This window comes from Monodon monoceros, unplaced genomic scaffold (assembly GCF_005190385.1).
Source record: "Monodon monoceros isolate NGI ecotype Baffin Bay Population unplaced genomic scaffold, NGI_Narwhal_1 Super_Scaffold_21, whole genome shotgun sequence".
In the NCBI taxonomy this organism is placed as follows: Eukaryota; Metazoa; Chordata; class Mammalia; order Artiodactyla; family Monodontidae; genus Monodon; species Monodon monoceros.
The window spans coordinates 79,621,616-79,764,070 of record NW_021703778.1 but is presented as its reverse complement, the minus strand read 5'-3'; the positions used below and the strand labels follow the sequence as shown (position 1 = coordinate 79,764,070).

General features: G+C 48.6%; 4 protein-coding genes and 1 pseudogene across 5 annotated transcripts in view; 3 read left to right on the top strand and 2 right to left on the bottom strand.

Moving 5' to 3' along the window:
* Positions 1-1,623, top strand: part of SH2D7 (SH2 domain containing 7) — an 8,686-nt gene extending 7,063 nt beyond the window's left edge. Inside the window, exons 5-6 of the mRNA XM_029237113.1 lie at positions 1-113; positions 1,573-1,623. The exon at positions 1-113 is cut by the window's left edge and continues 550 nt beyond it. Coding sequence (XP_029092946.1) covers positions 1-113; positions 1,573-1,623 — 164 coding nt within the window. The remainder of the gene's footprint in view (positions 114-1,572) is intronic.
* Positions 1,624-3,324: 1,701 nt separating this feature from the next.
* On the bottom strand, positions 3,325-24,789 carry CIB2 (calcium and integrin binding family member 2). 2 transcript variants are annotated; one of them, XM_029236318.1, is made up of 6 exons: positions 24,423-24,789; positions 16,922-16,956; positions 8,851-8,962; positions 6,733-6,880; positions 4,405-4,600; positions 3,327-3,971 (listed from the first exon to the last, which is right to left on the bottom strand). In XM_029236318.1, the coding sequence occupies exons 1-6, from the start codon at positions 24,471-24,473 to the stop codon at positions 3,950-3,952; spliced, it is 564 nt and encodes a 187-aa protein (XP_029092151.1). In that variant the 5' UTR covers positions 24,474-24,789; the 3' UTR covers positions 3,327-3,949. The 2 variants fall into 2 exon arrangements, with proteins under 2 accessions (XP_029092150.1, XP_029092151.1); XM_029236317.1 differs by having other exon boundaries at positions 3,325-4,600.
* A 16,380-nt stretch (positions 24,790-41,169) lies between these two features.
* Positions 41,170-59,492, top strand: IDH3A (isocitrate dehydrogenase (NAD(+)) 3 alpha). Its single transcript, XM_029239084.1, has 11 exons — positions 41,170-41,262; positions 46,259-46,321; positions 48,448-48,531; positions 50,216-50,330; positions 52,866-53,053; positions 53,546-53,679; positions 54,544-54,646; positions 54,749-54,813; positions 55,801-55,885; positions 56,314-56,466; positions 58,728-59,492. The coding sequence occupies exons 1-11, from the start codon at positions 41,236-41,238 to the stop codon at positions 58,809-58,811; spliced, it is 1,101 nt and encodes a 366-aa protein (XP_029094917.1). The 5' UTR covers positions 41,170-41,235; the 3' UTR covers positions 58,812-59,492.
* LOC114904785 lies at positions 51,234-52,818 on the top strand (annotated as a pseudogene).
* A 1,979-nt stretch (positions 59,493-61,471) lies between the features above and the next one.
* Positions 61,472-109,967, bottom strand: ACSBG1 (acyl-CoA synthetase bubblegum family member 1). Its single transcript, XM_029238551.1, has 14 exons — positions 109,638-109,967; positions 86,956-87,056; positions 74,312-74,532; positions 73,764-73,852; positions 73,353-73,473; positions 68,320-68,400; positions 68,079-68,228; positions 67,550-67,726; positions 66,588-66,769; positions 65,372-65,602; positions 64,461-64,678; positions 63,620-63,759; positions 62,794-63,040; positions 61,472-61,563 (listed from the first exon to the last, which is right to left on the bottom strand). The coding sequence occupies exons 1-14, from the start codon at positions 109,715-109,717 to the stop codon at positions 61,478-61,480; spliced, it is 2,124 nt and encodes a 707-aa protein (XP_029094384.1). The 5' UTR covers positions 109,718-109,967; the 3' UTR covers positions 61,472-61,477.
* Positions 109,968-142,455: the final 32,488 nt, after the last annotated feature.

The following is a 142,455-nucleotide window of genomic DNA, read 5'->3' as shown; positions in this document are numbered from 1 at the left end:
CCACAGACTGTGGCTATGAGAGGATATTGGGGGCCCCAGAGCTCCCAGAGCCCAGGAACGCCTATGAACAAATCCCGGCAGCCAGGAGCAAGGAGACTGGACGGACACATAAGGTGGGCTCCATGGGTGGGGTGATAGGAGGGACCTGTGGCCCTCAGGCATGGGCAGGTCAGGTCACTGCCACTGCCCAGAACTTTCCAGCCCTAACTTCTGCTTAGAGATGGTGGGAGAGGCAGATGTTAGGTTTGGATGTAAGATGGAGGCTTCCAGGCCCTTCTGATGTCTTTCTCTGTGGCAGACTAGGACTCCTGTCCCTCCCTCTTGGCCACTGCAAGCGTCTCAGAGCCTCAGAGAGATGGACAAGGGCCCTGGCTCCAGGTCTGACTTGCCTTGGCCCTTTTCATGGCTCAGCCACTCCCTAGCCATGTGGCTTTGGGCAAGATAGTTTCCCCCACAACTAAGACTGCCAGATTTAGCAAGATAAAATACAAGACGCCCAGTTAATTTGAATTTCAGATAAACAATGAGTAACTTTTTAAAGCATAACTATGTCCCCAATAGTGCAATTATTCCTCATTTATCTGAAGTTCAAATTTAAGCGGGCATCCTGTATTCTCATTTAGCATCTACCCAGGATCTCCATTTCCTCATCTGTAAAATGGGCTGGTCCTATGGATGTGTCCAGGGGCGGCTGCCCAGGAGGTGAAGCTAGACATCCTTATGTGCTCAGGACACAGCCCAGAGATGGCTGTCAGTGAGCAGCTGTTATTCCTGGGGATTTGTGATAAGAAAGGAGAAAAGGGGAAGCAGGGATCAGGAGGGCAGAGGGAGGTGGTCAGGATTCCCAGGGATGCAGAGGAACCCTCCTGGACCCTCAGCCCCAGCGTATTTGCCTACGCCTGGAGGCGATGAGCTGGGAGAGCCCACTCCCCGAGGGCACAGCCTCAGGCCTCGGGCATGTGCAGACGTCCTCTTCTGCTTGAACAGCAAAACCCCGAGCTCCCAGCTGAAAGGCCTTCACCAGAAGGCCTCCCGCAGCTCCTCCCGCAGGGAAGGGCTGTGCCCACGCACCCCAGGACAGGGAGCTCGCCTGGTGCAAGGCTGCCTCTGAGGTCCTGATGCCCGGGACCACAGATCCTGCCTGCAGACAGCCCTTCTAAGAACCACAGAAGCCACAACCCATGTCTGCTCTTCCTCTAGCTGCAAAGTCCTTCCGGTCCCTGGTGGCGCCACGTACATCCCCACCCCCATTCTACCTAGGGCATGGCTGGGGCAGACAGCACTGGGGTTGGGGACCCCAGGGGACCCAGTGAGGGAAGGGGGGACTTGGCCTTTCTTCTCCACTTTCCCCTAGCCTCCTTAGCCAGAGAGGGCGAATCCTTCATCCAAACCAGAGGACTGGAGTGGAATTTCTGGCACTGAGAGGGGTGGTGGAACAACTATCAATATTCCAACCTGGCCTTTCTCCAGCATTGAGCCCCAGCCCCCAGTTGCTGCCAAGGGATGCTCTGAGCCTGGCTCTCCCCTCCCTGTCCAGGGACCCAGGCTCTAGCATCTTCTCCCTCCTTGCAGCCTGACAAGCTCCAGAGGCTCTTCTTCACAGACAAGAAGCACAAATCCTGAGGAGGCCTGGCTTTCTGAAGCTCACCAGCGGGTTTCCCGGTATCTGGGCTATGCCAGGGCTTACTGGGAAGCTCTCAGCTTGCTTGAAGGCACCCCTTGCACCCTCAGATCGAACCAGCCTGCTCTGGAACAAGGCTCCGAGACAGCCTAGGGGACAGGATGGGAGGGGACCTTCCAGCTGCCTGCAGCTCAGGGCTGTGCCCTGCTTCCCCAGTGCCTCCCACCCATCCAGAGGAAATCAAGGCCCGAGAAGAGTGGGGACTGGCCAAAGGCCACCCGCATTTCCAAGGTGAGCAGGCTGGGCCTGGACGGATTGGCGGTGCTGACCTCCCACCACTGAACACTTACTGAGCATGGGGCAGGCCCTGTGGCAGCGCTGGCATTTTCCTGACTGACCGAGTGATGTCATTCAGTTGCTCTTGAGACCAACCAGTGCCCCTCCTCGTGGCCCCATCAGCAGAAAGGAGGGAGGGCCCAGGGCCACATCCCTGCTCCTGCCCCAGGGGTGTTGGGGCAAGAAACCAGGGAAGTAGCAGCAAAGCCCCGTCCTCGGAGGTGATGGTTCTGACCCTGGGGCACCTGGGCTCCCAGGGACCATCCCCTCAGCCCCTCTCTGCCCCCACCTTCATCCCAGCCTCATAATGCAAGCTGGGCAGACCCGGTCTGACCCTTTTTGCTGCAGATCGGGGAGACGGAGACCCGGAGAGGAGCAGCCACCTGCCAGTCGGTCAGCCTGGGCATTGCTGGTCGGTTTCTGGAGCCAGCCAGTGGGTACTTGCTGGCGTCCCTATCTGACCAGGTCACCCTCATCTGCCCTCTGCCTCCAGCCAGCCTTGGCCTTTAGGGGTGGCTCTCAGACCCCTCCCATGAGACCCAGACCCCACCTGGTGGCCCTTAGGCCTTGCCCAGGCATCAGCTCTACACATGGGGCCCTCAGGCCTCTCACTACAGCCATTCCCTCAGGTCAGCCTGGCTCCTCTGTCCCCTTCCCTTGGGATCCCACTCCCCCTCATACCCATGTGTCCCCACCTCCATAAGGGTGAGTAATTGGGCTGCTGCCCCCTGCCCACTGCCCCCAGGCAACTAACCCTCCCCAGAGAGAACACCGCAGCCCACCTCGGGCCCCCTCCCTGGGCAGAGTTGGCTCAGTTCACATTTGTGGGGAAAACCTACCCACAGTGGCCTCTTGGCTATGCAGCGTCTCGCTCTGAGAAACGGGGCTCTAAGAGTCCCTACCTCCCAGGGGAGTTGTAGGGACTGAGAGTAAATGAGCAGCCTGCTCAAGGCTGTACGGTTGGTCGCCCCTCCTAAGGCAGGCCCAAGCCTGGCTGGCCGCCTGGGTCAGCCTGGGCGCTGCTGGGCAGTTTTGGGAGCCAGCCAGTGGGTGCTTGCTGGCCAGCCCTATGTGATCTGGTCACCCTGTACCTGATACATGGTCCGTACTCCATAAATCTTCACCGGAATGACTATCACTATGAGGGAAATGGAAACGGTTTTCACCCAACACCTCTTCACGGTGCTCACTCGAAGATTTGGGGCACAGATGTGTCTTCCCCTCAAGGACCTAAGCACTGAAATAAAAGTTGGTGCCTAAAGTGGGAAGGCAATGCTTAGAGACGTGAATTGCTAATGGTGGAATTTCAAGGAGAAAAGGGACCCGTGAATATTTCCTAACCTTGGCAGACACAGAGAACACGGGGACATGAAAGTGTTTTACTGTACGAGGGGTTCACAAATCTGTGGACAGCACACATCAGTGAGGATTCCACGTCACTGGGGAGGGCAGATGGGGTGGTGTTCAGGTCCTGGACAGAGACAGGGACAGAGCCCTTGGCCCTTGTTCACACAGCTTCACATTGGGAAGGGTCAGGGGAGAAGGAACAGGCGGGGTCGGGTGTAGCCCAGCTGTGGGTTGTGAAGAAAGATTGCATAGCTCGTTAAACCTTGTCCTTTTTTTTTTCACTTTGCCCTGGGCAACCAGGGTGCCTGCCCAGCACTTGGACAAGTCAGCACCCCTGCCCTATTAGGGGTTCTGTCTTCCCCTCCCAGTAGGGCCATTTCTGATGGGGAGAGGACCAGGGTGTGGGGAAGGTTGGGGGGATAGAAGGAAGACCTGTGGAGACACCACAGGGGGACTGGGAAAGGCCCTGCCCCTCACATCCCCCCTTCCCTGGTTAAGGATTTTTTGCTGAAAGGGCCAAGGAAATGTGCGTGGGTGTAAACCCCAGAGGCCACAGCTCCTCTCCTGAGGAGCCTGGAGGTCACACTTGTGTAGGCAGCAGAGCTGGATGGTCGGCTTCTGGTCCCTGTAACCTCGGCACTGTCCTCAGATCCGGACGTGGAAAGTGCTGGAAAGAGAAAGAGCAAGAGGGGCTGAGAGGCTCTGGACTGGGTGGGTAAAGGTCCTCAGCAGAAAGCCAACCAGGCCCTGCACCCAACCCTGGACAGTTCCTCCAGGAGGGTGCAGAGGACGCAAACAATCTGCACGAGGGAAGGAAGGCCTGGAGGACCAGCTGTGCCCAGGGCATCCAACCCCCGACATAACCAAAGGGCCCCCAGTCTCTATCCTTCACCAGAGACTGGCCCTGCTGGGGACAGAGGACTTCCCAGTCACACACTGAGGGCAGCTCGGCCTGAAACGTGACCTGCCTCCCGGCCCACACAGAGCCTGCTGGGACCACTGCTCTCAGGAGCAGTGACAGTGCCTCAGCCCCAAGGGGTCTCCTGGCTGCGGCCCCCATTCAGGCCTGCCCTGCCCATGTCAGCCCCTTGGGAGGGCACCTGAGGAAGTCGGGGGCCTTGGCGATCATGTCCTCGAAGTCGGAGAAGCCCAGCTTGCCGTCGCCATCCAGATCGGCCTCCTCAATGACCTTGTCGCACACGAGCACCACCTCGTCCTCGTCCAGCTCCGACTTGGTGAGCCGGGCCAGCGTCAGCTCCAGGTCCTCCTTGCAGATGAAGTTGTCGGTGTTGAAGTCTGTGGGGTGGGGTCAGGGACGCTCAGGCCACTCTCCTCTGAGCTGGTCACACCAGATACCTCCCTGGCCCCTCTGTGCACACTCTGGGGACACTGGATCCTTGCCCTCAGCCGACAGGGACCAAGGGGTCTCACTCACGAGGCACCTCCTAACACCACATTCAACAAATCCACATTCACAATCCGCACAAACCCCCACTGTGACGGCAAGCCCAGCCCTGGCCTGAGACACTTCGAACGTCCAAATCTGAGGCCTCCTGGGAACTTTGGGCCCAGGCTAAACGGCTCTCCTGGCCTTGTCCCATGGTGGATCCTGTGTTCCCTCTAAAGCTAAGGGAACCAGGACCTGGCAAGGCCGAGTGACTGAATCAAGGTCTGTTGATTCAGATGGCTGTTGGAGGGGAAGCTGGGATGCTGACCGGGGCCTGTTCGACGCTAAGACCCGTGTTTTCTAAACTGCACCACGTTGCCTCTGGTCCCAAGCCAGACATGGAGGTCAGAAGACTCAGAAGCCCCCCCAGAGAGAGGCCCTGTGGTTGCCTTTTGTGCACAAAGAGCAGGGAACATGGTTTGATTCTACTCGGCAAAAGGCACTACCACTGTCCACAGCTCAGCAAGATGTTCAGAGGGCCGAGCCACACACAGGCTCATCACAGGGAACTCGAACACCCTTCTGACTGCCTTTCAACCCAACTATCAGATCTTTGCAAGTGCTGTTTCTTCTGTCTGGAGCGCCCTTCCCATTTATCTGTCCAGCAGACTCCATTCATTCTTCAGGGAAACTAAGGTCAAGGAAGTGGGTGATCCTTGCTAGAGGTCAGGCCCCAGTTCCCCCCAGCACCAAACTCCAGGTCCCAGTTGCCTTTCTCCATTCCACCCGCCAGTCCAGGGTGGTAGGGGAGCCCTGGTTCTCCTTTCACTTGTCCCCGCACCTGCTTGGCTGTGTGCCCTGCACTTCCCCTCTCTGGCAGACTACAGCCTTCCCAGAAGCAACGCCATGGGGTCCAACATTAGGGGGATGATGGTTGGAATTCGAGAAGCTTTTTACTTGAACCTTGTGGACGTAGTTTGTTAAGGGTAGACAAGGCGGGTACCATGCCTCTGACGTGCAAACACAATGTGGGTGCAGAGATATATGTAGACCAAAGTCCCCTGAAATAAACGTGACAACTACAAAATGAAAAAACAGCCCAATGGGCCCCATTGCCTTGGGATCCCCTGGCTGATGAAAGATGCTGGGCACAGGAGGTTTGTCTGTGGCTCCTCTGGTCGAGGACGGACCTTCCCTGGGCCTCAAAGTTTCCATCTGAGCACTGTCTGAGGGTTTGACACCAGTCCCAGCTGCTGTCAGGCTCAGAGCTTACGAGCTCTGCAGCGTGAAGTTCTCTCCTATCGCCACAGGAGAAACCAAAAGCTTCGCAGGTACTCGGCGCCCTCTGGTGGCCAGTGGGACGGTGGGTCCTGGGCTGGGCTGGGGTGAAATGAGGCCACCCTACCTCTGGCAGCCATTGCAGAGGTGGGAGGGGGTACCTAGGAGCCTACCTCTCAGCCCAGCCTCACCACCTGGCAGAGGCCTCCTCTCCAGAACCCTGGCGTCTGCCACTCTAGCTCCTCCAGGATGCCGAGTGACCTTTCTAGAACACAAGGCTTCCTGGCCTCACCTGAAACCCTGCAGTGGCCCCCAAACTCCTTGGCTGGCTCCTCACAGCCCAGCCCCAGGGACCTCTCCAGAATCACACCGCTTTCATCTCACCACATTCGTCTCCCCACCTTCTTAGCACGCCCTGTGCTTTGTGGTGCTCCCTCTACCAGGTATGCCCACCCCCATTCTCCTGTTGACAAATCTCCTCTTGTCCTCCGAGGCCATGCTGAAATGTCACCACGTGTGAATTCTCCTCACGCTAACCACCCGCCCTAGGTGGAGTGGGTCCCTCCCTCCTCTGCTCTCAGGACCCTGCAGATGTCCCTTATGCACTAGTTGTACCCACTGGCCACTGTGCTGGACATGCACTCTTCAGAGTGTTCTTGGTGTCCCCAGCGTCCCTACGGCAGGAACCAGCAGTAACTAGATGGCCTATGGAATGCCACCACCCTCACGCAGCATCACAGCCCCTCCTCCAGGCCCTCGTTACCATAGATCTTGAAGGCGTAGTTTGCCTTGAGGTCGCGGGGAGCCGACTCACAGAGCACAGAAAACATGTCGACAAAGTCGTTGAAGGTGAGGTTCCCCTCGCCATCCTCAGAAAAAGACTCCACAATCCTTTCCTTGAAGGGATTCTCCTGAAGAAAACAACCACAGCAGTCACCATAGGTGAAGGTTCACTGGGAGGAACCCAGAGCCCGACAGCTATGGCCTATGTGACCTTGAACGAGTGACCTAAATCCCCCTGGGCCTCAGTTTCCCCATCTGTAAAATGGGGATAATAATTGCACCTACTTAATTGGGTTGGGAGATGGTTGAATAAGTTAAAGTATGTAAGGTGTTGGTACAAAGCCTGGCACCAGTGAGAGCTCTGCAAGCATCATGTCTTGTTATATTGTTCAGATCAGCACGGAGGGCTCAGCAGAACCAAGGTGTGCCCACTGGAGGCATCACCTCTTCTGAGGCAGGAGCAGGGATTAGTCCCATTGCCCAGGGAGTTCATGGAGGCTCCTGCCTTGACATGCAAGGGAAGACAATGTTACTGAGTCCACGTTCATACTGCTCACCACACGAGAGGCCAAAACGTAGAGAAACGAGTTGTTTGGGCAAGGAATAGTTATGTTATTTGGAAAGCCAGCTAACCGAGAAGATGGTGGGCTCCTGCCCCCAAAGAACCACCTTGCCTGAGTTAGAATTCAGGCTTCTTTTATACTAAAAGGGGAGGGAGTAAAGTCAAACACTTCCTGTTTCCCATCAGCCTCTGGAGGGGAGGTGTTAATTTCTTCCTCCCTGTAGTCATTCACAGGTGGGCCTGGTCAGGATGTTTCCTGTGAGCTAAACAGAGGTATTTTAGCTTAACACTCATTACCTGGGAGGCAGGGTTCCCAGAGATGGGCCATTATGTATAATTTAAGCCTAGAGGAAACATCCCTTTAGTGATTAACTTGGAATAGAATACAAAAGGTTCTTCCCTATTACAAGAGCCCAGGGCCTGGGCAGCTCTCAGCTCAGACCAAGATCACAGGGGGCAGAAGTGGGGCCCCAGAGGTGGGAGAACTGGGCCGGGACCAGCCCAAAGGTAGGTGGGGAATTATACCAATGACTCCTTCCTCTGATCCCAACTCACTCAGGGCCCACCTCTCCTGGAGCCCTCCACCCCAGTTGGGCCAGCACTGGGCCACTCCATTCTGTGCCCAGCCCAGGCCAGCACAGGGGGCTGAGAGACAATCCCATGGTTCCTGCCGAAGTGCTTCACACCCTCTAGTGATCCTCTGAACCTGGAATCAAGCCCCTCTCTAGGCCAGGCTGGACGCTTGTCAGGGCTGAGCCTCTGGCTCACTGTCCCTCAGGACTGAGGTCATGACCAGGATACAGGCCCCAAGTGGATGCCACGTGGACCCCAAGTGGACACCCTGACGCCAGAGTCACACACTTGAGGTCTGGCAAGGGGCTCTTTGCAAAGACCCACGGCAATGTGCCCTAAAAACCCAAATGCTTTCTTACCGTTGGAGTGTATTTTGTGTGTAAGGAACTCGGGAAATGAAACTCTTATGTCAAAGGATATATGTGGTTTGAGGGCTAGCAGCATCAGCCTCACCTGGGAGCCTGTTAGAAAAACAGGATCTTGGACCCCAGACCTACTGAACCTGAATCAGCATTTTGACAAGATCCCTAGGTGACTCCTGCGCACGTTAAAGTCTGAGAGGAGATGCTATGGATGACCATGCTGTGAGAGACAACAGCCATGCGAGGACGAGGCTAAAAAAATTACCTTAAAAAGAAGATACAAACAAGATCTGCCAAGGACAGCAGACGGGCCACTTAACACAGGGGCAAGCAGGTGAGCACAGGTCCACAGCCCCGCAGACTACAGGGCAGCACCAATCACGGCACCCTTACCGAGTAAGCTCATTTACTTACACACGTAGCTCATTTATCCACAGGGTGCAGATGAGGAAACTGAGGCACAGCTGGGGTTCAACTCAGGTCTGGGTGCCCCTGCTGCCCTGCCCATCCAGAGGGGCATATTCCCCACACTCCCGGCCCCCCTGCCCGGCCTTCTCTAGCTGATCCCCCCGGCTCTGCCGAGCAGCAGCCTCTCACGTACCCGGAGCTCCGGCATCTGGATGATGAGGCTCATGGGCACGTGGACGATGGGGCTCTTCCTGTAGTCCATCGGGACGAGGTTGGGAGCCAGCTCATAGAAGCGCGCGTGGAGCCTGCGAGGAAAGCAGAGAAAAAGTGCTGGAGGGGATGCAGTCCCTGGGCCCTCAGAGGCCCAGCGCCACCCTGCCTGCACCCTGGCCCCTCACGCTGGAGACCCACTTTGGCCAGGGGCCTGGGGAGACCATCTGCTCTGCCCACAGGATGGGGGATTTGTAAGGGAGGCAAGTTCTGCCCAGACCCCTATGCTGATGACTAGATTGCGTCCTGGCCATTCCCATGACCACCAACACCACGGCCACTGCTGCCACTGCCCATCCCCCCACCCGCAAGGGCTTGCCCATCTGATCTTATTTTTTTCCTCTTTGGACTCTCTTAAGAGTCTTCTATGTGCCAGGCATGTCACCTCTTACAGCTCAGCAAACTGAGGCCTGAAGAGGTTAAAAGAGTGAGTTGTCTAACACCACACAACTAGGAAGTCTCAGGAACCACGGCTGCAACCCGAAACCAGAAATCCAGAGCAGAGGCTCTTAACCCCTCCTCCCCATGCCGCCCCTGCCGCTCCCCACCACTGACCTCGCTGAAGTCCTGGCCCAGTTTGCTACCCCTGCCCCCAGGCTAGGCCCTGAGGGTTGGGTCTCTGGAAGAGCTTCCGGAAGCCCTCACATCCTGTGAAGCCCCTGAGAACAGCCATCCACAACCTCTCTCCAGCTGGGGGTGGTCGGGATGGAGCCCACTGCCCTGGGCCTGGCCCTCCTCGCTGACGCGTCAGGTCCCCAGCTCCCTCTCACCCTCCCACCTTGCTCGGGGGGCCCTGGGACACAAACCCACCTACATGCTGCGTGGACCCTCCAGGGTGTGAGACATCCTGACCCTGTCTCAGTTGGAAGCCCCTCCTCCATTATTCCTCTGCGGCCCTGTGTCCTGTTGTCCAGGTCCCTGATATCCTGAAGAACAGCCCTCCCCTCCTAACCCTAGGCAGGTACAAATTAGGTTCAGATGAAATTGTGTCCAGGAAGTGCTGCCAGACAGGGGGACAGGTGTCAGGGGTATTGACGGGGGGCGGTGGTGAGGCCCAGGGCTGCTGGGGCCTGGATGGACGGGTGATCCCATATCTCCGGGGCCCACCTTCCCTGCTACCCCCAAAGACGGATCAACCCTGGTCTTCTAAGTGGCCTGGCCCAGTGACATGCTCCTAGGCCCATCCTTAGTAGGCCCTTCAGCATAGCCACCCAATCCCCCATCAGGGTCCACCCAACTCTTGTCACCCTGCTGCCCAGCCCTCTCCAGTGGAGCAGGTCACTGCTTGCCCAGCTCACACACAAAGTGTCAGCCACTGTTTAGCAAATGCTGGGCTTTGGGTTAACCCCGTGTGCACTGCTTTACTCAATTTCATCCCTAATCACCCCGAGAGGTAGCTATTAGTACCCTCACAGGGGTTAAGCGTCTGCCCAGCTTCCAGAGCCAACAGTGGTGGGTCCAGGCCCTCCCTGTAAGTCAGGCCACCCAGGCCAGCACATCAGCACCTGGTTCAGAGCACCTGTACAGTAAACGCAAAGCAAATGCCATGAGCCCACTTGGCCACTCACATGCTCCTATAAAAGGGCCTGAAATCACAAGGAAGGTCCAAGGCTTGGAAACACAGACCTGGAGGGGAAAACCCAAACCCTGTCCTTTGGGTCAAAGCGGGGCAACGGATAACAGAGTGACAGGATCAAGCTGGGACCCTCCATGAGGGGGCATTCGAGGGCTTTCTTTGCTCTTACTTTCGGCATTGAGGAAAATTTGCTTTTTCTTAATATTGTCCCCAAACATGGAACCTGGACTATATATCACACTTTGGGCATCTGGTTTCATGTGCTTTTGACAGGACCATAGTATTTGTAATGGTTACGTTTCCCCCTTGACCTGGACATTTGGGATGTGATGTTGGGGTGTTTGAGGGTTGGCTTACACCTTCAAAGTTTTGTGGGGTGGCTGCAGCAGGGACGTGAGTCAGACTGAGGTTGGAGCACTGCCTACACCTCTCACTAGCTGTGTGGCCTTGGGCAAGTGGGTTAACCCACTGGAGAACAGATTTCCTTATCAGTTAAATGCAGATTGTCCTACCCTCCTCACACTTGTGAGGATTAAAAAGGATGGCGTTAGTATTTAAAACCACCTGGCCTCAACTGGTAGCTATTAGCGTTTTGCCTGTTATGTCAGGGGCTCCCTGCAAGGGACGAGGATTTGGGAGAAGGCCTGTGGGTATTAGTGGAATTGAAGAGGTGTCTTCTGGGGTACGAAGGCCAGCTTCTGCCCTGGGACAGAGATGTGTTCTGACTCTATGCCTATAGTGATACTGGAATTTGTTTTTTTAAGGAAAACTCAAGGAGAATTTGGAAAGATGAATCACTTTGGGAAAAACTCCAAAAACTGTCACAGAACTGCATTCCTGTACCCCTCCTCCCTTAAAGGGCACTACTGAATTCATGAAGATGTACGTATTAGTCCTATCATAAGTTCCAGGGGCAGAAACAATACCTATGCTACTTGAACTGTTCCAGAGCATGGGGCAAAAAACTGAAAGCCTCCCAGTTTATTTTAGGAAGTTAATAAGAACCCTGCTACCAGAACCTAGTAGGTAGCATCCAGAATGGACCAATGGCACTTACACATACAGATGCAAAAATCTTATAAAATAACATATTAGTAAATCAGGTCCAACAGCATTTGAAAGAGTAAATCATTGGGACCAAGTAGGATTTATTCCAGGAATGCATGGGTGGGTCAATGTTTGGGAATCTGTGACTATAAGTCACATTAATAGGCAGCAAAAAATATTTTGGTCAACTTGATAGCTGCACTTACGACCATATGGTTGTATGTACGCAGAAAAATACCTGAGAAGTGTACACCACGTGTTTACACTGATGGTCTCTGTGAGGCAGGAGTGGAGAGGAGTGATAAGAGAAGGCCAACTTTCACTTATTACTTTACCTACTTCTGAACTGAGTTTTTAGAGTATTTATTAATAAAAATTAAAAGTATTTTTAAGGTATATATTAATTTTTTCAACAAAAAACTTAAAATCCTTATTCAAACATAAACAAAAGGATGCTCGCTATCTGAAATCAACACCTAACATTATACTTAAATGATAAAAGTACTACAGACATTCCCATAAAAGTGAGATTCCTACCGTCACCCTCATTATATAACATTTCCCCTGTGAGTGCCAGTCAATGTAATTAGTCAGAAAAATAAAAGAGTATATCTAAATATTGGAAAGGAGGATGCAAATTATTATTTGCTGGAAAACCAAAAATAATCAGTTTAAAAACTATTTGAATGAGGACTTCCCTGGCAGTCCAGTGGTTTGGACTCTGTGCTTCCACTGCAGGGGGCACAGGTTCGATCCCTGGTTGGGGAACTAAGATACCACATGCTGTGCAGCACAGCCAAAAAAAAAAAAAAGTTAGTAAAAAAATATATATATATTTGAATGAGAAAGAGCTCAGTAGCTCTTCTACACAATAGTTTTTCTACCAGCATTCACCTATTCAAAAATATTATATAACAGAAGATCTAATTCACGATACAAAATCCCCCTCCAAAAACCCCCAAACGACTAAGTATAAAATAAATATGAGATGTGCACAAAGAAAACCATGAAGCTTTACCAAAGGATGTAAAATATTTAGGGAGTTAGATAACTTCCCTGATTGGAAAGGCTTACTACTGTAATGATGGCAACCTTCTCTTCATTTTCCTGTAAAATGAATACACTCTTAATTGAAATCTGCAAAAGATTTATTTGAGATCTTGCCAACCTGATTCAAAAGTTTGTTTGGAAGAATAAACATTGGAGAGTTGGGGAAAAACCCTGAAAAAAGAGTCACCGGGGAGATGTTTGTCCCGTCAGATGTTAAAACATAGTTTAAAGCTATTATAAGTAAAACCATATGGAATAGACATTGGTGTAGAAGAGGCAGACCCAAATATAAATGAGAATTAGTCCAAGACAGACAGCATTTGAAATCAGTGGGGAGAAGATGGATTCTTCTGGAAGTCACAGACTGGTTGGTGGTCCACATTCATGTCTAGCTTTCATGTAAAATAATGATTTAAAACTTAGCTGCCAACATTTACAAATTAAACAATTTTACATGAAAAACCTGGATTTCCCCAAGGCCACAACCAGTTGGGGCTCAGGAACAGCAATTTCTGCAGATCCTTGCCCTAAAACATTGCCGTCGGGTTTCACGGCTTCATTTATTTGCAATGCATGTTGGCCCCCACAGACAGCTGAGTTTGAGACCCTTGGGAAAGTCAATAAATGATTTGGGGACAGAAGACAAAAGAGATGTAACAGCCAGTGTGATTGAGGAAGCAGGGAAATGGAGACTCATGCATGGCTGCTGGAGGGCAATTTAGCAATAAAAATCAAAAGCCTTAAAAATGTCCACGCCTTTTGGTCCAGAAATCTCTGTTAGAAATGTGTCCTAAGGAAATAATCCCAGACGTGTGGGCTATATGTCATGGTGCCCCAAGGATGTGCACTGCAGTGCTAATTATAATGGTGAAAAGCTGAAAATCTAAATGTCCAACCAAATGAAAAGGTGGTGAGATCATTTTTTTATCTTATCTATTTTTACAAGTTGCCTAAGGAAAAGCAATTTAAAGCATATTACAGAACAACCTGATCCAAATTTCCGATAAACACACACAAAGGGAAAATATTTAAACATTTACCCAGAGGTTAAAAATACCGAAAGATTAATAGCCATTATTTCTGGGTAGCAGGATTACAGACAATTTTTGTTCTCTTTTGACTGGCTTTATTTTCTAATTTTTCTACAGTCATCATGTATCACAGGTGAAATAAAAAATTAAAAGTAATTAAAATAGATTATACAGAGTCTTTAAATGGTTGAGAAAATAAAATAGATGATAAAGTAACAAATTGGCAAACACCCCGGGGTGCTAGCTGGGCCTGTGCTTGGCAGCATAGGCTAACTGGGGGCAGGGGAGTTACCTATAGCAAAGAAGGTGGCTGAACGGGGGGCTGCCCACTCAGGCTCAGCATCGGGCTGGAAGAGCTGTGCCCTGGGGAGCAACTGGATCCACCCGGGTTTGTGTGTGTGTATGTGAGTACAGAGGAAGGAGGGGAGCAGGGCAGGGGAGGGGAGGGGAAAACTGCCCAGACGGGTATCTGTGACTCAGTATCATTGACCCAAGGCTACCAGAGAGCTGGGCCCCAAGCTGCAAAGAAGAACCTGCTGCTCACGTTTCCTCCTCGCCATCTGGTCAGTTCTCAGGGTGCAGCCCACCCAGAAAACCATCCGGGTGGGGGTGGGGTAACAGCGCTGGAAGGCCCCTGGGAGGAGGGCCCTGGGCCTCGGGCCTGGCTCTGCCATTGACCTGCTCTGTGTTGCCGGCCGGGTCCTCGCTCCTGGCCCTCTCTGGGCTCAGGGCCTCGGTCGTCCCGCCTGGACCTGAGATGTGAACAGCGTGGAGAGGGCTCGCCTGGCAGGGGTGATCAGTCACACTGGCTCTTGCTGGGGCCCAGAGAGAAGGTTGGAGAAAATCGAGGGGGCTGAAACTGGAATCGAGCCACCGAGGCCACGCCTGGTCCCCCAGGGACATGTAATCCCACACGCTGCCTGGCCTCACGACCCTTCCTGAGGGTGGACGGGTGGGCAACAAAACTCCAAGCAGCCTGTGCTGAACAACACTGTCACCCCTGCCCTCCCAGCCATTGGAGTCTGTGGAAAAACAGCCCCAGGGGGCACTGTCATCCTCATGCTGCAGAGGTGGCAACTGAGACATGGCAGATGCTACACAGTGGGGACCAGATCCCAGGGCCCCTGCTCCCAGTGGGGCTTTACCCCCTCCCCCTCCCCACATGACCACTCTGCAGAAAAAGCCCTGGGTCTGGTCCCCAGTGAGTGCTAACACAGAGGTGGGGCCTGAAGGAACCAGTGACAGAGCAGGCAGCGGGGTACTTGGAAAGCGTGTCCAGCTGCCAGAAGGGGTCCTTTCCCCCCTTTGTGGACTCCGGGCCTGGGTTGAACTACAGAGGCCGGCATTGAAGGATGCAGAGCTGGGCAGGCCAGGGCTGTGGGGAGCCAAGAGACCCCATACCCCTGCTCAGACCACCCACCTGCCCGGGGCTGATCATTTGCCAAGAGACCAGGGTCACCCTCAAAGGCCCCTCAGGTTGAATCCAATTCCTGGCCTGGCCTTTGAACCACTCTCCTCCCCCATGGGCAACTGGGGATGGGGCAGGGTGAAGCAGGTCTGTGCCCTTGACCCCGCTGCTCCTAGCCTGCAGTGTTCTCCCCTTGGCCAACCCTACCCATCCTTCACCCACACACTCTTCAAGCGCTTACTGGTGCCGTGCCCAGTGCCAGGCATGGGGAGCCTGTGTCCTGCCTGACTGCAAGTCCAGGGGGAGCTGGGCACCTGAGCCATGAGCCCACAGAGCCCCCTAAAAGGCTGCAAAAGAGGCTGTGTGAGAGCTGGGGGACAGGGAGTTGGGGGCTCACAGAGTAGATGACGCTGGAGTGGGTCTTGAAGGACATGCAGGAATGCAGCGGGAAGATGAGAAAGGTGGTGGGGCAGCCAGTGCCAAGGCCTGGGGACAAGCTTTTGCTGCCAGAACAGAAATGGTGGTGGGTCTCCCAGGACAAGCAGTCTGGGCCCGGCGTCTACAAAGGTGGGAAGTCAGGATGGTGGGAGCTCCCTGTTACAGAGGACAAATGTGGTGAGGCTTAAATGAGGATTTGGGCCAAGAACTCTGAAAGGTAAGAGGTGCCACGGGAATGCCGGGGTGACCGCTGTGTTATTACAGTTCTGAGGACCATCTGTCCAAATGGGAAGCGCACCCCACACCTCACTCAAGCTACAGACCAAACTCAATTTATCAAACACCACACTCTGGCATTCCTGCCTCTCAGCAACGGGGGAGGTATCATTATCCCCGTTTTATAAAAGAAACAGAGGCTCAGCGAGGCTCAAAGCTTGTCCAAGGTCAGAGCTGGGAAGTAGAGCCCAGGTCTGCTGATGCCAAGGCCTGGGGGCTTTGCCCCCCACGCTGCTTCTCCAAGGTGGTAGGAGTGGGCATCCCTGCCCACCCAGGGGACAGGCTGGAAAAGCAGCCTGGGCAGAAAGGAAGGACCGAGGGACACCATCTGAGCCGAGTGGTCATGGCAGTGACAGACCACAGCTCCCTTGGGAAGTGTAACAGGCTCTAGCCCCAGCCTGCCCATCGACCTCCAGGGAAAGTGATCCCGAGACCTTGCTGGCTTTTAGTGCCACCTGATAGCCCAGAGAGGGGGGCCTGGCAAGGCCTGTGGGGCCAGGTTTCCTGGCATTCTGTGAGTCCTGCCCACCATCTGGTCCTGGGGCTCTGAGTCTGCCAACCCCTTCATTTCTCCTGTCTAGGCCCATCCCACCCCCAAAGAAAGGGAAGAGACCCCTGGTGGACAGCTCAGGGGTGGTGGTGGCATTGCCTGCCATGCCTCTGCCTTTAGGACCTCCCAGGAGTGGCAGGACATCAGAGCCAGAAGGCTCTTAGGGATCCCTAGTTTAACAGACAGGGTCCCCCCCTTAGTCTGACAGGTCCCAGGGTGCAATGAAATAACGAGGACACTGGAGTCAGAGGCCAGGTCTTCAGTCCCTGGCTGGGCGACTTTGGCCAAGTTGCTAAGCCCCACCTGTAAAGTGAGGATAAAAGGATTCTCCTGTTACAAGGGCACAGTGAGGATTAAATGAGAATGTTCCTGAAACCGCCCACCAGGGAGCCTGGCATGCAGTAAGCAGACGTTCGATTCTTGGCAGAAGGATGTGAGCCGGGGGGTGGGACGTCTCGAGTTCCCACAGCAGCCTGGGCTCGGCTGCTGATGGGGGTGGAAAAGCTAGTCCTCAGCTGGTGCAGCACCCCCCCACCCCCCTGCCTCAGCCCCCAGGGTCCCCGGCCCCGCCCCTGCCCCTGCCCCAGCTCCAGAGGGGTGAACAAGAGCCACACTTACTTGAGGATGTCCTTCTTATTGAAGAAGGTGCAGTCCTGTGGAAGGAAAACGCACATTTAGTTGGTTGTCCTTCCTCCTTCAGAGCCACACAGGAACAGCCAGCCCTGGACTGGGGGCAGCAGAGTCACTACCACCCCTCCCTGCCCCAGCCCATTGCGGGGAGCAGTCTAGTGGGTCCAGAAGCTGCCTCCTGAGGCTTTTGACCTGAGCCAGGGAAGTGAGTGTGTGGTGTGGGGGGCTGGGAGGCATGCGTAGGGGAGGGCATTTGGGAGGCAGATGGAGAGTTCAGAGGTGGATGCCATTGATTCGAGGGGCCAGGAGATACCCTGTGGGGCACCCGGGGGAAGTGGGTGGGAGACAACTCGGGAGACAAAACAGGAGTGAGGACTGACAGGGTCACCGCATTGCCCAGCGGCAGGGGGCACGGTCCACGCTGCAGCCCCTAAGAATGGTGTCTCGTGGAGTCATGGGTGGTGTGTGTCCTGAGTGGTCGCAGGCGGCAGCCCCGTGGTCAGAGGCTGAGTTCCAGGCACACAGGCTGGGGAAGCACCAGCATCTAACTGGTATCTGAAGCCACAGGAATAGATGAGGTTAGAGAAGGCAGTGAAGAGGCTGGGGTGTGGGGAAAGAAGGGGCCGAGGAGGAGAGGGGGAGGAGGAAGGTGGGCAGGGAGGAACTGGCAGCATCTGGACAGAGGCCGGGGTGGAGGCTGCTGGGGACCCCCAGGTAGGCATGACTCAGGGTTGGGGCAGCACTCGGATCCTGAGTACACCCAGATTATAAACTCATCTTGGGGATCCTGCCTTGGTCTGGATAACCCATCTCCTACAGTCACGCCTCTGTCCACAGCTCTGCCTGCCTGGTGATGATGCTACTAAGCCAGGCCTTGTGGGAAGTTTGGGGGTGAAAAGGACCCAGCACTTCATAAAATGCCCAACCGTAAAGGGCTTTTGTGCTTCTCCCCTGCCATTTGGCCCCTCCACCTTGGCCTGTTGTTGAAGCATGAGGGAGCCCAGAGCTGGTGGGGCCTCCTGGGGCGGTATGCTGACCAGAGCTGGCTCCGATGAGGGACTAATGGCCACGGTACAGGCTTGCAGACAGCCCGGCTCACACTGGATGAGACCTGGAGCCCCTGGCCCTGGGGCAATTGCACTGCACATTGAGGAGGACCCAAGAAAGCAGGCCCACAGGATGCATATCTAGGGTTTCCAGTGGGCACCTGAAGGAGAGCCAAAGAGGGGAGAGTTGGTGGCAATTTCCAGGCCCCAGTTAGCCCCACAAGTCTGTCCTGAGCCACCTGCTGCTCGGTGGGAGTTAGACTAAGGACCCGCATAGTCTGGCCCTTCTTGGAAACATAGGGGCTTCTCCTGGGGGGCTAGACTTTGCTTTCGGTGATAGCTCCTCTGTAGGGGCCAGGAGAGGCTCAGGCTGGGGAAGCAGTGCCCCCTCCCCACCCAGAATGGGCAAAGAACTCCATGCCTCACAGGCCTAAGACTCAGACAGGCTGAAGACCGTGTGGGCTGATTTCTCAGCAGACCCCAGAAACCTGGAGCAGGCAGCAAAGGCCGCCCAGCTGGGCCTTCCAGGCACAGACCTCTCTCAGTCCCACAGCTGGTTCTACAGCCTGAAGCTGCCAGTGAGAAGGGCCAGAGCGCTTCCAACCAGCATGGTGGGGGTGTCGGCATAACGGGATGGGGAGAGGTCCTGGCTTCTGCTCTCTTTCCCCCTGGCCTATCCTCTTCCCCCTCCCCTCTCTTCTCTCCTCTCTCCTATCTCCTGGGTTGGAAAGGAAGTATCTGGGTCCTGACCTGAGGGTTTTATTGGCATTAAATGTGAAAGCTTCTCACATGACTCCAGTCCCTTATCACAACTACTTACATCTGTCCACATCAATGGTCCTCAAGGTGTGGTTCCTGGACCAGCAGCATCGCCATCACCTGGGGACTTAGTGGAACTTTAGATTCTCAGACTTCTCTCCAGAACTACAATCAGAAACTCTGGGGATGAGGCCCAGCAATCTGCATTTTAAAAAGTCCTTCTAGAGATGCTGATGCTTGCTGAAGTGTGAGGGCCTCTGCTCTAGAGCAGAATCACCTGGGGAGCTGTTTAAACTCCCTGTGTCCCCTCCCGTCACCACCAACGGACCCCAGATCAATTACATCAGAATCCCTGAGGGCGGATCCAGGCATCAGCAGTTTTCAGAGCATCAGGTGATTGCAGTGTGCAGCCCAGCCTGAGAACCACACCACAACCAGTCCATAATTACCATGCGCTGGTCCGTGGGGGCTCTGAATATCCAATTTTGTTTAATCCTCATCACTAGCCTATGGGCGGGGGTGGGGCAGGCATTACCTCCCCATTTTATAGATGGGAAAACCGAGGTTCAACAAAATTGAACAGCTTCCCCTAAACTGCACACGCAGATCTGGGCTGGGCTGGAACTCAGGCCTATGGGCTTCTTTTTTTTTAAATTAATTAATTAATTATATTTTTGGCTGCACTGGGTCTTCGTTGCTGCGCAGGGGCTTTCTCTGGTTGTGGCAAGTGGGGGCTACTCTTTGTTGCGGTGTGCGGGCTTCTCACTGCAGTGGCTTCTCTTGTTGCAAAGCACGGGCTCTAGGTGCGTGGGCTTCAGTAGTTGTGGCACGTGGACTCAGTAGTTGTGGGACACGAGCTCTAGAGCGCAGGCTCAGTAGTTGTGGCGCATGGGCTTCGTTGCTCCGCAGCATGTGGGATCTTCCTGGGCCAGGGCTTGAACCCGTGTCCCCTGCATTGGCAGGCAGATTCTTAATCACTGCGCCACCAGGGAAGCCCCCTATGTGCTTCTTGACCACTGCCCACTGAGTGGAAACAGAGCCACAGTCCACCCAGCACTGTCGTACACCAACCACTCCACGTCCTGCTTCCACTGTGTATTCCCATATCTGGTACATGGTGCATGCTCAATAGAGACTGGTGGAATGAATGGCCAGACTTTTCCACATAAACCTTCCACAGCAGTTAACATTATTTCACTGGCTGGGGAATATCTCACTGCAGGCATTGGCCCTGCTTAACCTAAACTTTCTCATCTTTCTGAACATTTAGCCACAGCCATTTCTACGTGTTCAACATTACCAATAAAGCTACCATGAACCTCGTCGACTGATGTTTTGCTTGTTCTTCTGCTGACTTACTTCCCTGGAACTCATCCCAGGGAGGCAGCTCATAGGGGAGGAACATGGCAGATGCATTAAAAACTTCTCAGGGGGGCTTCCCTGGTGGCGCAGTGGTTGAGAGTCCGCCTGCCGATGCAGGGGACACGGGTTTGTGCCCCGGTCCAGGAAGTTCCCACATGCCACGGAGCGGCTCGGCCCGTGCGCCATGGCCGCTGAGCCTGCGCGTCCGGAGCCTGTGCTCCGCGCAACGGGAGAGGCCACAAGGTGAGAGGCCCGCATAACGCAAAAATAAAGACAGAAAACAAACAAACAAAACAAAACAAAAAAAAGCTTCTCAGGGCTCTGAGTAGCCTGGCAGCGTGGCAGAGGAAAAGGTTTAGTAGTCAGATGCAAATTCTCGTCTTGCTTTGGACCCTTAGGCAAATTCAGTCTCCTGTTGGAACCTCAGTTTCCACATCTGTAAGATGGGGATACTGCCTCTTGGAAAGGGGCAGTGAGAGGAGCAAATGAGATAAGATGCAGGAAGCCTATAGGCCACAGCTTACCCCGTTTTGTGCAACAGCTCCACCCAGTACCCCATGTCCCAAAGGCATCCCTTCAGAGCCCGCAGCTCTGTGTCTGTTCCCACCCTGAAGACACCAAACAAAAACCCTGCCCCCCTCCATCTACTCAGCTGCCCAGGGAGCTACAGCCATAGGTCTGCAGGAACTCTTCCCTATACTCCACTGAGAACAAATGTCCGGTCACTGCTTGGCCCCTGAGAGTTCACAGGGATAGGTCTTCAGGGAAGAGTCCCAGCTCAAGTTAGGGTTATGAGGGGTGGGAGGGAGGGAGGGGGCCTAGCCCAGGAGAGATGGGCCCTCAGGACTCTGGCAGCAGAGGACAGGGCAGGCTGGGCTTTTATAGTAGAAGCTCAGATGTTATGCCAGTTAAGGCTACAGTTCCTCCTCTAAGCTTATAGTCATCCTGTTCTCCCACCTGGAGTGCCTTCCCTACTTTGTCCAGCTTGTCCAAATCCTTTCCATGCTCCAAAGCTCAACTCAAGGGTACTTTGTCCAGGTAGCCTCCCTGCCTCCCATCTCCCACATGCCTGGTCTGCCTGTGCCAGTGGTCCTGAGCCGAGCCATAGCCAGCCCCAGCTGGAGTGGACTCTCCATCCAGCTCTGCCAGCTCAAGCCTCAGCACCGCCCAGCTGACCATCACACAGCTCAGCTGATCCCTGCAAGAGCCCTGTGACATGAGCACAGCAGGGCTAGTGATCATTCCCATTTTAGAGGTGGGGACACTGAGACCCAGAAGAGGACCAATGGCTTACTAAGGCCTACAGCATCTATGGCCCAGCCATGACTTGAACCCAGGATTTCAGAATCCCTGGAGTTCTTTCCCCTCCTTAGAGCCGTGCTTTAACAAGTATTCATTCATTCAGACAACATTCTCCACTGCCTCTTCTGTGCCTGAGCAGGGGACACACAGGAAGTGGGATGGAGGGGAAACAGACAGTGATGACTGGGTATAAACCATTCTGTGGCCAAAAGAAGGATTGGGGGAGGGCATCAGGGAGCCTGTCCAAAAGAGGTGAGGCCTGGCCTGGACAGAAAGATAGGCCAGACGGCGCTGATGAAGAAGTGAGGGGAGGGCGCCAGGAGAACAAGGCCAGAGGTGAGGCCATGCTTGGCTAGAAGCCCTTCAGTGTGCCTGGAACTTGGGGTGCCAGGGGAGGGACTAAAAACGAGGCTGGAGGCTGGCTGAGCTCAGACCAGGCCAGGGTGAGGTCTGCTCTGCACTCCGCTCAGGCTATTATCCCAAGACACTGTGGAATTCCAGGGAGAGGAGAGGGTCACACCCATGTTTCAGAAAGATCCTTCACATCTTTGACCCTGTACTTCTGCTCCAAGGCGTTCATGACCTATATATGGACAACTCCCTAGGGTCTCCCACCACAGTGGGGGATTAGTTAATACACATACGATGCAACTCTTGGTCCAGAGATTCTTTTTAAAGAAAAAATTGTTTTACATTGCTGATGCACATTGTGTCGTCGAAAGAAAATGGGAAGGAGTGAGAAGGGGATGGAGTGAGAAACTGAGACTGTGGTAGCAGCACGCGGGTGGCTGGAGGGGTGCAGAAGCGGGTGGGGTGGGGAGGCAGCAGTTACATTTTCAGTTACACGACACTGAGAGGCCTCGCCCAGGGCCCTGGCTATGGAGATCGAGGATGGGATCCCCAGGTGAGCCCCCAAAGAGGATGAGAGTTTCAGGACTTGTCCTTGACTGAAAACATAGGCCATAGTAGAGCAAAGAGCAGTGGAGGGTCCTGGGGAAGGCGATGAGCTCTTGGTTGTTTGAGGGGTCTAGGGGCTGGATCTGGAAGGCAGAGAATTGGTCTGGGAAGAAATCTGACCTTTGGGAATCACTGGCACCTGGGGACTGGGGAAGAGGGCAGGAAACCCTGGAGATCAGTTGGGGGAGGGGGTGGCTGTTACTCTTGGCCTTCGCTGGCCCTGGCCAGCTGGAGAGTCTCAGGGAGGGAGGCGTGGGGCTCTCAGGTTTCACAGCTCTCGTTTCTCCCACCAGGCCCAGCCTCTGGCAAAGGATCAGAACCCAGCACTGGGCCTGACTCCGAACGGTAACTCAACGCCAGGCCAGACTGAGTGGGAACCCAGGCTCCCCATGCCCACGAGGCTACTCTTCTGAGCGTGGTCTACCTGCCTGCCTGTACCCACCTCCAAGTCTTTACCCAAGCTGTCCCCTCTGCCTGGAATGCCTCCTTCGGGATCTGATGGGCAAAATCCTACTGACCTTTCAAGGGTCTGCAAGCGCTGCATTATTTTGAACCTACCAGTCGAAGCAAAGACCCCCTTCCCTCCAGGTCTCCCATTGCCCCCTAGTGCCCTCCCCTAGAGCACACTCACCGCCTGCCTCCCACTGGAGGCGAGGGGCTGTCTCCGCAGACAGTGAGGGCCTTGAGGACATAGAGCACACACAGCCCCCAGCCGCAACGAAAGGAGTGAGTCTTGGATTCACAATTCAAATTCTTGTGTGAACCTTCACTGTGCAGGGCACCGAAGGCCTCCTCAGCCTTTGTTTACTCTACTGTAAAATGGGGCTAAATAACCCACCTCCCTGTGATGATCAAATGAGTTGATGCATAGAGAGCCTCCATTATAGCGCTGGGTACACAGAAGGCGCCTCCACGTGAGGCCCTGAGAAAGCAGTGTTATTGACAACCAGCACTTCCAGGAGGAAAAGGGCCTTTATTTTACTTGTGCCCACATCAGAGGACCCACACTTCAAGCTCAATTCCAAAATAAATATTCACGAAGGCAACAGGCAGCTGTGGAGACCCTGCTGGTGTTCATCTCCCCCAAGCACACTCCACACAGGCCACAACACAGTCCAGCCCCCTCTGCCTGGCAGAGTCAGGAAAGAAGCATCAGAGTTGGGCCTGGGAGGGTAAGTGAAATCATTTGGAGACCCGGGAGCGGCATCCCCGAGCACGGGCAAAGAGAGGGAGGAAAGAGCCCGGCGTGTCAAGGGAACGCGGATAGTTCTGGGGCAGCTGCAGTGTGCAGGGCAGGGAAGGGGCCTGGGCAGGCTGGCCAGGGCTCTGGGCAAGCCAGGAGGCTGGGCTCCTCCATTCTGCAACCACAGAAAAGTTTGTACATGAGTGGGAGGGCATTGGGATCTGATCTGGACAGCTCCCGGGCTCTGGAGGCAGAGGAACTCAGGAGGGTCTAAGGGGGTGGCTGCTGGGGGCCTTAGGAAGCTTGGAGAGGTGACCATGTAAGACTGGTACCTGGCTTGCCTTCTTGCTCCAATTATTTCCATACTGGGGCCATACGGAGAGACCCCAACCTAGAATGGAATTGGGGTGCTGATGCACTTCACTCCCTACCCAGCTAACAGCTAATTTCTACTTTACAAAGACTCACTCTCCTGGGCTGCTTCCCAGGTTTTCGGGGGTAGTGGGGGTGGGAGGGTCCTCCCTCCAGCCTACTTTTAAGGACTCCATCTCTGCGCCAAGGTGGGCGAAGGGAGGAGTAGTCGGGGAAGGGTTTGGGTCCAGCCTGGGGCCAAGAGCAAGAAGTCTGAATGAGAGAGAGAGGAGGGAGGAAGCTGGAAAGAGGGACGCCTGCGAGAATCTTTTAAGTGGAAAGCGCTCTCATTCCTCGGGTAGGTAAACTGAGGCTCGGAGAAGTCACCAGCCCAAGGTCAAGCGTCGAGCTGAAAGCAGAAGCAAGGTTTGAACCCGGTGAAACGGCTGTCGGAAGGCCTCGGCAAGCGACGGGAAAAAGAAGGGAGGAGCCGAGGGGCGCCGCTTCGGGGGCCGGGCGGCGGGCTCACCTGGTAGTTGTCCAGCTGCTCTTCGGTGAAGATGGTCTGCTTGTTCCCCATGGTGGCTGCGGCGCCGTCGCTTGCTCTCCTGGAGGCCGCCTCCCATCAGCGGCCGCCGGAGCCCCGCGCCCGCAGCCCTCGTCAGCCCCTCGGCGGGCAGCTTCCGACGGCCGCCGGACCCGCCACCCTGCCTCAAGGCGCCGCGCCCGCAGCCCACCCGGCGGGGACGGGGCGGGAGCCTGGGAGGAGGGGAACGGACCCCAAGCGTGGCGACTCCGCCCCACGGCGGGGAGAGGGCGGGCACCCGGCTCCCAGCTGCCGAGCGCCCCGGGCCCGCCAGGGGGCGGCCTGGCCGCGGGAGGCGCTGCCTGGCCCGTCTGGCGCCCGCGCCCGCGTCGGCTGGATGGACCCAGGAACTTCCGGCCGCCGGGAGCCCAGGTGGCGCGGGGCTGAGGGTGCGGGGCCTGGGCAGATCCATTCGAGGGGTGCAGTGGGGGCGACTGGGTGATCTTGGCTCCCCTTGAGCTGGGGCGCGGGGCGTCAGTGAGGAGCAGGGGGAGAGCCCTCAACTGTGAGTGCGGGGATCCAGCCTGGGGCCCAGCTCTGCCAGCGTCTCACCGCGCGACCTTGGGCCCCGTTCCTCCGCGGAAAAGCAGGGGGTCAATCGAGATGACCTCTAAGGCCCCTCCCGGGCCAGGCCCGGGGAGGCTGATCTGGCCTTTGACCACGGCCTGGTCAGAGTATCTCAGACCCTCTGGGTCCCTCAGGGAGGAGGACGGGACTTGCTTGCCTTTCTTTGAGCCCTTGGATACGTGAGACTTGAGAGGATTTAAAAGACTTACTGTGTCTAGAGACTTACTGTGACAAATGCCAGGAAGTTTTGCGGGGCTTTTAAACAGATGCCATCCATTGCAGCAAATGGAGCCACCGCTAACTACCTTTGAAGGGTCCAGCTCACACATTTGTTATTTATCACCCCAGGACCGCTGATGCTATAGGTATTACCTCCATTTTACAGGTGAAGAAACTGAGGCTAAGGGTGGTTTACTAACTTGCCCAGAGTTCCACAGCGGGGAGGTAGCAGAACCTGAGCTGGACTCCAGCACTGGCTCAGCTCACACCTGGACTCTGATGAGAAGACCAAGACTTTATGCTTTAAAATAGGTGATTTGTTTCTTTAACCACTGAGAGCAGTGCATCAGAATCACTGGGTAGGCTCCACCCCCAGAGCTTCCGGTTTAAGTCTGGGTGGCCAAGCATGTGGGGGGGCCAACAGGTTCCCAGGTGATGCTGATGCTGCTGGAACCAGGACCATGCTTTGAGAATCGTTGCTTCGGCTGAAGGTTGGGGGTTCCAAGAGGAGCAGGGGTCCAAGTTTGGCAGATGATCCCTGGTGTTTTTACATTTTCCTTTTATACCTGAGGTTCCTGGTTGGGGTTTTCCGACATTATTTTGCCACCTTCTGGTGAGAATAGCAGCCATCAGCTAAACAGACAAGCCTCCCTGATGATATTGCAAGAGTCATCAGAGGCATAATCAATTGCTATCAGACGGGCAGGAAACAATTCAGAAGCCCAGGGGATTGCTGACCAGCCTTCAGAGACCGCCTCACCATCCTTCATTTATATTGGACATTTATAGCGGACAACTGTGGGAAAGAAGGCAGATTCAGAGAATGTGGAATTTTAGAGCAGAGACAGGCCTTTATAAGATTCCATCTGCAATTCTTCTTTCTCCCATTATTAGAGTTGGGGAAACTGAAACCTTCTCCAAACCACACAATCACTATTAACAAACATCTTAGATTCCCCATTGCCTGTGAATTGGCCAGAATTCTGTGTACTCATATCCTGCTCTGTTACATTCCTTTACAGTTGCTAACATGCTACTCATTTGTATGCCAGGTATTTCTGGCAGAAAAGCCAGAACTTCTACAAAGAGGACTGTATTTTCAGTTCTGGGAGTCCCTCCTCTCACAGGTGATAAATAGAAGCAACCAACCTGGCTAGAGTATTCCCTTAACAAATCCTTTGTGATAGCTATTGCCATTGCCCTAAGTGAGGGCCTCTCTCTCTTGAGCTATTACAACAATGCTGTGAAGAGGGCATGGCATACAAGTTACAGATGAGAAACCCCCAGCTCAGAGAGGCAAAGTGACCTGCCCAATGCCATCCAGCTGGGAAGGGGCAAAGCGTGACTCTCACCTCCTTCTCTGATTCCAAATCGTGCTTCTGCTGCTTCCAGCTGTTGGGTGTGAAAAAGACAGTGTATGTGTTTGTTGAGGGGAGAGTGGACAGAGGGAAAAGAAAGAAGCATTGATTACCTACTCTGCGCCCAGGATTGTGTTGGATGCTTTACATTTACTGATATGATTATTCCATGAACACCTCTTAAGTCTGTAGAGCTTGGCATTATTATCACATTTCACAGATGAAGAAATAATCTCAGAAAAGGTGACTTGCCCAAGGGCATGCAGCTGGTGATTTAAATCTGGGTCCTGGCTGTCTTGTTTTTTTTTTGCTGTACGCAGGCCTCTCACTGCTGTGGCCTCTCCCGTTGCGGAGCACAGGCTCCAGATGCGCAGGCTCAGCGGCCACGGCTCACGGGCCCAGCCGCTCCACGGCATGTGGGATCTTCGCGGACCGGGGCACGAACCCGTATCCTCTGCATCGGCAGGCAGACTCTCAACCACTGCGCCAGCAGGGAAGGCCGGTCCTGGCTGTCTTGATCACACTGTCTAGGGGCAGGGGAACATATGGTTACCGCTGTTTAAAGGGGGCCAACTCCTAGGCAGTTGCAGTCTTTGTAAATGATGTAATATCAGAAGGTAGCAACAAGGGGTAGTTTGGGGATTCCTGGCACTTTGCAAAATTTGGAAGAAAAACAGGAGGGATAAATACTACAAAATGCCCAAGGAGTAAACTTGATAGGAGTTAAAGTGTCGGTAAATTTAATAAAACATTGATTTCTTTCCTTCTTTTCAAGGTTCTTCCTCATTGACTAGCTATTCTTTGTGTTGAAATGTCATTGATCTGCAAGTTGTTAGTCTAGGACTTAGAATCTAAGTGGATCTTGATGGCAGACATAAGGTGTTCTGGGCCCAAGGCCTGGGCGGGAATATCTACAGTAAATCTTCCCTCTAGCAGCCCCATGTGCCCAGTGAGTCACTCTCTTGTCCTACACTCAAATCTTTTGCTAACCTACCTCTAACTTTATATCAGCTTCACACCACCTCCTAGTAGGACCTGCTAGCTATCTTGGCTCATCTGAGTCTTCTCTATCTTAGGGGCAATTTAAACCTCATTCCTCCTGAAGTCTTATCTTTGCTTAGAGAGCACTTATCTTGGCCGCTCCCCTGATATAGCTGCTGTTTATGTTCTGTGAGCTGTTCCTTGGTCAACCTCATCGCATACACACAAGACACCTCACAACCCCTTTTTTAAATCTGGCCTATATTCTAGCGCTGAACAGCTTGTCTTGTAACTTTCCTGTATCTCCAGCACTTTACATATAGTAGAGTCTTCATGAATATTTGGTGGATGAATGAATACATAGCCTGGGGCTATCTTTTTTGAAGGAGGGAAATTATTTCCTCTTGAATACTAAGATTCAGGAGCTGGCACCATGCTTAATTGGTTCTATCCCCAGGCTCTAGGACAAGGTCTTAGTAAATATTGAATCAACATTCTTTAAAAGAATACATTTTCTGGACCTGTTTACACATTGATTCAAGTAGCTCCCCAAATGTTCTGACTTGGAATAGATTTTCCTCCTGGAGGACTGAGTGACCAAGCCCTTTCTTTTTTTTTTTTTTTTTTTGTGGCCACATTGCACGGCATGCAGGATCTTAGTTCCTGGACCAGGGATTGAACCTGTTACCCCCTGCAGTGGAAGCACAGAGTCCTAACCACTGGACCACCAGGGAATTTCTGACCAAGCCCTTTCATACAGAGCAAACAGAATGAACCCACCTTCTCCCTTCATGAACCACCTCCTTTGACCTGTTCTAGACCCTTCCCCAGAAGCTACTCTGGATGTGGGAAGTTCCCAGATGGCCTAGAATGAGACCCCAACCTGATGGTGACTGTCCTGTTGAGGGGGGGGGAGGGGTCAGTCTCCCCCACAAACCTGTTTCTCCTGCAGGCTGCCCCATCCATCCTTTCAAGTGCCTTTAAAATCCTTGGAGGCATCCTCGATTCCTCTCTTTTCCTCACACTCCACACTTGGTTCATTAGCACAGCCTGTTATGTCTAGAATCCAACCACTCTGTAGCACTCTATCACTACCTTGTGGTCCAAGCCGCCCTCACCTCTCTCCTGGATTACTGTGGTAGATTACATCACGACACGACTAAGCCAGTTCATCGCAACTGGGTTCAGTGTTGCCGTAGATCTCAGTAATCTCCAGTAATGAGTGGTAGATGAGCGTACCTTGCTACTAGCAGGGGGCGCTGAGGCAATGCAAGCCAGTTTTAGCCTGAATTCTGTGCCACGGACCATCACTGATTAGCAAGCAGGTCCTCGAGTTATATGACCTCCTCTGTGAGCTCAATGAAGGCCCAGATATATGTCCTGGGTGTTCCAAAAAGCTTCCTTCTTGAAAAGATTAAGTCCAAGGCAGAAGCAACAATATTTGAGGAACAAGCTTCAATTCAGGGTCAGGCGATGGCATCCTCACTCAGCAGCTTGAACCCCAGACCAGACGGATTCCTAAGACCTAGAGCCCATTGGAACTCACTAGATTCTTATGCCTTGCGGTGCAAGAGCAGAGGCACATGGACAGCACATCGCACATCTGGAACACTGCCTGTTTGACTGATGGACAATTATTTTGGCCATCAGGTTGCTAATGAACAGACCCTCTGCTGAAATGGCATTAAGACAATTGAAGCACTTGCAGAAGTGCCTCTGGAGTGTGGCTTCCGGGTAAAGTCCCTGCTGCCTCCACGGGAGCAGCTCTCAAAGTGTGGTCCCTGGGACCTTTTCAGAGGGTCTGTGAGATCAGCACTATTATTATTTTCATAATAATACTAGGACATTATTTTCGTTTTTCACTCTCATTTTCTCCCAAGCACAGAGGGGAGTTTTCCAGAAGTTACATGTGTAGTATTGCCACAGGTTGAAGGAAGAATCAGATATGAGAATGCAGCTGTCTTCTATTAAGCCAGACTTTTTAAAAAAATACTTATAAGTAACTTTTCTTTTTTTTAAAATTAATTTATTTATTTTTTGGCTGCATTGGGTCTTCGTTGCTGCGCACGGGCTCTCTCCAGTTGCAGGGAGCGGGGGATACTCTTCGTTGCAGTGCGCAGGCTTCTCATTGAGGCAGCTTCTCTTGTTGCGGAGCACAGGCTCTAGGCGCGTGGGCTTCAGTAGTTGTGGCACATGGGCTCAGTAGTTGTGACTCACGGGCTCTAGAGCACAGGCTCAGTAGTTGTGGCGCATAGGCTTAGTTGCTCTGTGGCATGTGGGATCTTCCCGGAGCAGGGCTCAAACCCATGTCCCCTGCATTGGCAGGCGGATTCTTAACCACTGCACCACCAGGGAAGTCCAAGCCAGACTTTAAAGATATTTATAAACATGTACAGTGGTTTCTCAGGATTGTGGAAGATTGCTTCCAGGACCTGCCCTCATACCAAAATCTGAGTCCTATAGTCGGCCCTCCATATCCACGGGTCCGCAGAGGAGGGCTGACTGTAAAACAATGCCACTCTTCTCACTAAATATTTTTTGTTTTCAAATATATCATTTTTCAGGACTTGTCCCTGTTGCATCTACTCACCTCTGCTGTGAAAGCATCCATACACACAAATGGGCCTGGAAGTGTTCCAGTAAAACTTTACTTATGGACACTGAAATTTGAATTTCATATGATTTTCATGTCTCACAAAGTATTATTCTTCTGATTTTAAAAAACTGTAAAAGCAATTCTTAGTTCACAGGCTGTCCAAAAATAGATGGTGGGCCAGATTTGACCCCCGGGTTGCAATTTGCCAACCCCTCCCTGTTCTAGGGGGTTCAAACCAATAACACACACATATACATCATGTTAGTTCAACTGAAATGTTCAGACAATATAACAGCTTTCTCATTGTTTCTGCAAATGACCCCTGAAGGCTATTCTCAACACAGCAGCCACACTGATCCCTCTTTGCTCTAAAGCCACCAGTGGCTTATCTTATTCAGCAGAGAAGCCAAAGTCCTTCCCATGGCTTGGAAGACCCTACATGATCTGCTGCCCCATCCCTCTGACTCAACTCCTTCTTCTCTCCCTCTCATTCTGCTCTAGCCTGTTCCTTGAAAAAGCCTGCTCTTTCCTCAGGGCCTTTGCACTTGCTGTTTCCTCTGCCTGGAATGTCCTTCCCGCAAATAGCCAATTAATTCACTCAAATGTCTGCTCAAATATCACTTCTCAGTGAAGTCTTTGTTTTCTTTTTTTTAATAACAGTTTTATTAATATAATTCATATGCCATGCAATTCACCCATTACAATTCAGTGTACAATTCAGTGGGTTTTAGCATATTTACAGAGCTGTGCAACCTTCACCATGATCAGTTACAGAACATTTTTCTTCACTCCAAGCAGAAACCCCAGACCTATTAGCAGGCACTCCCCATTTCTCCCCAGTTTGCTCAACCCTCCCACCAATCTACTTTCTGTCTCCATGTATTTGCTTATTATGGACATTTCAAGGAATTAGAATTCCATTAAATGGAATCAGACATATGCTCTATTGTGATTGAATTCCTTCACTAAGCTTAATGTTTTCAAGATTCATCCATGTTGTAGCATGTTTCTGTACCTCATTCCTTTTTAGGGTTGAATAATATTCCATTGTATGGAGATACTACAATTTATTTATCCACTCATCAATTAGTGGACATTTGGGCTGTTTCACTTTTTGGTTATTAGGAATAATGCTCCTATGAACATGCATGTACAAGTTTTTGTGTGGACATATGTTTTCATTTCTCTTGGGTAGATACCTAGGAGGGAATTGCTGGGTCATATGGTAACTCTGTTGAACCTTCTGAGAAAATGCCAGACTGTTTTCCAAAGTGGCTGCACCATTTTACATTCCCACCAGCAGTGTTATCGGGATTCCAATTTCCCACATCTTCTCCAACACTTGTTGTTACCAGTCTTTGTGATTACAGACATCCTAGAGGGGGGTGATGAAGTGGTATCTCATGGTTTTGATTTGCATTTTCCTGAAGGCTAATGTAAATAAAGCCTTTCTTGATCATCCTATTTTAAATGTCAACCCCTCCTCCCTTCTCTACCCCCTCCCCCACTTCCCTGTTTTATTTTTCTATAGCACTTATTTCACTTATTTATTTGTTGTCTCTCTCCTCCCTCAGGGGATAAACTCCAGGAGGGCATGATTTTTGTCTGTTCTGTGCTCTGCTATATCCTCAATGCCTGTAGAAGCTCTGTCCAATGGAAATAGAGTGCGATCCATGTACGTAATGTTAAACTTTCTAGTAGCCAAAAAAGGTGAAAAAAGAAGGAGGAAACAGATGAAGTTCATTTTAATAATATTTTTATTTAACCAGATATATCTAAGACATTGTTATTTCAACAAGTAATCAATATAACAAATTACTAAGGAGATACTTTACATTCTTTTGTTCAGTCTAAGCCTTTGGAATCAGGTGTGCATTTCACACCCTTCTCAGTTTGAACTTGCCACATTTCAAGTGCTTAATAGCCACACATGGTCAGTGGCTTCAGCACTGAACGTGGGCCTAGAACATTCATTTTGTGAGTGTATGAACAACTCCCTCTTAGAGACGGTTTGATTAGTCACTGCCCTGGGGAGGAGGACTTTCATAAACATATTTACGTGAGGTCTTGCATGTAAGTGGTAAGCCTGGGCTTGGGTTTCCAATCCCTGCTTGCTCACTGTGACCTTGGGCAAGTCATTGTCCCTCTCCGAGCATCAATTTCTTCAGCTGTGAAATAAACTTTATGGTCCCTTCCAAGCTTTCAGCATCAGAGAGGGAGGCGAGGGTGTTGCCTGTGGGGTAAAAATGATGCTCAAATGCCTTAGATTCCATACTTTTTGAAGTCAGGTGGCTTTCACCGTCACTGGGAGGAGGGCTAAATCACACAGAAAGATGGTTCTGGAAGACCTCTTGGAGAGCCCTGGTGAGCTGGGGGGTTTTGTGACCATAAAGAGGCCCTGGGATCATGATTTACACAAAAAGAACAAAGGAACACCTCACCCCCCGCCAAGCCCCATCACCCTAACACAAACTGTCTCCTAGAACTATCTGTATAGCTCCCCAGCTGCGTGTGCATTCCTCAAAGGCAGGCCCTGAATTATTGAATATTCATTTCTGTGTTTGGAGGATTATTTTGAAGTCTGTGTAGGGAGGATTCTGATTTAGTTCATTTCCCTGCATCTTTTTGATTAATCCAGAAAAATGGGGGATTCAACAGGTGTTTTGCCAATATGTTAGCTTCTGCTTGCTCCAGCATTTTTTAAGATGTTATAAGGTGTCATATTAATCATAAAATCTTCAGAACCCTCTGTGGGGTGAGACTGGGGACCAGGTTTGCCTGGGGATCGTTCCTTTCAGCTCCTCTGTCCACCGTGGGGACTGTGGGAATTGGCTTTCAAAAGCCCATGCCATTAACTGTGCAGCCATTAACTGTGCAGCTGGATTTCTCTAGGGGAAGGGCTGTGCTGGGAGTCATGATCTGCTTTCAGGGAAGGCTTGTCACTGTTTATGTAGCTTCTCTGAACTTAACCTATAGACTTGGGCAGATCGAGCAAAGCCAGGCCCCACCGTGTAAGCAAATAGGAATACATCAGGTCAATTTGATTCAATCAACATCCCTGGTTTGCATTTCCAGGCTTTACTTCTGGAGAAGTAAGATACTATTCCCAAAACAGGCCTCAGGGGTACAAATCTTTCGAGCAGAGTCCCTTAAAAAAATAATGCACTTACGAGTAAATGCATCGTATGTGAGATGGCTCCCCATTACCTCCCAGGACAGTGTCCATGCTGCTTCCTGTGATAGGTGTGGGAGGGTCTGGACCCTGCCTCTTCCTCCAGCCTCTCACCACCTGGCCCTTTGGGCTCTAACCCTTGCATTTCCCACATACCTCATGGATTGTCATTCATCTCCAGGCCTTGGCTTATGGTGTCCCTTCTGCCTGGCACCCCTTTGCCTTCCCTTCTTTCTGTCTGCAAAATTGGCCTCCCTTAGGTCTTGTCTGTTTATAGTGATCTGTCCACTTTGAACCCCCAGTTCCTGAGATACCCCAGGTTTGGAGCACCCACAGACTCTGGAATCTGTATTGCCGCACATGTTACACTGGGTTGGGATCAACAGTTTGAATATTGACCCTCTAGACCAATGTTCTTCATGGAAGGGATAATGCTTCTCAAGGAATGCTTTGAACTGTATGGGATATTTCAGTGGATGCAGTGACAGGAGGGTGCTATTTCCATGTGGCGGACAGGGGGCTGGGGATGCTGGCTCTCCTGCAATGTAGCGACAGTCCTGCCCAGCGGAGAATGTTTCTTGTCCCACAGGACTTTAAGAAGTCCAACCAAATGCTCCTGTAGGTAACACACCCTGTAATTAAGCGAGCTTGGAAACTAGTAATTTTACAAATAAACTCAATTTTTTTTGGCATGGTTTTAACATATGCTGACTTTTCCAGGAACGCAACTACTGTGTAAATCAAGGGAAGAACAAGTTTTGCTTTGCTCAAGAGCTTTAGCAAGGACTTATCACCATTTTGGAAAATCACACCTGTGATGGCAACATGACTCATGATAGAGAAAGAAGAAATTCACCCAGATACCTGCTGGCAAATCTAATTGTTTGAGGATTTTGCTTGACCACGGGATGAGTCCCCATACGACACACCTGGATCCATCTGCATTTGCTGATGTCGCGGTCGCTGTGTTTCATGGTATATAAAACTCTACTTTTTTTTTTTTTTTTTCCGGTACGCGGGCCTCTCACTGCTGTGGCCTCTCCCGTTGCGGAGCACAGGCTCCGGACGCGCAGGCTCAGCGGCCATGGCTCACGGGCCTAGCCGCTTCCCGGACCGGGGCACGAACCCATGTCCCCTGCATCGGCAGGCGGACTCTCAACCACTGCGCCACCAGGGAAGCCCAAAACTCTACTTTTGAAGCTCTTACTTTCAAATGCCAAAAATAAAGTATTGCCTGAATATCGTCTTACATCCCTTAAATCCAGATTTCTTTGTCCTAAGTAGGTGCAAGCACGTGACTGCTTTATTACGTCTCTGGTGAATTAGGCCTAAGCATTTACAGATTGAAACACATTTTATTCTAATGCTCCTTTTATTTCCCTTTTATATTCATTATATTATATTGATTTTGTCTTTTCATTACATGTATAAGTAGGTTATAATATCCATGAATTTAAAGCGGAGGATATTCAAAATATTTATTAAAGGGCGTGGGGGGATCCTAGCTGACAGTGTTGAGAACCACGCTGAAGCCTTAGAGGGCAGGGACCTCACCTCCCCTGTGTCACCGCTTCCTCCCTTGTGCCTAGCACAGGCCTGGAATACAGTAGCTGCACAGAGAATCTTTTCTGAATGATGAAGGGGTTGAGGGTGACCCCTTGGCTGAGATGGGGAACAGAGGAGGGAGGGAAGTTTAGTGGGGAGAGTGATGAGTTCAGTTTTCAATGTACAAGCTTGGCAAGCCCTGGAACTTCGAGGGGCAGTGGCTGTGCAGAATTGCTCTCCAAATGCCACTGAAGAGTGGGAAGTACAGTCAACGTGTCAGTCAGTTCATCTGTTTGGTCAGTAAGCATTGTGAGTGGCTCTGTGTGGGATGGACAGATCAGCAGGGGCTGAGAGGCTCACAGTACAGGTGAGCCTCTTGTGGAGGAGACACACACCTGTACTTTCTATTTCCTAGATGGGATGCTGCCTGATTCATGAGTCATTGAATAGAGTCAATTAGATTTTCAAATTTCCCCAGTTGAATTTTGTATTTTGGCACCATGATTAGAGATTGGAATTTTCAGCCCTGCTCCCCATTCTCTCGGGAAGAGAGAAGGGCTGGAAATGGAATTAATGATCCATCATGCCTATGTGATGACGCCTCCATACAAATCCTGAAAGTGTGGGGTTCACAGAGTTTCCAGGTTGGTGAACACATCTGTGTACTGGGAGGATAATGCACCCCAAATCCACAGGGACAGAAGCTCCTGTGCTCGGGACCCTCCCAGACCTCACCCTATGTCTCTCTTCATCTGGCTGTTCATCTGTACCCTTTATCATATCCTTTAATAAACTAGTAGATGCATGTAAATATATTCCAGAGTTCTGTGAAGCCACTCCAGCAAATTAATCAAACCTGAGGAGAAGGTCATAGTAGCTTCACATTTAAAGCCCATGGGTCAGAAGCACAGGTGACAACCTGGACTTTCGACTGTCATCTGAAGTGGGGTGGGAGCAATCTTGTAGGACTGAGCCCTTAACTTGTGGGATCTGACACTGTCTCGAGGTATATAGTGTCAGAATTGAGTTAAATTGTAGGACACCCAGCTGGTGTCACAGAGAATTGCTTGGTGGGGAAAACCCTCCCACACACATTTGGTGACTGGAAGTGTCAGAAGTGTTGTGAGTGTGGCAGTAGTGTAAGAGTTAGGAAAGACACAGGAGGAAAAGAACCAAGGATTTTCCAATACACATGGATAAATCTTGAAAACATTATTTAATTTCTAAGTGAAAGAAGCCAATCACAAGAGAGCACAAATTGTATGATTCCATTTATATGAAATGCCCAGTGTAGGCAAAGACATAGAGACATAAAGTAGATTGGTGGTTGCCAGGGTCTGGGGTGGTAGGGGGATGAGGAGTAGCCAAGGGAGCAAGCCATGAGGAAGAGCATTCCAGGCACCGGGAACAGCAAGTGCAAAGGCCCTGAGCTGGGACAAAGTGTGGTCTGATCAAAGAACAGCAAGGAGGCACGTATCTAAAAGAGAGTGATGAAGGGGAAAGTGGTGGGAGATGAGAAAAGAGAGGGGGCAGTGAAACTGAGCAGGACCCTGTGGGGCTCCTGGGCACGGAAGACTTTCTGCGTCCCCCGTTGCTTGTTTGTAGGGAACAGACTCCAGCCTCCATGACCTTCCCTGAGTTCCAAAGGGCAGATTCAGACAGTTGCTGATCAGGGAAGGAAGGGGATGCAGTGACAAGGGAGGAGGAGCCAAGAAACAATAGTGCAGCCTTGGGGCAGGTCCTGGTTCTGCCTCAAGGGATACACATAACAACATGTTTGAGCTCTTCATAGAACTAAAACACAACAAATGGAAGATGTCAGCATTCTTCATACCAGAGAAGACCACCTGAGCCCAGAGTAAAGGAACCAGAGAAACTCATCAAAAGATTACCTGAGGGACTTCTCTGGTGGTCCAGTGGTTAAGACTCCAGGCTTCTACTGCAGGGGGCGTGGGGTTGATCCCTGGTTGGGGAACTAAGATCCCGCATGCTGCATGGCCAAAAAAAAAAAAAATTACCTGAGACCAGATTAAAGGAATGCAGGCCCTGCACACACCCTAATCTTATCAGCAACCCCACCCTTGAACCATTGCTTATAAAACTCCTCACCAAATCTTCCCAGGTTGGGACACAGTTTTCAAGGGCAGGAACATGCTGTGTTGCCCTTTGCCTGGCAAACCAATACAGATATTCTTTTCTACTTCACCCAAAACTCTGTCTCTGAGATTCGATTTGGCACCAGTGAACAGAGGCTGAGCTGTTGGCATCAGTAGTAAGACCAGACTGTGTAGGGCCTTGTGGGCCACTGTCAGAGTGTCGGCTTTTACTTGGATGGAGACGAGACAACACTGGCTATTTTGAGCCAGTGGAGGATGTATTTGTCTTATGTTTTAACAGAATCCCTAAGGCAGGAGATGGACTGTAAGAAGGCAAGGGTGGAAGCAGGGAGATGGGTTTGGAGGCTACTGCGTTGATTCAGGCAAGAGATGATTTTGGCTTGGACCAGTATGGGAGCAGTAGAGGTGGGAAGAAGTGTCCAATTCTGGATCTATCTGGAAAATAGAGCTCACCTTCAAGTCTTGTGGTCTGAGCAACTGGGAGATTGCAGCTGGATTTTATCGAGCGAGGGAAGACTGTGGGAGGAAGTAGTTTCCCTGCTAGTCTCTGCTCACGTATAGCAAGAAGTTATAGCAGAGCAAACATTTTAAATTTGATATTTTTTTTCCTGAACACTAAACCATAGACACCGAGACCCTAAAGAGTGTTCATAATGATCACTTTTGAGGGCTGTGTGGTGTTCCATTCAATTCATTTACCCTAAATTACATAACCATTTCCTTGTAATTATCTAGACTGTTTCTGTTTTAATTTTAAAAATTATAGATAATCCTATAATGAATATCTTTGTGCTGATGGCTTTGTCTTTGTGGATCTTTCTTAGGAGATTTCTCAAGGGATTGATTCTCAGGAATGGATTTACTAAGTGAAAGAGTAAAAACACTTAATAGCTCTTGAGGCACATTGCTAAACTGTTTTCCACAGAGACTGTGGCAGTTTATAAGGCCAGCCAAAACTTAGAGTGTGGAAGTTTCACCATAAATTAGACAGTAGAGGACATTAGCATTTTATTTACACTTTCTAATAAAAGGGGTAAAAGCTTCAAATTTAAAATATTTTTGCATGTACTTGATTATGGTTAAGGTTGGACATTTAAAAAGTTTATTTGTGTTTCTTTGACTGTGAACTGATTATTCAGGTCCTTTGCCCATTTATTTACTAAAGTCTTAATAGTTAGGAAAATAAACTAGGGAAATTCTGTGTAAATAAATTTGTGTTCCTTTTGTAAAAAATTTTTTAAAAGCCTTTGGTATGGAATAATTATATTCCTATTTTGCTGACTGATTGATTTAAAAATTGCCATGTTGATTACAAAAACATTTCTTAGAGTGAAGCACACCTGGATTGTGTAGTGCTGTAGTCACAAATAAGGGCACACCTTCTAGATCCTTCTCTTGAGTGGCAAAGTTTTCCCACCGTCTAGTTCAAACATACCTCGCTGATGGGATCTCTGGCACTACAAAGTGCAAGGGACAGGACAAAGGGGCTTGTCCAGAGGAGAGTGACCTGCATGTTGGAGGAACTCTGGAACATGTATGAGGAGTAGCGGCTGGCAGTTCTGGACTCAGGGAACAGGTCCCAGCTGAGGGGGAGGTAGCTTCTGTCTTCCCGGCATCCCTCCAGCTGCTCCAGAGTCAGGAAGCACCTTGTTATGGGAGTTAGACTGGGAAACCTCTGAGGTCCTTTCAGTCCTGAGAACCCGAGCTTCTGAGAATTTGACACTTTTCTGCCTCAAAATCTTTGCTGGCCTTGGTCCCTCCTTATCACCCCATCTTAGGCTGCTGACCTCTTTGACTTCTTCAAGGACTGATTCAAATGCCATCTCCATAGTGGAATCTTCCCTAATCAACACCCCTCTCCTGCCCAGCCCCCCCACCCCCAAACTGTTAGAGCACCTGTCACTGTCTGAATTTCTTCTGTGTTTCTCCCTCACTAGACTCCGAGGGCAGGGCTGGGGCTTATTCATTTCCTTGTCCTCACAGTGCACCTGAGAGGGACTCCGCTTAGGAAGCCTTTGTTGAGTTGAATGACCCCCCTCCCCAGGGGAAGCTTAGCAGTTAGGAGAACTGCCATAGTAATTAGGAGGCATCCTAGTACAATGTCGGCATCATCACTTACTAGCTGTACCTCAGTTTCCCCATAGAGCTGTTGTGAATTAAATGGACCTCTTGGAGAAAGTCATTTCGCATTTGTTTTGTAATCACTGAACAGCAAGTACTCTCAGAGTCTATATTCCAGACACAAAGACATAACAGATGGTCTCTGGGCTTGAGGAGGATCTCAGTGGTACACAGCAGGGTAGAATGTGATGAGGTTCCTGGGAGAGGTGGGAACCAAGTGCTAGGGGGCTCTGAGTAGGGAGAAGGAACACGTGGGTGAGTCTGGGGGGGCTTCCCAAAGGAACCAATATCTGAGCTGAGTCTTGACAAGTGGCTGGAATTTCAACAGGTGGAAATGGTGCAAAAGGGCATTCTGGCAGAGGGAATGGCATGAGCATAGGGTGGGTAAAATATGGGAAGCATTTGGGGGCTGGCCAGGAGCCCTACTTGGCTGGCACTCCAGGACTTTGGGGCTGGAAGGAGTGACAGGAAATATGGCTGAAAAAGACAGTGGTGAGAGATGAATGCAAGAGAGAGCCAGGAGGTTTTAGGGCCCGGATGGGCCCTGGTCAGAGCTGTGAGTGAAGGAGAGGATTGTGTGGAGAAAGGACTGGGTTGTCTGGGCATCAGATGGTCAGTCCTGCAGGTGGGCAGGGGTGGCAGTGGGGATGGAGTGGAGGGGGACTGGGGAGAACACCCCTGGGTGGGACTGCCAGGGCCTGATGAGAGGAAAGGCCAAGGAGAAGAGATTGATGAGATCCCTGTATCCTGATGAGGCCACAGACTTAGCTGTACTTTATTATCTCATGAAAGTCACTGGCATCACTTCTGCACCTAATTCACCACCTTTCTGGGTAGATGGGTAGCTCTTCTCTGGAAACAACCTCTTCCAGGGTGGGGTGGGGGGAGACTTAGTCTAAATCACCCCGGCACCCAACTAGGGGACCTGTGATCAGTAGAGCTTCAGGACTCTGGTTGCTGAGGAGAGGATGAGGAGGAAGGGGAGTATGGGTGTTATTTCCTCAGAAAGGCCTTCTCTGGCCTCTCTGTTAGATTTGAATCAGGTCCCCTGATTTTACCTTCTCATTGCTCCTTGCACTTTCCCTTCCTGACACTTATCACAGTTTTAATTTACATATTTGTGTGATACTTGATTGGTGCCTGTCTTTTCTACTGGATTGTAAAACCCAGCACTTAGAACAGTGTCTGGTATCTAGTTGGCACTCAGAAATATTTGTAGAGCTTTAAAGACAGAAAGCAGATCAGTAGTTGCTGGGACCTGGGATTGGAGCTGGGATTGACTGCAAATGGGCACAAGGAGTATTTCCGTAGATTCGAAAACTGGATTGTGGTGATGGCTGTGCAAACTGTTTATATTTAATGAAAATCATCGCGAAATTACAGTGAGTGAATTTTTTTTTTTTTTTTTGCGCTACGCGGGCCTCTCACTGTTGTGGCCTCTCCTGTTGCGGAGCACAGGCTCCAGATGTGCAGGCTCAGCGGCCATGGCTCACGGGCCTAGCCGCTCCGCGGTATGTGGGATCTTCTCGGACTGGGGCACGAACCCGTGTCCCCTGCATCGGCAGGCGGACTCTCAACCACTGCGCCACCAGGGAAGCACCACAGTGAGTGAATTTTAAGGTATATAAGTTACACCTCAATAAAGCTATTAAAAAATAAAAATTTGTGGAACGAGTAAATGATCTTTCTCCCTCTCTGAGGCTGTAAACTCCGTAAGAGAAACTAAATCCCCCAAATCTGGAAGGGTGACTGGCATCTAGCAGGCGCGGAACAAACATCCCATCTGAACAGTGAATCTATGAATGAATGAGGAGAGGAAGGACTCTTACCGGAGATCACTGACTGCAGCTTCCGGGTCGCTGCTCCGCACGTCACCGCGAGACTAGCCCGGCGATTGGCCAGCGGAGCCGGGTTGTCCAGGACCGGGACCAGGAGCGTGCTCGGAGAATCCCCTAGGCGGGTCCATGGGGGCGGGGCTTCCAGGGGGCGGGGCTTCCAGGGGCGGGTTCCCGGCGCGGACTGCTGGGCTGCGCGGCTGCGCAGTACTGCCGCCGCTGTCCCCGTGGTGAGAGTGGAAACGATGGCCGGGCCCGCGTGGATATCCAAGGTGAGCGCCTGGCAGGCCGGCTTGTGACTGGCGGGCGGGCCGCGTGCTGGGCGGGGGCAGGCGCGCGGACCCCGATGGGGAGGCGGCGGCGCGCGGCCGGCTGGGGACAGTTAGGAAGCCTGTCCTGGCCGCCTGTGCGCCTCGCCCCGTGGCCCGCGTGCGGTGTGTAGGCAGCCTCGCTCTCGGAAGGTAGCGTCTGGGGCGGGGACGGCATCAAGGTCAAGGCAGGGGGCGCAGTTCCTGCCCTGGGCAGCATCCCGGTTCCACCTCCGGCATCTGCCCCGTCCGGAGCCCAGGCCGCGCGCGGAGCCCGGGAAGGTCACCGGAGCCGCCGCCCCGGCTCCGCCATTCCGGCGGTTTCCGAGGCTGTGGCCCTGCAGCCTGCTGATCGCGCGGAGAGTCCCCTCCAGCACGGCCCAGGCCTCCCCCAGGTGTCTGCTCCGGCCCGGGCCGGGTAACCTCCCAGGTGAGGGAATCCCGAAGTCATTTTCCTGCCAGATTTTTTCTCCCTTAGAGCTCTTACCAATCTGATCGTATAGCTATTTCCCCTTCAAAGGACACAGGGTACCTGGCACCTTGGAATTGCTATCTGAACACTGGGAGACTGAGAGAGGGAGGCCAGCAACACCTTTCTTTCACCTTTTATTTGTGAGCATCCTGCGTTCTCACCTGACAGCTCAGATGCCTGCCGCAGCTGGATAGGGTTTCCGACCATCTCTCCAATTCTTTGGTTCCTCAGTGGAACTAACTGTGCCTGTAAACGTAATTGCGCAAGATCACACAGAAAGTCCGTGTCAGAACTGGAAGAGGAACCCAGATGTCTCGGGATTCCCAGTTCTAAGTCCCATTCTGCCTACTCTGTGGCCAAGGTCACACAACGAATTATAGGCAGAGGGAAAAATGGGCCCTCAGGTCTCCTGTTGCTCTTAAGAATGATCCCCTAGAAACCTACCATAAGCAATTTAATTTTTTTCTAAAAAATTTGATACTGCATTTCTCCTTTGTTTTAAGTTTAAAGCGAGGTCCGCATGCACTGTTATTTAGTGAAAAGCAGTCTACACTGGAGTTTAGGAATCTTAGGTTTAAGTATTGTTAGTACCATTGATTGGCTGCGTGACCCTGAGCGAATTACTTAACATCTCTGAGCCTTAATAAGCCATCTGTAAAATATTTGTACTTGCTTCACAGAGTTGTTTGAGGATTGAAAAAAATAATGTGAGAGCACCTGATACATGCAGAAGGAACACAAAAACCTGAAGCTTTCCTAGCTGTCAATATACTTATCTTACAGTCTTCAAGCAGATAATTGGGCATCAGTAGCTAGGTTTTATTTAGTAACTGGGTTCTGCTTTCTTACCCTCTTCAGACCTGGATTTGTGTATGATGGTAATTTATTTCACATTGGCTCCTGAAGGTAAAGCAACTTCTGTGTCATTGTCTAAACAGAAGTCAGTCCTTTAATCACTGAGCTTACACTTAATATCCAGTCATCTTTGGTAGGTACATTAAGCTTCAGAATGAGGGACTAAATAAAACAGCTAGTAAATTTGTTTTGCCTTTAGCGTGGTATACAAGAAAAAAGCCACATAGTAGGAATTCAGAAAGTGTCAGAGGATGAGGTTCTCCTCTGACATGGAATGGACTCCCCGTGTGACCTTTGGCAGTCATTTGACCTCTGTGGGCCAGTTTCTTCCTTTAGGGACTGGAATATACAGTGTCTCGGAAGCTGATGTCCCAGAATTATGAGAAAGCTGAGCTGGATGTGAGTTTCAATCAGAACAAGTCCTCTATTAGCGTTCCATTTAAGGTTTTATTTGAAAAAAAGGGATCTGCAGCTTAAATTATTTTTTTCTAAAAAAGCTTTATTTAGAAAAAATAGTTTCTAAAGACCTTTCTGGCTCTAAAATACTATAATTATAACGAGGCAGTTCCCCCATCAGGAAGCTTTTATTGAGTGAGTACCTGCCATACATTCTACACTGTATTTATATGTTTTTAAGTTGGAGGATGAAGGTAAAAAAGGAAATGAGGTGCTATGGATGAAGATGGCCCAGGAAGTCAGAAGTTCAGTCCATATTCTGTGAGCCTGGTCTTAGTCTCCTTATCTGAAAAGGGCTACTAATACAATCTCTCCAGGTTTTATTAAAATAAAATGATGTAGTATATGTACAAGTATACTATAAAGTAGAAGTCAGCTTGTGCTTTAAAAAATCTTGTCTTAAAAGTTCCGGGTCATTCTAATGATTTAGATGCAATACTACCTTATTCTAAGATCACGAAGGAGAGATGACAAAGGTGAAGAAGACTGGTTGTTAGAGAAAATCATTGCAAGTATTAAAGCTATTTGCTGGAGTGGGAACTCATCAAATAGAGAGATGCTTAAGGCTGGACTCAGTATTTCCAAAAGTATTCTGAGCACCTACTGTGAGCTAGGCACTGTTCTAGGTACTAGAGATAGAACAGTGAACACAACATGAAAATCTTTGCCTCGTGGATTTACATTTTAAATCAGTTATTTGGGTTGGGTCTTTTATCACAAAGACATGGGCCGTTTTTTATTTTTTTATTTTTATTGGAATGTAGTTGATTTACAGTGTTGTGTTAGTTTCAGGTGTACAGCAAAGTGAATCAGTTATACATATATATATAACCCCCCCCTTTTTGTTGTAGATTCTTTTCCCATGTAGGCCATTACAGAGTATTGAGTAGGGTTCCCTGTGCTATACAGCAGGTTCTTATTAGTTATCTATTTTATATATAGTAGTGTATATATGTCAGTCCCAATCTCGACATGGGCCTGTTTTTTTTTTTTAATTAATTAATTTATTTTGGCTGCACCAGGTCTTAGTTGCAGCACACGGGATCTTTGTTGGGGCACGCGGACTTCTTAGTTGTGGCATGCAGACTCTTAGTTGTGGCATGCATGCGTTATCTAGTTCCTGACCAGGGATTGAACCCAGGCCCCTTGCATTGGGAGCGCGGAGTCTTACTGGACCACGAGGGAAGTCCTTACATGGGCCTGTTTTTTTTTTTTTTTTTTTTTTTTTTTGCGGTACGCGGGCCTCTCGCTGTTGTGGCCTCTCCCGTTGCGGAGCACAGGCTCCGGAGGCGCAGGCCCAGTGGCCATGGCTCACGGGCCCAGCCGCTCCACAGCATGTGGGATCTTCCTAGACCGGGGCATAAACCCGTGTCCCCTGCAGCGGCAGGCGGACTCTCAATCACTGTGCCACCAGGGAAGCCCATGGGCCTGTTCTGAGTGAATGTTTTTTCTCTCTTTCTGGGGGGGTGGGGAGAAGGACTCATGCAAATTTTATAACGTAGCCTTTAAATGGTCTCCCAATAGCCCATTTGCTGGTGGATGAATCATGTCCTAGGATTAAGTTTTTGGCCAGTGGTTTTGGCATAGCACATTCTTTTGGGTCTCACCCTGTCTTTTATTGTCAGTCCGGAGAGATGACTGTAGATGCCAGGTTAGAGGATACAATTCGTTCACAGCTCCTTGGCTCTTGGTTGGTGTCTCTTTAGTGGATGCTGATATTACAGCAAATGTTCCGGACTTACAAGAACTGTCCCCCAAAAGGAAGACTAAGGATATAACAGATGTATCTTTGCTCGTGTATCTAGCATGAATAAAAGTTAACATTTAAAATTTTTAATGAATTATTATTTATTAAATAATTTTATTTATTTTTGGTTGTGTTGGGTCTTCATTGCTGTGTGCGGGCTTTCTCTAGTTGTGGCGAGTGGGGGTACTCTTACTTGCAGTGCGTGGGCTTCTCATTACGGTGGGCTTCTCGTTGAGGAGCACGGGCTCTAGGCGTGCGGGCTTCAGTAGTTGTGGCACGCAGGCTCTAGAGCGCAGGCTCAGTAGTTGTGGTGCATGGGCTTAGTTGCTCCGCAGCATGTGGGATCTTTCCGGACCAGGGATCGAACCTGTGTCCCCTGCATTGGCAGGTGGATTCTTATCCACTGCACCACCAGGGAAGTCACTAAAACTTTTAATGAATTTTAATACCTTTGGTTTTTGTACCCAATTTCTTTGATTATATTCTGTTTATTATAATGTAATATGACTTTGTACCAGTTTTCAAGGACTGAATTATTAAAGTTCAAAATAACCTTTCAAAATTTATATTTCTGGTGTGTCATAGTGTTAAGTGGAAAAAAAATGTACCGGTGGTAACGTCTTGGGGTAGTGGGATTAGTAGGTCACATTTCTTTTCTTTTTTTGTATCTTTCCCCTCTCCCAGCAATTAACAATAATGACCATGTCACTTATATTACCAGAAGAAGTAGATAATTTATTTAAAATATTCACTCTGTATGACACAGTTATCAAAATAGTATTAGATAAACTTTGTTAGATTTTTATTATACAGTGTAATTTCTTAATATTCATGGGAGAAGAATAGGCATAATGTATAATTGGAGGAGCCCTGAACTAAGAGTCAGGAGACCCAGATTGTGGTCTCTTTGTGGTCACTCTGTGACCTTAGGCAAATCCCTACTCTTTGGACCCACTGTCTCCACTGTATAATGAGTGAGTTGGGCTCCGGGATTTATAAGGACCCTGCTGGCTCTTAAAATTAGTGATAGTTTTCTTAGAGTGTGTGTTACCCCCAAATTGACCCAGTGGTCAAGAATGTTGACATTAAACCATCCAGATCATCTGAGAAAAATCCAGTGTTTGAGCTAAGAAAGTAGAGTTTCATTCAGCTTCATTGTCTTTTGACAACTTTTCATAAAATTGACTTTAAAAGTACATATATCGTACTTACATTCTCAAAGCAAAGGTAAACTGAATATTTCAGTTTTCAAATCCAAAAGAGCTTGCTACATTGAGCTAATACGTGAGAAAAATAATCCTCGGAAATTCCTGAATATATCTGTGCAAAGTTGCAGCATTATCAGCTGTCAGAGATGGTTCCATCTCTACCTTTTAACTATATGTGGTTTAATTCTGTATGTAACATTTCTTTGTTGATATTAAATGTAGGTCTCTCGGCTGCTGGGGGCATTCCACAACCAAAAACAGGTGACCAGAGGTTTTGCTGGTGGTGTGAGTATAATTACGTCTTTTATTTTTTCCTTTTAGAAGTTTCTCAAGAAAGATGCTTAGACACGTTATGTAGCATTTAATCTTCCCTTATTTAAAATTAGGGAAAATTGGCCATACTCATACTGTATATTTAAATTATTGGTGAACATGCATAAATCTATTAGGTCACTTGCACATTAAAAAAAATAGTATTATAGCTGGTGCTGTAAGCCTATCACATTAATATCTTGAAGGAGGCTTGTTAAAAATAGTTATAAAATAGATTATAAAAAAACAGATATTATCTAAAGATAGCAACTACCCTTGAGCCTGTTACTTTATTTCACAATCTCATTTGGATAAGACAGTTTTTTTCCAAACTAGTACAGGTTGAGACAAAATTGTTGAGAAGCTTCAAAACCTGCTTTGCATTTTTATTTTGTGAGCTTCCCTGAAAACAGTAGCTTGATTGCCAATCAGGAATGCCTCAAACATCTATAAGCCCTGTAGGCTTATATGTATCAATACTTTGCTTACGTAGTCTTCATAGGCTCTTGTGTTAGCGGATCATCTATTTCTCATTAAACCTGCTGCTTTTAGAATTCCCAGCATTAGAGTTCTGTGCTTTAAAAGCTGATACCACATTTTTAGAGCATTCTAAGACTGTGGGTCAGTGACTTCCTGTATGTTTTTATTTTGCCTCCTTCTTACAGAATCTGATTTGGATTTCATAATTCCTATACTCCCGTATAACATCTTACCCTGTGAGGGATTTATAAGACCGTAGTATATCTTTTTTCATTTACTTTCTGAACTGTGGAAGTAAAGTAGTTTTTTCTGGTGGCCTGATGACGTTTGTTATCACATGTTGGGAGAACAGGAAGAAGAAGCCAAAGGGGTTCTTTTGGCTCTGCTTTTGCTGCAAAAGATGCAGAATGAGGCTTGCGCTTTAGCTAAGCTAGCATTCAGCTAGCTAGCATTTCAAACGCATTCTGAAAGCTGATGAGATGATCATTGCTCTCTGCTATTATTTAATTTCCAGGCTGTCCATTAAAAAATATATATTGGCCTGGTGGGGAGGGGGTTATATTTGAAAGAAATAAAAGAAACTAATTTTTAAAAAAGATTTCTTCAGTTGTACAGAAAAATTCAGAAATAATTAGTCCACCTGCTTTGGGAGCATCACTGGAAGGTAAAAGACCAGGGAAATGTAAGTCAGTGATTTTTAAAAAATGTAGCACAGGCAGCTGGCACTGAAAAAGGCCAGGGACCGTTGTCTGAACCAAACTTCTAGGTAGGGGAAATACCCAAATAATGACATATATAGTTTCCAAATGGTAATCCTCATTTAAATCCTCTCATCATTTCCCTTTACACATTTTTTTTCTGTGTTTGAAATGCTGGCTGTATTTTGTTTGAAGCCTTTGAACTAAATCGTTGCTGTTACATTACAAATACACTTGTCATTCTAAGTGTAATTCAGACATTGCAGGTATGATCACATACCCTATTCTTGTTGGTTCCAAGTAAACTTTGCTGAGCTCATTTGGATTACTTTTGTCATTAGGAGCCAACTTTATAAAGGAAATCAGGAAAATGGAGACCCTCTCTTGATGTGAAGTCTGATTTTCCGAGTGCCAAAACAGGCCTCAGTGGTACTCTGGAAGTGTCTGAGAGTGTTTTGTAAGACTGAACGAGTTGCATGAGAAACCAAACTTTCTAGGCTCCCGGTGGAGAGGAAAGCCCTTGCCTTCCTGGGAAGCCCTCTAAATTTTACTAAGAGAACATTGTTGAAATGTTTTGCTCTCCTTGGTTTTACAGACTTGAATTAATTGGTCTCTTTGTAGTTTGTCTGAAACGAAACATCAATTGGGAAGTTTACCAGGTAGTTTATTTTTGTTTTATCTGGAGAGCATCACTTAAGTTCTTTTTAAAACCTCTGGGCTCAGCTATAGGGAGTAGAGTTGTGGAGTCTCTTGATTCTTGACTCCACTTTGATAAGCCGTTGGAAGGTAGGTCTGTTTTCTTAAAGGCATTTCTTATGAGTTAAGAAAACCCATAAACTGGATTTATTTGTCAATGATGTTCCTTTTTAAACCTTCAAAAATCAATTCTGACTGTCTTCTTTGATGATTTCTTATATTCAGGTTAAGACGGTAACTTTAATTCCAGGAGATGGAATTGGCCCAGAAATTTCAGCCGCAGTTATGAAGATTTTTGATGCTGCCAAAGTAAGTGGTCTTAAAAAATACTTTTGATAATAATTTGTAGAAAAGTTTTCTTAGCCAGTTGGAGACCGTGAACTCTTAGGATGAACTGTTCACGTGTGTATGAAGTTGGCGAGGTCTGTTAAATTTCACAGATTCTGACTTTAAGAGTGTTGTTTGCTGCCGTCATTGTCAATAGTTTAAGCTATTGCACTGGCATCAGTTATATATAAAGTAATCCGAGTAGTACTGTAATTTTTGTGGACTTTTGAACACTGCCTGTGTTTAAAGTCTTTAAGCCCCTCCAAGTCACCTGTCTACCTCATTTTTCCTTCCTGCCAAAAAAAAGAGAATAGAATTGATATTTCAGAAAACTATATAGGGCATTTTGAAAGATTCTTTTTTTTTTTTTTTTCCTGGTGTGGAAATATCAAGTATGAGGTATTATTATCCAACAGCCTAACCTTCAATGCAGGTAGATATTTAAAAATCTAGAGAATTTAGGAAACTTGGACTTTGTTTGACCTGATGCTTTATTCTTGCTATTTATAGCTGCTAGGCGAAATAACGTGTAAGATTAAATCAGGGTTGTTATGATACCAACAGCTATACGTCAAGGAATTCAATTTATTTATACTAAACATACATTGTTTTTCTATATGAGTTTTTAATTAAAACTCCTACAGAGGAAATGATGCTTATACAATAGCATTCCCCAAGGGAACTGAAATAGGATGGCTCTCAGCTGTAAGCTCCGTGTGAACAAGGAGCACAAGTCTTGCTCTGTGTTCCTATTCCTAGTGCGTGCCCAGTTGGCTGTCAGATGTGTGTGTACACATTGAAGGGTGTGGGTGAAGAGAAAGGCTAATGCTGGTTTATTCCTTAAAACTTCTTTCATAGGTTATATAATATGCCTTTTTTTTTCTTAACAGCTTTTTTGAGATTTAATCCATATATTGTTCAACTCATCGTGTAAAGTATACAGTTCATTCATGGAGTTGTGCAACCATCAGCATAGTCTAATTTTAGAACATTTTCATCACCCAGGAAGAAACCCCATACCCATCAGCAGTCACTCCCCATCACCCTTATCTCTCCCACCCTGCCCCCTCCCATCACCAGCCCCAGGCGACCGCTAATCTACTTTCTCTCTCTGTAGCTTTGCCTATTCTGGACATTTCATATAAGCAGAGTCTTAAAATTACATGGTTTTTGTGTGATGAATTGGGAGATTGGGATTGACATATATATACTAATATGTATAAAATAGATAACTAATAAGAACCTGCTATATAAAAAATAAATAAAATTCAGAACTTCAAAAAAAATTCCATGGTTTTTGTGATTGGCTCTTAGCATAATATTTTCAAGATTCATCCATGTATCAGTACTATGTGATATTTCTGTGAATCATGTTTCTCTGCTCCTTACGATATTATAATTATAGCCACGTTAACAGTGATTGTGAAAAAAAGAGGTAGGCAAGTGGCTGCTAGGAGTGATGACTGGACAAGGGCAATGTGGAGAACCCATCTGGACATGCTAGAGAATGACATCTCTTCTTGCATGCCAGGAACTTTCCGGGCCTTTATTGTATGTGTTTTCACCAGTTGCATCCAAAGTGAGGAAGTTTGTTTATAAATGTAGTGTGAATGTCAGTCACATGTAGGTCTTTCCAGTTCACTGTGCTCTGTGGTGTGGCATCTAGGCACCTATTCAGTGGGAGGAGCGGAATGTCACCGCCATTCAAGGACCGGGAGGAAAGTGGATGATCCCTCCAGAAGCCAAAGAGTCCATGGATAAGAACAAGATGGGCTTGAAAGGTAGCACTGAAGTGAATATGATGCTTATTATTGATTTCTGCTACAGGTGTTATATTTATCTTTACCTAGATTTATCTTTTGTATAATTTTTACATTTTTATTTTAATTCATACATGCTTAAGGTCATGATTCAAAATATTAGCATGTGACAGATTGGAATTCAGCATAGGCTTTAAATCCAGACAGATCCACTATGAATCTCATCCCTGCTGCTTACTGGCTGGGAGGCTTGGGCAAATTTCTTACTCTTCTTTTCCCCTTTACCTTTAAATGACAGCAATAGGGAATTCCCTGGCAGTCCAGTGGTTAGGACTCAGTGCTTTCACTGCCTAGGGCCCGGACTCGATCCCTGATCAGGGAACTAAGATCCCGAAGACCAGCACAGTGCAGCCAAAAAAAAAAAAAAAAATGACAGCAATAGAGTTGATACCTCATAGGGAGGTGGTGTCATAGGATTAGCTAATGTCCAGGACCTGATACCGTGCTTGGTCCTCAGTCAGTAGATGCTCAGTGCAGTTGATATTCCAGAAAGCTTCATTGAGGAAATTTCTTCCTTCATCTGAATCTGAGGGAGAGGGTAAAGTTAGAGGCAGAACATATTTTACAAGGTAGCCCAGGTGGGTCTGTAGATGACACAGGGAGTAGGCACTGAATGTTCCCTGAGAGTGACCAGCCATGGATGGACTCATTTACGATGAAGAGAACATCAGACTCAGAAACAGAGCACCTGTCTGCCCTTTTAAATGACGCTTGTAGAGGCTTCCCTGGTGGCGCAGTGGTTGGGGGTACGCCTGCCAATGCGGGGGACACGGGTTCGTGCCCCGGTCCGGGAGGATCCCGCGTGCCGCGGAGCGGCTGGGCCCATGAGCCGTGGCCGCTGGGCCTACGCGTCCAGAGCCTGTGCTCTGCAACGGGAGAGGCCACGGCAGTGAGAGGCCCGCGTACCGCAAAAAAAAAAAAAAATGACGCTTACTTTGTTGTAAAAGTGTTCCTTGATTCATGAAGCGTGCATGTTAGATGTGTCACAAAGCTACTTCATGTCCAAAGAAAGGATCCTAAATACATCTCTGATGGAACACTGGAAAAAATAAAAATTGGAATTTCAAATACAGTTGGCCCTCCATATCCACATGTGCATCCGTGGATTTGCAATCATGTATGGAAAATATTAAAAAAAAAATTCTGGGCTGGGATATCCCAGTCCCGGTTGGTCCTCCTTGCCCACCACCGGTGCCACCAGTCCGTGCAGCCAGCCCAGTTAGCCCGGTCTGCACTGCCCACCGGCCAGCTGGTCTCCCACCACAACCATGGATGCCATCAAGAAGTTGCAGATGCTAAAGCTGGACAAGGAGAATGCCATCGACTGCGCTGAGCTGAGGACCGCAGCAAGCAGCTGGAGGAGGTGCAGCAGGCCCTCCAGAAGAAGCTGAAAGGGACGGAGGACGAGGTGGAAAAGTATTCTGAATCAGTGAAGGATGCCCAGGAGAAACTGGAGCAGGCTGAGAAGAGAGCCACCAATGCCAGGGCAGATGTGGCCTCCCTGAACCGCTGCATTCAGCTGGTAGAGGAGGAGGTGGACCAGGCGCAGGAGCGCCTGGCTACAGCCCTGCAAGAGCCGGAGGAGGCTGACGAGGCAGCAGGTGAGAGTGAGAGAGAAATGAAGGTCATGGAAAGCCGAGCTATGAAGGACGAGGAAAAGACGGAGATGCAGCTGAAGGAGGCCAAGCACATCGCTGAGGATTCAGACCGCAAATGTGAGGAGGTGGCCAGGAAGCTAGTGATCCTGGAAGGAGAGCTGGAGCACTCAGAAGAGACAGCTGAGGTGGCTGAGAGCCGGGACGAGGATCTTCGGACCGGGGACCAGGCCCTCAGGTCCCTGATGGCCTCAGAGGAGGAGTATTCCACCAAAGAAGATAAATATATATGAAGAGGAGATCAAACTGCTGGAGGAGAAGCTAAAGGAGGCTGAGACCCGAGCAGAGTTTGCCAAAAGGTCGGTGGCAAAGTTGGAGAAAACCATTTGATGACCTGGAAGAGACCTTGGCCAGCGCCAAGGAGGAGAACATGGAGATTCACCAGGCCCTCGACCAGACCCTGCTGGAGCTCAACCACCTGTGAGGGCTGGCGCTGCCCCCAGCCAGGCTATAGTTGACACCCCAACGAATAAAACTGGTGTTACCAGCAAAAAAAAAAAAAAAAAATCCACCAAGTTCCAAAAAGCAAAACTTGAATTTTTTCACTGGCAACTATTTACATAGTGTTTATATTATATTAGGTATCATAAGTAGTCTAGAGATGATTTAGTTTACAGGAGGATGTGTGTGGGTTATATGCAAATACTATGTCATTTTATAATAAGGGGCTTGAACATCCATGGATTTTGGTATCTGCTGGGTTGCTGGGTCCTGGATCAATCCCTCCCCCCAAACCCCCATGCCGAGGGACAAGTGTCAACACTATGTACTTGTGTTTATAAAGGAAAAGACAAGACCAGACTGTATCCTCTTGTCATCTGGTTATTCTTCTTTATTACAGGCCCTTTAAAAACCCCCATAGCCGCGGGTCACCCATCCATGAATTTATTGCTGCGTAAAACATTTGACCTTTATGCAAATGTCCGACCATGTGTCTCAATCGAAGGCTATAAAACCCCTTACAGTGATGTAAATATTGTCACCATTCGAGAGAACACGGAAGGAGAATACAGTGGAATTGAGCATGTGGTATGTTCATTTGGATACTTTTTCATTCTTAGTTGGGTTGCTTTCTGTGCACTTGGGACCTTTGTTCAAATTCCCAGTTGAAAATATTTCCCAAAGACAGTTCTCTTGCATTCTGTGAGGAGTTGTGGGTGTTTGTCTCGTCCTGGGTCTCTGGCTGACAGTACTCAAATGGATGCCTGGGTGAGGGGTTATGGTGCTTCAGGGTATGGGCTTGGGAACTTGTCTTCTGTTTGAATTTTGAATCCTCAACTTCATACGTAACCATCTCTGCACCTTGGTTTTCCTCATCTGTGCCGTGAGGCTTATAATACCTGGCTCCTAGGACTGGAGTGAACATGATTAACCTCACTGACATACCATATGCATGATGCTTGCCTTGGCAGCTGGTGCCATGCAAGCCTGCCACAGATGGTGTTGTCTGCACACTGCCAGCAGTCCAGGACCGGGTTGTTGCCATACCCTTTCAGCGAGGCAGGACTTCCTCTGTTTCAGATTGTGGATGGAGTTGTGCAGAGTATAAAGCTCATTACTGAGGGGGCGAGCAAGCGCATCGCGGAGTTTGCCTTTGAGTATGCGCGGAACAATCTCCGGAGCAACGTCACGGCCGTGCACAAAGCCAACATCATGTGAGTCCCTGTGGGCGGCGCTCCGTCTGGCTTTGTGGGCGAGGAGCAGTGACAGGGCTTTCCTTTCCTCTCTCCAGCTTGCTCGTTGACTCCTGATAGCTCTGGAAAATGGCCTTGTAGCCAGTCAGAGGGTCAGGCATTTCTCTTGTGTCAGAGTATCCTATTTAATGTGCTTCTTTGGATGGATGACTGGAGCAGGTTTGGAGGGAGCAAGAATTCAGGTCTCGGAAGTTTAAGGAGGGCCTGAGAACCATCGGGGAAGGAAGCCGGAGAGTCTGGATCCCCAGGTGCGGTGGGCAGTTAGCTAAGGCCACGTCTGCAAAAGGGCAATCGTTTCTGTGTTAGGAGGGAATAGCAGGAATGTTTCTGAGATGGCCCCCCCGCTCAGGGGCTTAAAATATTTCTCATAGTGCTAATACTATCTGATGTATGACTCTAGCAGTTTGAATTCTTCTCAGCCCTCGTGTATTAAAGGCCAACTCAGTGTATTAGGAAGCAGGTTTCCTGACCTAAGGAAAGTGTTGAGCATGTAAAATAGTAAAACCATTTAAATAATTGAAGAAGGTAACCTTTTAAGGCAATTTTAATGTTTTCTTACTAATAGATATTGCTGGATAACACTATAAAAATATAGTCTTCTTTATTATGATCAAACTATATTACATTTTTTACCCTTTTGTGCTTCCAGAAGTATCCTAAAACATTGAAATTTGCATTTTACTGATGGCCAAAAAAAATAATTTTACTGTAATTGAAATCAGATATCTGCAACTTAAATTTCTTGAACTTACTTTACTTCTCTGATTTGATCTTTTTCTCTCTGCAAGTCTTTGCTTTCAACAATTTTTATTTGATTAAATACAGGCGAATGTCAGATGGGCTTTTTCTGAAAAAATGCAGGGAAGTTGCAGAAAACTGTAAAGATATTAAATTTAATGAGATGTACCTTGATACAGTATGTTTGAATGTAAGTATATATTCACACTTACCTGCCACTTTTTGTGGTGTATAGTGTGTCCGTGTGGTGCACAGTTTTTGATTGCTAAACGCACCAATGCATTTTTTGTAGATGGTCCAGGATCCGTCCCAGTTTGATGTCCTTGTTATGCCAAATTTGTATGGAGACATCCTTAGGTGAGTCTGGCTATACCTTTTAGCCTACAGCTTATTTATAAATGTCATAAAATAAATTGTGGCTTACAAATTTTAATCAAATATCATAAAATACAGCATTTGTTACAAGCTGCGAGTTGAATTCTGACAATTCAGGTGGTGATATCAATGGTGATATGTTGGATGGGTTATTCATTCATTTGCCAAATCAGCTCTGGGCTCTTGCTCCCTGACCATTAGTTCCCGCTTCCCATTTTACAGATATTTTATTGGTTGGTTGGTTGATTGATTTCAGTGTTTTATCATGTATAGCTAGGTAGGTGGGTGTTCATTTTTATAAAGTTTTTGTAACTTTTGGCATAATTTCAGACTTACAGAAAAGTTGCAAGAATGGTACAAAGAATTCCCGTGCACTCAGCACCCACATTCACCAAATGTTAACATTTTACCAGACTTACTTTATTACTCCCTCTCTCTCTCTTCTCTCCTTTTCCCTCCCTTCATCCTCCTCCTCCTTCTTCTTTTTTCTCTCTTTGTCTCTACACACATACACGTGATGGTGGTCAAATGGTGCTTTTGTAAGTCCATCATTCCTTCTACATGTATCAGTTGGCATTCTACTGTAAGGATAAGCTTTTCCTTCTCTCTTATGTATTTGTTTACTTATTTACCTATATCAATTTGGACTCCTGGTTTCTATTTTATTTAGTGGTTATATCCATCACTATCATCTTTTATATTGATGCATATGTTGTGCAGACTTGGCCAGTGGGAGTCCCTTTGAACTGTCTCTGTGTCCTTTTGACACAGCCCATCATTTGCTTTCTGGCACAATAAGGTGCTTCAGGCTCATCCTATATTTTCCTAACTGTAGTCCTGGAATCAGTCATTTCTCTAAGTAGCCCAGGTTCCTTTCAGTGGAGAATGGTATTTAAAGATGAAAGTCTGGGTGCTAGGTGAGACGTTTTATTTTTCAAAATATCCTTTGAAATGCTTTTCTGCCCCCAGTGACCTGTGTGCAGGACTGATTGGAGGTCTTGGTGTGACACCAAGTGGCAACATTGGAGCCAATGGAGTTGCAATCTTCGAGTCGGTAAGGACCCTGGTGACACCTGAAGCAGAATTCAAGTCAGAATGACATGAGAACCCAGGAGGGCTTATCTGCATAAATATATTTTAACTCTTGAGTTTTTCCAATTGTCAGAAGAAAATGAAGCTTGGTTTCTTCATTCGTTTTCCTCTTATTTCTTTTTCATCCTTAGTATTTATTATGTATCCTTCCTCAGTTAAAATATTTTACTGAAAGTTGGACTGGATAAGATTGTTAGTCCATATTTTTGCACTTAAAAAAGAATTTCTTTAGCTCTTTATTTTTCTGAGGTTTTATTTTTTAAGACATATGTCTGAGCAGCTATTTTTCATCGGTGAGGAGAGCTGGTTAAGAGCCCAGCTTCCCTGGAAGAGGGCCGTTTGCTCCTGTCTCCCTCCTGACTGCACTCTTTTCCCCCCGTACCCGGGCAGGTTCACGGGACCGCCCCAGACATCGCAGGCAAGGACATGGCCAACCCCACAGCCCTCCTGCTCAGTGCCGTGATGATGCTGCGCCACATGGGGCTTTTTGACCACGCTGCAAAGATTGAGACAGCATGTTTTGCTACAATTAAGGATGGGAAGGTATTGGTAATCTTGCCACACTTCTGCTGGGTAAAATGCATTTCCTCTTTGGGTTTTTTTTTTTTGTGGTATGCAGGCCTCTCACTATTGCGGCCTCTCCCATCGCGGAGCACAGGCTCCGGACGCGCAGGCTCAGCAGCCGTGGCTCACGGGCCCAGCCGCCCCACAGCATGTGGGATCTTCCCGGACCGGGGCACGAACCCGTGTCCCCTGCATTGGCAGGAGGACTCCCAACCACTGCACCACCAGGGAAACCCCCTCCTTGGGTTTTATGTGCGTGAAGGACCGATGATGGTTCTTCTCAAGAGGGCCAAAGGATTGGATGTCGAACAGGCATTCTTAATGTGGGCTCCCTGAGTGAACTCGGGCAGTCTGGCACACTTGTGTGCATTTTCTGAAGAGAGGATTAACGTATTTCATCAGGGAAGGGCTGAGAAGCACTGTGGTAGGGGCACCAGGGTGCAATGGAAAGAGCAGTGGTATGGGCGTCAGAGCAGTGCAGGCCCAGTTACCCGGTTGTCACCTGTGGGATCTTGGCCAAGTCCATTAATTTTTCTTGGCAGCTTTTTCCTCTTCCCAGCAAACATCTATTGCGTACATGATAAGGTATGGAGAATATAATAAAATGAGGAATAAGGTATGGTCTCAGGCCTCAAGGAGCTTGGAATCTAGCAGTAGTACAGATGCAGATGTGTCTGTAATACAGTGGAGCTATATGTTATACTATGTGCATCTGTGATATAAAAGTAATGTAGAAGTTTTATAGAAGTAATAATGGCTGATATTAATTGAATACTTTCGTGATTTTATATTCATTATATATATCTCAGCAAATCTCTACTCCTATGTGACATAGATACTGTAATTAAGCCCATTTTTTAGATGAGGAAACCGAGGCACAGAGAGATTAAGTAAGTTTGTCCAAGGTCTCACAGCTCCTAACTGGCAAAGTTGGGGTTCACACCCAGTCTGGCTCTTACGCAACAAGCCTCACTGTTTCCATAACCAGTTGTGACTCATAGGAGGGTTGTGATCAATTATTCTGAAAGTGGGAGGAGAACAGAGGAGGTCATGGCTTTACAAGGCTGGGCCTGAAAGGCTGATCCCTAGTCTGAGGTCTCTTCCTTTTTTTAAAAAACTAACATTTTAAAAAAGGATAAAATATACATAGTATAAAATCGACCATTTTAATAATTTTTGAGGCACACAGTCTATTGGTATTAAATATTAATACTTTTTCATATTGTGCGACCTTCACCACCATCCATCTCCAGACTTCTTCATTTTCCTAAACTGAAACTGTCCCAATTAAACAGTAATTTACCTAGTTTCTGCCATTCCCCCAGCCCCTGGCAACCACCATCTACTTTCTGTCTCTGTGAATTTGACTACTCTAGGTGCCTCGTGTAAGTGGAATCATACACTGTTTGTAACATTGTGACCGGCTTATTTCACTTAGCATAATATCTTCAAGGTTTGCTTCTTCTTTTTAAAAAATTCTATAATTTGAAATTCTTACGGCCAAAATATAAGAAACCCAAGCTTGTTTTTAACAGCCTGATATAGTCATATTGAAGGGCATGTGATTATATATATTTTTTATTCTGACGCTGTATTCGAGAAGCTACTCATAGAGCCCAGCAGAGAGATGCCTAAATTACACAGTAGGCCCTTTAAATTGTTTAGGATGCGATGGGACAAGAGAATTAAATATATTGAGTTCCGTCTGGGAGTAAAGAGAGTATAAGCTGGTAGAAAACAGAGAATATGGGAGGATTTCTTTCTTAAAGAGGGGAATTTAAGAGTTAAGTGATTTAAATATTTCCTTAGTATTTGTTTCTTAGCCTCCAAAAATAGGTCAAAATGTGTCTTTAAAAAAAAAAATTTAAAAATCCTCAAGGAATTTATGCAACCTCTTGTTTCAGATTTGCTGTCATTTAAGTGTCCGTAATCAAATGCTTCCTTAGGGTCTATTGTATGGACAAAGGGAAAATTTTTGGAAAGCCTCCCTGCTTCCTTTTGTAGTGTGAGCATCTTGTTCTTCCAGAGTGTTTCTGTGTACACTATCGAATTAGCTTTTCTAAGTCCTGGGGTAGGTGGATGGCGGTGGAGTGGGTCTCACTTTGAAATGAGGAACTAAATGAAAGAGTAGTCAGGTAACTCACTCATCTGGTATCTCACTGAGAGCTTTAAATGAAAACATCCTTGCTTTGGTTTAATGTGTGGATACATTTTTTATCTTTGCTTTTTCCTTTTCTCAGAGCTTAACAAAAGATTTGGGAGGCAATGCAAAATGCTCAGACTTCACAGAAGAAATCTGTCGCCGAGTAAAAGATTTAGATTAAGGCTTCTACAAATGCTTTTGCCTCAGTCACTCCTAACGGACTCCATGTCAGCCTGTATTAGAATACCTCCCATTATGTATGCATTTATGCATTTGTTGCTTGTTTCTTGACAGAGTACATTTTTAGACCTGGCCTTTTCTTAACAAAGTCTGTACAGAGGACACAGGTGATGTCCCTGGGCCTGCTTTCAAAGGACTTTATCCAAGTGCTTGTTTTATTTATTAAATGTCTATCTGGTACACATTTTTTGAAAACTCTAAGTGGACTGTACTGTATCATTTGCCATTGTTAACCATTTTACGCTTCAGTTACAACAGTTTTTCTTTAACTGTAAATATCGTGATACAGAATTAATACGAGAAAACATATAACTTTTTCAAGAAAAACAATGATTTCCTTGGTTTATGAAAAATATAATGAAAATAAAATAGAATGTTGACATATTAGCACAAGATGATATTCTTATAAAACTAAATGGGCACAAGAGAAATTTCCTGGGAAAGTTTACATCAAAAACAGTGAATATGGTATATTTCTTAGTGATATGGAAAGTAAAGACTGATTTGTGCTTTACATGAATTACTGAGTATGAATAAAGACTTCAGATCCGAGAAATATATAATGAGAGATGTAGTTTTTGTTAATAAGATATGGGTAATATATCGGGTACAAAGACACAAATGCATTGTGTGTTCAGTTATTTTTATCTTGAGATGATGGACTATTCCTGGCGAGAGCTTTTAATGAAGGAGTGATCCTTCCTTTTCATTGGACATACATCAAGCTTCGTGTGTAACGCAACCCTTGATCCCCTCTGCAGACCCTAAGTCAGACATGGGAGCCGACCATTGTGTGCGGTCACTCTTCCCCAGCATGTCTGTCTCTGTCTGGAAGTGGACCACACTCCCACTGATACTGCTAAAAGGCCTGACCGTATAAAATCCGACTGCAGTTGAGGACCCTGGGGTGCTGGCTACTAACTTTATATTTCAGTGGCTACCCCTTCCCCAAAACACCAAATTACCACCCTGTGCCTCAGCACCACCAGTTGCAGACTCAGCCTGAGATGAGTCACAAAATCGTGCCACCCTGGGGCTTGCCTTAGCTTTTGACCTTCAGGCACTTCCCCATCCCTCCTCCATTCCCCATCCTTAGCATGATTTTTCTTTAATCTTCAGACACTCACTATTTTCATGAACCCTTTGGTCCCACACCAAAGGCAACTCATGTCCTTCTTGGCCCTTGTGTAACATTGCAAACCTGTGGCTTTGCATTGTGTACCCTGGTCACAAGGGGATTTCTTTGTTTTTTTTTTTTTTGCGATACGCGGGCCTCTCACTGTTGTGGCCTCTCCTGTTGCGGAGCACAGGCTCCGGACGTGCAGGCTCAGCGGCCGTGGCTCACGGGCCCAGCCGCTCCGCGGCATGTGGGATCTTCCCGGTCCGGGTCACGAACCCGTGTCCCCTGCATCGGCAGGCGGACTCTCAACCACTGCGCCACCAGGGGAACCCACAAGGGGATTTCTTAACAACAACAAATAACCCTGTCTGGGTCCTTTTTTAGGCTGGTAACCAGACTTACAACCTTATATGTATTTTACTTTGTTTAAACTGCTGCTTCTGTTTTATTGAATTGTGCTAATTATCAGTGATCCTTGGGTTTACACTAATAAAGAATTCCCAAACGAATTGAGGTGTATGCTTTCTCTACCGATTCCCCATTTAGATGCCTTAGGTCATTTTGGCTCAGTTTGCTACTGAGAATGGCTGCTTCAAGTATTCAGAGTAGGCAGGGTGAGGGGACACGGGTTCGATCTCTGGTTGGGGAACTAAGATTCCACAAGCTGTATGGCTCAGCCAAAACAAACAACAGAGTGGGCAGGGTGGCAGGGTGGCAGGGTGGTGACAGACTAGCCCCTAATTGACTGCTTTCACTAGAATGCTCCACTTGACCTCCTCCCACACCTTTGCTTATTCCAGGGCACGAGAGGTCATTGGTATACCTATTGCACAGTGTCCTATGGGTTCAATAACCACTACTCTGGACTGGTCTGCTGCTCTATTGACAAAAAAATCAGGTACTTGTTGACAGTTCTGTTAAAAAGTTTAATTTCAAATTACACATTAAATACAACCAAATAGGCAGCAGCAGTTTTATTAAGCATCAAAGTCAGTGGGTGTGTGTATGGTGGAGTGCCGGGTAATGGGATGATGGGGTCGGCAATGTCCAACAAGATTCCAGAGTAAGTCGGGTGTTAGGTGAGTTGCAACTGAGCGCTTTCCCTGCGGCACACTGGTTAGCCGAGCCATCCTCCCCCTCCTCCCTCCCCCAACACCCAGCCTCCTGGTAAGTGAGCTAGCAGCCTGTTAAATCTACCTGGAGCGAAGGCCAAAAAGTCAGCCCTTTAGTTCTGGAAAGACAGTTGATCTCACTGGTCACCCAAACAAAAAGCAATACTTTTAAAACTATGCACACATGAAGCCTCTCGGCATAAGACCTGGCAAATGTAGATGCCAGGACCGTAACTGACCCAGAGAACCTAACAGACTTGCCAGAAGTCCATGTGCCCAGACTGAAGAGGACCTGGGGCGGGGGGGGCGGGGGGGTTGTCAGGAAAATACTCAGCCTGCCACCTTCAGGAGAAACCCGGGAAGGACGACCCCTGATTACTTTTTTTGCTCTTGGTAAAAGGAATCGATGATATCTTTGTACTTCTCTAGGACTGTGAGCCGTTTCAGCTTCATTGTGGGACCTAAAAGAGAAATTGGAAGAAATGAGTGCGGGCTGGGCTCTGAGATGTCTGAGAAGGTGTGTGGTAAACATCTAGACTCAGTGAGTCCCAGAACTCTGGAATTAAGCCAGACCAACAAGTAGCCATCCTCCAAGATGGCCCATGGTGATCCCTGCTCCGTGGTCACACCGTTGTGTGGCTCCTTCCCACACTGTACCAGGGTTGGTCTAAGTGGCCGGTAGAATACAGAGGAAGTGGGGTAATTTACATGACAATAACTGATAGGCAAATCATCTCTGCATTTCAGTGAAAGTTCATACGATGTTGGATGTAATGCTTTGATTGCTTGTGATGGGGTAGGGGAAAGCCCTGGCCAGGGAGGGCCTCTGGCATGGTCTTTATGAGACGTCTTCCTCATATCACTTTTCTTGGCCTTGGTTCTCTCCTCTAATGCAAGGTCAAAAGGGCTCTGATTTGGGTAGCTTCAACGCCATTTTGTGCTAACTCATACTTGGCTGCGTAACTGGAGACTTCAAAATCAAAGCCATTTATATAAACTGCTTAGAGAGGACACCTATCTGGTTGACCTTGCATTCAATTTGCTGGCACAAGACAGCCAGATAAGCTCAGGGTCTCTGATAGCAGCTCAGCATTACTGTGGATAGTTGCATCTGGGTTCAGCCTTGATGGGTCAGAGGGAATCTCATTGAAGGGGCCATTTGCATACCTACCCCGCCATGCCATGAACACCCCAAGATGCTATAACCAAGAGCGACTTCATCATCCAACTGAGGCCACACCAGAGGCCTTTTCTGGTTCTGTGGACCATGGCCCAGAAGGGCTTCCACCCTTTACCTGTTGCATGAGCTGACTTTACAAAAGATTACGGTGGTCTCACTCCCTAGAGCCAGATGACTCCAGCCCAAACACTAACAGGAACTTGGTGTCTGCTTGGTGGTCCCATTGTGATTTCAGGGGAAAATGGTTCCTTAGTCAAAACAAAGTTAAATGTTATAGGTTCAAATCAATGAATTCCAGCACATGTCTTATACACTGAATAGGCCCTACCTAACCACAAGCCCAGGCACTGAGCAATCAATGTCCTCCCACAGGAAGGAGGTGGGTGTCATCCAAAGTGCCGTCAGGGACCTTCTGTTTGCCACGGCTGCTTCCTAGTGGGCACCTCCCAGGCTCTGCCATGGCCTCTGCCCTCCTGCACAGCCCCTGCAATAGTGTAAGGAAAACACCTACCCAACTCTCCACCCGAAATGGAGAAGTCCCTCTCAAGAACGGCCCACTTCTGGATGTGGTAGGGTCGGGCAGCTGCATTCATGTTGACTCTCTGGATCCCCTCTTCAATAGCCTGATACACGGCCTCATCCTTCTTCCCCACGACCTCCGATACCGTGGCGGCTTTGCTGCCCACCCTCTGGCAGAACTCCACAGCTTGCTCGGTCAGATTATCAGTTGGGTCAGAGGTATCAGGATCCAGAGTGCACTGAAAAGCCAGAGATAGATCAAAACCAAGCCTCACTCCACAAGACGTGTGCCCTGGTCTTGGAGGAGGTCGCACTGCTGATCGTCAAGGACGTGGATCACCGTGAGCTCTGTTTCAAAGAGACGGTTCTAGAATGAGTAGCATGCTACTCGGACTGCGTTGAGCCCCGTGGTGGGGTGGAAGGAAGGGAGGCCTGAGATTGAGATGACCTCAGCCAGTGAGGTCATCTTTTAAAACAGGGACCATAATTCTGGCCCCATCCAGTACCCTGGTATCAGATACCAGATTGGTTATCTGCTGAGGGGACTGAGGGCAGCAGCGCTGTGTAAACTGGACTGTACTGGAACACAGAAGATCATAGGGGCAGCATGCTATTAACTGTATTACCAGGGGCAGAAGGGATTTCCATGCGCTACGGCTGCCCCTTAGGGCAGGCAGCACTGACTAGTTATTCCAGAATACAGTCATGAGATCCAGACATGTCCTGGCTGAACATGGCTTCTGCTGGGGCCAGACCCACAGACCACCCACTGGCTGCTCCTCCAGAGCCAGACCCCAACCCCCCCACCCCCGACACACCTTCAAGGTGAGCAGCATGGACAGGAACTTCCTCTGGTCCCCGATCAGCACGGCATTGCTGATGATGGGTAGCTCTGTCTTCACGGCCTCCTCAATGGGCACAGGGGGCACATTCTCCCCGCCAGCCGTGATGATCAATTCTGGGGAGGCAAGGCCAGGCCCCCGGCACAGGCTTCAGTCCAGGTGCTCAGACCAAGCACACCCAGACTCTGCCTGGAGAGCCGACCCTCTAAGCAGGACCCAGGCTCGATCACACATCTGCCTGCGTGATTTCCAGAAAGGTGTTTACCCATTCACCGAGCTTCAGTCTCCCCTGGGAAACTGGGGCATGGGATTCCCACAGGGATGCTGAGGGCACTGTATCCACTTGGGCAAAGTAAGCAAAGCACCTCTTCCACGGAGGTGTCCCCAACTTACTTCCCTGGGAGAGCCAAGCTGTTCATGGGAAATTTCTTTGAAATCTCATGCTCTATTTTAAATTTTATGTCCAATTTGTGTCCTACTCTGCCTCATAGCCATGTTTGCATATAAAAATACATATTTATGTCCTCAACTTTTCTGGAAAGACTTGCCTTGTTTATCTAGGGACTTTGAATCTCAGCTCTGTCATTTACTAGCTGGGTGACCTTGGGCAAGTTACTTAACCTCTCTGGTTGTCCTCATTAATAAGTCGAGGTAATGATAGCATCTTTCCCATGGGAGACAATAGTAAGTAAAATGATGTCATTCAAGGTGTGTGGCACTTAATAAGGGCTCAACACTTGTAGTGGGTATAAATTGTGGTGGCAGTATAATTCCTCCAACGTCCCAGACAGCCTCGAACCCAGCCAGAGGCGCTCACCTTTGAGACGCCCAGTGATGTAGAGGAAGCCGTCGGCGTCCAGGTGGCCTGAGTCGCCCGTGTGCAGCCAGCCGTCGGCATCAATGGCCTCACACGTCTTGTCCTCCATGTTCAGGTAGCCCATGAAGATGGTGCGGCCCCACAGGCAGATCTCTCCGATGCCCTCTGCATCTTCATTCACCAGCTTCACCCGGCAGCCCGGCACCACCTTGCCGGAGCTGGGGGGATGGAGGGGCCGGGAGGCATGGTCAGAGGGAGCAGTTTCCTCCAAGCCCTGGGTCAGCCCCTAGTCTGATCCATCTAGTCTTCACCGATGGCTAGAATGTCCTTTCCCAGGATTTTTGTAATTTAATAGGGTCCTCAGAGCTGAGACGTAGGGCCAGTTAAAGGTTTTTAGGTGAGTGAATGAATCAGTGGGGGAAATCCTAATGGGACAACTTTAAGCACTGTGATGGGCAAGCAGGGAGGGGAGGTATTTAAGCACAACAGAGAATCCTTCAACTCACTCCCTAGAGCTGATTGCCCCCTACCCCACACCAGAGGACCGGCCCAGTCCCCCCAGCTCCCATCCCAGATGAAACCAGGGCTACCAGCAATGCTGGGACACCCTCTAACACACCCCACCCTACTGGAGGGAGAGGCCAAAGGGAAATTCCTCCATCAGAGCCCTGCTCAGGGAGCCCCTGGGCTGCAAGGCTGTTTGCAACCACAGACCCAAGTGACACTGTCACAGAGACCATCCCCACGAGACTCGGGCCTGGCCAAGGGACTTGGCCCAAGATAGAGCTGTTGGCACTCAGGGACCCATAGTCCAGTGGCCTGGGCTCAGGGACCTAATCAGCAGGGGGCGGCACTGAAGGGTGCCAGCCAGGACGTGCAGGCTGGCATATGTGCTGAAACCTGGGCCACACCTGTAGAGCCGGTAGTTGTAGGGGCTGGACATGAAGTGAGGGCCCGAGGTCTCGCTGAGACCATAGCCCGCATACAAGCGGATGTTGAGGCCCAGGAAGAAGTGCTGTGTCTCCGCGGTCATGGGGGCTCCTCCGTAGAAGTTTTTCTGACACTTGGCAAAGCCCAGTGCCTGGCGGATTTTGGCTAGCACCAGGTAATCTGCCAGTCGGGTTGTGAAGGGCTTCAGATCGCTGGTGGGAGAGGGAGAATGGCTCACAGAAGACAACACACACACACACTTGCATTAAAAGGTTGGGTGTTCAGTGGATACCCGGAATGGCCGTTCCAATGATCTATTCTGATTGGTTAGTGGCGACGCTGAATCCACTGCTAAATATTTTTAATATTGGCCCTGCCTGTGAACATGCATGCGCGCCTAGGTGTGTACATGTAGTTATGTGCAAACACGTCTTGAGCTGGGAAGTTAGAAAACCAGATTCAGCTGTGTATGCTTGCACAGACAACACAGATGCACGCAAGTTCGCACACACAGTAATACACACTTGCAGAGACTTGAAGTATATATGCACAGACACAAACATGTGTCTTATCCCGTTTGAAGCTCTTGAATGGGTCATTCATGCGTATTCACTTTTCATGTCTGTGCAAATGAAGCCCTAAGTGCATAGACACGTGTACATGTCTCATGAGACATGATACTGTTTCACAGACACACTAGTAATGGAAAATATTTCTAAATTGGAACAGGCCAGATTTATGCCATTGATCCTCCCACAGCACTGGTTGGGAATTTTAAAGCAATCGAAAGGCTGTGGGCGAGAGATGAGTGGTCACTTTGGATTATGGGAAGGCTGGAAAACCCCCATCACTGTGGCCCCTTCTCTATAGCCACCTACGGAAGTCAGGAGGAGACCCCTCAGGAGGCTGCCAGGAGCTGCTCCCAGGGACGTAAATGCCACCCCAGAGGGAGCAAGTCAGTCCTTGCAGTCAGACCCAAAGATGGGGTGATGGTCTCCTGTGGGATCTGGCAAGAGAACAGGGGCTCGAGAACAGGGGCTCAAGCTCAGCCACTGATGGGGCCTCTGTGCAGGGGTCTGGACAAGCCTGGTCAATGGGGCGTGGACAAACCTGGCCTATCAGATCCTAGGTTGTGTCCTGGGGTTATGACCCAGCCCTGCTGCCTCCCCAGGCCTCCTGCCCCCTGGCCCTCTCTACCTGCTCGGGCAGGTGAGGTTCTGCTCCAAGGTCACCGACATGGCCCACAGCAGCATCTTGCGCCGGATGAAGCCAGACTGAGCCGCCACCTCCTGGATCCGCTCCATGATCTTCTCCCACACCCGCGGCACCCCCATGTGGGACGTGGGCTCCACTTCCCTCAGCGTGTTCACCAGGCTCCCCTGTTCGCAGCCAGCGAGAGACAGGGCTGCGGTTCAGAGCCGGCCGGGAGCCAGGAGGCCCCTGTCACCAGAGCCAGCGTGCACACACGCAGGCATCCTGTATACAGTAGCTCACACAGGTGTGCGCACACACCGCGTGCAACTCATGTCACATACTGTCGGCTACCACTCAACAGCCATCTACTCGCTGCTCTTCTTTGCTAAAAGAACCTTGATGTAGCTCAGCTACGAGGGTGGCCGGATGCTTCAGAAGTACCTCAGTCCCCTCCCAGTCCTGGGGGCAGTGACTTTTTATTAGTCTAGCTCCAACATGGTAATCCCATTCCCTTAAGCAGTGACTGGTTGATGAATGGACATGGGACAACATTTGGGCCAATGCAGGGGAGGGGGAAGTCTGCTAGGGGGCTCTGGGGACGTTCTCCTCATGGTTACAAGAAGGATCCCAAGCACAGGTGCAGTTTATGAGGCTGGGATGCAGGGCAGGGCCGTGGCCATCTGTGACCATCCTGTGATCTCACTCTGAGGGTGGCCCGTCCTAGACGGCGCTGTGGACCCACACACCACTCTGACTCAACTTTCCTTTATGGAATATCATCAGTTTCCCTTGTTTGATCATCTGAGTCAGGCTGTGCTAACTGCAGTTGAAAGAATTCTGACCGATAAACACATGGGGAACCGGCATGCTTGTGATGCACACAGGGCGCACAGACACAAGCACACACTCGGGCGGGCCCTTGCACACACACTTGGACACCCACTTAGGCAGAGAGGCAGACTGACCTTCAGGGCATCAGTCTCAGCAAAGCAGACCTGGGCCCCCCACTGGATGCCGGTCCACAGGTCATAGATCTGGGCAGCAATGTGGCTGAGGGGCAGGTAGCTGACCACCACCTCCTGTTGGACTTCTGCGGGTTGGATGTCACCGGCCTGGCTGCCGTAATGTGCTGTCCATGTGATCTGGCGGACAGGCAGATGGGTCCTGGCAGTGTCTACAAAGCCAGCCCTGGAAGTGCTCACATCTGTGGCCACCCTGTGGGCTTGGGCTATTTCTCTGGAGTGTTCTTTGAACACCCTAGAGGTTGTTCACCCTCCTGGGCACCTCTGCAGGAAACACCCTGGGACAGGCCTCCCACTCCCAATCCCCACCATTTTTCTGGGCTCAGTCTGTACCACAGACTTAAGGGTTGTCCTACTTATCCCAGCTCCCTGAGCTGAGGGATTGAAGGAAACTCCCTGGGAGTTGTTAGGGCAGGGCCACTGCCCAGATCCACCCATAGCCCACCCCCACCCATCTGGGCATCTGTCCTACATTGTCTTGACTCAGCATCACGCCCTTGGGGTTCCCAGTGGTGCCTGACGTGTAGACCAACACGCAGCACTGGTTAGGCTGCTGGGCATTGATGATGGTGTCCAGGGCCTCCTCAGTCACCTCATTCCCCAGATCCATGAACTCCTCCATCTGCGGCCAGGCGGGAGAGTGCAGACAGGCCAGGTGAGCTGGGCAGGCTCACACAGACCCCACCTGCCCCACACGAGCCCTCTACCCATACCGTGTACACATTGGCCATCTTTGTCGGAGGAGATTCTTGAAATATCACTACTGCCTTCAGGTGTGGCAGGTTTTTCCAGATCTGTATTGACAGGAAAAATAAATGGGGTTTCATTTTAAAAAGTCACCTCTTGAGAAGAGCCCCATCTCCAGGTGTTAGTCAGCCTGGCAGGCACCTTGTGGCAAAGGTTGTTGGTCCCCAGCTCTGACCTTTCACTCAGCAGGACACTTGCCACCCTTCATGCATGGTTCCCCATCATGAGAACTTTGGAGCAGCAAAGGTGGGATAAGTAGGGGGCAAGGAATGACTTCTATTAAAGGAAAACCAGACAACCTGGGGCCTGGCTGAGTGCAACAGGGGACTGTGTGACTGCAGAAGAGAGAAGAGAGGAAAGGGTAGAGGGAAACCAGAACTCAGTTATCTCACTGAGTTGAGGTGTCAGAGGTCAGAGTTCAGGAAAGCCGGGGTGCCTAGAATTTGTGGGACAGAATACCAGACAGGAGAGAACTATGCAGAGAAAGAGTTCTAGAAATTTCTTTAGGGGTCATCTTGATTCTTTGGCGGATTATCAACCTGCACAGGCATAGGTGAAACTCCGTGAAACTAGATGAAGAATAAATGCTGGAGGAAGATCAAGGACTGGGGCTAGAAGACAAACAAAAGCATGTACGGGGCCAGAACTGTTTGTGTCTCCATCAGCCAGAGTGGAGGGACCTCTGGAAATAGGGACCCCAGAAGGGTCAGGTCATAGGTCTGGGGCTAAATTAGCCTTAGAGGAAAGGCTATCTAAACCTGCTCTGAAAGGCTTAATTAAACACAAGTCTCAAAATGAAATTGAAAGAGAGAAAAAAATAATGGAAAAAATTAACCTGCAGGAGAAAACTAAGAAGCCTAACATATGTGTAACTGGAGTCCCAGGAAATATTTTTTTTAATTGAAAAAAGTCTGAGAAATTTCCAAATTTGATTAGAACTGTAAATCCATCAATTCAAGACTCCCGGTGAACCCCAAGCAGGATAATCACAAAGAAAAACCACACCAAGACACAACATAATCCAACTGTTGAAAACCAGTGACAAAGGAAAAAATCTTAAAAGCGGCCAGAAAAGCAAGATACACCATGTGGAAAGGAACAAAGATAAGAAATTATAGACTTCTTATCAGAAGCTATGCAAAGTAGAAAACACTGGGATGAAGTCTTTAAAGAGCTGAAAGAAAAAAAAAGGAAACCCTGTCAACCTAGGACTATAAACTAAATGAAAATATCTTTCAGAAAATGAAAGCAAAAATGAACAAGTTTTCAGACAAAGAGAAGCTGACAGAATGCATTGTCTTCAGACTTGTATTGCAAGAAATGTTGAAGATTAACATATATATGCTAATGTGTATAAAATAGATAACTAATAAGAACATGCTGTATAGCACAGGGAACTCCACTTCACTGTACAGTAGAAACTAACATAACATTGTAAAACAACTATACTCCAATAAAAAAAGTAAAATTAAAAAAAAAGAAAGAAAATTCTTAAGGAGGAAGGAAGATGAACCAGATGAAAACTTGGGTTCGACATAAAGGGATGAAGAGTGCCAGAAATGGCAAATACGTGGGTAAATAAAAAGACATTTTTTCCTTCCTTTAAAATTTCTTTGAATGATACTTGACGGTTTAAAATACTGCATTGCAGGAGTTATAACTCACATAGAATTTAAGTATAAATGACAATAGCACAAAGTATGGGAGAGAGAAGGAAGTACACTGCTGTAAGATTCCTACATTATATGTAAAGTAGTACAATATTATATTATAATATTATTTGAAAGTAGACTGTGATGAGTTAAAGTTGCATAGTGTAAGCCCTAGAGCAAACACTAGAGGGAGAGCTAGTAAACCAATGGATAGAATGGAATACTCAAAAACAAACCAAAATAAAAACAGAAAACTCCATCCAAAAGAAGTCATGAAAGGGGAGAAAAGGATCAGAGAATGGATCGGACAAATGCAAAACAGCCAACTGGTAGTTTTATAGACAATTTTGTCAGACTGGATTAAAAGGCATGGCCCAGCTATACGCTATCTGTAAGAGTCTTGCTTTAAATATAAGGACACAGGTAGGTTAAAAGTGAAACTATGCAAACATATATACCATGCAAACATCGATCATAAGAAATCTGGAGTGGCTATATCAATTTAAGACAAAGTAACTTTGGAGGAACAGTTGCCAGAGATAAAGAGGGACATTTCTTAATGATAAGGGGATTAATTCATCCAGAGGGCATAACAACCTAAATACGTGCATACATAACAGAGCTTCAAAATATACGAAGCAAAGACAGAACCAAAAGGATAAATAGATAATCCTCAACAATAACTGGAGATTTCAACGTTCCCTTTCTCAGTATTTGTTAGCACAAGTAGACAGAAGATCAACAGGGATATAGATGACTTAAACAACGTTAGAACACTATCAATCAAGTTGACATTATTAACATTTATAGAACATTCTACCCAACAACTGCAGAATGCACATTCTTTAAAATATGCGTGGAACAGTCACCAACATAGATCATTATTCTGTCTACCACACCTGCTGTGTACAAATGGGGTGCTTCAGGTAGCAAAGAGTCCCAGGTGATGAGAGAAAGTTCTTCCTTTGGAGAAGAATCCCAGCTGATCAATTAGAAAACAAATATTTTCCCATGGCTCATGAAATAATTAATTCAGGCAAAGATCATGGGTGGAGAAAGGCTGATGGGGAATGTCACAGTGGATGAGCAGGTAGCCACCACAGGAATCCAGGGATGAAACTCAGAGTTCACTACGAGGTACCACCTGACATCACGTGCCTCTTGAGGCTGTGCCATGGGAAGTACACAGCGCCACCTATGGGTTGTTCCTGCCAATCACTGTCTAATCTGAAATGCATCAACACTTGCCATCTAACAAGAAGTGCAGAGGTTAGAGGGACAAGCTGAACAACAGCTCAGGATGGCTAACCTAGTTTCTGCAGCATGTCAATGACAGAGGTTCTCACACTTGAGCCTGTGTCAGAATCACCAGGAGGCGTGGGCCCCATACCCCGAGTTTTGGAATCAGTAGGTCTGGGGGGGGTTTCTGAAACTAAGCTCCCGGGGGATGCTGTTGGTCCTGGACCACACTGGTGTATGGTACGGGAAACAAAAGGTGGGGCCTTTGTTTTGAATTAAAAGACTCTTAAGAGACACCACCAAATGCAATACATGGGCCTGGTTTAGGTCTTGATTCAAATGAACCAACTGTAAAAAGACATTGCTGGTATTAGATGATATGAAAGAATTCTTTGACTTGTGTAAATAAAGGTGATAAAGTTACTTGTGATTAAGAAAAATGTCATATATGTTAGAGGTATTGAAATATTCGGGGGGTGAAATGCTGTGATGTCAGAGATTTGCCTTCAAATACTTCAGCAAAATAGGTAAACTGATGAAATGAGTGTGACAAAAAAACAGTGATGGTGATTAAATCTGGATGAGCACTCTTTGTGGGTCCACTACACTCTTCTCTCTATTTTTGTTTATCTGGAAAGTTTCATAATACGAATTTTAAATAATTACCTAGGGTGGACATTTCTGATTCAGTAGGTCTGGGCCTCGGTTTCTTCAGTGGTAAAATGGGGCAGGGTGAGGGCATTGGGATCAGGTCAACCATCTATGCAGAGCGGTTGGTTCCCTGAGGGATGGGGCAAAACTATTGGGGGGCTTTTTAAAGCTCCACTGCCCTCCCCACTCTGGGGTTCTGACATGAGCGCCCACGCTGAGGAGGGTGACCCCCTCGGGTAAGGCTGAGAATGAAAGCTAACACCATTGCTACTTGGTAGCTGAGGCTCTCAAGGAATCTTAAACCGGTGGGGCTTCAAGCAAAGCTGGCCTGCGGGCACCTGGGTCAGAGGGCTCTGGCATCTATGAAGGCTCCAAACCTGAGGAAATCAGGGCCCCGATGAGTCCTAGGGGGCCTGGGACACCCCTGCTGTGCACTCTTCTCTAAATATTTGTCCCCTTTCTATGAAGTGAAGGGTCCAAGTGCTTGGGGAGGGGGAGGGCGAAAGGGGGTGCTGAGGTCAGCTCGGGTTCACCTCAGTCTCTCAGAGCTGTTCACTTTGGGCCACTTTATCTGCACCCACATCTCCTCCCCCAATCTCAAACATTTATCCAAATCAGACAGAATGGAGGCCCTCAGAATGAGGGAACCCTGACGACAGGGTTCAAAAGGAGTGGAGACAGAAAAGGACTTCACGCAAGCTGAGGGAAGGCCCGTCCTGCGATCCAGATCTCGCAGTCCTAGGAGGTTGGAGACCACTTCTCCTGCCCTCAGGTACAGGTGGGGAGCTGAGGTCCAGGTGATATCTCCAGAACTAGGGCCAAGCCAACAAGTCAACCCGGGAGCCTCCTTTGAGATGCAGGGAGCCTTGGAGGATCTTGCAGGCTACTGGGTGTAGCTGGGGCACAGAGGTGCCCTCAGGCCACTGCATGCCAGCGTGGTGCCCATGGGGACACAGCCAATCAGGGAGGGACTTTAAATGAATCAGGAGGCATCAATGCTCCAGAAAAGACCCAGCTGCCCCAAGAGGCACTGTTGAGCCCCTCCAGTGCCCTGCTGTCTTCAGAAGACTCTGCGGCACTTGCTGTGGCTTAGCCCAAGCCCCACCCTGTGGCAGCCCACACCCCCACTCCCCATTGAGACTCAGACTTGGGTGCTCACGTGTCAGAGCCCTGAGCCACCCTCAGGGCACACAACCCTTCCCTGAAGGGAAAGCCATGGGGAACAGCAGGCTGGCTGGGGAATGTGGGGTATGTCCCTTGGACATTCTTGGCCTCAATTTTCAGACCTGGCAAATGGGTCGGCGGCCATTGCCCTGCCTGTGTGCGTGTGGTGGGGCGGGTTGCTGTTGAGAATGATGGAGGATTCTGGCAGGGAGGGTGGAAAAGCCCTTTGTAAGCTGGAGGTCTGTGAGGATGCCCAGCCTGACCCCCATGGCCCTGGTCCCTTTCCCCCAAACCTTCAGGATCTTTTCCAGCTGCTTCTGCGTGTCGACCACGATGATGTTGGCACGGCAGTCATGGGCGATATACCGGCAGGCTTCAGGGGAGCTGGTTGTGTAGATGCCAGTGACGATGCCACTGCAGGAGACCCAGGAGGATGCGTGTCTGGGCAGGTGCAGTGGGCCACCCCCTTGGCCCAGCCCCCTGCCCGACACACCCACAGCCCCCAGGCCCAGAGAGCTCCCGTGGCCCAGACTGGCAGCTCAGCACAGTCGCCCTAGGCAGAGCAGGGACAAAGGAGGGCCCCGGGGAAGAGATGGGATGTTGGGGACAGGGTTGGGGGCCCCTAAAAAGAGATAACGACCCTCTCTCTGCTCTCTGCCCACCTCCAACCCACTGGAGACCCAGCCCCTCCCTCAGCCACTCACCCTGCGAATACTGTGCCCACTGCCGAGAAGAACCACTCCGGGGAGTTGAAGCCGAGGATGGCCACGCTGTGGGCCCGCTCCAGGCCGAGCTCCAGGCCAAAGGCAGACAGGCCGGGTCAGCCTCTCATTCTCACCAAGCCCCCCTTCCAAACTGCAGGGACCCTGCCGCCCACATGAGGGACCACCCTCCCAGGCTCCCTCATTAGAGAGTGCCCTGGGGGATGAGTCACTCAACAGCCCTTGCTGCCCCTCCCAGGGCCTTCCCGGGGAGCCCAGACCTCAACCCAGTGCACCAGGCTTCTCAGGCCCCTTGAATGGGACAAAAAACGAGAAGCTCGTGTCACGTCCTGGCACATGGCAAGGGCCCAGTGAATGTAAACCCTCAGCACCAGGCCAGAGCGGACAATTAGCTCAATAAATGGGCTGGTTTTTACTGTTATCCTTTCTAAGGGCTTGCCCAGTGGGGCGTCGGAAAGAGGCCTGTGAGGGCCAGAGCTGGAAGGCAGGGCTGGGGAGGGGAGAGGCTGTGCCTTGAGGGGCTCCCTCACCTTTAGGAAGCCCTTGGCGGCTTTGCGGGCCAGCAGGTAGTATTGGTTGTAGGAGATGTGCTCCCACATGCCCTGTCGCTTGAAGCCCAGAGCGCTGAGGTCCCCGTACTTGTCCAGAGCCTCGCAGAACATCCGATGCACAGTGTAGGGAGTCTGTGGGCAGCTGGGGTCTATGCGCAGGTGGACGCGCCCATCGGCCCGAGTTGTCCACAGCGCCTCCTCTGCAGGGTCCAGGAGACCACAGCTTGGATCGTGCCAGCCCAGGGTTGTCCCCAGGGGACCCTTGGTCCTACCTTAAGCAGAACTCCCAGGCCTCTGGTCTCAACAATGCCTTGGGCACTGGGCCAAGGGGGCTGGCAGACACACCAGGAGGCTCCCTGTGGGGGGAGGTCTGACAGCCTTGAAGGATGGGCAAGCCTCTAGGGATGCAGCAAGGAAGAGGAGAGAGAATAGCTGGAGGGGAGGAGGAGGCCTTGGGGACCCTAGAGACATTTTCCTGCCAGCTGGGATTTGCCCCCTGAGGGTGGGCAGTCTGCAGTGGATTTGTGGCTGCCCCAGAAGAGTGAGACTGTCAGATCCTTTGGGGTTTCTACCCTTCCTCTGCCTCCTGAGAATGGGTTGGGGACAGACCCAATTGACAGAAGGTCAAAGCATCAAAAATAGCCCCTTCCAAGGGGTTAGAGGAGACTGAAAGCCAGCAGGCTCTGATCACTAGCCTGGAAAATTTCCCAGTCCCAGGAAATAATCTAACCATCTCTGCTCATTCTTGCCTAGTGCCAGGCCCCATGCGAATCCCTCACATGGGGATCTCCTCTAGTCTGCACAACATGGGTCTGGTAGCCCCATTTTACAGATGAGGCAGCTGCAGCTCAGAGAGGTTCAGTCATTTCCCCAAGGTCACACAGTGGGAAAGGTATGCCTGAGGCCAATGCTCACACTTGGGACAGTGTCCCAGGCACAACTTAGCCTTTTTTACTGTGTGCGGTAGGTGGGAACAGAGCTTTAACGTTTAGTATGTGAGATGTGAGGTGAGCCGTTGAACCTCTGAGTCTGTTTTCTCAGGGGAAAGGTAAGGGTTTAGTTCTCATGGATGATATGAGGGTCAAAAAAATGAAAAAGCCTTGGCATATAGTTGGGGCTCAATAAATGCACACTTTTGTTCTTCCTCCTTTTTCTAAGTTCTCCAGATCATTTGCAAAGGAGGCTTGGATGGGTGGTCTAGATCCTTTTGTCCACGAGGCCACTTTTTGGGGCCATGGCGGTCATTCTAAAAAGGTGACCCAAGGGTGGGGGAGTGAGGGCTGACTAGGACCACAGGGGCTACCCTGCCACCTGCTAGCCAGACCCATGCTGAGATGGAGAGGTCCCACCTCCTTGGATGTCCATTTTGAGGTGGGACCAACAGGGGTCCTGTGACCAGCCCTTCCCCGAGGCAGCAGATGGACTGATGACCTTGTCTCTCCTGTTCAACACTCTAAGGTTTCATGTGGACCCTGAAGTTGGCAGAAAGAGGTAAATGTCCTGGGGCTGGGACAGGAGAGCCCATCCTTCCTCCCATGGAGGCCAAGGATGGGGGACAAGGGGACATATTCCGGCCCAAGCAGAAGAAGGGAATGTCTGAGGCAGGGGAAGGTCAGCCTGGGAATGTGGGCTGGGGCAGAGAGAAGGTCACCCAGTGCCAGGCCTTGTGTACTGAGAGAAGTCAGAACCATGCTGGCTGGCATCCACCACCTCCCCAGACTGAGACCCACATCCCCAGGTGGAGGCGTGAGCCAGGGCCGCAGAGGACCCCTCTCCAATCACCTCTCAGACATCTCTAAGCCCCTTTCCCATATCCTGGGACCCCAGCCTGGCAGGTCCCAGTTATCAACCTCTTTAGGGTCTCCAGCCCCTGCACAAGGTGAAAGTCCATTCACATGAGCAGACCGGGGCAAAGACACAGGCTGTGGAGTCAGGTCGACCTGGGTTCCAATTCCGTTCTGCCACTCCCTGCTGTGTGACCTAGGAAAGTCTTTCTCCTCCTAGCTCCATTTTAATCATCGTCAAGCGCAAAGGGTTGGAGAGGTTATGGAGAGACTGTAGCCCTCATACAGGTGGCGGGAATGTAAAATGGTGCAGCCATATTGGAAGCCAGTTTAGCAGTTTCTTAAAAAAATTGAACATAAATCTACTATACAACCCAGCAATTCCACTCTTAGGTATCTACCCAAGAGAAACGAAAACACACATTCCCACAAAGACTTGTACATGAATGTTCATAGCAGCATTATTTATAGTAGTCAAAAAGCGGGAACAACCAAATGTCCATCAACTGGTAAGTGAAAACTAAATGTGGTCTCTCCACACAGCGGAATACTATTTAGCACTAAAAAGGAACAAAGTACTGATACAGGCAACACCATGGATGAAACTCAAAAACATGTTCGGTGAAAGAAGCCAAAAGCAAAGGACCGTGTATCGTCTGATTCCATTTACATGGAACGTCCAGAAAAGGCAGAAATGATAGAAAGCAGATGAGTGGTTGCCTGAGGCTTGGGGTGGGAATGGGGAGTGACTACAAGTGGACACCAAGGATCATTTTGGGGTGATGGAAAAGTTCCAAAATTGGATTGCTGTGATGTTTGTACAACTGAAAATTTGCTAAAAATCATAGAAAAAGTGACTTTTTTCAATGAAAAAGTGACAAATCGTTACACTTAAAATGGGCAAATTCGATGGCATATAAAGTACACTTCAATAAAACTGCTTTTAGAAATGGGAGGAAGGGGAATTCCCTGGTGGTGCAGTGGTTAGGACTCTGCACTTTCACTGCTGAGGGCCTGGGTTCGGTCCCTGTTTGGGGAATTAAGATCCCACAAGGTGCGTGGCACAGCCAAAAAAAGAAAAAAGGGAGGAAGGATGGAACGCTGACACACAACCTCCTCACCCAAATTGGGACAAGAGTTCCGTGAGGTAGCCCGGCCTGCTTGCCCAGAGCCTGGCAGAGTCACTTCCCAGTAGCTGGTAGCTCTCTTCCTTTCCCTGGTACAGATTCCTCTTCGTGCTTAGACCATAAAAAGCAAATTTCTCCTGTGGGCACTGCTAGATGCTCATGCTGCACTCCATTTACCTGTTCCCCCAGGCTTGCCAAGATCATCACAGGTAAGGCTTACGATCTGCTGTGAAAGCTTCCCTCAGCCAAAAGTTTTAACTTTAACTTATCATCTTTTAAGTTATAACCTTTTTAAAAAATCACAAAACAATACATATGTGTTCTAAGAAATAGAAAACAATTTAGAAGTACATGATATAAAATGGGATAGGGCTTTCTTAATGTTGCCTGTCTAAGTAACCACTGTTCACATTTGGTGTATGTCATGCTTATACAGATATACATACAAGGAATTCTTTTTAATTCTGTTGCTGTTGTTTTTTTACCCAAAGGGAAAAAAAAAGAATCATGTTACTATTATATTAATCAAGGGTAGCAAACCCAAAATGCCCATAGGGGATAGGTAGGTAATGTGCCAGCTTCATAATAAATAATATATAAGAGTAAACAATAAATGAATGAAGTGCCCCAGAATTTGCATGTGAAACACAGAGGCACAGTCTTCATTTTCACAAAGAAATAGGCTCCCTCTCATTTTCCTTGAGACACGTGGCCCTTGTAGTCCACCTTTTGTTTCTCTGTTTTTTGATAAAGACAGAGAATAGTGCAACGTTTTACTAAGGAAAGCTGCAACACAAGGGTAGTGATCACTGCCCCGATCCCAGCCTCAGTGTCAGGGAGGCAACATGGAGTGGTGGGGACTGTGGGGTGGGGGGAGCACACGCTTCATCTAAAGGGGTGGCTGCTCCTTGGCTCTAGGATTTGGTGCCCAGGAGGAAAGGAAACCGAGGGCTACCTGAAATCTGGGTGTTTATGTGTGATTATCTGATTTTTAAATGTTGGCTCCTACATTCAGACAGCCATTAGCCAAATCATCCATTTTTAACTTCCGTGACATTAATGTATCTCTCTCATTGTGTGTGTGTGTGTGTGTGTGTGTGTGGCTGTGTTGATACAGCTCCGTTGGCCACATCATAATTTCATATCATAATGTACATATCACAACCACTTCCCCATTGAAAGACACTCAGATGATTTCCGGGTTTTAGCCCTTAGGCTTTCCAAAGGATAGATTTCTAGAAGTGGGTTTACTGCATCTGAAGAAAAAAGCATGTAAAATTTTGATGGACGTTTTGGACAGAGTTCCTTCACCTGATTTCTTCTCTCCCACTAACTACACGGTTCTGCCTTTCCCCTGTGTTAGTTTTTCATCTGATGGTGTCTTCGCTATGGGCTTAAGTCATCTCACATCCTTCTCAGAAGGAGGAAAGAAGGAATGGACAAGGGAAGGAAAGGCAGTTGGTCTGTGAGATCAGTCTCCTCTTAGCCCAGCTGTTTTGTGACGGGGATGAGAGGCCTGGCCCCTGGTGGACCCACGCCCTTCGGGAAGGGTGACCAGGCAGTGCAGCTCCGGCCCAGCCCTTTCTCTCTACATTTACTGCACAGGCTCAGCTGTCTGAACCCCAGACTAGCCAGAAGGGAAGACTTTGGTGGGAAGGGGCCTGCCCCTGCCCTTGGCCTCCCAGAGGCCCAGTCATTCTCCTTCACTTGAAGGAATTAGAATGGGCACAGCTCCCATTTACTGAGCACCCTACTTGTGCCAGGAGGGCTGCGTGCCACCTTGTTCTATGACCTCGTGTTTAACAACCTTCCATCCTGTGAGACTCACAGAGGCTAAGTCACCGCTGGCAGAGCTGGGATCCCAACCCACAGTCTGACTCCCAAATCCACACAGTTCCAGTTGGCCATGCTGGGGTCACGGTGGGGTTCTAGGCCGACCCCAGAACCCACATCTCCCCTGGGAAAGGACTGTCATGCCTCCTGCCCAAGTCCTGCGCTGGGGCTCTGGCTCGGTGATCTTGGGCAGCCAGGACCTCCAGCCACTGCCTCTTCCTACATTCCAGAGGCTCCCAGAGCGACCTTTCTGAACCCATATCTGACCTGTTCGAAAGCCACCCACATCTCCCCTTGACCACAGGGTGATGCCCTCACTGTGGCCTCTCAGGAAGGCCCTCCCCAAAGGGGCTCGCCAGTCTCTGCCCACCTCAGCACAGCCAATCTGAGCTGCTCCCAGTTCCCTTAATTCCCACCCACCCCCGGGCCTTTGCCCATGCTGTGACTCTGCCTAAAACACCCTTCCCCCATCACATCCACCTCTCCCACCTTTCATGCCCCAAGTGCCACCCCCTCACGGGGGACTTTAGTGCCTGAGCCTCACTGCGGGCCAAGTCCTGGTTGGGTCTGCCTCTCCCACCAGGCTGGAGGCTCTAAAAGGCAGGTCTGGTTCCTCCCTGTGTCCTGAGCACAGAAGCCTGGGCCCGAGAAGAGGGCAGGGGGCCTTAGCAGAAGCACAAATCAGTCTCTGTCCCATCCCAGTCCCAGAGGCTGGACTGAATGACTGTGTGTCCAGGGGACCTGGGCCTTTCCCTCTCTCCCCTCCTCCCTTCCCCCCAGGATGGATGAGGGTGGTGCAGGACACATTGCTGCCCAAGTACAGAGAGAGGTGGGCCCCCAGAGCAGATGCCTGCCCAAGTGGGCCACGGCAGGCTGAACCTCCGTCCTGCACACTTGAGAGCCCCCAGGTAGGGCCTGGCAAGACCCAGCCCCGCTCAGTGCCCTCCTGACCTAAGTCCACCACAGGTCAGTGGCCTCAGGCGTAAGAACTTATGGAAGCGAAGATAGATGAGCCTCCCTGGCTGCAGTGCCTCATCCTCTCCCGCTTCTCATGTCCATGTATCCCCACCTCTGGGCCTTTGCTCACACCATTGTCTCTCCCAATCTCATCTTTGTCAGAAGAGAAATCTCTGGACAGCGAGGTAGAAGACCAGGTTTTAGCTATCAGCAAGGTGGGCAGAGCAGTCAGAAGGGGTCCTTTGCCCACAAAGCACTGGATATTGGCCCTGCTCCCCTGGCCACAGCAGTGGGCCCAGAACCCCATGCCCTGCACAGGGGTCATGAGGTCATCGTGCTGGGCCTTGCCCCGAGGGAGCGCTCCTTGTGGGCGGTGACTGATCCACTCAGAGCCTCTCTCTTGCAGAGTTGGACAGTGACTTGCAGAGATCATGACAGATGCAGTGAGTTCAGGGGGTGGTAGGAGTCCTAGCACAGCGTGGGGAGCAGAGAGAAGCAGGCAGTGGCAGTGCAGCAGAGAGGGGCTGGGTTTGAGCCACAGTGGTTGTCACCACAGTGGGGAACCACGGAGGTCTCTTTCTTCCCATCCCCACTGGACACTTTCTAAGCGTCCTTTCTTCCCTGCCTGTCCTCATGATAACCTCCATCAACTAAAGCCATCTGAACTCACCTATCTACCTATGTACCTACCTACTTACCTACCTTCCTACCTACATACCTACCTGGGTTTCTCCTAAAATCAGAGAACATGAAGTAGCAAAGATGGAATTAGACAACACCCACTGTTGGCAAGGGTGCTGTGCCATTTGGAAGTGTGAATTAGTATGACTTTCCCGGGAGCAATTTAGCAATAAATATCAAAGGGATTAAAAAAGAAGTAACTTCTGACGCGGCAATCACACTTCTAGAAAGTACCCATGGGAGACAATCAGAGACACATAGAGCGAGAACAGGGAGATGGATATCTTAGCAGCTCTGTTTCTATTAACAAAATCATTGGAAAAAACCCAGTGTCCAATAGGGGGACATGATAAATTCATTAGGGTACAGCCATATCATAGATTCATAGGCAGTCATCAAAATAGTATTTAAAAAATATTTAATAACACAAGGAGATGTCCAGAGTATACCCTCAACAGAAAAAAAAGGAACAAACAAAAGTGCATATAAAAATGCAGAGAGAAAACTAAAAAGATCTGCATCAAAGTAATATTGTTAAAAAGCTTAGCACATGGTGGGTGCTCAAGAAATCTGTCTCCGTCCTTTCTGACTAGACTCTGAACTTCTGATGCAAGCACTGGACTTGCAATAAATGTTTGCCAAAAGAATAAATAAAACTGAACATGTGATGCCCATCAGGGATATAGACTGAGACCTCAGTGGTGGGGGAGCGGAGGGGGGTAGGGCATCCTTGAGCAGTGGAGGCAGGGCATTCCTACACATAGTACCATCAGAGGGAGAAGAAACTGAGTCTCAGAGGGGGAAGGAATGGCCAAGGTCACAGCAAGTTAGGGGCAGAGCTGGGACTGACTAGGACAAGACCTCTGACTGGCAGCTGCCTTGCATCCAGTGGCTAGGGGGCTGGTCAGTGAATGAAGTTTAGGCTCGGGGGTCCATGGTCTATTCCTTTGGGGATGGTGTTGGTGGAAGAGGAGAGTGGTACCTGAGTCCCCTGACCCTCTGCCACAAAGTAGGCTGCTCAGAACTGAGCAAGAGGGAGGCATCACAAGTGGGTCCAGGGCTGCTCTGGTACGTCTCAGCCTGCCTACCTGCAGGTGATTCTTTGGAGGATAGCAGAAATGAAAGAAATCGGGATGGGTTGCCAGACCCTTAAATTTGTCCCCATCCCCTCACCTCGAAACTCAACAGGGGCGTAGGTCTATCCCATGCCCAGCCATCTCACTGCTGCAAAACATGCCCAGGACCCAATCAAGGTCCCTATCACCCAGCAAGTCACCCCACATCCAAACCAGACCTGATTCCGAACGGCATCCAAGGGTTAGATCTATGGGTAGCTCTACAGAGAACCCAGCTAGCAGGCAGCCTGCAGCCAACAGCCCCAAGCACACACCCGGAGAATGTCCGCTGAGCGCTGGGGGCGGGCTGTCCCAAGGCCCCGCTTGCACTTTGTCCTGCCTCTGTCTCCTCTCCTGCTCTCTCTCTCATGTTGCCCCACCTCGTCTTGGCCTGACCCCGGCCTGTGTCTTACAATCACCCATTGTGCTGGGAGTGGTGAGGCAGGCAGAGAGCTGTGTTCTCTGGGGCTCTGGAATAAAGGCTCCTGAACAGCAGAGGAAGTCACTCTCAATTAGCTGGAAAAGGGAGAAACACGAGAGCAGAGAGGAGAAGCTTGGGGTGTTTTCTGCAGTCTGTGGGAACGGCCTCGGAATGAAGCTGATTAAGAAGAAGGAGGGAGACACTGATCCTTGGTAAATGTGGTTCTAGGGCCGGGACAGATGTCTATCTTCAGGGCATGGCATCCTGCAGCCCCTGCTGCAAAGGCTCGTCTGGGACGAGCACCAGGGGGTCCCTCTTCATACAGGGACCATTTGCTAAGGGTCTTTGGAACCTGCTTAGCCCCATGCCAGGCACTCTGGGGATATATGAGGGGAAGAGCCCACGGTGGCTTCAGGACATGATGAGAGATTAGGGTCAAGGCCTGTCTGGGCCAGAACAGTTTGTCCAGCCCTTGGCACACCTGTGGCTTGACAGAACTGGACATTTTGATTAGGGAAGAGTTTTTACAAGGATCCCCAGAGGCTCTGCTTTTTTCAGCTGGCGTGGCTGAGATTACCACCTGTTCCCATTTCCTCTGACCTCTGGGAAGTCGTTCTACCTTCCCCTACCCCCACTCCCACCAGAAGCTGAAATGACAGCGATCCCCTGCCTCACACTGTGCCCAGGGCTCCTCCCTGCCCCCCAGCTGCAGGCTCTGAGCTCCCTGAGGACAAGGGTAGTACCTGTCTCCTTCCAGACGAAACACCACGCATGCCCTTGAAACATTTGGGAAAGGGTAGGAACGTGGGACAGAGGGAGGCCTGGTGAACAAGCTGGGCTGAGCTCCCAGCCTCCTGACCTCCAGCTCAAAACTCCCCAGTGGGTGTGAGAGTTTCCTAGGGAACAGGTCTGGCCAGCACCTCCACCAGCCCCATCCCCAGCAGGTGCTTGCCTTAGATCTCCTCCTCTTCCCTGTGGTCTTGACATTGCCTTGATCCAGCTGGGGTTCACGCTTAACCCAGGAAGGGCTAGAAAAAAATGTATGTCTAGGCCCAGCACAAGGCTGCCTTTGTGTGGAGGTCAGATGCCAGCTGCTCTGTGGCCCAACTCAGTGGAGCTGTCCCCGGGAGAACAGCCATCTGGGCAGCTCAGAGCCCAGCCTGGGGACCAGAGCTTGAGGACCCTCCAGCTTCTTGGGAACTCAAGGAGACCCAGGTGAACTCTGATTCCTGCAGGCAAGCCTCTAAGAGCTCTCCAGAGGGACTGCAGCTTGGCAGTTAGGAGGCAGGGGCTGGCCAGGGCATGCAGGAGGGGAGAGGACCACACCTAAACGGTCCCAAAGAGGCAGTGTGCCAGCTAAGACTTCCACATCTTACTAGCTGTGTCATTCTGAGAACTCACTGAGCTTGTCTGAGCTCAGTTTGCCCTACCACATGAGAATGATAAAAGTGCCTACCCCACTGCTGCCATGAAGAGAAGATGAAAGATGATAGTTTATCCCTGAGCACAGAGCCTAGCATACGGTAAATGTTCAGTAAAAGTTGCTCTTGTTAAGGGGGCAGATGTGTGGGGAAGAACGATTTAACCCCTCTTGTAATGCGCTGAGGCCCCTCTCCCCAAACAGTCTTTGGTACAGATAGTTGCCTTTCCTCAATTTTATGGAAATGGCAGCTTCGAGGCCCCTTCCCACACGTGGCTGCTCCAATGTCCTCTCCCATACAGAGTCTGGAGCCAGGACTCTTGGAGCTGCTGGGGAATCGTGCAGATAAGCCCCAGGGCCAGGCCAGCACACAGTGGGCACTCAAGCCATGGTGAATCTGGATCTTACTGCAGCTGCATTCCAGAGCCCCCCCCCTTCAAAACCCTGGAGGCTACACGAGTTGGGGTTCAGAGGAGTGTGACCCACAGGGCAGGCTTGTGGGAGCCAATGAGGTCTGCCTGGCACTGCCCTTGGCAGTGCCTGGGGTCCCTTGGGCAATGGTGCTGAGAAGCCTCCTCAGCCCCTCCCAGATTGTCCCCTTCTTCTTATCACCAGCCCTAGATGCTAAACTCCCAAGGGCAGACCACTCAGCTCAGGCCCAGGCCCAGAGGGAGCTTAAACGTCTGAGGCCAGCTAGAGGTCCTCCTCATCCAGGAAGCACCCTGATCACCCAGTTCCCAGGTAGCAGGCCTTCCTTCCTCAGCCTCTGTGTGCCCTTCACCCAGAGCCTGTCTGCCCTCAGACTAGGAGTTCTCTGAGGGCAGGATACTGTCCATCTCAGTATCCCCAGCAGCCTAGCCCTGCACAGAGGATGGAGAGTCCAGGTTCGCCCCCAGCCTGGCTGTCCCTACCAGGTTCCCGAAGTCCTGATAAACCAGAATGGCTCTGCTGCCTCCCCTACAGTTGACTACTCCTTCCCCACCCCTCCTTTAAAATTGGTGCCCCACTTCCCACCCTCGGCCTTTGCCTGGCCCCTGGCTGCCAGCCCTCTCTGATGGGTCCCTCTCTGGGATTCCCCGCCCGCTTGTTTGAAACCTGTCTATTCTCTGTGCCCCACTGCTGCAGTGCTGCCAGATGCTAACTAAGATTAAGCAACTGAGGCCCAAGGGGCTCGGATTACTTGTTCCTCCTTGGAAACACTCCCGACACGGAATGCTCCACGGGACGCTGAACTTGCACCACATTGGCTCCCTTCCAGCCCCTTGAGTTGCAAAACACCAATGCCATCACTCACAGTCAGGACTTCTGAGCTCCAGGGCTTTGCTGTGCACAGTCCCCGGGTGCTGACAGCTGCTCTATAAGCGCTGCAGAGAAGGAATTATCCAGCCCAAGGAAAGAAAGCCTGAGCAAGCTGATGGGACCTGCCAGAGGTGACGCAGCAAGCTGCCCTGGCTCTCGGGAAGAGAGCGTGGCAGTTGCCTGGGCCCAGCTGGCCCCTCTCCTGGGCTCTCTCGGTGCCGTTCAAACCCTTCCCCTCAGAAATCGGTCAATGCCTTCCTTGGTCCAGGTCCCTCTTCATCTCTAAGGAAGAGCAGAGAGTCAGAGTCCACTCCAGGAAAGTGCACACCTCAGGCCAGATCCCTGCCGAGGCCACCCCAAGACACCCAGCCTGGGAGAGGGGCAGCTTGTCTGATGGCAGCAGCGAGCCCCGCCGCGGTGAGGGGATTGGCGTTTGATCTCCAAGGGACCAGGCAGCCTGGGGAGCAGGGTATCTGAAGCCCTGGTCTGGTGTCTCCCCTTGTTACACCATTTACGTCTCAGCTTCCTCACAGACCATGGGAATGGTGACCTTGGCCCAGCTTTCTGCCCTCCAGCCCACGACAGAGCTTGTGACAGAGCAGAGAGGTCCCAACTCTGTTCCTGCCCTCACATCAGGCCTGTCCTCTGACCAGGAAAGCCAAGTCAGAAGAAACTCTGAGGGAAGAGTCTTCAGAACAAAGGCTCCAGTCCTCTCCGCCTTCACTGGCCTCTTTATTGCCCCATTTGGGGACGCTTGGAACTGGCCTCCCCAGCTAGTCCCACTTCGAATGCTACCACCCACTCCCCTAAACCCACAATCCCTGTTTAGCCACAAGGAAGACCCCGGATGTACCCACATCGAAGAACATTCTACGAAATACACAAGCAGGGCTTCCCTGGTGGCGCAGTGGTTGAGAGTCCGCCTGCCGATGCAGGGGACACGGGTTTGTGCCCTGGTCTGGGAAGATCCCACATGCCGCGGAGCGGCTGGACCCGTGAGCCATGGCCGCTGAGCCTGCGCATCCGGAGCCTGTGCTCCGCAACGGGAGAGGCCACAACAGTGAGAGGCCCGCGTACCGCAAAAAAAAAAAAAAAAAAAATACACAAGCAGTTCAACAGTCAGCTTGTCATCTCCCCCGACCAGCTCCCACCCAAACGAACGCCCAAGGGAGCTGGAGTGGCCTCGGGATCACCACCTGGCTTCTCTGAGGAGCCTGAAGCTGGGCAAATCACAACTGAGCAAACCAGCACCTCAGAGGAAGCTCTTCAGCCCTGAGAGGCGACACAGACCAGCGACAAGACAGCAACAATGTACCATCCCAAGGACAGCACTGAACCCGGGAGGCAGTGACCCTCTGTGCCACGCACTGATACCTTGCATTTTTTTTTAAACGTCTGTTGTTGCTACAATATTGTTGTACAGCCAATAAAAATGAACAAAAGCTGTGTTATTATCATTTTGATGACTCGTCAGGGTAAATGGTAACTCTGTTTCTCACAAGGTGCAATTATCTGGAAGTGAACGTCCTTGAAAGAGCATGTGGCCTCCCAAGCTTCCAGAAACAACTCTGCCAGCTCGGGCCGGCCAGCCTGCCCCTGGGCCCAGTCAACCCGCTTGGACTCTCCAAGGCCTTGCTTATCTGGGCCTCCTCCCATCCTTCAACAACGGCTTGCTCTGGATGAGGCCCCAGCTGTCTTTCTACCTCTGACCTCTCTCCTTCCCAAACTTCTTGAAGAAAAAACTTCCTCCCGCTTCCTTCCATCAGGCTTGGCCCTGATGGCGGCAAAAAGGGTAGGGGCGTGGTGGGGTCCCTGTGGGCATGGAGATCAGGATTTCCGCCTTCCCAGTCCCCCAAAATTCTGTCCTGCGTGGGTCCCCTGGCTTGCTTCGTTAGTGTCCCGTCAACCCCCTCCAGCACACCCAGTACAGCTCCATCCCTGCCCTGGACCACCCGGCTCTGCCCAGCAGCCTCCCACCTGGCTCACCTGGAGAATTCAACTGGGCATCTTTCACCTTCGCTGGGGACGAGAGCTTGAGAGCATGGCTTAGGGGCTCTTTGGAGAGTGTGTGCCCGTCAGTCAGGGAGCTGGCAGGGGAGAGGGAAAACAATTGTTAGAAGGTGGCAGACTGGCCTGGACTCCTGATGCTGGCCCAGAACACGTCTCAGCAGCCCCGGGGGTGACGATGGCATCTCTGCCTCCCGGGTGAGTCAGGGGAAAAGACCTTAGTAGTTGCAGGAGTTAACCTCACCCCCATGCCACCCTCCCCCTTCAGGTTCTAAGGACTCAGTAGAAAGAAAAATCAAGTCCTGCTCTGCTTTAATTTGCTGTGAGACTCTGGACAAATGCATGCCTCTCTCTGGGCTCAAGTGTCCGCATCTGGACAAAGAAAGGCTTGGGGTCTGGCACTGGAGGATTCTGAGCACCACTCCAGTGGCATGAAAACTTTGAGGGTTGGGAGGTGCCCCCACCCCCTTTCTCTCCACACCCACCAGCCCTCAGGCTTTGGGAATAGCCATGCTTAGAAACTCAGAGTGGAGCTGAGGACACTCCTACAGCTCTCACAAGTCCTAAGCAGGCCCCCAAGTGAGGCCCTCTCCCCTGCAACGGTGTCTGTGAGTGTGCCCTATGTCCATGCCCTGATGGACAGAACAGGCATGGGACCAGAGAAATCTGGGGCTCTTGCCATCTGTCTTCACTCCTGGCCCAGATCCCCCCTTGCCTCCCAGGCTTGGCGGCTCTGGACAATGAATCTCCTCTTCTGGTCAACACAGCCCATGGGGTTACTGGGCCTCCATTATCAACCCAGCCTCACTGCTCCTTGACATGATTCCTCCTCAGGGTTCAACTGGCCCGATCTCAAACTCCTGGGTGGATGAGCAGATGGGGTTCAGCATACACCTCAGGGTCAAGCAGGATTACTCAACTCCAGGGACACCTTTCACAGTCATCGGGTATGTAAACAGAGCCTACTGGAGTTGTGCAGTGTGCAACCTGTGCAGCTGGTCTTGGTAGCCCTGAGGGCAGGACCTTGGCTCCAGGGAATCCCACCTGTCTGTCAGGGTGGGGCTGGTCCCATCCCTACCTAGTCCCCAGGCAGCTTGCTCAGTTACCTGCTTCTCACGTTCGTCCTTACTCCTTGCTGGTACCGCAGGTTTAAATTAAGTTTGCAAACACATTCAGGCCCACCTGGTGCCAGTCTGTTTAAGAACCTGAGATAGGTTTTAAAGCAAAAGACATCATGAGGTTATGAAGGGAGGGCAGTGAGGAGGAGGGGGATGAGTGGGGTGCCAAGCTGGTCCCCTTCTTGGGAACTTTGTGAACAAGGCTGGGCCACGGGGCTGAAGCAGCCCTTCTGTTGCTATGGTGACCTGCTCCAGGGAGGCTGCCGGAAGGACTGAAAAGATGACAAAGCATGCTTCTGGGGTGAGGCCTGCTGTGCCAGGCAGAGGGAAACAGAGGGTTCTGAACACCGTGGGACTTGTCCTGCTGACTTTGGATCATCAGTTACTGCCATTACTCTCTTGGGTTGTTGAGTAAAAGCTGCCTCCACCTTGGGACAAAGAAGACTATAATGTTATCAAATGACTCCTGCACTCAGGGCAAATGGGGGGACACGCACATCACTAGGCGGAGGGTCCCACACCGAGAGTCTGGGGGAGGACTGTGAACTTGGTGTAACATCCATGCTCTATCTCGGCCCCTGTCCTCAAAAGATAGGGCTGCCCACAGGGTAAACCAAGTGCTTAAAGCCAATCAGCTTTTGAAATCACCAGCTGTGGGCAGCCACCCCCAAATTAGCCAAGGCGATCACTGGCTGTAATCTCCCACCATCTTAACTGCTTCCTTACAAACAACCCTGTTTTTAAATCCTCACCATCAAAAGGTACAGGCAGCATTTCTGCCATCTAATAAAATTTGCATAAACTGGTTCTGGTTTTAAAATAGCTAAACAGGTTTCCCTGGGGGCGCAGTGGTTAAGAATCCACCTGCCAATGCAGGGGACACGGGTTCGAGCCCTGATCCGGGAAGATCCCACATGCTGCGGAGCAACTAAGCCCGTGCGCCACAACTACTGAGCCTGTGCTCTAGAGCCGCGAGCCACAACTACTGTGCCCACGTGCCACAACTACTGAAGCCCGCATGCCTAGAGCCCGTGCTCCGCAGCAAGAGAAGCCACTGCAACGAGAAGCCCGCGCACCGCAACAAGGAGTAGCCCCTGATCGCTGCAACTAGAGAAAGCCCGCACAGCAATGAAGACCCAATGCAGCCAAAAATAAAATAAATTAATTTTTTTAAAAAACACCTAATTATCCAAATGAGTAAAGTATGCTCTTCCTCTTGGTTTGAACCTTCAAGATTTAGTCCCCTTAGGGGGAGGGTATCCTTGTCCATCATCTGAAACAGAATTTGCTGGACCCCCCTATAACTTTTTCCTGCTCACTTCACTCAAGGTCATACTAGTAACAAACTCTACAGGTCTGGCTTGTAACACAAAAATGAGCGAAACTGCATCGCGTCGAGGGCCATCTGCCCCTTCCCAAGGTGGCTGCTGCCTCACACGTCTTTGTTGGCCATGGTCGTCTTTAGTTTTTAATTCTCACCTGCATTACTAGTGGTCACTTCTTGCCACTGTCACTGTGCTGGCCTCTAGCAGCTCACCTCCCTCCTACTTTACAGGGTTTTTTGGTAGCAGACTAGGAAATAAAATATCCAAGCTTGTTAGAATTGTCAGTTAACTCAGAGGAGATGGCTTCCAAAGTGAAATTTATAATGTTTTCCTCAAAGAAAAGAGATTTGGGGAGAAATCCCTTCAGTTTTGATTCCTTAAAAGCATTTTGGGCCCCTTCTAATTCTTGCTGCCGTTCCAGAAGGTACAAGTGGCTGGTAAATGACCCCAGCAAGTGAGGTACGACTATTATAGTCAACACGATGAGCCTGGCAAAGGTGATTGACACGGTATCCCCGTCGTTCTGGAATCTTAGGCTCCTCCTGGAATACAGCGCCCCAGAGCTTGGCTCAGTCCCAGAGGCGGAAGTTCCTAAACAGCAGAACGACAGCAATGGTGGGAGAATGGCCCAAGGAGACTGACTTGCCTCTGCTTTACTCATTCCTGGGAGGAGGAAGATCCAAAAAGTATCCCTGGTGAGGACGGGAATTGCTCTCAACCCCAGCTCACACTCCACACACACACATACACACACACACTATGAGCATCTTGCCTTTACTCACTTTCACAGAAGCAAAAACTTCTTCAGCACCTGCCCAGTAGCACGGGGAGCAAGGAAACACTTGAAGGGCATGTGTGAGCAGACATACTGTGAGGTGTGTGGGGCAGGCAGAGGAGCCTGGGGGAGCCCGCACTCTCCTCTCTCTGAACTGGCTCTCCTTTCTCCTCCAATCTTGGCAGAAGAGCTGATGGGAACCATTTAAAGACACAGCCTGCCACAAGCTTCCTTCAGCTCCTCCAGGAAGTCCTCCCGGATTATCCCCAACACCTCTCACCCTTGTAGCCCTCAAACACTCAGGTTTGGGCTTTGAAGGCCACACGTGGCTTGGGAAGCTCCTTAAGAGTACGGGTCATGTCTGATTCAACCCTGACCTCTGTCCCTAAGTACTCTCTGGCATGCAGTTGGAGCTCAGTAAATGTTGGTTGGATCTAATTGTTCCCAAGTTGTCACTATGTGTGTGACACGTAAGTCGAGGGGAGCCTTCGTTTTCCATGTGAACCCTTCATGGATGGGGATCCATCTCCTCTTTATTTCTGTGGCTCTTTCTTCCCAATCAACCCTCTGCTCTGTGTGCAGTAGGTGTACAATAAGTGATTTCTTGAAACAATAGAGCGTTGAGATTTACCAGAGTCGGCCTGTTCAAGTCACTTTACTTGCCGTACAACCTTGGGCAAGTCACTGTACCTCTCTGAGCCTAGGTTTTCTGCCTAAATCCTATGGCTGTTGCGAGGATAAGAGGATACATGTAAAGTGCTTAGTAGATCAACAGCTCTCATCCTTACTGGTGAACTCTCATGGATCTTTTGGGGAATAAGTAGGAAGAAATTCTTTGGTGAGATTAGGATGGTGACTAAGTAGGGTGAAAAGACCCAATCCAAGTCTGGGGGTCCAGACACCCTGCCAAGCCTGGGTACTCCCTCTGGGAGGCAGCGTGGGGGCCGGGAGGTGGGAAGAGGGTGGGATCCTTGTTCCTTACATGGTCCTCAGGGTGGAGCTGGCAGACCTGAGCAGGAGTGCCTCTGGCATGGTCCCTGAGGGGTGGCCACACCCTGCGAGCTCACCGGGGAGGGAGTGAGAACCTCAGAGAGCTTGTCCCAGCATTCCCCGGGAAAGCCGCATCAGCCCCAGAGAGTTCCAGCACCACAAAACCATCCTGCAATAGAGACACAGCGTGAGTCACCTCGCGGCCTGGCTGGGCTAAGGGGGCACCTGCCCTCCTTCCTGGACACGACTCACTGGCTCCCGGCCTCGGTACCAGACTGCAATTTACTGCCTCCTAAGCCCACATGCTCTAATCGCATCAGGAACAATGCAGCATTGCAGGAGGTGGCTGCCTTCAGGCTCCGGGCTCTCTAGTCCCCAGGACCAATCGGTCACCAGGATGAGCAAATACATCAAATTCTTGGGCCTCCTGCTTTGCAAAGACTCTTGCCCACTATTGGCAACCGTCCGGCCCCACACCCCCGTTTCTTGTTCTGGCTCTCACCTCTCTCTGCTCTGGGGGCAAAGGGAGAACTCTACTCCTATACGCCACAGGATGTTTTCAGTGGAGGGCGTTACCCAAATACTTCCCAAATCCTAAAAACCCCAAGTAGGGAGAGGAGCAGCGCCTCCTCCAAATCCCATGGTCCTGGCCACGCAGGCTGGTCCCTCTGCACAGGCTGGAGCTCTCAACAGTGACCTAGTCTGCAGCGCTGCTTCCCACTGGTTTCCCCATTCCCCTGCACGGTGGACCCCACGTCCCCCACTGCTCTTTAGTCTGCATGACCTGCCTGTCTCACCTTAAAGATCAGTGCCCCTGAAATCTCTCTTGTGATTCCTGACTCCCAACCGGAAGACCCCCACCGAGGACTTAGAGAGGACTGCATGCCGCGAGGGTCTGGCTGCTGCAGGGCACTCACCTTCCTCCTTGGGGCTGGCAGGCACAGAGCTCAACATCCCCTGTGCTCCTTCAGCTAAAGCATCACGGGTGTCGGAGCCAGTGCTGCCGGGTCCCCTGGTTCCAGGTGATGATGCAGTGGGGCTGGGCGTCAGTGGGGACCCACCCCATCCTGCCTTGGGCCTGCGGGTGAGGTGTGGCCCCAGATACCTTTGACCCATCTGGCTCAGGTCCTAGCTGCTCACTGTGAGGCTTACATAAAGAGGGCAGGAGGCAGGGGAGGGGTCTAGACGCCAGTGCAGGTGGGTATGTTGGCTGTCATCCTTGGTAGAGCCACACAAGGACACTGTTCCTGCCACTGGGCCCCCCACCTGGAGCCAGCCCTGGGCCCCAGGGGCTGGGCAGGAGGTTTGACCTTTTTTTTTTTTTTAACTTTTCTTTACTAAATGCATGTATTGTGCCAAGTGCTTTATGTGCTTTATGAGCTTTAAAGCTCTTTGCATTCTCCCAACAACCTAATATGGAATGTAGTAATAGTCTCATTTTGCAGGTGAGGTGACAGAGGCCCAGAGAGTTTTAGACTTGTTCAGTGTCACACACCCAGCAAGAGGCAGAGATGGCATTGGAAATCCAGGTCTCCATAACTGGCCCTGAAACCAGGACACCACATAAGCTAGATCTAACCATTATTTGCATCATAAAATTCAGCCAGGACTTCCCTGGTGGCGCAGTGGTTGAGAGTCTGCCTGCCGATGCAGGGGACACGGGTTCGTGCCCCGGTCCGGGAAGATCCCACATGCCGCAGAGCGGCTGGGCCCATGAGCCATGGCCACTGAGCCTGCGCGTCCGGAGCCTGTGCTCCACAGCGGGAGAGGCCACAACAGTGAGAGGCCTGCGTACCGGAAAAAAAAAAAATTCAGCCAACAGCTCCATCTCACATTGCCTCTGGCAAGCCCCTCTTCCATGGTAACAATATCTCTGCACGTTGCCCTCTCGTCCTCAAACGCCCCCTCCACTTGCACCTCATTCCAGAGACTCTCAGGTTTGTGGCATTAAACCTGCATCTTCTAAAACCTGGGCCATGCTCTCTAGAAACCCCCCTCCCAACCACTGTGCTGTTTCGCCTCCCACTCCCATCACCCCAGAGTTACCTCCCCACCTTAGTTTTCACCTGCCAACTGCCTTGGGGTGAGTGGGGATTGGATGAAGTAAAAAAATGGAGGCAGTCCCACTGGGTGTTAGGGGGAACTTAAGTCCTAATTCGAAGGCTAAGAGTCAGGGCATAGCAGCAGGATGGGGCAGGAGTTATTCCAAGGCCCTCCACCCAGTCAGATGGTAGATGACTTCCAGATTGCTACACTAAGCTGGCATGTCACTACCAGCACACCAACTTCAAGAGAATTCTGCCCTTTCAAATTCCAGTTTGTTTTTTGGCTGCACTGCGTGGCACGTGAGGTCTTAGTTCCGCAACCAGGGATTGAACCTGTGACCCTGCATTGGAAACGCGGAGTCTTAACCACTGGACCACCAGGGAAGTCCCAAATTCCAGTTTCTTAATGGCCTTTTCCCCCAGTGATCCTTGCCCACTGCCACCTCAGGGCACCCTGACAATTTGGGTTCGGGGTGTTGGTCCTGAGCCTCCCATGAGTTATGAGCCCTTTGAGAAACTGCTGGGAGCCCTCCCCTGGCCCCACCATCAATGTTTGCAAATGCTCTCTTGCAGTTTCAGGGCACCCGGGGGCTTGGGAAGCCCATGCTATATTAACAACCAACCCGGTGAACCCCAGAAGGGAATGCAGACTCTTCCTCTGTCCTGAAGAGAATACAGGCTGCCCCTCTTCTCCTCCTCCCGCTTTCCTAGTGAGGACAGAGCATTGTTATTGATGATAGGAGTTGGCACTGGGGGTCGATGTGGGTGGGCATGGTGGGAGAAGTGTCCTCACTTCGGGGGGCTAGCAGGAACATGTGTCCAGATCCCTCAGCCCCTCCCGGGCAGCTCGACAGCCACTCTGGATGTAGAGTTCCCAAACTGACGAGGAGGCTGGGCAAATGGGCTTATTCTAGGCAGGAAGGCTTGGGAAATGTGCCATCTTCCCTTTCTATCCCCTAGCACAGGGAGATCAGCTCGTGCTTTGTGACCACCTAGAGGGGTGGGATAAGGAGGGTGGGAGGGAGGGAGATGCAAGAGGGAAGAGATGTGGGGACATACGTATATGTATAACTGATTCACTTTGTTATAAAGCAGAAACTAACACACCATTGTAAAGCAATTACACTCCAATAAAGACGTTAAAAAGAACAAAACAAAACAGAAAAGCCACAAGGTTGCCTCCCCCTGGCAGAAGCTTCCAACTGTTCTTCAGGCCCTTCCTCCTCCCAGAAGCCCTCTGGGAGGGACCCCCAGCTCTCATGTTTCTTCCCGGAGCTGCCCTGGCTGAGCCCATCCCAGAGCACTTAACATTGAGAGTCTGGGTGTTGCTTTTTAAAACATAATTGTCTACCATGAGACAAAAACCTTAAGCCCATATTCTCAGAGCTGGAAATGATCTCTCCCCGCCCCATGACGGACGGCTCTGCGACTCTCCTCCTTCCTACTATGATTATTGACTGAGTGCCTCCTCTGCAGACATTGCAGGGGCACTGGGGGCAGAGGTGAGCCCATTGAGCCTGGTCCCTGCCTGGAAGGCTTGGAGATGATGGGACTGACAGTCAAAAAACAAAGATGCATTCAAGGTCACTGTGGGGTCACCAGACCCAGGCTGGGGTAGGGGGTACAGCAAAATTAAAGGGAGAAAGTTGGATAGGGGTGAAGGTTTATTTTATGAGAGGCAGAGGGTAAGCGTCCCAGGCAATGGTGCAGCAGGGGACGCTGGTGCAGACAGAAGAGGATACAGGGCCCTGGTCATAGACTCAGGCTGTGGACCGTCCCTGGCCTTGGTTCCCCAGCTCACAGGGGGACCTTGGCCAATGCAGAGATCTTTTGGGGATCCATGGTCTCTTGGAAAGGGTGAGGACGGGGCAAGGGTGGTCTAAGACATATCCCCCCAGATCCACCAGAAGGAACATATTTGGGGCAGGCACTCAGGGGCCCTTGACTGTGACTGAGCCCCCAGTCTAAGGGCCCAACAGCAGAGTGTTTGCTGAGAGGCCAAAGGCTAGTCCCAGCTTCACCTTGGCTCCCACCATCCATGGTGGTGGGGCCGTCCCGCCAGCCAGCTGACTTCTAACCCAATTGGCAGTGGCTCAGTGTTTAACCCTGTCTAGCTAATCACACAGTCTGCACGGTCACACTGAACTCCCCTGCAAAGCCTGGAAGGAGTCTGGTCATGCCCAAGACAGGTCCCTGGGCACTGGGACATCTGGATTCTAGCCCAGGTTCTGCCTTAGTTGGGTAAACTTGGGCAAGTTCCTGCTCCTCTCTGGGACTCAGTTTCCTCAGGTAAGTCACAGACAGAGGGCCTTCCAGTTTTCTGTCTATGACTGGTGATTTGGGGGCCTGAGCTGGAATTCTGCTGCACCAGGCAGAGACAAGGCTACGAGGTTGGGTGTTACTAGGCTCCCAGGCCTGAGGAGCCGGGGGAAAACAAGGCAAGAATAACGATAGTAATGGCTAATAGCTAACAGGTATGCAGCACTAACTGTGCGCCAGGCAATGTTCTGTGCACCTTACACATATATTAATGCATTTAATCCTCACAACAGCCCCGTAAGGTAATTCCTATCACTATCCCCACTTTACAGATGAGGAAACTGAAGTACAAGGAGATTATGTAACTTGCTCAAGGTCTTTCAGTTAGCAGAGTAGAATGCAAATTTGCGCAAGTGGGCTTCAGTGTTTATGCTCTTAACCAACAGGCTATACCTCAATAGTCTCAGGTCTACTGGGTGATTCGAGTGGGTGGGACAGGGGCAAAAGGGCGGGAAGTGTAGAAAGGTGGGCATCCCATGGTCCTCTAAACTCCTGCTTCCAATCATTCATCATTAGACCCTTCTTTACACCCTTCCTCCAAAATTTTGAAAAATTTTGTATATAGCCAAGGTTTAAACTGTCAAACCATTTTCTTATGTTGCATTGATGACAGACACAGATAACTGTCAACTGGTGTTTTGAATCATCGTTGGGAGAGCAGTATGAAGCTTGGAGTTGACATAATTCCAACACAAAGCAAAGACTCCGAGAAAATTGCCATCTCCCATCACTTGCCATTTTTACGTGAAGTACCACGAGTTTGACTTTGGGCACACTTCTGTTAGGACTTCAGTTACTCCATCTATAAAATGAAGGGGTGGAAAGGATAGTCTCTAAGTCCCAGCTCTGATGATAGGTGGTTTTCCATGTTTCTACTAAGGAGATGAGAGGAAGGAAAAATACTGCCCACTCCTCGGCCAGAGGAAATTCATGGTGCCAGGTTGGGGGCAAAGCTGGGAGTTAGACTTCTACCAACAGGGGTGTCGTGTCCCTGCAGCACATGAATGTTGGCTCCCAGACTTGGTCCCTGCCCTAGAGGAGCCCACAGTCTAAAGAGGAGAGTGAAGGAGAGAGGCACGTACATGGCCTGTATACAGGAGAGGTATCTGTGAGCATGGCAGGCAAGGGGGTCACGAGGTAGAGGCACAGCGCTGTGGGAGCCTGATCTTTTAGGGGAACATGGTTTCACTTTTTTAAAAGTGAGAACTAACATTTACTGAGCAATTAGTATGTGCCAGGTGCTGTTCCAATTGCGTTACATGTGTTAACTTATTTACTTATCTCAACGATCTTATAAAGTAGGTACTAAATTAGAATCCCCCATCTAATTGGAAATGGAAGGACAAAGAGATGAAGTAACTTGCTGAAGGTTATACAGCTTGTAATTGGAATAGCTGGGATTCAAATCCAGGCAATCTGATTCCAGATTTTATGTTCGGAACCACCATATGCTCTGCCTAAAATTGGGTGGGGCTCTCTGAAGCTCCTTATGCCTCTCCACACACTTCAGCAACATGGGTTTTCTTAGGAGCAACTGGCTCAGAAAGGCAGAGCATTGTGGCTGAGACACTAGTTTAATGCACATGTATTTTAAATTCTGCAAATCAGCATACTCCTGACATATCACAGTATCCACCATATAACAAAAAAATGATCAGACATCTGAAAAAGCAGGGAATGTGAGCCAAAATCAAGGGGAAGAAAACAGCCAATAGAAACAACTCAGGTATGACGCAGATGTTAGAATAAATATACAAAGGCTTTAAAACAGCTACTAACACATGTTTGATAATTTAAAGAAAAAATGATAACTGATGAACAGATGGAGAATTGCAACATAAAAATAGAAAGTATAAGAAAAGTACAATCTCTGAAATGAAAAATTCACCAGATGAGCTTAACAGCAGATTGGAAACTACCCCCCCCAAAAAAAGTTCATGCACATGAAGGCAGAATAATAGAAATTATTTAATCCAAATACTAGAGAGAAAAAAGATTTTTTAATTGAACAGAATGAAACATCGTTGAAAGAAATTAACAAAGAGCTAAGCAAATGCAAAGGCATCTCAAGATCAAAACACTTAATATTGTTAAGATGGCAATAATAATATTGTTAAGATAGCCAAATTGGGTATTCCCTGGTGGTGCAGTCGTTGGGAATCTGCCTGCCAATGCAGGGGACGCGGGTTTGAGCTCTGGTCCGGGAGGATCCCACATGCCGTAAAGCAGCTAAGCCCGTGCACCACAACTATTAAGCCTGTGCTCTTGAGCCCGCAAACCACAACTACTGAGCCCACGCGCCACAACTACTGAAGTCCACGCGCCTAGAGACAGTGCTCTGCAACAAGAGAAGACACCGCAATGAGAGGCTCACGCACCGCAATGAAGAGTAGCCCCCGCTCACCGCAACTGGAGAAGGCCCACGCGCAGCAACGAAGACCCAATGCAGCCAGGGATAAATAAATAAAATTAATTAATTTAAAAAAACCATTTTTAAAAAAAGATAGCCAAATTGATCTATCGGTCAACATAATCTCTATCAAAATCCTAGCTGGCATTTTGGCAGAAATTAACAAACTGGTCTAAAATTACTATGAAACTTCCAAAGACCCAGGATAGACGAAACAATCTTGAAAAAGACCGAAGTTGGAGGACCACACTTCTTGATTTCAAAACATACTATAAACCTACACTACAGTAATCAGGACAAAGTGATACTGGCATAGGATAGACATATAGATGAATGGAATAGAATATAGGATTCAGAAATCCACCTTCACATTTATAGTTAACTGATTTTCAACAAGGGTGCCATGCCAATTCAATGCAGAAAGTATACTTTTCAGCAAATGGTACAAATCAACAAATGGTGCTGGGACAACTCAATATCCACATGCAAAAGAATAAAGTTGGACCCTTTCCTCATACCATACACAAAAAGTTAACTCAAAATGTATCAAAGACCAAAATGTAAGAGCTTAAACTGTAAAAATATTAGAAGAAAATCTATGTGGACTTAAGTTGTTATTTTTTTGTATTTTTGGGTTTTTTTGGCCATGCCACATGGCTTGTGGGATCTTAGTTGCCTGACCAGGGGTGGAACCCACACCCTAGGCAGTGAAAGCACAGAGGTGGACTTCAATTAGGTAAAGCCTTCTTAGCTATGATACCAGAAGTACAAGCAACAAAACAAAAACAGGTAAATTGGACTACATCAAGATTAAACCTCTTAGTGCTTCAAAGGACACCATCAAGAAGGTGAAAAGATAACCCACAGAATGGAAGGAAATATCTGTAAATCATTTATCTGATAAGAGGATTGTATAGAATATATGAAGAACTCTAACAATTCAGCAACAACAAAAAAGGAAAGAAAAAAGAAAAATAACCCAATTAAAACTGGGCAATGATTTGAATAGACATTTCCCCAAAGAAGACATACAAATGGACAACAAGCACATTAAAGGATGTTCAACCTCATCAGCTATCAGGAAATGCAAATCAAAACCAGAATGAGAAAACACTTCATACCCACTGGAATGGCTGTTTATAAAATACAGATACTGGGCTTCCCTGGTGGCGCAGTGGTTGAGAGTCCGCCTGCCGATGCAGGGGGCACGGGTTTGTGCCCCGGTCCAGGATGATCCCACATGCTGCAGAGCGGCTGGGCCCGTGAGCCATGGCCGCTAAGCCTGTGCGTCCGGAGCCTGTACTCCGCAACAGGAGAGGCCACAACAGTGAGAGGCCCGCATACCGCAAAAAAATATATAATAAAATAAATAAAATACAGATACTAACAGTGTTGGTGAGGATGTGGAGAAATTGGAACTCTTGTACACTGCTGGTGGTAATGCAGCTGCTTTGGAAAACAGTCTGCTAGTTCCTCAAAAGGTTATACATAGAGTTACAATATGACCAAACAATTCCACTTCTAGCTTTATACCCAAAAGAAATTAAAACGTATGTCCATACAAAAACTTGTACATAAATGTTCATTGGAGCATTATTCATAATAGCCAGAAAATGAAAACTCAAATGTCCATCAACTGATGACTGGGTAAACAAAATGTGGCATGTCCGTACACTGGAACATTATTTGGCCATAAAAGGAATGAAGTACTGATACATGATACCACACAGATGAATCATGAAAATATCATGCTAAGTGAAAGAAGCCATTCACAATAGATGATATATTATATCAGTTCATTTAAGTGAGAGGTCTAGAATAAGCAGATCTATAGAGACAAAAAGCAGATTTGTGGTTGCCTAGGGCTGGAGGCTTGAGGGGAAATGGAGAGTGACTGCTAATGGGTCTAGGGTTTCTTCTGGGATAATGAAAATATTTTTAAATGGACTGTGGGGAATTCCCTGGAGGTCCAGTGATTAAGACTCCATGCTTCCACTGCAAGGGACAAGGGTTCATTCCTGGTCAGGGAACTAAGATCCCACATGCCTCACAGCACAGCCACAAAAAAATAATAATAAAATAAAATGGACTGTGGTGATGTTTGCACAACTCTGAGAATATACTAAAACCCACTGGATTTTATACTTTAAATGGGTAAATTTTATGGCATGTAGTTTATATCTCAATAAAGTTGTTATATTAAAAAAAAATGAACAGAGCCTCAGTTACCTGTGAGATAACATCAAATATCTTTCAAAAAACATCTTTCAAAATGAAAGCAAATATAAAATGGATAACCAACAAGGACCTACTGTATAGCACAGGGAATTATACTCAATATCTTACAATAACCTCTAATGGAAAAGAATCTAAAACTATATATATATATATATATATATATATATATATATATATATATATGACTGAATCATTTTGCTGGACACCTGAACCTAACACAACATTGTAAATCAACTATATTTCAATTAAAAACAAAGTGAAATAATGACATTTCATTTAAATGCAGGATGGGAGGATTTTTCACCAGCGCACTTCTGTGATGGTTTGAAATCATGTCTGCAAATTCTTTACACTATTCCCATCAATAGGCTGAGTTTTTTTCTCTTCTCCTTGAATATGGGATAGCCTTAATGACCAGCTTCTAAGAAATACAATGTAGTAGAAGTGACACTATGTAATTTCCAAAGCTAGATCATAAAAGGTGATACGGTTTTCACCTGACTCTCTCAGGATACACGTTTTTTGGATCCCTGACCCACCATGTCAGAAATCTGGCTACCTTGAAGCCACCATGAAGGAGACCATGTGAAGAAGCTACATAGAAATAGAGATACTGAGGCTCCCCAGCTGTTCCCAATCCCAGCTTATTGAGTCTTACCACCTCAGGCATCAGACATATGAGTAAAGAAAACTTTGAGATGGCCCTGGGCCCAGCCACCAGCTGTCATGTCAAGAAGACACTTAAGCAGCCTATAGAGAGGTCCACTGGCAAAACTAAAGTCTCTGGGCAACACCAATGTAGTAAGTTGAAAAATGCCCCACCCCCCCTGCAAATATTCATCTCCTAATCTCTGGAAACTGAATATTATCTTACATGTCTTTACATGCCTCTCCTCCCCACCCCCTAAAAAAGGATTTTGCAGATGTGATTAAATTAAGGATCTTGAGACAGGGACATTATCCTGGATTATCCAGGTGGGCATTAAATGCACTCACTTGTATCCTTACATGAGGGAGGCAGAAGGAGATTTGACACACACACAGAAGAGAAGGCAAAATGACCACAGAGGCAGAGATTGGAGTGGTGCGACCACAAGCCAAGGGTGGATGCGGGTAGCCTCCAGGAGATGGAAGAGGTCAAGAACGGATTCTCTCCTAGAGCCTCTGGAGGGAGCACAGCCCTGCTGACACCTTGATTTAAGCCCTGTGAAACTGATTTCAGACTTCTGGCTTCCAGAACTATGAAAGAATAAAGTTCTGTCTTAAACCACCAAGCTTGTGGTAATTTGTTAAAGTGGCAACAGGAAACTAACACAGCCAGTGAGGAACAGAGGTCTACCAACGACCTTATAAGTGAGCTTGAAAGAGGGTCTTCCAATTCCAGATGAGTATTACCCTGGCTGACATCTTGGCTGTAACCTCATGAGAGACCCTGAGCCAGAACCACTTAACTAAGTTGCTCCTGAATTACTGACCCATATAAACCATGAGAGATAAAAAATGATTGTTGTTGGTTTGAGGCACCACAGTTTTGAGTGATTTGTTAAGCAGCAAGAGATTAACTAGGACACCTTCACTACAAGAAATGCTATAGGGATTTATTTGGGCTGATAGGAATTACACCAGATGAAAACATGGATTTACAAGAAGGAATGAAGATCAGTGGAAATGCTAAATATATTAGAAACAAGACAAGGATGCCCACTCTTACTACCTCTATTCAGCATTATATTGGAGGTCCTAGCCTGTGCCATAAGGCAAAAAAAAAAAATTAAAAGGCAAAATGATTGGAAGTAAAAGAAGTAAAACTATCTTTTAAAATAGATAACAAAATTGTATATATAAAAAAATCCTAGGGGATCTATAAAAAGAAACACTAGGGCTTCCCTGGTGGCGCAGTTGTTGAGAGTCTGCCTGCCGATGCAGGGGACAAGGGTTCGTGCCCCAGTTTGGGAAGATCCCACATACCGCAGAGCGGCTAGGTCCGTGAGCCATGGCCGCTGAGCCTGCGCGTCTGGAGCCTGTGCTCTGCAATGGGAGAGGCCACAACAGTGAGAGGTCTGCGTACTGCAAAAAAAAAAAAAAAGAAACACTAGAACTAATAAATTAATTTAGTAATATCACAGGATACAAGGTCAATTTTTTTAAATCGATTGTATTTTTATATAAATAACAAATTATTAGAAAATTAACTTTAAAATACAATTTACATAGTATCAAAACCCATACAATTCTTAGGAACAAATATAGGAAAAAAGGTGTAAGACATCTACAACTGAAAACTACAAATCATAGTTGAGAGAAATCAAAGACCTAAGTAAATGGAAATACATACCATGTTCATTGATCAGGATATTCTCCCCAACTTGAAATATAGATTCAGTTCATTCTCAGTCAAAATTCCAGCAGTCTTTTTTGTTGCGACTGACAAGATAACTCTAAATTTTGCATGGAAATACAAAGGAGCTACTGTGTTAGTAACCTATTATAACAAGTATCCCAAAACGTGGTGACTTAAAAAACAAGCATTTATTATCTTACAGTTTCTGTGGGTTAGACATCTAGGTGTGGCTTAACTGAGTGCCTCTGGCTCAAAATCTCTTGTGATGTTGTCATCAAACTGTCAGCCGGGGCTGTGTTCTCATCTGAAGGTTCAACTGGGAGAGGATCTGCTTCCAAGCTCACTCATGGGGTTGTTGGCAGAATTAAGCTCCTTGCAGGTTGTTGGGCTGAGGGTCTCAAATCCTTACTGGTTGTTGACCAGAGGGTTCCCTCAGGCCCTTGCCACCTGGGCCTCTCCCTCAGAGCAAGCAAGTAAGAAAATGAGGGAGAGCAGTAAAAATGAAATCATGGTCTTTTTGTAACCAAATCTCTGAAATGAAATTCCATCACTTTTGCCATATTCTACTTCTTAGAAATGAGTTACTAGGTTGGCCCACATTCAAGGGTAGGGGATTACACAAGAATACAGAAGGTAAGACTCATTGAGGAGCATCTGAGAGGCGTCTACTGCTCCCAGGATAACCAAAACAATCTTGAAAAAAAAAAAAGAACCAAGTTGGAGGACCAACACTATCTGATTCAAGACTTAATATAAAGCTATAGTAATGAAGACAGTGTGTGTCGACATAAATATAGAAAAATAGTTCAATGGAAGGAAATCCAGAAATAGGTCCCTACATATGGACAGTTGACTTTCTTTTTTTTTAAAAAAAAAAAAAACAAAGGAGCCACAGCAATTTAATACTGATAAAAAATCATTTTCAACAAATGGCACTTGAATAACTGGATAAAAATGTGGGAAAAAAGAAAATATTAATTTGAGATGGGTCATAGGCCTAAATGTAAAGGCTAAAGCTTTTAGTAGAACACATAGAAAAAAGTATCTTTGTGACCTTAGTACAGGCCAAGATTTCTTAGAGAGGATGCAAAAGCACTAACCATAAAAGAAATACTTAGATAAATTAGATTTATCAAATAAAAAGATGTTTGCTCATCAAAAGACAGCATTAAGGAAATGAAGATAAGCCACAAACTGGGAGATAATATTTTTCATACAAGTATCTAGTTAGGGACTGATATCCAGAATATACAGAGAAATCTCTGCAAATCAGTAATAAAAGGATTAAGAGCACAATTATAAAATGGTCTAAAGATCTGGATAGACACTTCACAAAAGAAGATATAGAAATGGCCAATAAGCACATGAAAATAAGCTCAACATCATTATCAGGGAAATTAAAACCACAATGAGATACCACTATTCGACCACCAGAATAGGTAAAATTAAAAAGACTAACAATATTTAGTGTTGACAAAGATTTGGAGCAACAGAAACTGCTCTTGGTGATGGCATGACCACTTTGGAAAACTTCTGGTGGCTTCTTTAAACATATACCTATCTTCTGATACAACAGTTGTATTTCTAGGGTCTTCTCCAAGAAAATGAATATATATGTCCACAGAAAACCTTATACAAGAAAGTTCACAGCAGCTTTACTAATAAAATCCCCAAACTGGAAACAACTCAAATGCCCTCAACAGGAAAATGGACAAACAAATCGTGGTCTAGCCACTCGGCGGCATTCTACTCAATGGTACAAAAGAATGAACTACTGAAACACTTCACACATGGAGGAATCGTGCAAACGTCATGATGAGTGAAAGGAGCCAGACATAGAAAAGTACATACTGTGTGATTCCATTTATACGATGTTCAAGAACCGCCAGAAAACAGTGGCTGTTCAAAACTGGTTTGCTTAAGGACAAATGGGGGTGAGAGCTGACTAGAACGGAGCAGAGAGGACATTCTGGGCTGATGAAAATGTCCTATATTTCTACTGAGTTGTTGATTACAGGGGTATATACTTTTTGTCAAAAGTCATCAAATTATACTCATATCTGTACATTTCACTATATGAAAATTTTGCTTACACACAACCTATTATATTTTGCAGATGTAAATTCTTATTTTACAGCTGCTTGGGTCTAGAGTCCAAGCTAGGTCCTAGATGTCCTTCACATGGTGCAACCTTTGCAGTTTCCAAAGCACCTTCCAGCCCTGACTTTAAATGTTCCTCACAGGCTCCTTTGCAAGGAGCCAGGGCTGCCTGGGGAAGAGGGCTAGAGCCAGGACCCAGGGGGCACTCATAGAACCCAGGGTGATATAGGACTTTCTCCCACTATCACTGCCCATGTCTTTTGCAGGACAAAGAGATAAGTAGTGAGTTCCTCATCCCTGTAGGTATTCAAGTCAGGGTAGGTTGACAGTATGTGAATGTTGTGACAGAGTGGGTTAGACTCAGTGACCTAAAAAACCCCCACTGGCCTGAGAGCCTACCATTCAGGGGCTTGCCTAGGGACAGAGTGAGTCAGCTTCTGGCCCAGCGTTCTGACTCCAGGCCAGCTTGGGCTCTACTGACCCCAGCCAGTGACTCTACAGCCCCTGCAGGAACTCAGTGCTGGCCTAGGCTCATCTGCATCCTGAAAGCATCCAGACTTGTATTCAGATGTCTAGGACCGGGGCTTCCCTGGTGGTCCAGTGGTTAAGAATCCACCTGCCAATGCAGGGGATGCGGGTTCTATTCCTGGTTGGGGAACTAAGTTCCCACATGCCACGGGGCAACTAAGCCCAGGTGCCGCAACTACTGAGCCCATGTGCTCTGGAGCCCATGTGCCACAACTAGAGAGAAGCCTGCCACGCACTCCGGAGCCAGCCCGCCACAGCTAGAGAGCATGCGCACCATAACTACTGAGCTCGTGCACTCAGCACCACAACTAGAGAGAAGCCCGCACACAGCAATGAGGAGTCGCTACAAAAGATCCCACGTGCCACAGAGAAGATGCCACATGCCGCCGCTAAGACCCAATGTAGCCAAATAAATAAAATAAATTAATAATCGTTAAAAAAAAAAAAAAAAAACGAGGTCTATGCCCAGGGTTACTTTGCCCCAGGGATTCTGACCTCTGGGATGTGCTCTGCCCTTTATCCTGGGACTCTTGACCTTGCCTTCCTGTGGTACTTATAATATACTCCCACATCCTCTGTCCTGTGCCGACTGGTCTTTTAGTTTCTCAAACACTGTAAGCTCCTCAGGGCCTTTGCACGTGCTATGGCCTTTTCTTAGAAACATCTTTCCCTACCAACTCCTACTCCTCTTTCAGGTCTCAGCTTAAATGTTACTTTTCCCAAGGAAGACTTCACCAAACCTCTGAGTCAGATATTAAGAAATTAAACATTTTCCATTTTAATAATTTTTAAGTATGCAATTCAGTGGCAATGACCACATTCCCTCCTTTTTCCCCTTAATTCTTTCATGGCACCTTTTGCACTTATAGTTTAATAAGTAATTGTATAATTATTGGGACTTCCCTGGTGGCGCAGTGGTTAAGAATCTGCCTGCCAATGCAGAGGACACGGGTACAAGCCCTGGTCTGGGAAGATCCCACATGCCGCGGAGCAACTAAGCCCATGAGCCACAACTACTGAGCCTGCGCTCTAGAGCCTGCAAGCCACAACTACTGAGCCTGCGTGCCACAACTACTGAAGCCTGCACGCCTAGAGCCCATGCTCCACAACAAGAGAAGCCACCGCAATGAGAAGCCCATGTACCACAATGAAGAGTAGCTCTCGCTCGATGCAACTAGAGAAAGCCCGTACTCAGCAATGAAGAATCAAAGCAGCCAAAAATAAATAAATTTACAAAAAAAAAAAGATAATTATTTGTTCATGTCTGTCTTTGCTGCAAGTATGTTAATTCCTTAAGTTGGGGCTTGTTTTGTTTTCTATGATATTCTCTTAGCATAGTACCTCACATATTCAACAATAAATAATTTTGAATAGATGAATGTATACTTATGAAAACAGATAATAAAGATACCAAAATAAGAGGGAAAAGGCAACTCTACGATAACCATTTCTCATATTATGGGGAAGTGAGGGGGAGGAAGTTGGGAAAACTAGAAGGCCCTGGATATTCCATATTCTTAAGGATGCCTGTATCATTTCCATAGCATTTGCATTAGGTTTGTTCCTCTCATGCTTGCACACCCCAGAGATGGGGAGCTCACTCCCTATCATCCTTGGAAAGCTTTATCAGTGAGAACAGCCTTCTTCACTGGGCTTGCAGCAACCTCCTGTGCCTGTCCCACACTCCTGGCTCTGAGGGAACTCCTCTCGGCACCCAGTCTTTGAGCAGGCAGGGCTGGGAGAGGCAGCTGGGAGCCCAGGGGGAATATGGTCAGTTGAGAGTTCACCATCCTTCCCTGGGCCAGGCTCGACTCTGCAGGCTCCCTTCTCCTGGCGTCTGCCTCCCAACTCCAGCCTGTATTCACTGCTGCCAGAGTCACCTCCCCAAACTAGGCTCTGCTTCTGCTTCTACTGCTTCCATGCCTGCCAGGGCTCCTCTCTGCCTCTTCCTCTGGCTCTGGCAGCCCTCATGCCTGGCTGCCCCTAGTCTGGCCACACCAGCCTATCCAGACCTAGGAGTTAGCTTAGGAGTTAACCTGACTGGTCTGACGGCCACCTGTAACTCCTCCACAACCACAGCTTCAGTCCACAGGATGCCCCTGCCTACCACCAGGGCATCCACCACCCTTCAAACCCAGGATGAACTGTCTCCTTCTCTGGTTCTTCTGAAGCCCTTCCTCCAACCTGGGCTTCTTCAGGCTCAGGGAGGCTGGTGTCCCTCCTGCACCAAGAGTTTAACAGGGCTACTCCAATGGGTACTCCTGATGGATGGCATGGTCTACAGCCGCAGCCTCAAAGGACACAGAGCGCAAGCTGCCAGATCAGCGCCTGACCCGTCTTGGCTCCAGCCCAGCAGACCCAGCCTCTCTTGGCCCTGGCCCAGCTCCCTCCCTCCAACCCTGCAAGTGGTATGGCACAAAAGGGAATTCGTGTGGGTCAGCCTGGTGTGCAAACCCTCCTCTTCCCAGTCTCCACCTCCCTGATCTCCGGCCTCCCCTCTGCAACCCTGGGAAGTGGAAGGGGGTAAGATAAGGCCCCTCTCAGGCTATTGGAGGAATGTAGGCCCACCCTCCCCCAGGAGCAGCAGCCAGCCCATGGCCACAAGGCCAGGACAGATAGGCAAGCCTGAGATAGAGCCCTTTGCTGCTGGGGCTGGCCTGGAGGGGCATCACAGCAGCTGTAACGGCCTCTGACTTGAGAACAATGTTAAACAAGGGTTCAAAGTTCTTTCCTCATGACTACTCTGCAAGGCATTCTCATCCCCATTTGACAGATGGAGAAACTGAGGCTCAGAGAGGGTGACTTGCCCAGAATCAGATTAGGTCCAGAGCAGAGCTGGATGGGAACCCAAGGCATGAGCACCCGCAGCCTGCTAAGAGAATTCCCAGGCATTGCTAGGAGGTTAACTATGCCTTTGAGGGGTGGCCCTTGTGCCTTTGAAAGCATTTCATACACACCAGCTGATAGAATCTGTCCAAATTTTCTGCAGGGTTAATAGTGGTCAGGCTTTTTGTCTTCATTTGTACAGACGGTGATACTAAGGCTCAGAGAAGCCCAACAACTTACCCGAAGTCGCTAAGCAAGAAAGCAGAGGGACTGACCTTCTGAGTTTTCAGCCCTCTCTTCCCCCACAGGGCTCCTCACCTACCTACCCTTAGCAGTCCTGCCCCAGCCTGGGGCTCTCTGCTGCTTCTCTTTTATGGAGTCTGCAAAGCAGGTCCAGGCCTCTGTGAGCCCATTCCCCAGGGTGAGGGAATTCCAGCCAGCCCACATTGAGGGCCCCACTGACCCTTCCAGGGAGGGGGCTGGACCTCATGCTCTTGGAGGTCTTGAAGGTAAGGAGCCTCTGCTTCTGGCAGGACAGGAGTCCATTCTCCGTCGGCAGACCCAGGGCAGGGCCCAGGCCTCCAGCCCTGGGAGGGGCCTCTGCCCGTGAGGCACTTTCACATTTATTCCATTTGCTCCATCTTTCCTCCCTTGTAACCCCTCATTGAGAACAATGGCCATTCACTCTGTAGCTCAAACCCTGGCAACTTCTCCCCCTAGGGCTCAGCCCCTGGCATTTCTCCCTTGTCCTTCTCCCCTTCCGCACTCCAGCCACCCAGGCCTCTCCCTTCCCTGAGTTCCCCATCTTGCTTCGCATATTCTCACCCTGGCAATGCTGGTCCCTTCTTCCGCATGGCCCTTCCTCTCTGACTGTTAGTGCCCTCCTGACCATCCAAGGCCTGTCCCAAGAGTCTCCCGTTGGAAGCTTCCCTCCTCCTCTTGGCCTGTGTTCCTCCTGGGCACAGACCACAGGCATCTGGACCCTGGGGTTCCATGTGTCTGCCTTCTCCATGCCTCCTGGTTGAGGGCTTCTTGGGCCAGGACTGGGTCTCAACTTCTCAGGATCTTACCACTCCTTGGATGGACAGGGCCTGGGCCAGAGTGGGCACTAGTGAATGGCTGACAAATTGAATCCGCTTCCTCTGAATCACAGATTAGCAGAACACATACAGCAGGAGGGCTTTGGGGAAAATTCAACCCCTGCATTCATGTACAGACAGGGAAGCTGCAGCCCAGAGAGGCGCAGGGACCCACCAAGGTCACACAGCAAGCTGGAGCCGGATCCTCTGGCTCTCCCCTGTCCTTGTCTGTCATTGACCCCCACATGCCAAAGACCCCCTTGAGGAGACAGGGAAATATTCCTATTGACTGAAAACTTCTTCCTCCATCCACCCGCAGCCCCCTACTCATGCCCTCATTCCTCGGTTGAGCCCCTCTTGGCCACACAGGGGAGTAGACAGTTTCAAGTGACACATGTCCCAGTCCAGGGCTTATTCCATTTAGAGATCATCCAGACCCTTCCCTTCATTTCCCAGATGAAGAGACTGAGGCTCAGAGAGTGAAGCATCTTGCCCAGGTTCACACAGCAGAGTCAAGTCCAGAGCTCGGCCAGAGGCTCCATGGACAGAGGCCCACCTCCAACTTACCTGGTTCCCAAGTGTTCTTGGGTGGTTCCCAGGCTTGCATCCAGCCGGCTCTCCTGTGGGGTCACTCTGCTGTCCGGCATGCTGGGGTCCTGGGGGGGACAGCTGCGTCCGGCTCCAGAAGTGCACGGCACCCGCCGCGGGCACCTGCTGGAGAGAGAGCTGTCTCCCACTGCATGAGAGGTTGGCCTTGACTGGGTGGTGGGGGTTGGCTGGGGAGGCAGTGACTAGAGTGGACCAAAGAGACCCATTTCCTCTCTATTTTTAGAAGCTCAAAACACCCCTCAGCGGTGAAGTTGCTCAGGATTAAAACTTTCCTTTTCTTTGTGATTTTGTTTCACTCAAGACGAGGAGAATTTCAATGAAGCCAGTGTTCTTTTTCATGCAAATCCACTCTGGTTCTCCCAGGAAGTCTGGCCAATGGGCTCAGGGCTTCTGGGCCCCCAGAAAACCTCCTCACTGACTTTAAAAGGCCACGTCGTAGCCCAAGGGGTTCTCAGCACCAATCTGGATTCAGATCCTGCAGTGGCTGCTAACCTCGACTGCCCACATCCTGCAACCTTGCCTCACCGTCGGCTGGACGCAGCCCCAGGAAGGGGTTTAATCCGCACAGCCCACCTCCCCCAGGCCCTGCACTGGAGGCTGGGGATCCGAGGAGGACCTGTGGCTCCTGCCCTCAAGGAACCCCAGTCCAGGGGAAGGAAAGAGACATTTCCAACACTGAGGACTATGATATAATTGACAGAAGCATTTGCACTGAAGCAGACGTGAGGACCTAGGAACATGACCACCCAGGGGCACCAAAATAGAAGTGTGGATCTGTTCCATCAGCTAAAGGAAAGAAGAGTACTGATGGTGGGTCTGCAGCATCTGTAAACAGATGTGGAAAATTCACGTAGGGCACAGCGGGTGGCGGGGGGCTTTCTCTGAGTACCAGAAATCTCCCCCTTAGTCTGTACTAGTTCCCTGCAGGAACAAAGTACCACGAACTGGATGGCTTAAAACAGAAATGTATTCTCTCACAGTTCTAGACGCCAGAAGTCTGAAATCAAGGGGTCATTAGGGCCATGCTCTCTCTAAAAGCTCTAGGGAAGAATCTTTCTTTGCCTCTTCTAGCTTCTGGTGGTTCCCAGAAATCCTTATGTTCCTTGGCTGGTAGATGTGTCCCTCCAATCTCTGCCTCTGTCTCCACATGACTGTCTGCTCTCTGTGTCTAGGTCCCTATTTTCTCTTAAGGACAACAGTCATTGGACTAGGGCCTACCCTAATCCAGTATGATATCATCTTAACTAATTATATCTGTAAAGAGCCTATTTTCAAATAAGGTCACACTCCAAGGCTCCGGGTGTGCATGACTTTTGGGGGCACATGATCCAACTGAGTACAGCCTGAATACAGGAGGCATTGATGGAGATTCTACGAGATGTCCCCAAAAGGGGTCAGCAGGTTCAGCTGGGTCACAGGTTTTAACTGGTGGAGGCAGGTGGCTGAGAAAGAGCTTGCCTGAATCCATGAAAATTCAGAGCATGGACCCTAGGACTGCCTCCCAATACATTGAAGGCACATTAGACAGGAGGCCTGGAGGCTGGCTTTGACGCCCGAATCTTCCACTGACCCCTTCTCCCCATGACCTTGGGCAGGTCTCTGCCCCTCTCTGGGCCTTAATTTAACTGTTTGGATCATGAGGATGGTGGCTGCCAGCTCCAACTGGACATGAGAAGGTGATAGGGAGAGCCGTGCTCATGGGCTGATTGAATGTGCCCAGTGGGACATCATTGTGAGTGATAAGTGGTGAGGCCCCACCCAAGGGGAAACTGAATCAGAGAAGAAAATGACATCAAGTTCTTAACTTTTAAGTTCAAAAGCTTTGGTTAAGATGAAAACCTGGAAAGGTTTGGAAAAATGTATAATGAGACAGAGCAAGTTTCCCCTCCCCCAACCCCATCCCTCAGATTCTTAGGGATCCTGAGAGCTAGAAAAGGAAGAGAGTTCAAAAAGGAGGCCAGGACCTGGCAGGGGAGTGGGGGGTGGCTTGGAGAGGGGCTCCTGAGCCCTAAGGAGGGAAGGGGGTAGTGGGGACTGAGGCTTCCCAAGAAAGTGACAAGGCCCTACAGTATGCAGTGCAGCCCACAGAGGAGGAGATGGTTCCAAGGCACCAGGGCCCAGAGGGCCTGGGCAGTCCCGCTCCTCAATGCAGGCAGTGGGCCAAGGGTCCACATGAGGAGAGGGTAGGGTTGGCAGGCTGGCAACAGAGGCTGATGGGAGCATGGGTACTCAGTGGTCCTGGCGTGGAGGGTTGACCCCACCTGAGGACCAGGACCCCAAGTACATCTCACACGTAGGGTTGATGCTGGGACATGGTGCTGAGGGGAAGGACAGGGAACCGCTGAGTCTGATTTAGTTGAGCTTTAAAAATAGTTAACGGGGCTTCCCTGGTGGCGCAGTGGTTGAGAGTCCGCCTGCCGATGCAGGGGACGCGGGTTCGTGCCCCGGTCCGGGAAGATGCCACATGCCGCGGAGCGGCTGGGCATGCGAGCCATGACCGCTGAGCCTGCGCGTCCGGAGCCTGTGCTCCGCAACGGGAGAGGCCACAACGGTGAGAGGTCCGCGTACCGCAAAGAAAAAAATAAAAAAAGTTAACGAACTTGATTTGGAAAAGTGTCTATAACCATGTGCAGGTTATTCTGCCTTTGCCCCCCAGATTCCCTCTCCACTGGCTTGGTCCCCCAAAGCTCACCCGTGTGGGTATCACCAGGGCCCCTGGCCTCTGGCTGAGTTAGGCCAATACAGATGGCAGCTGGAGAACAGAGGACAGGCAGAAAGAGGTTGTGAGTTTGATTCCTCTCACTCCCTCCCTGATGGCTGCCCTTTGGGCAGCAGCTTCATCCTTGTCCTGACAGCTGAAGGTCCTATCCGACATCCAGCCCAGATGGCTTGGGGCCACAGGAGTGTCCAGCTCCCTGCTGTTGCTTCGCCATCCTTCGTGGCTCCCTTAACCCTGCCTCCCCTCTCTAACTGCCCCTCTGAGTGGGCCATTTCTTTCTTGTCGGGACCCTTGCTGATATAGCAGGAACATGTAAAATGTATGAAGGGGTATGATTGTTTAAGGGGTACAGGGTTTCCTTTTTGGGGTGATGGAATGTTTTGGAAGTAGGTAGAGTTGGTGGATGCACAACACTGCGGATGTACTAAATGCCACTGAATTGTGCACTTTACAATTGTAATGTTGTGTGAATTTCACCTCAATAAAATTTTTTTCTTAAAAACTGCACAGAGAGATTCAGTGAAAAGTAAATTTTTCTCCCCCTCTTCTCTCTCCTTCCCTCACCCATTTCTTCTCCCAGAGCCAGCACTGTTAAAAGTTGCTTTTGCATCATTCTAGAAATATTCTGGATATATACAAATGGTAACACGGTATACATGATTTTATACCCGTATCTCATACTTGACAGTGTTGGCTGGAGAGCTTTTCCTATTGTTGTGTTGAGAGCTTCCTAGCCCTCTTTTCGGGATGTACGGCATTCCACGGAAGGGCTGGCCAGGATGCACTTAACCCGTCCTGTACAACGAACATCAAGGTTGTTTTCAGTTTTTTGCTGAAACAAACAGCCTTATTCCTGCACCATAGGCACTCAAGTTGGTCTAGCTCTAGGATAAGTTCCTAGAAGTGGAACTGCTGGGACTTAATTTAAACTTGAAAATGATAATCAATGTGCCCATTTCACAAAAACTATTTTGCCATAGGAGGAAGGGAGGAGAGATTTTAAAAATTCATGGAGTTGCAGAAAAATAAAGTCGCAGTTTTGCCCACGTGAGTTTGTTGACTGGGAAGATCTGTTCTGCAGAGTGTGTGAGGCCACGTGTTTTCTGCACCAGCAGGAGGGCTCTCCTGTTGCTCCAGCTGCAGTGGGTAGAGTGGGGAGGGGTTACTGGCTGGGAAAAGGCCTCTCTAGGATGCTCGGAGGCATAGTGCATTGCGGCAAGGACGGCCCTGCCACGCAGGGCCCTCCAGAGAGACAGCCACAGATGGTGTAGGTCTGCGGTCCCCAACATTTTTGGTACCAGGGACCAGTTTCGTGGAAGATGACATTTCCATAGACGGGGGCGGGGGGTGGGGGTGCGTTTCAGGCAGGAATGCAAGCGCTGGGGGAGCGGCAGATGAAGCTTCATTTGCTTGCCCCCCGCTCACTTCCTGCTGCGTGGCCCGGTTCCTAACAGGCCGCGGACTGGCTAGTATAGGTGTTCTTACCTGGAGTCGGGGAACCCCCTGAAGTCACAGGCAACGTTGTGTGTGTGTGTGTCCATTTGTTTGCATTTTTCTAGGAGAGGGCTCCTAGCTCTTTGTAGATCCTTGAGCTCTGTATCTAACAGTGAGGAGCCACAGGAAGTGGGAAACCCCAAGCTTTGGATTGACACGGACCTGGGTTCAAATCCTGCTTCTTCTGCTTGTGAGCTGAGCGACCTTGGGCAAGGGGCCCCATCCCTCTGAGTCTGAGCTTTGTCATAGTGAGGGGGGCTAGTAATCACTGCTTCTTGGAGTTGTAGGCTATGGAATGAACTAGAAGATTGGGGAGAGGGGGCCAGTCGCGGCTTCCTTGTGGCACTGCTGTATCTCTGGTAATAACCTGGTTTTCTGTGTACCTCTCTGCCTCCTCCTCTCTGCCCTGTGGGGACCACGTTCTCTCCACTGGTCCATACTAAGGCAGAAACAAAGGTTCCCAGAAACATCTGACCTAGAACGTGATGATGTGAACGTGATGATGCAAACACGCGCCCAGAGCCAATTTTTCCTCCCCCTGAGATTAGATAAAACAGGGCTTGGAAAGGAGAGAGAGGTGAAGTGAGAGTTGAAAGGGACAGTGAAGGGCACGTGGGGAGGGGGAGAGTGAGGACTTGGGAAGGGAGGAGGCTGGAGGGACTCAGGACAGCATGTGCTGAGGTGGGAGCCCCCGTCCCCATCGGATGTGGATGACTGGCCTTCCCGGTCCTGGGCCCCAGTGAGCCACATCGGCCTCTGTGCTCTCCCTCCTGCCCCACAGCCTCTGTATGGCTGTTCCCTCTGCCTGGGACACTCTGTCCCCATACATCCACTGACCCTCTCTTCACTCCCTCCGTCTTTACTCAGACATCACCTTCTCAGTAAGGCATTCCCCAACCACTGCAGCTAAAACCACACACCCACCCAGCACTCCCCATCCTCTTTCTGTTTATTGTCTCCATGCTCTCACCATCATCTAATTCCAGGATACTCTGTGTTATCATCTATCTGTCCTTTAAGATGCAGGCTCCTGGAAGGCAGGGATTCTGTTTCTTTAGTTCTTTCCTCAAAAACAGTGCCTGGCATTACTGTATATAAGATAGATAACTAATAAGAACCTATTGTATAGTACACGGAACTCTACTCAATACTCTGTAATTATTTATATGGGAATAGAGGCTAAAAAAGAGTGGATATATGTATAAACGATTCGCTTTGCTGTACAGCAGAAACACAACATTGTAAATCAACTATACTCCAATAAAAAAATAATACAACTGCTTAAAAGTGAGTTCCTAAAAAGAAGTCCTATGGGGTAATTTTGGAAAACAAAATGTAACCCTCTGCATTAAAAAAAAAAAAAAAAAACAGTGCCTGGAAGAGAGTAGGTTCTCAATAAATACTGATCAAACGAACGAATTCTGACCTGTGAGTGTAGATGTGGAATAGCTGTGGACCCCAATCACCGCAGCAGCATCAACAGTTCCTGGGTGTCTCCAGGCAAAAAGGGGTCCTCCATGCAACAGGTGGGATGACTGAGATGATGATTCAACCTGAAGATATGCTGTTTGGTTAATGAGGGAAAAAAAAAGATGACTAGGAATACCAAGATAAACAACTTGCAAAAACAAATCGTAGTACGAGGATGAACGTGGAACGATTGTAAACAATTAATTGGAAGAAGACAGAGTCTACATGTGGGTTGGGCTGCACCCCACAGGCCTGCAAGCCTGGTAGTTGTCCAGCCTTGAGACCGAAGAAAGAGCCTGAAGACAGCAACAGAGACAACAATGATCTATGGGACAAGGGATCTTACATGTCTGAAACAAAGGGTCCTGGGGCGACACCCCTCTGTGCATGGCAGCTGGCAAGACATGGCAGCTGGCAAGACATGGCAGCTGGCAAGCAGGACGTGGCAACCACCTTCACTACTCAGGGGAGAAACAGGCTACCATTTATAGGGGAGATTTGACTCAGGTTAGCTCATCAGTTACCAGGGACTAATTAGCCCCTATAATTAAGAGGATTGGATAGTCATGTGAGTGAAGCAGGGCCTGGTCTAGAAGGGGATGTACGAGCAACAGAACAGCCATCTTGAATGGCCTGACAGTACAATGTCCTCAATGCCGGCACATTGCTTCCTGCGTAGCTCAGGCTCTGGGGCTCCGGCCTACGGAAGGAAACATCTCAGCTTGCCGCCAGGCTCAGCAGTGGAGGATAAGAACTCTCATAGCAAAGCAATTGCTGTGCTTGCTGGTTTTCGACTTTGAGAATCAAAACCAGTTTTCCAATCACTCTCTTAGCTCCCGTCATGATTTTTTCCGTATCTGCATGCCTCGGGTATTGGACAGCATTTCATATTTTTCTTCACCTTGACTCAGTTTTAACTTTTAGGAATTCACTCTAGCTTCACCCTAAGCAATTAGATTTGTGAAATCGCCCATTGAAGGACTCATTGTATACATGCATACCTATATTTCCCAATGCATATTAAAATAATTATAAAACTATTTTGTAAAATGCTTGTCCATGTACCACCTATAATATTTGATCATAGGACATTTTTGGAATCTGCTATAGAAAAAGCTGGGAAGTTTCAAGTTTGTTTCATTAAAGAATGTAAATGTTGTTTATCTGAACAACACCAGAGTTAAGTGCCGGCTGACAGAAGACGCAGGGTAAACAGGAGTAGGGGTCCCTCGGACCCTCATCTTACACTGAGGGCTTTGAGACACTGTGAAAAGTGGATGGAACAAGAAGTAGAGGGATAAGATGCTGTTTAAAGGTACAGAAACAAATAGTAGAGCCAAAACTTGGAGTAAATGTTCAAGCATTGGAAGAAGGCGGGGAGGGGAGCTAAGTGGTGTCGTTTGTGGTGATAAATCAAGGTCTCGAGATATAAGCACATGCTTTAAACCTGTGGAACCCTCTCAAGAGACAGGTTATAGATAAACACAGAAATGGTTATAGATAAACAACAAGGATTTACTGTATAGCACAGGGAACTATATTTAATATCTTGTATTTAAAAGAATCTGAAAAAAATACATATATGTATAACTGAATCATTATGCTGTATGTCTGAAACTAACACAACATTGTAAATCAACTGTAATTCAATTTTTTAAAAAGCAAAATAAAGAATAGAAACAGTTGAAAAAAAACCCAGGTGGTTTGTACCTGTTAATCCCATGCCCCTAATTTGTCCCTCTCCACCTGCCCCTCTCTCCTTTGGTAACCATAACTTTGTTTTCTATGTTTGTGAGTCTGTTTCTATTTTGTGTATACATTCATTTGTATTGTTTTTTCGATTCCACATATGAGTGATATCATATAGTACTAACACGATATGGTAAATCAACTTCAATATAAATAAATAAATACAATACAAAACAAACACCCCTGCCCTGCCCCTACCCTGTGCCTCTGGGGCTTGGGCACAGGGGGAGCATTGCTGTATATTTTCAGTATCAGCTCCTCTGGGCTACTTTTTTGTTACCATGTGTATGTATTAGTAGGATGTAATTTTTTTTTCCGAAATGCTGCATCCTGGGGCTCTGGCTTGAGGCTTCATGGGCCCAGGCCTCAGAAGAGCAGGAGAACTTTGGGCCTCCACTGGCCCCTGCTGGCCGCACCGCCTCCCACCTTCTCCTTTCCCAAGAACCATGGATCTTGCCATCACCACCGCCACCCACCGAAAACGCCTTTCTCCATCCCCCACAGGATGCCTGCGTCAGCCACCACAGCGTGCCCTGGACATTGGGTTCCAAGGCTCAGCTGCAAGACCCCTGTGCACCTGAGGGTGCCGTGGCCCTGGGCTGCAGCTGTGTCCTCTTGGGTCCCTTTCTATGATGAATGGGGGGAGTTCAGGTCCCAGCATCAGAGCTGAGTTTCCTCCAGCTGTAGACAGAAGCCAGGGATTTCTGAGGCTCAACCTCTTCTCCAGGGACTCAGATTCTGAGAGGCCACCAGGGTAGAACTTTCCTGAGAGCAGGGGTAGAGGAATGTGGGTGCATAGAGGATTCTAACAAGTGGGGGAGGTCTGGAAGGGGGCAAGGGTGCCACCTAGGACCTAGTCGTTTGGTGGTGCAAGTTAGGGCAGAGGAGAAGGAAGGGAGCAAACCCAGATGCCTGCCCCATGTCTGCAGAGGAGACACCTTCTTCCTTCACTGGGATCTTCCCTCACCTGGAGAGGCCTGGATAGAGGGCCGTGTGACCTGCGTGCCCAGGATCTGCATGGGACAGGCCGAGGTGGAGCACACCGGTTTTTGGATTAGCGTGTGTGACTCCGGCCAAGTCATCTTACCTCTCTAAGACTCAGTTTCCTCATCTGTAAAACAGGGACTCTTGGTTGCAAGGGGCAGAAACCCTAACTGAGACCAGCTTAGGCAAAAAGGACAACAAAACTGACTCATACAATCCAAGACGAGGTTTGTGGGAAGCAGTCAGCCATGAGAGCAGGCTGCGGATATGGCAGGCATGCCGCCACTGCTCGAAGGGACTGTTCCTACTTGTTCCCCTCCTTGTTCCAGTCCATGGGAGATAAATCAGCAGGGCCCAGAGATCAGAAAGAATGTAAAATGAGATAAGCAAAGCTGTGTCCCCCCTGCACGTGCAGGTTATTTTTGATGATTCTGGGTTTATGGGTTTTCTCCCAGGGAAGTTAACCTTGAGCCGAGACAGTCTTTACATAATGTAAACAACCGTCTGGCAACCTTCCATTTTTCTAGTCTATATAATCTGCAACTGTAGCACAATAAAATTTGCCTTGCAACCATCAGTTGTCTTGATCCTTCTGACCCCATTCGTCGGTGCTGTTTCAGTTCCTTACCCCTTCCCTTCTGGCTCTGGTCGGTCTGGTCTTCTTCGTCCAGCCAGTCCACGGCAGAGGTTAACAACTAAACATGGGGGGGTGAGGGTGGCGGGCTGGGACCTGGATCTGGTCTGCCGCCAGGGCGGGCCTCACCTCTCTGGTCCTCTCTTCTTCCTGCTCACCACACTCCTCACTCTGCACGGGCTCCCTCTTGTGGACACAACAGGAGAGGGGATGCAGTAAGTTCCTTCCCTTCCTCCCCTCCCTCCCCTCAATGAAATGGTCCAAAGTGCAGGGCACAGGGCCTGTCCAGATGTCCTCCATGATGTAGCAAAGAGCTATGTTTTCCTGTGGGATGCTGGCCAGCTCAGAAATGCTTGCACTGCCTTGTACTTGCTTTCCTCCCTTTTCTGCCTTCCTTGCTCCCCACCCCTTCACTTTTGTGCCCTAGGATGCACTCCCAGCAAAGTCTTAGAGCATAAGCTCTTGGTAACCTGGGATGAGATAGTTGCTTACAAGCTGTGTGACCTTGGGCACATTGCTTAACCTCTCTGTGCTTCAAAGTTCTCATCTGTAAAATGGAGTCATAATAATTTACTAACTCATAGGGTTATAGTGAGTTAATACACAGAAAGCACTTAGAGCAGAGTGGAAGCTTTCAATAAGAGCCAGTGTTTATTACTTTTGTTACCCTGAAGCCGGCAAAGCTCTCTAAATTGGGACAGAGGCAGGTCATCGTGAGAAGGATAGAGGTTTGGACCTCCAGGGCTCTCGTCAGCGACAGAACCTCAGGGCTGAGGGTGCTCATTGCTGCCCGGTCTGCACCCCCCTGGGCTGGCTGCCCCTGAAGTTGGGAGAGTGGGCTGGGGTGGGGAAGGGGCACTGGACTGAGAGCTAGCCTGACCTGGTTTCAGCCTTCATGACTCTGGACGCGGCCTTCACGTCTCAGAGCCTCCATTTCCTCACCGAAAAGTGACATTGACATACACACCTGTCTCTGAAGGCCCTCACCTGGGCAGGGGCCAAGGGTGCTCCAAAAATTTAATTATTCAAAAACCCAGTGAGCGCTCCCTCAGGTGAGGTCTGTGAATCTCAGACCTGAAAGGCCTGGAGCCCACGTCCTTCAGCCCTCTGCCTCCATTGTACAGATGAGGAAACTGAGGCCCAGAGAGAGGAAATAAGCTGGTTGATGCGAGAGAGAGGGCCTATGGCATTAAACAGGGACAGATGGGTGCCCTGGGGGGAGGGGCACACAAGTCCCCCTCTCTGAGCCTAGGGGCTGGCCTGGGAATACCTTCCTCTGGTACAGACCCCAACATCAGGGAGTGGGGGGTGGGGTCTCTTCTGAGTCTGGGGACCTCTCCAGCATCTGCCTGGGCTGCTTGACCTCCCCAGGGGATGGCCAGGAATGGGGAGCAGAGACAATCAACCAAGGCCTCAGTGTCCTGGCGAGTGGCCCAGGCAGCCGGAGCCGGAGCCAGGCCCAGGCAGGCTGGGGCAGGTCGGCGCTGCTCCCCAGGGGGGCTGAACACCCAAGCGTGGAGAATCTGCTCTCCGCTCAGACCCAGTGTCCAGCTTAATGACAAACCTCCAAGGCCAGGTAGTGGGGGGTAAAGAGGGAGCATCTTTAGCTGAGTCAAGCTGGGGCCCTCTCAGGTTCAAGCTGACCCTTTTCTCTCCCAGACCCTGCTCCTCGACATCCAGAGGGCATGAGTTGTGCCCAGAGATGTTCATACTCAGTTGTGAGTGGTGGCTTCCTAATGGTGCTGGGAGCCTGGCCTTCCAAAACAAGGGCAGGAGGGAGGTTACACTGGTGCCACGGTGCCCAGAGCGATGCCAGGCAGCCATATCCAAGGTTCGTGTGTGCTTCGTGACAGCCCTGCCAGGAGGCATTATTATAACCCCCGTCCTACAGGTAGGGACACTCTGAGGGGGTGGGACATGCCGAGGTCCCAAAGCTAGCCATCACGGACGTGGGGCCAGTACCCAGATAGTCTGACCTCTGACCCAGGGCTCGGTCTCCAGCACCAAGGGCCGGCCAGGCTGTGGGTGGGAGCTCAGATGAGGCCTTTGTGGCCACAGGATGATGAGGGGGTGCAGTGACCCGGGGAATGGGGTCTTCCCTGCTTGTTCTCCAGACGCCCAGTGGAACTCACAGAGCAGGGCACAGTTACAGCTGAATAAGCTGGAACTCTTTTCTGTAATACTGCCAAAGTGTCTAAAAAATGAATTTTTTCTTTTCCCAAATAGGGATCTGATCACCCAAATAGGCCACTCTTGACCGGTAGGACTTTAGGAGTTCTGTTCCTTTTCTTTTTTTTCTTGGTTGTGCAGTGCAGCTTGCAGTACCCTAGCTCCCCAACCAGGGATTGAACCCACGCCCTCAGCAGTAAGAGCACGGAGTCCTAACCACTGGGCAGCCAGGGGATTCCTGGAGCTCCATTCATTAAGGAGGTGTTCCTAAGGCAGGACCGAGACAGACCTTGACCCACCCACCCCCAAGAAGCCCTGCAGGAAAGAGCCCCTCACCCTGGCTGAGTGGGGACAGGTGAGTCGACCTTCATCAGCCCTTTGTGGAGCCCTGGTCACAGAAGAGCCATCTCAACCCCAGGAACCTTCTCAGCACCTACAACTGACTTCTCTTGGGTTTTGCCACCGTTTGAAAGGACATTCACGCTGCAGGGCCTGGGAGGCTGAAGAAGGTGATGTAAAGAGGCAGAGGAGTGGGGGTGGGCCCAGGTAGAGGGGCCAACCGTCCCCATGCCTCTCCTTACTCCAGGCTTCCCACACTCACCTTCCCTGGGAAGTCTCCCAGATACCCCTACCTTCTCCAACTTTCTTTGGTGTGTTCCATGGAGACGTCCCCCCACCACTGACAGCTAACTGCCACTTCTGCTTGGCCTAGAGCCATGGGAGCCTGCTTTTCCTGCTGGCTCCAAGGGTCTGATAACTCGCTCAGCTAGATGATTGCAAATAAATGTGGCCACGTGTCCGTCCCTCCATCCCTTCGATGCAGATCAACAAGCATCTGTGATTGTGCCAGGTGGACCCCTTGGGGGCACAGGGTTGAGTAACACGGATTTACTTATGAGTTATAGCCCAGCTAGGAAGGAAGCCTTGCACATCAGTAACAATGGAAACAGGACCATTTTTTAAATCAAGCTTTTATTGCATACCAGGCTCTGTGCTGAAAACATTTTATGTACGTTGTCTCATTTAATCCTCATACAATCTTATAAAACCACCATTATTATTCTAAAAACTTTTAAAAATTATTATTTTATAGATGTGGACACTAAGACACACAGACGTTAACTTGCCTAAGGTAACACTGGCAGCGAATGACAGAGCCAGGCTTTGAGGCCGTGCAGTGCCACCTGTCAGGTGTGTCTTCATGTGTGTGAGTCAGGAGAGGAGGTCACACTCATCCGGGGGTCAGGAATGGCTTCCTGTGAAGCTGACTTTTCAGTGGGACCTTGAAGGAGAGACTGGATTAGAGGTACTGGGTTTTGGGCTGTGAACATTCTAGGAACAAAGGTGACAGACGTGTAGGATGACCGAGGAGGAGCACGTGGGCCAGGAGAGGGGGGTGTGGGTGTGGACGGACCGGAAGGAAACGCAAGTTCATAGGTTTGAGGCCCTGACTGCCAGGTTAAGGGTTTGGGGCTTGTGGCTGGAAGCAAGATGGCCCCTGAAGACGTGCATGTCCTAACACCAAAAACCTACAAATATATTACATGTCAAAAGGCACTTTGCAGATGTGATTAAGTGAAGGGTTTTGAGACAGGAAGATTTTTCTGGATTATGTAGGTAAGCCCACTGTAATCACAAGCGTCCTCAAAGAGGGAGGCAGGAGGGTCAGAGTGAGAGGAGGAGATGTGACGATGGACGAAAAATCAGAGAGAGAGATTTGAAGATGCTGTGCTGCTGGCTTTGAAGATGGAGGGAGGGGCCAGGAGCCAAGGAATGTAGGCAGCTTCTAGAAACTGGAAAAGGCGAAGAAATGGATCCTTTCCCTAGAGCCTCTAGGGGGATGCAGCCCTGCCCATACTGTAATTTATCCCAGTGAAACCCAGTTTGGATTTCTGACCTCCAAAACTGGAAAAGAAGAAACATGTATTGTTTTAAGCCACTCAGTTTGTGACAATTTGTTACAGCCGCAGTAGGAAATGAATACAGGGCTGTAGGCTGAGCACTGCGTGGGGTACCAGGGCTTTCGTCAACATTGTCTCACTGCCATTTTAGAAAGCTGGATTCAACCCCACAAATGTTAACGGAGCACCTCCCACGTAGAGGCACTGCGCTTAGCCGTGGTGAGATAATGGCAAAAGGATCTGGGCAGCCCCTGCCCTGGGTGGAGCTACAGTTTCATCTGAAGTTGCTCTAGCCCCCGCATCAGGGTAGAGGCTGGTGCAAGATGAGCAGATTATCACTAACTTGCAGGCTGAACCAGTTCCCAACTGGGAGTTGCAGGGCCTATGTTTGAAGGGAGTCATCTGAAGAGCTCTAAGGAGAAGCTCTTCTCAGCAGATGTGCCAGAGCCAGCCAGGGCGGCCACCTGGTACAGCAAGCTTGTGCCCACTGCTGCCCACCACCCTGTCTCCACAGTGCAGCCAGAGAGTCTCATGGGCAATGCGGGGGGTGTGTGTGGGAGGTTCCCACAGGGGATTTCTCAAAGCACCAAGTAGGAGTCTCTATGGTAGGGGAAGTGTGCTGGGGGAAGGCAAGAGGGGCCAGCCACCCCCAGCTCACCAGCAATTTCACTCCTAGGGGTGTACCCAACACAAGTGTGAACATACATGCACCAAAACACATACACCAGAATGCTCATGGCAGCGCTGCAATGGCCCCTGGCAACAACCTAAATGTCCGTCAGTAGTAGAATGGATGGCTAAAGTGGGCTTTAGTCACACACTGGAACACTACACAGCAATGAGAATGAATGAACTATTGTTAAACCCGGCAACACTGATGATTCCCACCAACTTAATATTGAGCAAAAGAAGCCGGACACAAAAGAATACCTATTACATGACTCCATTAATAAAATGTTCACAGAGAGGCAAAAGTGGATCTCTTTTAGAAGTCAGATCAGGGGTTCCCCTGGGGTTGGGGGGAGGGTGGGAGCTCACAGTGACTGGGAGGCAGCACAGGGGGCTTCTGGAGTGCTGGCGATGTTCTAATTCTGGACAGGGGTAAAACAGGAGTGTTCACTTTGTGATAATGCATTGGACTGTACACTTGTGACTTTTGTATTGTCTTTGGGAGTATTAGATTGCAATGAGAAGTTTATTTTTAAAATTATCGATGAGCATAGTACAGAGATTGGTGTATTTTGGTGGCTGTGTGATGAAGAGGACATTGGTTGGGAGTTACAAGGCCCAGGTTCTAGACTTTACCTGCCTGGACGAAGATGCCATGTGACCCTGTGGCCCCTTTTTGGGTCTCAGTTTCCTCATGCAAAAATTAGAAGGGTGTGTGTGTGAATTATACGATTTTTTCAGAAACTCGGCATAATGCTTAAACTGTGGCTAACCTGACTCCTTATTTAAAAAAAAGAAAAAAGAACCTAAGACTTGGTCAGAGCTGGAGATATTTTCCTTTTTCCTTGTTAAAGTGGTCATGTGAAGATTTGGCTCCATTGCTAATGGCCCAGCTATCTGACCTTGGCCACAGAAGCAGGTGTGAGGTGGACTGGAAAGAACATGGTGGGCTTTGGGATCATTCAGTCTGGGTTACAGTTCTGGCAGGGTCCCTGTCTTAGTTGTGTGTGAACTTGGGCAAGCTACTTAACCTCTGAGTCTCAGTTTCCTCACTGGTAAAATGAGGGTGAGTGTGCCCTCTCTGCTGGGCAGGTGTGAAGGTTAAGTAAAAAGTACCCAGGGACTTCCCTGGTGGTCAGTGGTTAGGACCCCACACTTGCACTGCAGGGGGCACAGGTTTGATCTCTGGTGGGGGAACTAAGATCCTTCATTGCCTCGCGGTGCAGCCAAAAATAAGTGCCCAGCCCTTGGTAGGTGTAGCTGCTTTCCCTATATTCCATGAGGTCCCAAAGTTAGGTAGGTGTCCTGCTGGGACCAGGCCAAAGAAGACATCTATCTGACCGTTCTGACACTTTGCTGATCCAATCTAAACAAAGCAAGTAGAGATGGCTGGGGAGCCCTTGGGGAGCAGGGCCCTCCTTTACACGTGGTACAGAGACTGTGTCATGGAGGCCCCCCTACCCAGGCACCTGCCCGTGAGGCCTTGGGAAGCTGGGGCTTGGAGAGGGATCAGAGTAGAGGGAGGGGTACAGGCTAGTGTTCTGGGGCCTGTCTTCACTCCTTGTGTGGCCTTTCCAGTGCCTTGTGGATGTGCTAACAGCAGGTGCTCGGAGGTCCAACCTTTCATATTGTGCTCAACTCTGGGCCCCTCTATGAGGGGCTGTTGACAAACAGGACTCCAACGAAGAGTCCTGGGGAATGGGGAAGGATCTTGACACACGAGGGACAGCTGGAGAAACTGCTGGGGTGGGGGCAGTGTAGCTCAGGGAAGACTCTAGAGGGCCTAGGGTCATCGCTTTTGCTAATCTAATGGGCTCTCTGAATTTCCTGGCCTCCTGTGTGGAGGCTAGTATTTTCCCAGCCCCAACTCTCTCATAGAATCCAAATCTCTGAGAGAGTTTTATTTTTTAATGACTTATTTTTTAATTATACACACACACATAAACACACACGCAATATATGTTCAGGCAAAAAAAGAAAAATGGAAACACATAGGAAAGCAAGATAAGAAAATAAAAATCACCCATAATTTCATCATCAGAGATAGCTGATTTCTGTGTATATCCTTCAGATTTAGATAATAATAACCAGATATATTTTATCAGTCAGAATTTTTGGTGCCAGGCAACAGAAACTGGCTCTGGTGATTGCTATTAGATAAGGCATAATAAGCTGCTGTATTAGGAAAACTCCTCAAATTACAATAGCTTCACACAGCATAGATTTACTTCTTGCTCACATCAAGCCCCAAATAGCTATTCCTGAGGGGTGTGGGCATGTGGGGGGGAAGCTCTGCTTCACACAGATGTACAGATACCCAGGCTGAAGCTGGCTCCATCACTCAATACATGGCTTCCAAGGTCAGCAGCCAATATGCAGCCAGCGGACAGAGGAAGACAGAGTGGAGGATTATGCAGGAGGATTTTGTGGGTCTGAAGTGGTGTCCATACTTTCCCTTTACATTCCATTAGCCAGGATTCAATCATGTGGCCCCACCTAATGGGAAGGCTGTAGGAGGACTTGTGGAATTGACAGGATGCTGGGCCCCCCGCCTTGAGACTGAGAGGTATTTCAAGATGCTCCAGGGAGCAAAGAAGCAGGAAGCAATAAACATGGCGACCACCTCATAGCCAGGCAGGCTGGCCACTGCTTCCTCTACCAGGGCTGCCAAGAATTGCCTCCAATTCTTCCTCAACTCCTGGGGGGAGCCCATAAAAGCAAAAGGGATAGGAAAGAAAAAGCCTACAAATGTAAATTTTACCTCCCACTCCCCAATTTGGAGGTGTTTTGTCCTCAGGGGATCTCACTCCATGATTTCCTGGGTCCTTGACCTACCCCAATAAGTTTTGAAACAATAAGTAGATAAAAAGATGCTCAGCATTGTTGGTTCTCAGCGAAATGCAAATTAAAACCATGAGGTATGACTACTCATTCACCAGAAAGGATTAAAATAAAAAACACTGACAAAACCTAGAGCTGACAAAGATATAGGGCAACTGGAACTCATACACATTGCTGGTGTATACAATGGGAGTAACTGGAGAAAATTGTTTAGCAGTTAAACATACACCTATTCTATGACTGAGTAAGCCCACACCTGGGTATTTACTGATGAGAAATGAAGCCATATGTTTACACAAAGATTCGTACAGCAGCTTTATTCATGATAGACTAGAATAGGAAACAATGTAAAAGTCCATCATTGGGGGGTGGAGCCAAGATGGCAGAGTAGGAGGATGTAGAGGCCTGCTGATGTCCCAGGCCTGTCCCTCCTCACAACCAGGGCACCTACCAGGCACTGGTGGGCAACCTTGGACACCTAAGAGGTGGGAGGAATCCCCGTGCAGCCAGGTAGGAAGTGGTGGGGAAGGAGGGGGGGAGGAAAAGTGGAGGTGGGATGGGACCGGTGCCCCTGCGGGGTGGCTGGAGGAGAAGAGGGGTTCCCACACCCAGAGGGGCCCATTCATGGTGAGGGGATTAGCATGATTGGAGGGGAATGTGGCCAGCATCTCCCCTGCTCGCTTGGGCCCCAGCAAGCCTGCTGGTGTCCCAGGCCTGAACCTTCACCCTCCAGGGCCCCCTCCAGCCATACAGGTCCTGAGCCTAAGCCCCCCGCTCTGCCCCCTGCCACCTGGGCCTTTTTTTTTGCTGCTGTGGTTCTGTTTTGCTTTGCTGTTTCATTTTTATTTTTATATTTTTCTAATTTTATTTTATTTTATTTTTTATTCTTTGTTATTGTTCTGCTCCTTTTCGTTTGTTGCCTTTTTTTTTTTTTTTTTGCCATGCCATGAGACTTGTGGGGTCTTGGTTCCCAGGCCAGGGGGCGGGCCTGAGCTCCTGTGGTGGAAGTGCTGAGTCCAAACCACTGGACTAACAGAGAACCTCAGACCCCAGGGAATATTAATCAGTGTGAGCTCTCCTGGAGGTCCTCATCTCGGCACCAAGAGCCCACTCCACCCAACTGCCTGCAAACCCCAGTGCTGGATACCTCAGGCCAAACAACCAGCAAGGCAGGAACACAGCCCCACCCATCAAAAAAATGAGATGACAAAAAAATATGTTACAGATGAAGGAGCAAGGTAAAAACCTACAAGATCAAATAAATGAAGAGGAAATAGGCAACCTACCTGTAAAAGAATTCAGAGTAATGATAGTAAAGATGATCCAAAATCTTGGAAATAGAATGGAGGCAACAGATTGAGAAAATACAAGAAATGTTTAACAAGGACCTAGAAGAACTAAAGAACAAACAAACAGTGATGAACAACACAATAACTGAAATGAAAAAATAAACTAGAAGGAATCAATAGCAGAATAACTGAAGCGAAGAACAAATAAGTAAGCTGGAAGATAGAATGGTGGAAATAACTGCTGAGGAGCAGAATAAAGAAAAAAGAATGAAAAGAAATGAGGACAGTCTCAGTGACCTCTGGGACAAGATTAAACACACAACATTTGAATTATAAGGGTCCCAGAAGAAGAAGAGAAAGAGAAAGGGTCTGAAAAAATATTTGAAGAGATTATAGTTGAAAACTTCCCTAACATGGGAAAGGAAATAGCCACCTAAGTCCAGAAAGCACAGAGAGTCCCATACAGGACAAACCCAAGGAGAAACATGCCAAGGCACATGTTAATCAAATGAACAAAAATTAAATTCAAAGAAAAATATTAAAAGCATCAAGGGAAAAGCAACAAATAACATACAAGGGAATCCCCATAAGGTTATCCGCTGATTTTTCAGCAGAAACTCTGCAGGCCCGAAGGGAGTGGCAGGATATATTTAAAGTGATGAAAGGGAAAAACCTACAACCAAGATTACTCTACCCAGCAAGGATCTCATTCATATTTGATGGAGAAATCAAAAGCTTTATAGACGAGCAAAAGCTAAGAGAATTCAGCACCACCAAACCAGCTTTACAACAAATGCTAAAGGAACTTCTCTAGGCAGGAAAAACAAGAGAAGAAAAACACCTACAAAAACAATTAAGAAAATGGTAATAGGAACATACATATTGATAGTTACATTGAATGTAGATGGATTAAAGGCTCCAACGAAAAGACACAGACTGGCTGAATGGATACAAAAACAAGACCCATATATATGCTGCCTGCAAGAGGCCCACTTCAGACCTAGGGACACATACAGACTGAAAGTGAGGGGATGGAAGAAGGTATTCCATGCAAATGGAAATCAAAATAAAGTTGGAGTAGCAATACTCATATCAGATAGAATAGACTTTAAAATAAAGACAATTACAAGAGACAAGGAAGGACACTGCATAATGATTAAGGGATCAATCCAAGAAGATATAACAATTATAAATATTTATGCACCCAGCATAGGAGAACCTCAATACATAAGGCAAATACTAACAACCATAAAAGGGAAAATCAACACAATAATAGTGGGGGACTTTAACACCCCACTTACACCAATGGACAGATCATCCAGACAATATAAATAAGGAAACAAAAACTTTAAATGACACAGTAGACTAGATAGATTTAATTCATATTTATAAGACATTCCACCTGAAAGTGGCAGAATACACTTTCTTCTCAAGTGCACACAGAACATTCTGCAGGATAGATCACATCTTGGGTCACAAATAAAATTAAATTTAAGAAAATTGAAATCATATCAAGCATCTTTTCTGACCACAACACTGTGAGCTTGGAACTCAATTACAGGAAAATAAAACTGTAAAAAACACAAACACATGGAGGTTAAACAATTCACTACTAAATAACCAAGAGATCACTGAGGAAATCAAAGGGGAAATCAAAAAATACATAGAAACATATGACAATGAAAACACGATGACACAAAACCTATGGGATGCATTAAAAGCAGTTCTAAGAGGGAAGTTTATAGCAATTCAATCTCACCTCAAGAAATGAGTAAAATCTCAAATAAACAATCTAACCTTGCACCTAAAGGAACTAGAGGAAGAAGAACAAACAAAACCCAAAGTTAGTAGAAGGAAAGAAATCATAAAGATCAGAGCAGACATAAATGAAATAGAAACAAAGAAAACAATAGAAAGGATCAATAAAACTAAAAGTTGGTTCTTTGAGAAGATTAAAAAAAATTGATAAAGCTTTAGCCAGTCTCATCAAGAAAAAAAGGGAAAGGATTTAAATCAATAAAATTAGAAGTGGAAAGGAGAAATTACAACTGACACCACAGAAATACAAAGGATCATAAGAGACCACTACGAGCAACTATATGCCAATAAAATGGACAACCTAGAAGAAATGGACAAATTCTTAGAAAGGTATAACTTTCCAAGACTGAACCAGGAAGAAATAGAAAATATAAACAGACCAATCACAGTAATGATGTTAAATGTAATTAAAAATCTTCCAACAAACAAAAGTCCAGGACCAGATGGCTTCACAGGCAAATTCTATCAAATATTTAGAGAAATGCTAACACCCATCCTTCTCAAACTCTTCCAAAATATAGCAGAGACAGGAAATCTCCCAAACTCGTTCAACGAGGCCACCATCACTCTGACACCAAAACCAAAGATATCACAAAAAAAGAAAATTACAGAACAGTATCACTGATGAACATAGACACAGAAATCCTCAACAAAATACTAGCAAACAGAACCCAACAACACATTAAAAGGATCATAAACCATGATCAAGTGGGATTTATCCCAGGGATATAGGGATTCTTCAGTATATGCAAATCAATCAATGTGATACACCATATTAACAAGTTAAAGAATAAAAACCATATGATCATCTTAATAGATGCAGAAAAAGCTTTTGACAAAAGTCAACACCCATTTTTCATAAAAACTCTCCAGAGAGTGGGCATAGAGGGAAACTACCTCAACATAATAAAGGCCATATATATATGATAAACCCACAGCCAACATCATTCACAATGGTGAAAAACTGAAAGCATTTCCTCTAAAATCAGGAACAGGATAAGGATGTCCACTCTCACTACTATTATTCAACATAGTTTTGGATGTCCTAGCCACAGCAATCAGAGAAGAAAAAGAAATAAAAGGAATACAAATTGGAAAAGAAGAAGTAACACTGTTACCATTTGCAGATGACATGATACTATACATAGAAAATCCTAAAGATGCCACCAGAAAACTACTAGAGCTAATCAATGAATTGGGTAAAGTTTCAGGTTACAAAATTAATACACAGAAATCTCTTGCATTCCTATACACTAATGATGAAAAATCGGAAAGAGAAATTAAGGAAACACTCCCATTTTTTATTGCAACAAAAAGAATAAAATACCTAGGAATAAACCTACCTAGGGAGACAAAAGACCTGTATGCAGAAAACTATAAGACACTGATGAAAGAAATTAAAGATGATACCAACAGATGGAGAGATATACCATGTTCTTGGAATGGAAGGATCAATATTTTGAAAATGGGCTTCCCTGATGGCGCAGTGGTTGAGATTCCGCCTGCCGATGCAGGGGACACGAGTTCGTGCCCTGGTCCAGGAAGATCCCACATGCCATGGAGCGGCTAGGCCCGTGAGCCATGGCCGCTGAGCCTGCGCATCCGGAGCCTGTGCTCTGCAATGGGAGAGGCCACAACAGTGAGAGACCCACGTACTGAAAAAAAAAAAAAAAATTGAAAATGACTATACTACCCAAAGCAATCTACAGATTCAATGCAATCCCTATCAAATTACCAATGGCATTTTTCACAGAATTAGAAGTAAAAATTTTACAATTTGTATGGAAACACAAAAGACCCCAAATAGCCAAAGAAATCTTGAGAAAGAAAGATGGAACTGGAGGAATCAGGCTCCCCAACTTCAGACTATACCACAAAGCTACACTAATCAAGACAGTATGGTACTGGCACAAAAACAGAAATACAGATCAATGGTATAGGATAGAAAGCCCAGAGATAAACCCACACACCTATGGTCACCTAATCTATGACAAAGGAGGCAAGAATATACAATGGAGAAAAGACAGTCTCTTCAATGAGTGGTGCTGGGAAAACTGGGCAGCTACATATAAAAGAATGAAATTAGAACACTCCCTAACACGATACACAAAAATAAACTCAGAACTGATTAAAGACCTAAATGTAAGACCAAACACTATAAAACTCTTAGAGGAAAACATAGGAAAAACGCCCTTTGACATAAATCACAGCAAGATCTTTTTTGACCCACCTCCTAGAGCAATGAAAATAAAAACAAAAATAAACAAATGGGACCTAATTAAACTTACAAGCTTTTGCACAGCAAAGGAAACCATAAACAAGATGAAAAGACAACCCTCAGAATGGGAGAAAATATTTGTAAATGAAGCAACTGACAAAGAACTAATCTCCAAAATCTACAAACAGCTCAGGCAGCTCAATGTCAAACAAACAACCCAATCAAAAAATGGACAGAAGACCTAAATAGACATTTCTCCAGAGAAAACATACAGATGGCCAAGAGGCACATGAAAAGATGCTCAACATCACTAATTAGAGAAATGCAAATCAAAACTACAATGAGGTATCACTTCACACCTGTCAGAATGGCCATCACCAAAAATCTACCAACAGTAAATGCTGGAGAGTGTGTAGAGAAAGGGGAACCCTCTTGCACTGCTGGTGGGAATGTAAATTGATACAGCCACTACGGAGAACAGTATGGAGGTTCCTTAAAGAACTAAAAATAGAACTACCATATGACCCAGCAATCCCACTGCTGGGCATATACTCTGAGAAAACCATAATTCAAAAAGACACATGTACCTCAATGTCCATTGAAGCACTATTTACAACAGCCAGGACATGGAAACAACCTAAATGTCCATCGACAGATAAATGGATAAAGAAGATGTGGTACATATATACACTGGAATATTACTCAGCCATAAAAAGGAACAAAACTGGGTCATTTGTAGAGTTGTGGATGGACCTAGAGTCTGTCATACGGAGTGAAGTCAGTCAGAAAGAGAAAAACAAATATTGTATATTAACGCATACATGTGGAATCTATAAAAATGGTACACATGAACCTATTTGCAGGGCAGGAATACAGACACAGACGTAGAGAACGGAAGGATGGATACTGGGGTGGGGGAAGGGGAGGGTGGGATGGGCTGAGAGATTAGGACTGACATATATACACTGCCATGTGTAAAATAGATAGCTAGCGGGAACATGCTGTATAGCACAGGGAGTTCAGCTTGGGAGGGGATATATGTATATATATAGCTGATTCACTTCGTTGTACAGCAGAAACTAACAGAACATTGTAAAGCAATTATACTCCAATAAAATAAAAAAAATAAGGAAAAGAAGTCCATCATCAGGATAATGGATAAACAAATTGTGGTCTATCCATACAACAGAATTATTCTCATCAATGCAAATGAACTACTGATACACATACAGCCATGGATAAATCTCAAAAAAATATATAATGAGCAAAAACAGGCAGACCAAAAAATATACATACCATATGGTCCCATGGATGTGGAGTTCAACAGCAGGCAGACTCAGTCTGTGGTGACAGCTCAGGATCCCGTGGTCACCTCTTATCCACAGGGGATACGTTCCAAGACCCCCAGTGAATGCTTGAAACCACAGATAGTACTGAGCCCTATATAGACTATGTTTTTTCTTATGCATACATACCTATGATAATGTTTAATTTATAAACTAGGCACAGTAAGAGATTAATAACAATAACTAATAATAAAATCGAACAATTATACCAATATACTGTAATAAAAGTTATGTGCGTGTGGCCTCTGTCTCTCAAAATTTCTTATTGTACAAACTTCATGCCTTTTCCACCTTCACTAAGCACTTACCAGGCACTGTGGCCATAACTCTTTTAGTTTGAGGTGTGACAGCAAAACTTGCTCAAATTTCTTTTTCCTTCTTCACCATTTCACAGATAGAAGATTCGTTCTTACCAAAGATCTTAGCAACCTCAGCATACAATTTTTCTTTCCTTATTAAGTCAAGAACTTCCACCTTTTCACTTAAAGGAGGCACTTTATGGCTTCTCTTTGGCATATATGAATTGTCAGCATCACTACTCTTGCACTTTGGGGCAATTATTGAATAAAATAAGGGTTACCTGAACACAAGCACTGAGATAATGTGACAGTCGGTCTGATTATGGAGACGGCCACTAAGTGACTAGCAGGTGGGATACGCAGGATGGCGCGAGATTTCATCATGCTACTCAGAATGGCACGCAATTTAAAATTTATGAGTTATTTCTGGAATTTTCTATTTAATATTCTTGGACTTCGGTTGACCACAGGTAACTGAAACCATGGAAATCGAAACCATGGATAAGGGGGACTACTGTAATGAGGCAACTTTCTGGGGTGATGGAAATACTCTCCATCTCTTGATCTGGGTGGCGGTCACATGGGTATACACATGTGTAAAGTCACTGATCGGTCCACTGGAGTTCTGTGTATTTTACTATGTGTAATTTATACTTTAATAAAGTACTATGAAAACCTAAACATGATCAAGGTTGGCCTCTTTGGGGGTTACAGTGGTCCCTCCCAGGTTCACGCCGGGATTTTCTGAATTCTGCCCCCCGCCTCTGGGTGTGTAGAGGTACGTGCTCTCTGTGGCTGCTGGGAGTGGGACTTGGACCCAAGTTTGGGACACTTGTCATCTGGTCTCTGGGAGGCCTGAAGCAGGGGGACATGGTGCTCTCTCTCCCCACTGTGCAGCGACCAGAGGTTTCTGTAAAGACCTAGGCTCTCTTGGTCCTCACTGGCAAACAGTATGTATACCTCGCTGCTGTTTTAACTTGCAGTCCCCTGATGAGCAGTGAGGTTGAACTTTTACAATATGGTTACTGGCAATTTTCAGTTTTTTTGTTCAGAGCCTGATGTTTTCCAGGGCCCTCTTCTGCAAACCACTCATCCACTAACCAGAAAGGAAAGATATATTTCTGACAAGCAAGCATTTCTAGTTCCAGTTTTTTGTTTTTTGTTTTTTTTTTTTTGCGATACCTGGGCCTCTCACTGCTGTGGCCTCTCCCGCTGCGGAGCACAGGCTCCGGACGCACAGGCTCAGCGGCCATGGCTCACGGGCCCAGCCGCTCCGCGGCATGTGGGATCCTCCCGGACCGGGGCACGAACCCGTGTCCCCTTCATCGGCAGGCGGACTCTCAACCACTGCGCCACCAGGGAAGCCCTAGCAAGCATTTCTAAAGGATCTCTGTCTTGCAGCAAAATTCTGTTCTTTCTTCTGTGTTTCTCCCAGGAGGGAGTATCTTTTTAGAGGGGTTTTTTTGGTAATGACAATAGTAATAATTATAAATGGAACCAGATGATCATTAAAGTAGGTAAAATCGGCTCAAATCCCCCAAACTCGACAGCCGGTAGCATTCCAGAACTCTCCCCATAACTTCGATGCCTTCCCAGAGGCTGAAGGTCCTGCGGCCTTCTCTGTATAATATGCTCAACCCCTCCTTCCAGATCTACTCTACCCTACAAACACACACGCACACACCCCGTCACACACATGCACGTGTGCATGTACACTCACTCACCCCCACCCCAACCAAATGTTTGTGAGTTTAGCAGACTAAAGATGGGCTGGGATGGAGGTGAGGACACAGAGGAGGAGCTGACAGCCCCCTTCATCCAAGATGCTCTTCATCTTGCCAGCTCTCCTCCCTCCTCTCTTCTCATTTGCCTCCACCTTCCTTCCCCAGGACATAAATTCCTCCTCTGTGTCATGCCAGGAAATTTGCCATCATCTTTTAAGGCCCTGCCCAGAGAATCTCAAACTCCTCTCTAATGTGTTTACTAACATTTTTTCCAAAGGTGGTTTCTATTCTGAGAACTCAAAGTCATCTACTTAGATGTCCGTGTTTCTTTAAATGTTACTTCCTGTCATCACAATAGAATTGCGGTGTCTCTGCTTCTGAACAGATTCCAGGCTTGTTCTCCTAAGTCCTGAGCTAGTGAACAGCACTGTGCTATTCTGACAGTGCAAATAAGGGTTCTGAGTGGGACTTGGAGCCAAGAAGGGTGAGCCGGGTTCAGACCATGGAGAAACTTCAATGCCAAGGGAAAGAATTTGGATTTGATTATTCCGTTCAGGGATCCATCAAAGGCTTTAGAGCTGGACTGTGACTGGAACAGAGCTGGGCTTCTGGAAATTTCACCATCTGGCTGCTGCACAAGTAGCTGGCATTGAAGGAGAGTGATTAGAGGGGGCTAGGCAAGGAGGATGAGGGCTCGTCTTAAGGCAGAGGGCAGACCTGGGAGGCTTTTCTGAGGAGTAGCCAGAGCCTCCGGTGACGAGGAAGGAGAGAGAGAGGAATTGATGACAGTCTGAGTGTCTAAGGGGGACACCAACTCCTCCCTCCTGGGCTGGGATAGTCTGTAATTTGCTAAGAACCATACTTAATATGAGACAGGACCAGTCAAGGACATGGACAGATCTGAAGAAACTATTAAATAAGTATGGCATTAACTAGACACACAGGGCATCCTGTAACAGTGGCGTCATTAAGGTGAGTGTCTCAGCTCAGTTCTCCTGGAGAAGGGAGAGAGATTTCAGCCTTCCATCCCACTGGGCTTTTTGTATTTCCCAATGTGATACTTCTAGGCAAATGCATTTACAGAGCTCTTTGCATCAAATAACAGCAGCCGACGTTTATTGCATGTTGTGCCGAGTACTGTCCTAAGACCTTTTTACTGGGTAATTTATATATACGTGTGTGTGTATAATCATATATATAATCTTATATATGCCCCACAGCCCTATGAGGTAGGTACTCTTTCATAGATGACAAACTGAGGCAGCCAAGTTAAGTAACCCTTGGCCAAGGTCACACAGCTAGGGAGTGGGAGAGCCAGCATCACACCCAAGGGTGCTGATGGGTTTATTTCCCGGAAAGAACCAAATTAGGAGACAGCAGAATAGGCTTCTGGGCCCAGCTCAGCAGCTGACCAGGGCAAGGTGGGGCAGGTCATCTTTTAAATGCACACTCTCTCATGAGGGTGAGGAGTGATGGATGTTTGTGACCTTAAGGTGATAGTTTCATGGGTATATACATATATCAAACTGTATCAAATGGTACATTTCATTATGTGCAAGTCACTGTACCTCAATTATACCTCAAGAAAGCTGTTTTAAAGAACTGATAACAATTATATGATGAAATTAAAATATCTGTAATATTTCTACAGGAACTCTTATCTTATGTGACCCCCTTGCAATGTTTGAGCATGATGCATAAAATTCATGATTCACTTCTGAATCTAAGTGTTGCTTTGAGAATTTTGCTCTGCCTCAGAAGAGCAAAGTGTCTCCAAATTAAAACTAAGAGCCACAATGACTCAAGAAATGTTTTGTCATCTGGCATTACTGAAAACAGAACACAAAGTATGCAATGAGGCTGTTTATAATAATATAGCGATTTTGCTGAAATAAAGGAAAACAATAAATATTATTGAATAAATATACAATTTCTTAAAGTGCACCACTTCAAGCCCTTTGGGGGCTTCAACTCTTAGAATCCAACTCTGCCCAGTGGTCCACACCCCACTCCATCTCTGTTCCAGAAACACTGGTTCTTTGAAGAGGTCAAGGTCTTACACGTATCAGGGCCTTCACCTGTGCTGCTGCCTGGGCCTGGAACTCTACCGCAGGCCCTGCAGAGAAGCCTCCTTCTCAACCTCTAGGTCTCAACGTGAACATCACAACACACACACACACGACCTCCCTGACCACCCAGAACTCAAGAGAATGAATACTCTTCCTTCGTGGCTCTCATCAAAATGCGGAGTTAGAGGTTTATTTCCCCACTGGCCCGTGTAGGCTCTGTCGGTTCCCAGATGTGCTCCCAAGCCTCCCACAGTGCTGGGATGCAGAAGGTGCTTTCCTGACATGCTGAAAGGACGGATCCATGTCCTATCTCTGGACTCTGTGACCTCATGAGAGGGGTGCCCTGATGGGGACGCTGTCTGTAAAGTACAGATATGCAGCAGGATGACCACTCCCTCACTTTCTTAGTTCTTTCTCCCCCAATGAGAGGCACCCCCGACCTCTGGGGGCAGCCGCTCTGGATGAAGGCTGAGCTCCAGCGGGGGAAGCGGGCTCTCAGAGACCATGCCCTCACCCACAGAAACATCACAGAACCTTGGGTTTTGTCAAAGCAATGTGGCTGTGGATAACTATTTCAGTACAAGTTCTTGGAAAAACTCCAGGGGCTGGAGTGCTGGCAAAATGGGCCCATGCTGGGGGTTCCCCAGAGTGCCGAGATTCAGGTGCTCAAGCCTGGCCAGACTGTGAGCTCCTCCAGGGCAGACTCGGCCTGCACGCAGCACTGTACTGCCAGTGCCCAGCACAGAGCCAGGACTCAGCACGTGCACACCGACCCTCTGCGCTGGTGCAACCAAGAAATTCCATCTGAGAGCACTGGCTCTCTGCCAGGCACAGGTTAGTACTGTCCCCATTAATCTGTACAATAAGCCCACGAAGTCGGTGTTCTTATCCCCATTTTACAGACGTGGGAATTGAGGTTCAGGGAGAGGTAATTTGCCCAAAGTTGCACAGCCAGTGAGAGGCAGGGCCTCTCCAAGCAGAAGTCCTTAGGGATAGTCAAACAGTGGCCTGGAGTGACAACTGCTATTTTAAGGGCCAACAAATTAACATCCTCCCATTGGAGAAACCCTGTGACACCCCCTGCACTCCGCAAGCACCAGCTCCACCGTTCCTGGCCTGGGTGCCGCCTGGGCACTGGCCCTCAGCTCCTTTCACCACCCTAGCCTCTCATGGTTTGGGCTCCTCTCCACATTCCTGTTTCTCTTGCCTCTCTGATGGCTGTTCTTCCTCCTCCCACTTCCTAAAGGCAGGTGTTCCCCGTAGCTTCTCCTTGCTACCTTCTTCCTCTCTCTACACTCTCCCTCTAGGCCAGCCTGTCGACCCCTTGACCCCTCTTTGGAGGGGGCTCGCACATCTGCACGCCCAGCTCAGACCTCTCCCAGCCCCTGGTTATTCCTCCCAGAAGGCTGCTCCTGCTCTGAGACCTTCAGTGGCTCCCAGGGGCCATCAGAGGAGGAACAAACTCCTCCCTGAGGCATTCCGGGCTCTGTTGTACCTATCTCCACTTCTCTCCCAATTCAGAGCCTTCACCCATGCCAGCACTGTGCTCTCTGCCTTTATTCTGCTGTCCCTTCAAGCAGGACCCCCCTCCCTCCCACCTCTGCCCCAGGTAGCTCTCACTGCCTGGTTTATGGCACATAGCCTCCCCCTGGAAGTCCTTCCAGACCCCTTCCCCAATCACAGGCGGCTCTCCCTCTTCAGTAGATTCCATGGAGAACCTGTCCCAGGCTGCCTTTGCAAGAGCTATTTCTGTGCTTGCTTTGACTCTCCTTCCACCCAGGGTCACACGGGGAGTTTGGTACTGGGAGTCAGGGAAAATGCCCAATCTATGACTATTAGTTTTGCCTCTTTGTGTAGAAGTCTCCTCAGCTGTAAAGTGAGGGGTGTGGAATTGGATCAGCATTTCCCTAATTCCCAAGTACCGTCATTTTTGCTTTATCCTTGTATCACCTGTACTATCATATACTTATATTGCTTACCTTACATATTTATCTACTTATTTTTTAAAATTTATTTTATTTTATTTTTGGCTGCACTGGGTCTTCGTTGCTGTGCGCGGGCTTTCTCTAGTTGGCGGCGAGCAGGGGCTACTCTTTGTTGTGGTGCGCGGGCTTCTCATTGCGGTGGCTTCTCTTGTTCCGGAGCACGGGCTCCAGGCGCACGTGGGCTCAGTAGTTGTGGTTCGTGGGCTCTACAGCTCAGACTCAGTAGTTGCGGCACACGGGCTTAGCTGCTCCACGGCATGTGGAATCTTCCCAGACCAGGGCTCGAACCTGCGTCCCCTGCATTGGCAGGCAGATTTTTTTTTTCCATCTTTAAAATATAACATTTATTGCTTAGACGGTCTGATACAGAATAGCTTTTTTTCCTCATTTTGAACTTGTAAGTACTATACAACTGAACGCAAAGAGGAACGAAAAGTACCCAAACCGAACTTGTGATTCTGTGTTCATGTGGCATAAACCAGTTTTGTACATAATGTAGTGGAAGTTTTTAAGTTCCCTTTAGAAAAATATGAATTCTGCACGTTTATTATTGTTTCCTGCTTAACGCATGGGCTGAAATCACTAGGATCAACTTCCTTCTGGAGGAAAGAGAGGAACAGAGGGTGGAAAGAATGGTGAAACTTTCCGAAACCGGCATCCGACCGTCACATAGCTTCCCCAGGGCTGGTGGAAAAAATAGCCCTTTGGGTTCTTTGTTTTGTTTTCACAGCTGGGAGTTTCATGTAGTGATTGAATCTCAGCATCGTGTCCAGAAATCAAGAGAAAAACAAAAGAGAGAAATGTGCACCTCAAAAAACTTCTCAGAAGATCCATATATATATATATATTTGTATAAGCCCTGAGAGGAGAAAAAGAATCAAACAAATGTATAGAAACAAATTAGCTGGACATGCAAACTAAGCTATGATTCACCCAGAGTTTAAACAAATCACAAATTTCAGTTTAATACTGGGGGAGGGGACAGAACAACAAACAAATGATACATCTCTCAACCTCACTAGTAAAATGTGGCAAAACCTTATCCACTAGGAGGGTGCAGATGAAGGCTAAATAAAGCTTTCAATCAATAGTGATTATTAAAAAAAAAAAAAATAGTGATTACTGCGAGTGGCAGCCCCGGCTGTGCTGCGGCCTGGTTGGCAGGAGGATTCTTAAGCACTGCGCCACCAGGGAAGTGCCTATACACATACCTTTTGTTCGTTTGCTTTTACTTTTTATACAGCAGGTTCTTATTAGTTATCTATTTTAAACATATTAGTGTATATATGTCAACCCCAATCTCCCAGTTCATCCCACCCCAACCCCCCAACTCTCCCCCCTTGATGCCCATATGTTTGTTCTCTACATCTGTGTCGCTATTTCTGCCTTGCACACCGGTTCATCTGTACCATTTTTCTAGATTCCACACATATACATTAATAAATGGTATTTGTTTTTCTCTGACTTACTTCACTCTGTATGACAGTCTCTAGGTCCATCCATGTCTCTACAAATGACCCAATTTCGTTCCTTTTTATGGCTGAGTAATATTCCATTGTATATATGTACCACATCTTCTTTATCCATTTGTCTGTCGATGGGCATTTAGGTTGCTTCCATGACCTGGCTATTGTAAATAGTGCTGCAATGAACACTGGGGTGCATGTGTCTTTTTTTTTTTTTTTTGGCTGCGTTGGGTCTTTGTTGCTGCACATGGGCTTTCTCTAGTTGTGGTGAGTGGGGGCTACTCTTCATTGCGGTGCGCAGGCTTCTCATTGCTGTGGCTTGTCTTGTTGCAGAGCACGGGCTCTAGGCGCACAGGCTTCAGTAGTTGTGGCACATGGGCTCAGTAGTTGTGGCTCACGGGCTCTAGAGCGCAGGCTCGGTAGTTGCGGTGCACAGGCTTAGTTGCTCCGTGGCATGTGGGATCTTCCCAGACCAGGGCTCGAACCCGTGTCCCCCTGCATTTGCAGGCAGATTCTTAACCACTGCACAACCAGGGAAGCCCCGCATGTGTCTTTTTGAATTATGGTTTTCTCTGGGTATGTGCCCAGTAGTAGGATTGCTGGGTCATATGGTAATTCTATTTTTAGTTTTTTGCTTCTTTTTTAGTTTTGGTTTTTTGGCTGTGAGGCATGTGGATCTTAGCTCCCCGACCAGGGATCGAACCCGCACCCCCTGCCTTCCAATGAAGGTGAAGTCTTAACCACTGGATCCAGGGAAGTCCCCATCTACTTTTTTTAACCTAAATAAAAATGAAACTTTACCTTGCCTTCTGTGACTCGAAAACCAATGTCACTTGCAATAAAGGTTGCAATACAGAAAAAGTGAACCATGAAAACAAACACATAGCTGATAAAGTAAGAAACGTCTGTGCACAGCCTCAAATCTTCCCATGCATAATTCGAGGAAACAATGTCCTAGAACATCAGAGGCTTGGTCAAACGTAAACAAATCTGGATGCTGGCTGAAGTGGTAAAGAGAGATTTTAATCAGTAGTAACTATTGCAATAGGGAAAAGAGACCAGCATGAACTGAACTCAACTTTAATTTGGACAGAAATAGCTGGGGATTTTAAAGTGAAAATGAAGAAGGGAGGGAGGCGCCTGGGGGCTCAGTAGTGTCAGAGGAATGAAAACTTACCAAAGGTCAAGTGTAAATGCAACTAGGCCAGTGGTGTCTGCTAGCTGGAATTACTGAAGTTAGAATTCTGCTTTCTCACAGAGACTGGGAGACAGAGGCTCTGTCCTCAGGTGTCCTCAGGTGTTGGCTGGAACAAACAGTAAAAATTTTTGGCAGCCTTCTCTCAGGCAGGCACTTTAAGGGGGGGCGGTGTTACAGTCATCTTAGGGAGGCAGCCTTGAGCTATTAGAAACTATGCTAGCGGTTGTTCAAGTCTTTACAGGCCAAGGCTGAGGTCTAGTTGAGAAGAGGGTTCAGAGGAGCCTGGCTTGAATTTCATAAAGGAGAGAATCTTTGTCAGCTTCTTCAGCTTAGATAAAAGTGAAAAGAACATAATGCATTGTCGTGTGATGAGACTATGAGCCAGGTGCTTCAGGAGCTTATGAGGTAGATACTCTTAATATTATCCCCATAAAAAGGTTGAGGAACCTAAGGCTCAGAAAGGTTAAATCACCTGCCCAAGGTCAGGCAGCCAGAGGTAGCAACTGGAACCTAGGTCTCACTGGTTCCAGAGTTCATAGGCCCATTCTATGCCTATAGGCTCTGACCACCCACAAATGCCCTTCCTGCCAGTGTCACTGGTCCAGACTATTGAGTCTGGATAAATGCGTGGTGCAGGGCAGTGGTTCTCAGCTCTGGCTGCTCAGTGGAATCACCTGGGGACCTTTAAAAGTACTGATGCTTGGGTTCCACCCCCAGAAGTGCTGGTGCAATTG

Coding starts and splice junctions, on each gene's coding strand:
- ACSBG1 (XM_029238551.1), bottom strand. CDS start 109,717: ATGCCGGACAGCAGAGTGACCCCACAGGAGAGCCGGCTGGATGCAAGC. Junction 73,474..73,763: donor GTGGGCACAGTATTCGCAGG/GTGAGTGGCTGA, acceptor GGTCTCCTGCAG/TGGCATCGTCACTGGCATCT. Junction 63,760..64,460: donor CATCACTGGGCGTCTCAAAG/GTGAGCGCCTCT, acceptor TTGCCTCCCCAG/AATTGATCATCACGGCTGGC.
- IDH3A (XM_029239084.1), top strand. CDS start 41,236: ATGGCCGGGCCCGCGTGGATATCCAAG. Junction 53,054..53,545: donor ACAGTGGAATTGAGCATGTG/GTATGTTCATTT, acceptor CCTCTGTTTCAG/ATTGTGGATGGAGTTGTGCA. Junction 55,886..56,313: donor GAGTTGCAATCTTCGAGTCG/GTAAGGACCCTG, acceptor GTACCCGGGCAG/GTTCACGGGACCGCCCCAGA.
- CIB2 (XM_029236317.1), bottom strand. CDS start 24,473: ATGGGGAACAAGCAGACCATCTTCACCGAAGAGCAGCTGGACAACTAC. Junction 16,957..24,422: donor AGCAGCTGGACAACTACCAG/GTGAGCCCGCCG, acceptor TTCCTTCCACAG/GACTGCACCTTCTTCAATAA. Junction 8,963..16,921: donor AATAAGAAGGACATCCTCAA/GTAAGTGTGGCT, acceptor CTTTCCTCGCAG/GCTCCACGCGCGCTTCTATG.